The 144,179-nt window shown below is 40.9% G+C and overlaps 1 protein-coding gene across 4 annotated transcripts; it reads right to left on the minus strand.

Annotated features, from left to right (window-relative positions):
* Positions 1-3,327: 3,327 nt before the first annotated feature.
* LOC104059668 (LIF receptor subunit alpha) lies at positions 3,328-94,765 on the minus strand. 4 transcript variants are annotated; one of them, XM_054053698.1, is made up of 22 exons: positions 57,958-58,042; positions 57,636-57,684; positions 49,552-49,664; positions 36,488-36,637; positions 35,704-35,824; positions 33,552-33,703; positions 31,473-31,636; positions 30,498-30,672; positions 29,966-30,235; positions 27,652-27,781; positions 25,934-26,097; positions 24,328-24,473; positions 21,362-21,527; positions 21,140-21,210; positions 20,475-20,688; positions 17,516-17,695; positions 15,816-15,917; positions 14,038-14,205; positions 13,203-13,364; positions 12,077-12,170; positions 11,448-11,526; positions 3,328-10,787 (listed from the first exon to the last, which is right to left on the minus strand). In XM_054053698.1, the coding sequence occupies exons 4-22, from the start codon at positions 36,567-36,569 to the stop codon at positions 10,149-10,151; spliced, it is 3,279 nt and encodes a 1,092-aa protein (XP_053909673.1). In that variant the 5' UTR covers positions 36,570-36,637; positions 49,552-49,664; positions 57,636-57,684; positions 57,958-58,042; the 3' UTR covers positions 3,328-10,148. The 4 variants fall into 4 exon arrangements, with proteins under 4 accessions (XP_053909673.1, XP_053909675.1, XP_053909674.1 ...); XM_054053700.1 differs by lacking the exons at positions 57,636-57,684; positions 57,958-58,042 and adding an exon at positions 94,543-94,765; XM_054053699.1 differs by lacking the exon at positions 57,636-57,684 and having other exon boundaries at positions 57,958-58,081.
* Positions 94,766-144,179: the final 49,414 nt, after the last annotated feature.

A 144,179-nucleotide genomic window follows, 5' to 3' on the forward strand; every position in this document is an offset into this window, starting at 1 on the left:
CCAGCCCCTCACCAGCTTCGTTGCTCTCCTCTGGACACACTCCAGAGCCTCAACATCCTTCTTGTGGTGAGGGGTCCAGAACTGAGCACAGTGCTCGAGGTGTGGTCTCACCAGCGCGGAGTACAGAGGGAGAATAACTTCCCTGGACCTGCTGGCCACGCTGTTTCTGATCCAAGCCAAGATGCCATTGGCCTTCTTGGCCCCCTGGGCACACTGCTGGCTCATGGTCAATCACTGTCGACCAGCACCCCCAGGTCCTTCTCCTCCGTGCAGCTTTCCAGCCACTCTTCCCCCAGTCTGTAGCACTGCACAGGGTTGTTGTACCCCAAGTGCAGGACACGGCATTTGGCCTTGTTGAACCTCATCCCATTGGACTCAGACCATCGGTCCAGCCTGTTCAGATCCCTTTGGAGCCTCCCTACCCTCCAGCAGATCCACACTTCCACCCAGCTTAGTGTCATCCGCGAATTTACTTGATCCCCTCATCCAGGTCATTGATAAAGACATTGAACAGGGCTGGATCCAGCACTGAGCCCTGGGGAACCCCACTTGTAACTGGCCTCCAGCTGGAGTTAACTCCATTCCCCACCACTCTCTGGGCCCGGCCATCCAACCAGTTTTCCACCCAGGAGAGTGTGCGCCTGTCCAGGCCAGAGGCTGACAGTTTCCTAAGCAGAATGCTGTGAGAAACTGTGTCAAAGGCTTTACTGCAGTCCAAGCAGACTGCATGCACAGCCTTTCCCTCATCCAGTAGTCGAGTCACTTTGTCATAGAAGGCGATCAGGTTAGTTTGGCAAGATCTGCCTTTCGTGAACCCGTGTTGACTGGGCCTGATCACCCGGTTCTCTTGCGTGTGCTTCAGGATAGCACTCAAGATCACCTGTTCCATGACTTTCCCCGGCACTGAGGTCAGACTGACAGGCCTGTAGCTTCCTGGGTCCCCTCTCCGACCCTTCTTGAAGATGGGTATAACATCAGCCAGCCTCCAGTCCAGTGGAACTTCCCCACTCAGCCAGAACTGCTGGAAGATGATGGAAAGGGGGTTGACAAGCACGTCCATCAGCTCCCTCAGTACTTTTGGGTGGATCCCATCCGGCCCCATAGACTTCTGAGTGTCTAATTGGCCGAGTAAGTCTCTAACCACTCCCTCTTTGATCATGGGAGCTTTGCTCTGCTCCTCTAACTCCTGGGGATGTACCCACAGGGAACAACTTTCCTTACTACTAAAGACTGAGGCAAAGAAGGCATTAAGTACCTCAGCCTTTTCCTCATTCTTTGTCACAGTTGTTCCCTTTGCATCCAATGAGGATGGAATATTCTCTCCGGCCCTCCTTTTACTATTAATGTATTTATAGAAAGATTTTTTTTGTTATCTTTCAGCAACTACTGGTCTGTAACAGACTTCCATCACAATATCTGCCTTCTTGTGGGTACCTCTGATTTTTACCCACAGGCTCTCGATCAAGTCGTCACCATAATCCAGCTCGAGGGTATTGAAGCACTCTTTAACACAGAGGGCTACCCCACCACCTCTCCCACCTTTCCTGTCCCTCCTGAAGAGTTTATACCTCCCCATGGCTGCACTCCAGTTATATGAGTCGTCACACCACGTTTCTGTGATGGCAACTACGTCCTCGTCTCCTCGCCCTACAGCAGCTTCCAGCTCCTCCTTCTTATTGCCCTTGCCGCGTGCGTTGGTGTAAAAGCACCTCAGCTGGGCTGATAATCCCTCCGCTCTCATAAAGGGAATATTGCTCATTCCCAGATGACTGGTACTTGGATTTTCTAACCCATCAGTGCCAGTTACATCCTTTCCTTCACCAGATGTACTTGGACCCCACTTGCTCTGTATTGATACACTGGATACGATGGGGCCATTCACCACAGCTGAGGAAGCGATGGTGGTTTCCTCAAAAGGGTCAGAGCCACCTTTCCTCTCCCAGGACCAGAGCTTTCAGCTGGTCTCGTGCACATTCTCGGCAGTGGCAGAGCACAGCCTGGCATAACTGGTGTACATCCACTCTGGAGGTGACACAGGTCCATCCCAGGGAAGAAACCCACTATCTCCATGTTCCTGTGGTGCTGCCACCGCAGAAGAACCTCCATACCAATGCATGAGGAGCCCCAGCTGTCCCTGACCTGTATTAAATACCAAACCCAACAAGATTAGTCTGATTTTAGCAGGGTTTGGATGAGGTATATCTGAACCACTTGCAATATCTTCAGGAGATATTGCAAACCCATCATCCTTTACCTTCTTTTAGATCTGAGGCCCAGACAATAGTGCGAGACCTGTCTTGATCCCACCCCTGGTATTGTTGTGCCAGCCAAAGCAGTTGTGGAGCTTGAGAGCCCAAGTGTGGGATCTCACCTTTGGAAAAATTGAAGCCTTTCTGCATTTCCACAGCAATGTGTGTTTCAATCTTTTCAGAGCAGTACTCTTCAGTGCTGTTTAAAGGACTTAATACCCGTGATCCCGCCGCTCCACAGCAATCCCTGGAGCCCACACATCCTGCCTAGTTGCTTTCATACCAATAAGCTTCACCAATCCGTTAATACAAGACGAGGAATTGGCTCTCACCTTCAAGACTGCCTCCAGAGAGGTGGAGGGAGCACAGTGCCGCCACACAACGATGGCTTCCTGTGACGTGCTGTGATGTGGCACCTCGTCTGTCCGCATACTGCTAAGTCCATGGGCTGCTCCCTAGTTCAGACACCATGGTTAGATGAACCACAAAACTCCTCGGCTGTCATTTGGACAAAAAGTAAGTGCTGTGACATAAATGGCCTCAAACAAGACCCATGTTATAGCCACCATAGAAGCTGATCCTCTGTAATCCACCAAAACATGACGAGACACCCAAACAGACCCCGTGGTGTACATCCTGGGCCCCTTCTTCCTGCTGCTACATTCTTCATCCTGGAATAGGAATGTTCAACACACAGACCTGTCCACCACGGAGAGCCTCTGGCTGCTCACCTTTGAAGCCCTCAGCCCAAGCCTGCCTGGAAGTGACATCTCAAAAATCCAGCTGTGCCAAAGCCATAAGCCAAGGTGGACACGGGTAAGTAAGGTGGCCTTCGTCCTATCATCGCATCGCATGGCAGGACAGGAAGGATTCAGTGAATTTATGCGCTACGGCATGCTGTGCTTGAAGCCGCTCAGAGAATACCCACTCTGACAATCAAGAAGCCAAGGCTATACTTGCCAGATCCTGTGGTTATTTACTCTGGCACAAACCTAAAATAACTCTGTTTATACTGGAGCATGAGCAGAATTTAACTCTTACTTAAAAACAACATGCAAGCAAGGAATATCAAAACATGTAAGAGTGTAAGAAAATATATTTATTAAATTTCATGGCAGTACTGTGATAAAATTGTTAAATACATGCGTATTTTTAGACAACCAAGCCATACAATAGGAGTTACAACAGTCAAGCAAACGAGGTTTAAAATGTATGCAAAGTTGGTATTGTAGTGTTGGGTTAGTCTTAAATGTTATCTGCCACACTGGAACATTATTTCCCCATTATGATCCCATACGTTCTTTTTTCAAGCATGCATTTGTTTAGTCGCTTAGCTACTAAATTTTCACGTTGATAACACTCCGTTGAATCAGTACTTTACTTCGTATACTACAACACTATTAAACTGCCTCATGACGATCTTGCTTAAATTACGAAAGAAATATTTTTTCAATAGTGGATTTGGAAGCCAGAAAACTTCAGTTGATCACTCAGCAACAGAAATATGTTAAATGACTGATTAGATTTAGTGTGTTAGGAAGACTCCTTTGTCAGCCTGATTTATTGATTTATTCTCAGAATTAATTTCTACAGATGACTATTTCAACTTGGCAAACAATATTTTCACCAGTATTAAACAGAAGTCCATTAAAATCTTCATGAAAACAGAACATAAAAACATTTCTAAACATTATTTAAGCTGTAAAAAAATATGGTATAAAAAAGCTAAAAAAAACCATTAAACCTGTTCACAGTATACATTTTAAAAGTTACAGCATTATAGTACAATGTTGGGCTTTTTTTCCAGGTGACCTGCATGACTCCACCAGCTTCACTGTTTTGCTTGCCACAAAACAATCAAAGTTCAAATTACTTGGGTAGGATTTGAGACATGAGTTGATTCAGCTATCTTCTCTTTTTTTTGCTATCCCCTGCTTCGCAAACTTTTTGGACATGATATGAAGCCTAAAATATTCATCCTCAGCCACTCCTGAATTACATTAAGGAAACATTGACAAAGTGACGTTCAAGGATTCTTTTGTTATTGTATTACTACCAAGAAGTGCGAGGCCTTATCAATTTCTGTTTTGCTTTGCCCTGCTTGAGAAATGTCTTTTTTGCATTTTTCTCAACCCAAATAATGAAAATGAGAGCATTTAATTTTTTCCTTTGCCCCTGGGTAAATTTTACTTACTACATATTGCACATGAGAGCAAATGAGTTGCAAAGGTATTAACCTTCTCATGGAAGCCGTGCAGATGCTTCCACTGGAGCTTGCTTTCATGTAGCAACAGTTGAAATGCAGATTTGGGACCATCCAAAAAACTACCTAGAGATTCTGTTAGGTATCACATTAAAAAATAAGGACGCCATTGGCTCCACTGCATCACAAGATCTCCTGGAAAGCTGGCACAAGGAGAGGGTGAGACCGGAGAGGAATTAACCACATCCTCTCACGCAGCAGCTTGTCATTAGACCAAGTCACCAGGGATGCCGAGCCCCTGCCCTCCAAAACGCAGAATTTCTCTGGAGACTTTTCGGTTGTAGAAGCAGAAGGAATTAATAGACATTTTTGCAGGGAAAAAGTATTGTCATGCACCCTGGGACAACTTGTAAAATTACAGAAACCCCTGCCAACATCATCTGAGCTTTGTTTGCATAACATGCAAAAGAGGAAACAAAACACTGACTATCTTAGAAACACTGGGGAAAATCCAGAGTTATGTAAATGGGGGAGAAGAAGAAAGAAAATTCTTAGGGAAGAAACTGTTTTGAAGCTTCTAAGGACCTATTTAAAAATTTAAGCATAATGAAATTAGTTTTTAAACACTCCAGCATTTTTTTAGCTGGTATGTGGGGTCTGGGACTGTGTTCCCAGGCTTCCTAAAGAAAAGGCAAAGAAAAAGCCAACAACAAATCTTGTGAACTCCCTACAGCATCTCTGAGCATCGGCCACACAGGACACTGCTTACTGCACAGCAGTACAAACTCCTGAGTAGTGTGTCCAGGCAAGTGCAAATGGCAGCTCCTTCATCTGAACAAAACTGCACCTTAGAGGCCACACATTTAAGTACAAGAATCCAAGAAAATCGCTTTGGGAATTGCAAGTCAACTTCCTCTGCAATATGCACATAGGTACATAATAATATAAGCACATATGTGCATAAGGAGTTACAACTTTTCTTATTGTTAAAATCCTCATGCCATTTGCATTGAAGTCTTCGTCAAAAGTCTGTGGCAGAACAGAAGATGCTATTTACATGGTAAGCTCCTGATAGATTTATATTACACAGAGTCTTGTTAGCACTCTGGTTCTTTAAATGTTACATTTTTCTTACGTATTTCAAACTCTTTCACTATATTTCTATCCACTTGTAGGTATACAAATATTCTATTTACAAAGCAATATGTGGGTAAAAATAGAGCACGTGGTTTCTCATTGCCTTTTCAGAGTGATGTCTAGACACCTTCTCCCTCCAATGCATCCCATGGCCTTCATTTTTGCTACTATTCATATTCAACTGAGTGTCCTGGAGGACATCACAGGAAACAACACGTCCCTAAGCTTCACCCAGCTAAACTTACCAGGAAAAAAAAAAAACCAAGGCAGCTTGAACATGCCTCTTCAGAGCAGCCTGAAACTCAAGGTCAGCAGGAGCTTGCTGCTGCTGTGTTCCCAGCAGGGGAAAGCTCTGGTCCCCACATAATCCAAAGATGCCACATTCACCAATTGTTCTATGACAGATAACGTGGCTACTGGTTCCCTTTGGAAATGCTTTACTCACGAAAGCAGCAACTACAGGTAATAAAGACAGCTACCACAGCAAATGTCAGTCATTGGGTCCTAAGTTTGCCTATGCAGCCCTGCATAGCAGCGGAGGTAATTCACTAGCCTGCCTGTAACATTAGCTTACTATTTTGTTGACATATTAACTAGAAGTTTTGTGAGGTATATCACATGCCGATCTACCACCCCAAAGTTTAACACAAAACCAGGATCCCAGATCCTCCTACGTGTCAGATCAACAAAAAATAATGAACGTGTCAAATAGGAGAGTGCAGGATGTTACATCAAATGTGACTGATGTTCCACACATAACAATGAATGGTACGAAAACCCATCACAACCCCCAAATTGTCACATATGGCAGGCATGGCTCAAAAATTAAAAAGCAGCAGCACCGATGACTTGCTTCAGAAAGAAATTGCTTGGCATTAACACCCTACACCTCCAAACAGTGATCCAACTTGAGGATTGAAGCACTAAGTTAGGAGTAACAACATTTTGGACACAATCCCTTCTGGTCGCATCCCTTCTGTAAGCTGGTTTTTTTTTTTTGTTCTGTTTGTTTTTTTAAAAAAGCTGAATTTTCTATTCTTCTAGAAAAAAAGCAAACAGGCAAATGAAGAAAAGCAAAATAGACTTTAAATGTAGGAATAAAACCTTTCAGAAAATGATGGTTAGGAAATGCAGTCTTTTAAGTTTCCTACAATATGTTTCAGAAACCATTTGACTGAAGAGGCTCACCAGGAAGCCCAAAGGCACTAATATGAGTACAATCCCCTCTGAAGCCTAAAGTTTTAGTCTTACATTAGTTATCAATGCATTTAGAAGCTGAACAGCACTGTGCTTTGAAAGCAAGTTCGGTAAGAAGACATTCCTAAAGATGCTTCACTGGTTTAAGAGACACTTGGGCTCAAAAAGCAAGTCTGTTCCCTGACACTCCTTGACACTCATTCTCACCGCTCCATGCACTGAGGTGCATTTTCACGTGGTTACTAAATTAGCACACACCCTCTTGATACCCATTTGGTATTTGGAGTTAAGACAGACATTTGAACAGAGTCCTCACTGCCAGCACTGAATAGGCTCAAAGGAAACCACAGAGGTGAAGCAGCTGAATTGCAAGTGCTGGAATGAACTGCTTACTGGTTCATAACCATTAAGCAACAGTAAATGATGCTACATATGCTGCACAAGCCTGTGTTTCTCCTCCATTCACCCCATTCTTCTGCTATGGATACAAGATGATGCATACGGTGAGCCACTGCTGTTAACAGACTTTTCTGCTCTGCATCCTGGAAGTCAGAACACCAGTCAAACAAAATGTATAGTCAAAGTTGTTTGCTTTTTTTTTTTTAAAAAAAGTGATGGATAATGATACAAGAGTGCTTTGATAACAACAAGGCAGACCCTGTATTTGTGGACCTTTCCTCTACCTAATCACAAGGCAATTTTAAATTTCTTCATCAAATAGGAAGAGCAGCACAAAGGAAAACCTCAGTATGTGATCGTTGTGTTTATGGGAGCACTGCAAAGGGTGTTAGGCTGTTTCCTGTGAGCTCTGCGCCCTCTGCAGCTGCCCTGTCTTCCAGTCTGCCAAATTAAATTTGCTATTACTTTCAAACTTGAGTTTGGTTTTCTTTCTTGCAATACACAGTCATACGAAAGCACGTTTATCCTTCATGATCAGCTATTCCGCTACCGAGGGGTTTTTTTGTTTGAATCACCATACAATATTGATTGCTCCTCTGCATTGAGAAACTGTTTATCCATACACTCTGTCCCTGACATCTTCTGCTTTCAATTAAAAGCATATGGCAGTAGAATCTAAAATTCATCGTAGGAGATAAACACATTAAGCCAAATCTGCAGTAGTGGAAAATATTTGCTCTAAAAGAAATATTGTGGGAAAGGGTTGTTACTATTAGGACTTAGCCATCTTCCAGCTATCAAGCACAAAGAGCAGAACTGCTTCATTTTATGCATTAGTTTAGTGTTCTAAGTATTTTATGCATTAGTTTAGTGTTCTAAGGAAGAGGCAGCAATAGATCAGGCACAAAACTTTCACCTGAGGTGATGTCTGGTGACAGATGCACACCAGCTCTTTGCACTGCCTGTCTGTCTTTTCATGTTCAGCTCTGTTAATTCAAAGATTCCACCTCAAAAGCAGAATCTTATCTGCACTTTCTCTTCTTTCAGACACACCTTGCACTCTGGCAGGTCAGCAGACAGATCTATTTTTACTGTCTTCATATATCATTCTTCCAGGAGGCACACAGCCAATTGTTACTGATGGTGATTTGGATGCTATTCAGCGTTTTGCCTTTTTGACAGTTTTGAAAGCTATCTGTATTTTTTCTATGGAAAAGGCAGAGACATACCAACATCTGCACCATCTGCTGCTGTGATTAGACGTAACCTAATGCTTGGGTTTATTTTGATAGCCAGATCATATGTTTTGGAGACCAAATGTCTGCCAAGCTACCCATCCTCCTGGTCTTCTCACACCTTTACAGCTATCAGCTTAGCCAATTCAGCCTCCTTATCTGTTTTGAGATCTTACTTAGAAAGCCATTCCCCCATCTTATTTACTAAAAAATCCCCACAAAGTATCTAAAGAAATTGGAAAAAAAAAAAAAAAAAAAGATTTGGTTAGGACTTGATGGAGGCCCTTTTTAATCAACATCTTTAACGTGATCTCTCACCGCTGTGTTTTACAGTAAGGAACACTTAAGTTAGAAAGCACTTTCTCATGTAAGCGAGTGAAATTCATGTATGTAACAGTCTGAACTTCACACAGTGAAATGTTACAACTACAGCTGCCTAAAGATGCATATGTGAAACGAGCATTTACAAAGACAATTGTTCTGAACACTCCTTTAAGCACACAAATGTACATCATTTAAGCTTTCTTTGCATCACATATCTGGTGAAGGAGAGGCAGAATTAGTGGCATGAAATGGGTTTCTCCTTGCCACTAGAGAAATCCCACTGTGTACTCCTAGGTGGGATTTGTAGAGAAGCTCTTGTTGGGTAGACACTGGAGAACAGCCAGGCAGCAGGTGGCAAAGAGCATCCAAAGAGCATTTAGTTCTCAAGGACCTAGTACTACTACCTCTAATTTCATGTGCTAAACTGCTTGGATATTTAATGTTAGCAGACAGACATTTCCCCATGGCTTACATTACTGTATAGTGCAAAGACTGCTAAACGGTAGGGGCAAACGGAGTACTGTACCACTTTGAAGCAGGAGATCTGGAGCTGAAGCTATGAAATACAAAATACATTAGTGCAATACATTAGGAAAGATTAACTCCTTAACTAAAGGATAGAAAAAATATAGAGCATTCTAAGATTTTTTTAAAAAAAAGTTTTAAACTTTATGCAGTTCTCGTTGAGGTTTAAATCAGTGTTACACTTTTTCCCCCAAGTTTGTACCCCTGAGTCAAACATTGAATATACATTGTACAGTAGGTACAGAAGCTAGTGTCTAGTTAAAAAGCAACAGATTTGAATGGCTGTTGCTTTAGAAGTGTTAAACAGTGACAATCCCCTTTTGTATGTGAAAAAAAAAAAAATAGCACACTCACTTGTTCTTAGTTTATAACTAGGTAAAACATCTCAATGGTTTCCAGCCATGTTGTTTCCATGTTTCCATTAGGCTGAGGTTTGTGATAAACGAAACCTTCAGTAAGGAAACTTGTTGGGGCTGTGTCATTTGAGCATGTATGTTTTAGAACAACTACAACAAAGCAAAGTAATCGTTCCAAGTTATAAGTTGCATGAGACTGTATTAATCTTGGAGCACTATGTGAAGGAGGCAGAGTTCTTTGATTATGATTATCAGGAGCTCTAAAGTCAATACCCCTAATATCCAATATATTTTACTAGAGTAATAACCAAATTGCTATAACTTTGGCTTCTTGGCCTCTACTAAAATGCAGCATTAACGCTTCTGCTAACTTAAACATAACATTCAGCTCACCAGAACCTCTGCTGACTGTCTCCAAGAATAATTCATGTCTTTTGCACTTTTCTTCCTCCTTTCTTTACAACATCAGGAGTAAGAGCTTATTTAGAAGGCAGATTCAGAAGGCAGCAACACGGACTCAGTATTAATCATTTGGCTTGTTCTGAAAAAAGTGTGTGAAGGACCACCCTATGTTACTGGATTTGGGGGAGTCTTCATCATCTTTTGGGGGAAGCAGAAACTGTCGGGAATTAATGGAGCATGGGCTCCCAAAAGATGCATTTTCATTGTTGCTTTCAACTGATCCAGGAGAGTCTGGAGTGTCCATGTTCCAGGCATTTGTGTTCGCTTGAGGTCTGTAACCTGCACTTTTATCCAACTCTTCCTCTGCAGGTGAGCGACTCTCAATTTTCACAGCACTGATAGGCAGCTGCATTTGTGGCTTATAGCCTGCTGTAGTCACTAAGTCTATTTCTGGCTCTTCCTCTGGTTTAATTTGAGGCTGATACATTGACTGGATGTCAATGTAAACAACCTGAGATGACCCCACAGGTTCATCCATAGGGGAATTTGAGATCTCCTCTTCAATGATAGGGGGGCAGTAGGACACAACAACATGGTTCTCCATTTCTGAGTCAGAGCCATCTTCAGGCACAGTGGTGTCGGCTGCTGGCGACATCATCTCTGTGTCTTCAATCTTGGGAGCTGCAGACTGTGTTTCCACCACTTCAACACTATTGGGTGTACAGGGATTCATTTCCAGTGTTTTAAGCGCCTTATTCCCCTAAAGCAAGAAAGAGGAGAAGGGGCAGAGACTAAGCCAAAGATGTGGAAATCCTGAAAGCAACAACTTGCTCAAATTAAACCAGTATGTTGGCTTGTGGCTTGTACTCATCCCACTGCCATTAGTACAATGTAAAAAAAGTGGTTTAGCTCTAGTCTTCTGGCTCATCATATACAACCGTTAAAGTTAAAAAGTGGTTTAGCCAACTTGAAGAGACTCAGGATCTTGCAGTAAGTGTTGAGAACTCTTTCCCCAAATCCTGGCTTTGTATAACCCATTCCAGATGGTTATTTAAATGCTGCATCTACCTCCAGCTACTTTGTCTACCAGGAGGTTGGGCACACAGCGTAGTCACTTCTTGACACTTTCTACTTCTCCTACCAGTTCAAGTAAGATGGGTACACTACTCCCACAGCATTATCATATAATGCCCCTTCCCATTAGTGCAGGAGGAGAAAAATGCAGCAGTTCTTTCCTAGTCAAACTCTGCATGAAACTGCAGTAACAAGTACCTGACAAAACTCACTCAGTAATTTGTGCCGTTCCCTCCAGCCACAGAGTTTTTTCTACAACTGGAGCAGAAGACTCAAATTTTGCAGAAGAACTCTACTCTGAACTCTCTTTAGAAGTTTTAGATACCAGGTTTAAAATAAGGGTTACCTCACAGATGTTCTTCTGAAACTGCAGTGCCTTACTGTTCTCAGGATTTGGGATCTCTGGATAAAATGTTTCTTTAATCCTTTAAAGAGGGAAGAACAAACTTTTAAAAGTTAACAAGCCCTGAAACAGATTACAAACACCCACAAGGAGTAAGGACATTTCCCTTTAATTCAGAAGAGTGAAGACATCTGGCACAAAGATTTAGTGTCACACTTTCACTGAGTATTTAATGGAAAAAACAGCAAACCATTTTTATTTTCTTTAACTTTTAAACTGGGGAACTCGATATGCCACGTTTACAAAAAGTTGAAGATGGAATGTCTACCTGAGTGTTTGTGGATGGCTCACAAATGATAGCACGTTGCCAGCTTATTTCCTCTTGGGAAGTATTTGCAAGCAGAGAAGGGCTCCTACAAAAACTTTTTTGCATTCTTTATACTCCTCGTTACTGTCTCCAACTCAATTTCTCCCTCACCTTCTGAAATGTATTTTTGCCACCCACCTTTAAACAAAGCCCACTGACATCTTTGGGTACTTGGAGGAAACAAAGAATAATTAAAGTAATGGCAAACTCTAACACAGGAGCAAACACATGCAGGAAAATAGCAGAACTGAACACAGGCATTTACCATTCCCTCTTTCGGTAGCAGAAGATGCTGGCCACCACTCCAAGCAACACAACCACTGCCATGGGGATGAGAATTGCAATGATTAATCCTACGGCTAGGGGACAAAAAAAGAAAAGTCAGTAAGCATATCCGAAGTTACCAGTAAGTTTTATGCCTTTTTGTATGTTCCAACAGATTAAAGACTGTTTCAAAGTCACGTATCAGAGGTCTGCAAGCAGTGGCAGTGAAGTGTATGTACACCATATACTTCCTTTCTGCCGGAAAGGCAAAAAGCCATCCGTAAACAGAACTGATTCTGTGATAACTACTGGAATCAGCAGGTATTTCTCTCTGACTAGCTGCAAAGATCTTCATGTGTCACTGATGACTGCCACTATAATTCTATTCTCAGAAAGCAGGTTACCTGAGCTGGCCAAATCACTGGTAATGGCTCTTGCAGGCCAACAATGCATTGCACAAACTGCACCACCCTTTATAAGGCCTACCGTGCTTCTAACCCCCACGGTTTAGCTCTGATACATTCCCACCCACTTCCTTCCTCCAACAGTGTTAAAGACCTCAAATTCGATTTTTCGACCATTTTAGTTGCACCCCAGTGTTTAGTCTTTCATATGAAATACTCTTTTCTTTTTTCCTCATTCCACAAAGTCAATCTCTTTTTTTTTTAACTGTCTTTCTGGGTTTGTTTCTGCCAGTGGATGGATAAAACTGAATTCAAAGCAGAGAGGCATCTGTTTATAATTCTGAAATGGGTAAGTATTCCCACAATGTCTTTCTTCTCACCATGCATTAGCAGATGCTCATCATGGGAAAAGTGACAAAAACAACTAGCTGCTTGAGGAGGCTAAGTTCAGACTCCACCATATTTAGTAGTAGCTTAGAAGTTATTTTTCTGGCATACATCACCATGAACTACAAGGCAGCTGTAAAAGGAAAGGACTTTTTCTTCAACCCGAATTGTACCAATTCTTGTATTAAAAATGAACCAACTAAACAAATTTAACATTAACTTGTAGGCACAAACCACCTAAGGGGACCACAAAAAAACTCAGAATAAGCTCAGCTTTATATAGATTGTACAACCCCTGTGCTGAAGGCTATTAATGAACAGGAATATTCAACTTACAGTCCTCCTTTGTCACCACATAGAGGCTGTTTGGAGGGCTCAACCCACCAGCAGTATAGGCTTGCAGGTCCAGTTGGTAACTTGTTTTGCCTTGAAGATCAAGTATTTTCAAAGACTTCTTTGTTAAGTCAGTGATATTCTTAACTTTAAGTTCTGGATTCCCTGTTTGTTTGGAAGCAGTAAGAAAAGCATAACTTCGTGAGAAAGCATTCACAAAGACAGCCTCAGCTTCAGCAAGACTTTCTTGAAGTCAGTCTATAAAGTCTGAAGAACAGTCTGTGTAAAGGAAAACCAAAATAAAGAATCCTGGCAATGCTGCTTCCTCATGCAGCACCAAACAGCACAGGAGTATGTTGTTGCTGCAGACGGACATTAGTTTCTTACACTCCTGGTTGTCTTATACTACCGCGAGCTCAGCTTCAGTTCTGTACATAGATGTCCTTACAAGACGAGTACTGGAAGAATATATCCAATAAAATACAGTCACATAACCTCCCCCATGTCTCATCTACCCAGAGTATCTGTACACAGGGCAATGGGTCACACCGACACTCAGTCACTGCACAGCTTTATGACCTCAGTGAGCCAGAGTTTTCTGCAATTTTTGCCTTACATTAAATAACAGCTATGCTAACCACATAAGGAGCTGGTTATTTCAAATGCCTCTGTCACATATCAGGGGACAATTATGCCAGTGAATAATGCAAATGAATTACAATAACAGCACCTTTTTTTTTTTTAAAGTGAAATCAAACTATTTAAAACATAAAGTAAAAAAAAAAAAAAAAGAAAAAGTGCTTGAGCAAGGAAGCTGCAGTCTATAGATTTCATTTACCTGATTCAGAAAGCCTTGGCTTTAAAGCATCTTTTTCACCTTTTGCAAAGGAAAGCCGATATCCCTCTAAAAATCCCTGACAATCTTCAATAGGAATGTCTTCCCATTTTACCAAGATAGAATCTGAGGAAGTTTCTTCTACAGTAAAATTTGGTGCACGTTTTGGAGCTGTGGGGAGAATTATGAAGGAGAAAGCTGATAAGAAACAATCCTATCAATAAGTGCTGAATCTAAGAAAGTGATTCATCAGTTTTATTTCAGAGCTACATTTTCAACCTTTTCCTGAACACTTTTCTTGCGTTCTCAAGAACATACGAAAAGACTTAGCAGATGATACTACAAAGGTGGGTTCTCATTGTTATTAATTACTGCAGCATTATTTTCTAACAGAAACTGGAAGAAAATTCTCTCTGTAGGCAGCTTTCTTACAGACGCATATATATAAATACTCTTCTTCATGCAACAAACCTCAAGAGACTGCATAAACATTCAGAATATACAAATTACTTAGCTTTTAAAGGCTTTAACTCTGTGACTTCATAGCTTGTCTTCAAGTTAAACAAACTCCACATTCCTGTCCCAGACATCTATCTCAGCTTAAAAGAACTACTATTAGCAGCCAACACAGCTTCTCACTCCAATACCCATACCCCACTGAAAGTGTTAGAGCAGATACTGTGTAAGGTAATGGACATCAGGACTTAGTCAGACATTTGGCATTGATCTGTAACTATATAGCAGCTAGCACTGAACTCGTGTCTAAGGATGCATCTATTTTTGCCTCAATAGTTATGTGTCCAAAGGCAAATCTGAAGTTTTAGAATGAATCTATAGTCTTGAGCAAAGTCAATACATTTCTCAGTCCCCAAAATTTTCTTCTGACTATTCAATGCATTTTTAGCACCTCAAAGACTTTGTCCTTTTACCTTGAAAACTTCAAATCTGTTGTGAACACAAAAGGAAAAACCTTCTGGGAAACTGTTCAGGGCTCTTACAAAGATACAAATAGCTGAAAGTTGAGTTTCTGGTAAAATTGTCTCAACCTCATCTTTAAGTTTAGCACTGAAATAAACAATGGCGTTTCCACGGGGTCAGATTATGTCATCAGTTCAGTCTTCCAAGCAAACCATTTTAGCAGAAAACACATTAAACTGCAGAGTGAAATGGGTGCTGTAGTTAAAATACAAGACGGTTGTGATGTCAAGGGGTAAAGCCATGTTCAGATTCCTGGGAACAGAAAGCATTCGGACACAAATGCACCTCCAGGCAAGCAAAACTCAACCTTGGATCAAACCAGTTATCCACATGGGGTTGCTGTGGGAGGGAATACAAGGGCAATTCTCAAAGTGGCTTGTATTCTAGGATCTAGTTCTGGTCTAAGAAGCGCTTTTAAACAGAATTATTGAAAATACCTTTTATATTTGCTGAGCTGGACCAAATATACTCAAAAGTTTAGTTTGACTTCATAAATCAAACTAGTTGCCTCCTCTCCTGCAGAAGTGAGACTACCCCTACAGTCCAAATTAAACCTCTGCCACTGTCTAAAGAGCAAACTTCTGTGACACCCTGTGCCTCTACACAAGCTGAGGAACACAGGGTTACTGCATGCTGGGAAACTGAGGTGGCTGGAGAAATGTATTATAATTATATATAAAGAGCTAGCAGAGGTAGGTGATACTGCATGGGGATTCTGGTCTCAACCTTCTGCCAACACAACCTAAAAACAGACACAGTCTAAATTCACTTTGTAAAGATCCTGAGCGATAAAGTGCACTTACGCAGCTCTTTCATATACCCAGTTATGTTTTTCAATAACTGATATCCACTGGATTTGCAGCCATATAGTGAAAAGTTGTATCTCACGCCAGGTCTAAAGAATGCTGCAAGAGAAATTTGTTGTAAGAATATTTCAGTTATGAAGAGTGATGCTTTTAGCTTCCATATAATACAGACTGTATATAAATAAATACTAAAACATGACAGTCTTAAACTGCAGTGTTAAGTATAAATACTATTTCTACTTGTAATTCCTATAAAAGCTATGGCATCAGATGTGGTTTAGAAGGAGTAAGCAAATCTAGCTCCTGGAGAAATTTTGGTTCTAAATAAGCTACTCAAATTGCATAAATTGCTCTTTCCATGGGGAAACACAAACTTAAGTTACCAGAAATAATCCTTTTCCTTTCCTACCACAGCAGTCATGTAGATCCCGCCTCCTCCTCATAAACACAAATGCATTTTGAAATACCCAGACTTATTACAGCAACAGTACAAAAGAAATCCAGAGAACTCTCAAAAGTGAAAGTGAAGCACTTTGACAATGAATTCCAGGCCCCAACGGACGCTACAAATCACAGATAATCATCAAATTTCCAGTTTACATATTTTAGTAGAGGGACAGGTGCTTGACACTACAACTTGTAAACAATTTACTACTTCCTGGGATTTTCTTGAGTTAGGATTATACATTACTTTCAAGACTTTTTCTAAACAAGATGCCACTGCGAAACTCTACAGAACTCTAGTGGGTTTTGCAAGACTTCAGGTACTGCCTGGAACATTCTCTTGGCTGGACTCAGCACAGAGGCGGATTTGCCAGCTTGAGCCCATCCCTAGCAGCATGGTAACTCCCACGAATGAGCTGCAATAAGCATCCTGGGAAAGCTCAGGAGCAGAGCAGTGCATCCTTGGACAGACATCCTTGTATTATCTGCTTAGAAAAAACAAACTGAACCTAGCACTAACAAAACCAACCTGGACACAGTGTTGAAATTACCTGCCAAAAAGTACTGCCCCTGCTCCCAGGTCCCACTTCCCCACAACTTTCCTATGTACAGACCTCCAAGTTGTTTTTTCTAATGGAGACTTTATATACGAAACTCTGCTAAGAAGCAAAAATACGCCCTTTTAGACAGCAGAGAAAAATCCTACATCTTACTGGGGTCCTTTCTTTCCTCTTCTGTTCCTACTAGTCCCAACACAGCTGAATTTCGTTTCCCTGAGCTGTCCACCAACATTCAGAGACCTAGAATGTGCCCCGTTCCAGGAATTTCAATTTCTGACAACGAGCCAACACATGGAGGTCATGCTTAAAAAAATCTGCCTCACAGAAAAACAATAGATCAGCCTTCCCCTCATCCCAAGAGTTCTGTTTATGTTTAGGATACAGAACTCCCAAATCCTAGAATAACCGTTATGCATTAGGCTGAGTTAGGAAGCTGTTGGGTGTAGCTAGAAGATGTAATTTTGAAACAGTTAATAAACATAGGATGGTAACAGTTAAACCAAGACTGATATCTGGATTTGGCCAGGGTATGTATGAAATTAAGATAAATACTGTACCGAGAAGGGGTTAATTTATATACACAAACACACATCAATGCAACAATCTTCAACCATAGCACCGGTGCTGCTTTCATTACAGTTGCTGCTGAGACTCTCAATCAGAAAGAAACATAAAAAATTATTTCTGGCTTACCAGACTTTATCACCGCATCCGTTGTATTTGAAGGAAATTTCTGCCAGTCCACACTACACAGTTCAGACGCAGATGAATGACACCATTTTACTATGTAGCCACAGGTCATGTTGGGGTAAGAATTCCAAGAAATATAAATTCCATTCCCCATTGCCATAGCCCGATCTGTTTTGACATTGTCTGCAACAAAGACGACACAAAAAGCCATCAGAGAGAAGATACTTATCTGCACTCCAAGGTGAAAGAAAGCTTTCCAGCCACAGAACAAAGGTTTTATAAACTGCAGTCATTTCTAAGAACGAGCTTCTGGTACTGTGAAATTCGAAGCAGTGCACTCAGATATGCTTTCTAAAGTTCTTGAAACCAGACGTAGCCTGCAGCAAATCCCTCAGCCAGCCTTAAGTGTCATGACGAGAAATGCTGCAGCTCAGGACTGGCTTAAAAAAAGCACTTTTTCAAGGTAAGGATTTACAGTAGATGTCAGGTTCAAATCTGACATGACACCTATTTGGCTAGAGCCTACAGCTATAAATTCCTGCTCTCACTTCATCAAACAGTTTGCTTTGTGTTTCTTTCAAGGTGCCTTGCTGTCAGTCACCTGACCACCAACCTCTATGGAGTTTACCAAGGTTAAATTAAAAAAAAAAAAAAGCTTTGCCGTTAGTATGTTTTTCTTGCTTCTATTATCAAAGGTTTAGCTGCCCTTGAAGTGATCAGCTCTAGGAACAACTTCTGATTCCTGCAGCTTCCCTCCACGGCTGTCCATCAGATGGGACCCCGCTGAGCTAAGGGATGTCTTCCAAAGGCCACCACAACAGCTGAGGCCCCACGACAGAACTGCAAAACAATCTCAGGGTTTCAGTTTTTCCTTTTTCAGTGTTCTCATTTATGCTCCCTATTGAGTCTATTATTTCATGTTATTAAAGCCATAAACTATTGAAGGCTGAAGGGCAAGGGCAGTTTTTAAGAAGCAGTGCTGTGAAAACTCTACTCTCACAGACGTGCTGTGAATGTTGAAGGACCGTTTCCAAATAATCTTAACATACAGCTAAGTGTATAATCCTTTCCTAGCTTGCTTATGTCAAGAAAGGCACACGATTAAAAAGTGAAAAGTCAACTCCAGAAGTCTTTCAATAATTTCCCCTAAACCACTACTGTGCATACAGTGAAACCACACTTCTATGATGATGGAAGCGGGCATATTTCTAATTAGACTGCTTTAACTTTCCTATTTATAGGAAAGACTTTTTACTGACAGTGAGCACATACTCTCTAAAAAAGTGCTTAAATACACCACACTCAATTTTATTTCCTGAACCACATGACTATAAATTTACCCAGGGCAGTACTGTTAATTTTGGTGTATTTATAGCTGCAAGGTAGACTAGCAGCAATAACTACTAGCACTGCAGTACTACTGCGGTAGGGGAGCCTGTAGCAGCCAGATTACACGTGCTGACTCTCTACAGAGCACTATTCAGAAACAGTTGACAAATTAAGGCAGAGTATCCATTGCTTGTGTTTTCAGTTTTCACAAAACCTCAGCAGATCTCAAGCTTCAGAGCTGCCGCTCTTTTATGGACATTAAAAGCACTTACAGACTGTACAGCGGAAACAGCCAGAAAAGATGTTTGGGCAGAAATGTCATCCAGTTCAGTGAATGAGTCATCTTTCATGACTCCAGTCAGTGACTCAGATAATTCCTATACCAACTTGGGAGCAAATCTTTAACGAGTATGAGTTGGGTAACACCAAAGGGAGCCTCAGACATCTGAGAGAAAGCTGCAAATGAATGCAAAGCTCCAGCTGTCCTCAGCTGTCCCACACCACAAAGACATTACAGAGACCTCCCTGACTCTAGGAGTCTTGTTCTTTCACTGCTGATGGAGAGCTATAAAAGCATTTTCATTCATTCAACTGTCCCATACAATTACTTTTCCCTCCAGGGAACAGACTAAGAATATATTTTAGATATTGGTGTTTCAGAGAAGCACAAGAAACATTTAGAATAAGGGTTTCCTCTGTATGGAAACAAACTCAGTTTTCCCCTCACTGTTAATCTCCGTCAAAGCACTTTTTGTTCAGCAAGAGACAGCATTGTCTTATCAGAATGTGAGCTGCAAGACAGATGACTGTGATACCTATTCTCTGAGTGAAGAAGCAGCAGCACCATACATGCTCCTGGCAAACAAACAGAGAGGGACCTTGCTGTGTAAATCTGTCCTCCCTGCAGATGATCAGGCAGATCTGGAGCTAAAGGCTTGGACTTTAGGAGAATGCACTCCTTCTGGCATGCAGGAAAGCATGGACTCTCAAAAAAAACCATGCAATCATTATATTCCCCCCAAGCTCAGTGTTAGGAGCAGAAAATCATTATCTCGCTCAGCTATTTCCATTTATAAAAGCCCACAGCAAGAGTGGCAATGCTTTAACTGGGAAGCTTAAACCCTACCTCCTTTTCAAACCCCATTTCCTAGCACAAGGATGCCAACACTTTAACCAACCAGCCCAAATAATATCCTGGATATCACAGGCACTGAACTGACAATTCTCCCCTGAAAAAGCCATACAATATCCCTAAAACTTTATTCTGATTCTCTCAAGCATGTAACGCTTTTCAGCATCTCAACAAGAGCACACAGAAATTAACAGATATCCCTAAACATCAGAGACTGAAACTGATGTTCAATGCATTATCCTTGTTGTCCCTGTGAGGTCTCCAGAAAAGAGCAACATAGGTGCAGAGACTGCACACTATCACCCTCCTTCTATGCAGAGAGCACAATTAATAGGTGAGACGCTACCCTAAAAGCAAAGCAGCAATTTTTTTTTCTTCCTCCACCCAACAGATTTGAAACCAAACACAAACAAAGCACATATCATCTTATTTTTCAATGAACAACTGGCCAGGTACCCCCTGAACTTTGAAGATATTTAGTTCTCTGCTGGGAGCACTCACCATTTGGAAGTTCTACGCTTGTTATTCTTGAAGGAGGAGATGAGCCTGCATGGTTTTTGGCTACAACACTAATGACACAGTCATTTTTTCCAAGTTTTATCTCAGTACTGTTTGAGGGTTCGGTGACCTCTTTAAACTCCAGTGGTGTCTCTAGCTGGTAGCAGGATACTTCATGAGATACAATTTTTCCATTAGCTTCAGAAAGGGATAAAGGCTATGAACAGACAAAGAGTGCATTAAAATGAAAACGCAATAAGCAAAAGAAATCATAGTCACAACACAAATCTAGTGCCCTGATCTAGTCTGATGACTGCATAGGAGTATGAGGCAGAAAAGCATGTTACTCAACTGTGACTTTGAGAATCCAGACATTAAGTTCATAAGCTTTCAACTTTCAGCAGAGATATATTAGAAATGTAATCTTTCATATGAAATGCTTCTCGGTGCAATGCTTAAATTATAAAATTTCAATAATTTTCTTATTTAGTGAAAAAAACTCATCTCAATGGATGATTCTATTAAAAGTTAAGAAAAGCAGTACAGTTTATCGACTACAAACTTCATTTGTGCATAAACGTGTAAACTTCATTTGTGCATAAATGTGTAAGGAAACAGTTTTTCATAGATACATTACATATTGTTTAAAACGTAAGTATCCTATCTACCTTCCAGAAGATTTTTATGCTTTTTCCAGAAGGACTTCTCTCTCTCCAGATATCTGGTCCTTGCGATGGAGCTAAGGCAAAAAAAAGAGGTGGTTTTTTTTTTCCCCAGTTGCATACTAGACAATTTACCATCTATCAAAAAGTTAGCTTTTTAGATGGCTCATTTTAAAATACATGGCTTCAGAAGTTCAACATTTTATCATCAAAGAGTGATAAACTTACGGGCTTCCAGTGTTGTGTGCTCCTCTGTCCTGCTCCAGTCACTCCACCTCCAGAAGTGGTCAGCAGCCGAACAGCGCACACTGAACCGGTATTTGGTATATGGCTGCAATCCATTCAGCTGAGCTGTGTAAGTTGAGAAGTTTCCACCAGGCATGGTGACACTGTGCTGTTAAAAATTTACAGATATTGACAAGATACATATGTATTTTTTTACTCCTAGATTATGCTGAAAGTCAATACCTAAAAAGGTGTTTTTTCGCCTCAAGAACAACAACAATGTGAAAAGAAGCTGCGTCAAGCCCTACAGAGAATTAATAATAATAAAGAAATATCTCCTATGCAGGCAGCCTAAACAGAGGAAGCTTTTTCATAAATCTGCCAAAATGAAGTCACAAGTAGCATGGAAATTGAAGTATCACAGTAGGTAACACCTTTCAGACGTGAAGCATGAAAAGGAGAGAGAGCACTGATGAGCCTTCAACAGGACAAGCTCTGCACACGTTAGCAGGATTTTGCCTCCCATCTATCCTGTCCAGTCCTCCCCTCTTTCATATGCAGCAAAACTTGCTCACGTGAATCAGGCCAGGATTTTCTCTCTGGTATTCAGAACCTGCACTTCCACTGTGCGTGTACACATCAAATTAGGTGGACAAAGGTCTTTTTGCCTAAGACACACACAGAGACGCAGGCTAAAGAGAGTCTGTCTGAGCAAGATGCTTATCATGCAGTCTTCTTCCTACGCTGTCTTTTTTCCTTTAACAGATAGTATTCAAGTCTTACCCAGGTGACCTCTGTTCACAGCTTTTCTGACAGGAATAGTCTGTTGTTATTCTTAAAATGGTGTGAGTTCAGGGAGTGTTTCAGTGTCATGATTCCTTAAAGAAACCCTCAGCCTGGGAATATTTTTGACTGAATCTAATTATAACACATGTGCTTCACACTGGCCAAAAACTGGACTCCAAGTGACTTTAAGCTGCAACTAATTGTGCATTTCTAAGACCAAATGACAACTTGAAAAATACAAAAAAAGGCAACAATGTCTCATACAGATGGAAAAGCTTCTGAAAACATCTTCAAAATGCCGTGTAAAACCCCATAACAATTTCACAGCTACTTTTGTTTATTACAGGGAACTCTTGGAGGTTTTTTATTAAGCAACCACAGACAGCGTAACAAGGCTGTAAAAGTTTCTGCTGAGCTGGTTGCTGTGTTTAAAAATATCTGTAGCTTAGGGCTCTGATACAGGTGCAGTGAAACAAACTGCTGTGGCAGCATAAGACCTTGCCATCTCTCGCCACTCCAGATGACTGACCTGGTAGCACAGTTTACAAGCAAATTTGTGACCCAGAATTTGAGCAGATTAACCCTGTCTGAACAAAACTGTGTAAACCTAGTATTTTAGCAGTGAAGCTAACTGAGCTGGGGGAAGGTGACATTCAGGTGTTTGCTTCTCCTGCTGACTGCTCCAGAAGCAGTAACTGTTGGGAGCAGAGAAATGCAGACAACTGGGTGTGATACTATATCAGACCACACATGAAAATCCAGCAGAGCTCATCTGTCAGAGTTATTATGTACATCTAAAAGCCAGTTCCTTCTACTGTTGATTCCAAAGATTTACCTGATTTTCTTTGTAGTGCCTACTGTCTGGATGCTATTTATCATATTATAGGCAAAATAAAAAAAACCCAAAAATCTTAAGGCCCCCACACTCATTAAGCGTTCTGCAAGTATTTTGAAAATACTCTTATAGATAATGCATCAACTACCACCTTATTATTTTAGAGGCAATGTAGATAATGATTATCTTCAGTCTGAGCTGCAACAATTCTGCGGCTAGAATGACTTATCCAAGGTTGTGACCAACAGGTGTACCCAAACAGCAACTAAGTGCAGTGGGTACTAAAATACTCCAGCCAAAAAAAAAATCAAACAAGTGCTGTAAAAAACAGCCTCTGAGGTTCATGTTCTCAAATTACAAATTCAGGCTGTCTGCACTAAGACCTGATAATTCTGCACATGCCTACCCAGGCTGACTAGAGATACTCCATCTGAACGCACAAATGCAGAATCTGGGGGTAAGCCTCAGGCCAACTGAACACGCAGTTCTGTCATTACGCTTCCTCAGTGACACAGATCACACCCCACACTAAGTTAGGCAGTACGGAAGAAGAGGATATATTCTCACCACCTACACTCACTATTTGATGCTGGTGTCTACATTAGTACTTTAAGCTTCTCTGACAGTCTGCAGAGTAAATATGTGGCTTCAGGCAGTGACGCACAGTACCTAAGCCGAGCAGTGGCTGGAAGCCTGAATACTGAGAAATCTGAACTCCAGCCAGAAATATCGTCTTCTCTCCAGCTGCAGAGGTCTTCACTGGGGATTATCTACTGATACGCTCAGTGGGAGAATCATTTCCTATCCTGCCTCTACATTGCTGGTATAGAAGCAGGTTTAGCAGCTCCCTATCACAGCCACACGTAGATCAATTGCTGACAGCAAACAAATGAACTGTTCTCTGAGCGAAGAAAACCTGAAATTAAATTATAGACTGCAAGAGGTAACCCAAAACAAGTAATGTGGAAGTCTGCAAGGCAGCAACGCATCCTGGAACAAGTGTGTGTTAATACAGTTCACACCAGGAAGGATAGAGCACAAGGGTTGTTACCTAAAGGGTCAGTATAAAGCACCCTCTGAGTACCAAATAACATAGTGAGTAACTTGACTTTCTCTAAACTGTTTAAAATCAACCAAAAAAAAAAAAAAAAGAGAAAGCAGGCAACAAGAGAGACGAACAGAACTTTTTCTGAATTTAGATGAACTTCTACTCATTACTACATTCATCATTCAATAAGAAGATAAGAATGAAGCACTTAAGAGAGAAAAGAATTTGAAATATGATTAGTTCAGTGAAAAAGATCAACATTTGAGCCAAAAAAAGAAATCCATTAAAAGCAACACTTACCAGTTTTCGCTCAGAGTGACCACCGCTAATTTCAATTTGACACAGAAGTCTGATCTCAGCAAAGCTGCCATTTATAAACCAATGCAGACGGACACTTGTAGAGCTGGTTCCAGAAACAGTTAACTTTTCTGGAGATTTTGGATGAACTTAAAAATAAAGAAAAAACCTTCAGTTCTAACAAAGAAACATTCACCTTAGTTCAGAAAAATATGATTTTGAAAGATCGATAAGAATTGGAAGGCTAAATAAATGACCTGATCAACAACTAAAACAGATGGTGCTGGGGAGGCAACTGCAAACAACCTCATTCCCGATGCTCTTCTGAGCTACCAAACATGGAAACAGATTTACTTCAGGCTGAGCCTACTGGCATAAGTGATAAGAAGTTTGAGATACTGAAAAATATTTTCCCTTCTACTGACATTATCAAAAAAAGGTAAACATGAGCTATTTCAGAGGACTACAGTGATGGATGGAAGTCACTTAACTTTATTAACCTTCTGGGAACTTTCTAAGTTAGAACTTAAAATCTGCAGACTAGGACAAGGGTAGGAGTCCTGAAGGACCTCTCCCTCCCCAAAACTCCCTTCACAGAATTTTTCAATAATATTCAGCGTTACTATTCAGAGCTATCAGACATAAAAAAAAAATCTCTACCATTGGAATCGGCCCAGTTACTCTTAAGGAAACAGGTACTCTATATTGGAAATTAAGTAGACAGCGAGGGAAAGAAAGGAAACAAATAGGAAATAGCAGTCATATTGACTGGGAGCAAAACTGCTGACTTTATAATTAACAGAAACAAGTTATGCTTTTGTAAGACCTGCAAACATACTCTGAAAATTTTCATCTTGGGCTAACTGAACTGGGACATTGACAAAAAACATACACCATCTTCATGTTTAAATTCAGTTTTCCAGTGAGAATGGAAGAATGCCGTAACCATTAAGAACCCCATAATCCTCAGCGGCGATTATGGAGGCAAAAGAAAAAAGGATGGAGAAGATATTACTAGAAAGACGGTCATCTTCTCCCTTTTCTTGTTTAAACTGAGGGTCTAATGAAAGAAGTTTTTTTTTCTATAAACCATGGCAGCTGATGATCATGACTATTACCGATAGCAGGTAATTCTTCTGCTATTACCTATCATCTTTCAGTGCCACAGTTTTAACGCTCCATATCCTACTGTTTTAAAACTGCATAATATTTTGCCCTACAAGCAGACATTGAAATACAGGTTCATATACAGTTCATGAAGTTACACCTGAATTTTAATTATTAATATGTAATATAATATGAAGTAATACATAAACAGCAGCTGACTAATTATTAGATCACAAGTAGTATTTATCCACACTGTAATGTATCCAATATGGTAGCACTGCTGTCAAGAGCTGGCATCTCACTGTACACCTAATCGCCGCCTCAGGATATGTCCTAAGCTTTCTTCTTTTCAAGTTCAAGTTGTCAAACACACTGAAACATTGGTGAAAATAAAGCAAAATAATGGCAAGTACACCACGTCAAAGTTTTTCAAACCCAAAACAAATACATGGTTAGCATACAGTAAACGTACATTCTTGCCTTTGTAAATCTTAGGTCTTACCTCTGTGAGTTAAATCAACCAAAAGTGATGCCTCTGTTTGCCCAATAGGATTGGAGACACCTAATACAAAATCGTAGATGTTTTGATCACCCAGCACTGGAAAGCCACAGACACGTTCTCTGTTCATTTCATCGACTTTGCATGAAACATTTTTACCAGATGTCCTACAAAATAAAAAGGGTGGGAGGGGCACAACTTAATTTTTGAATAAGATAATTTCTAACAACAGTCAGAAGTCTAGACTTGAAAACACACTAAATGATCGTCTCACTGACACATGGCTTTATATAGTGATTTGATTGCAGAGGCATATCTAACACACAACGCAGGTTAAAGTGGCATCAGTCATGACTTGCCCTGTTCTCATGTGAAACTCTCCTCTTCCACTAGCATAATGTTTCCATCCTTCCAGACAAAAGCCTGGAAAACAGGTAAGTCCTGTAAAACCACCTCACAAGTCACAACTAAGATTCTGATTTAAAGTATCTTTGTTCAGATCAGCATACATTTGCATTTAAAGAATGTTCTTAATTGCTTTCTGAACTAGGAAGATGCACACATTACATCCTTCTATCAGTCCTGCCAAATCTAAACTAAGCTTTGTTATCCCAGGATACTAGCCCCCACCACCTTTCAATCAAAAGCAGGAAAGGCAGCCAAGACCACAGTTACATCTTCAAGGGAAAAATCTATACTGTGCATCTGGAGGTATGTACATAGGTATGTACATATGTAGAAGTTTCTTTAGTTATATTCATCCAGTAGCAGAAGTTGAAATGTCTTCCTTTGACTATTTTTACTGTGTTCTAGCTGAGCTCTTTGCACACCTTACTCTCTGTTTCAATAGCTCCCTGTGGGCTGAGAACAAGGATGAGAATATTTAGCCTGAAGTGCATGACATTAATCTCACAGTTTTGGGCTGAACGAAACAAGTCTAAACTATACCCCTGTTCATGAGCTGAGTATGGGCAGCCACTGACTGGAGCTCCTTTCCTTTGAATACCTGCTCTGTTTTTTCCACCTTTTTGCACTGAACCCAATGACTTTTTTAGCACTAGCATCTTGGATGACAACCGTGATCATAAGTCAATCCACATGCTTCTGACTTGCTTCAAAGCCATCCTGAGACTTGATTTCCCCTCAGTCTGTATGACTTGGGCCTCTTGGGCTCAGTTCCCTGAGAGCTCCTCAGGCATTATGGAGAAGCCTCCTCACCACCAGAATTTTGTTGACTCCTCACTGATTCTAATCACAATGACCAAGGAATGCCATTTGCAAGTGATATTCCAAGTTCCCCAGTCAGTTTCTGTCATCCTGCACACCAGAAGCTCAGTAAATGTCTAACGGGTGATCTAACACAGGTTGCATATAAAAAAACCCCACTAAATTAGCAAATGACTCCTGATATTTGCTGTATTTTCATATTTGCCTTAATCTACACGTTGGCAACAGCCTGATACACTAAGTCCTTTAGTTCTCATGACTTCATGAGTTTCTGTGAAAAAGCATCCTTAATTCCCATTGGGATTTTGCAGAGCTAGACAGGGGTTCTCCAAGTTTAGTTTAGTTTCAGCTCCCACAAATTCTTGTAAAGTGTTTTAGGCTCTGAAAAATGGAGAAGATCTCATTTAAATAGGCATGGTGAAGTCTGTCACAAACAGAAATGGGCATACTCCAGTTCCACCCTTTTTACTCCTTTTAGTGCTTATTTGCTTTACCTTTCAAATAAACTGTAATTTGTTTTTCGATTTCCGTATAGTCCACTGGGTCTGCCTGGTTTCCAGGTGCATTTTATTGTCAGGAAGTTGGATGTTTCACAGCTGAGGTTTTGGGGAATATCAGGGGCAACTGTAGCATGAAAAGAAATGAAAACAGACAGTGAAAGTTTTGCCATCCTCGTGTCACAGTTGGGATGATAGCTTCCTGAATGCATCACCATTTGTTTTTGCTGGGTCTAAACTGCATGTCCCACAAATACGTGGTAATAGTTATGCTCCAACGACACAAATAATACACTTTACAAAATCCCAATAGAACAGATGGATAATTATTATCAGCCCCATCTGACTAACACTTGACTCTACACTTCTAAGTGGGTGGGTAATCTGGTAAATCACACGCAAATATGTTCAAAAGCTCCAGGCTCTGACCTGGAAGTGTTTCACTGAAGTTCTGCCAAGTCTTTTCCAAAACTCTGAGCATCAGTTTAGCCACTAAGCAGTGCAGGAATGCTGTCAGCTGTGCGTCACATTTTCTTACATGCCAGCCCACCACTGATTTGAATTCTCTAAGCAAGTCATGTCAAGATGTTGCCTTTAGCATGAATTCCACACTGAATAGGAAAGTTAAAGCAAGCCCTGAATGGCTTGTCCTCTTCACCGTTGCTTTGAAAGTGCCCATCTTTTGCTTTTAAAGCTAGTTCTTTGCTTCCATACTGTTTGAGTAGCAGTGTTGAATGCCTTCTAGAAGAAAAGCAGTGCTCCCAACATAGAGGGCAACCACGCTAATATGAGATTAAGCAGAGCACTTATTTCAAATCTCATACACTCTTCTCTAAAAGTTAGCACAATAACATACATGTAGCTGCCCTAGAAAAGGGGCAGTAACGCAAGAGGCAACAGTGGCAGGCTTGGTTCAGTTCATGAGCAGTGGGCCAAAAGGAACATTTATTTCGCCACACCTACGCTTAAACAAGGTGATATGTGAGCACAACTACTTTTTCTGTCTTTTCTTCCCTAAATGTCTCTCATCAGCAAGAGCACCGTGACAAGTCCTCCCCCCTCCCACTAAGTGGGTATCACAAGACAAAACACTGGTAAGAAACACAATTCACCACATCCCAGTTCTTCAAAAACCACTGTATAGGAAAAATCTGTAGGATTATCACAGCCTTCAATCACAAACCACTGAATTATTTACCGAAAAGATTCTCCCACAAACCCAAGTATTGCACGAATAATGTAAAAATGGCATCTGACTGAGAAGTCATAAAAGGCTGGATTCTGTTTTGCATTTGCTACCACACACCTAATACACATAGTCAATGATGGGAGGCGCAGGCTGGAGTTTGGTGCGCACTTTCAGTAAGAATCATAGAATCAACACAGATTCACAGAATTGCTTGGTTGGAAAAGACCTTTGATATCATCGGGTCCAACTGTACCTGTCCACTACAAAATCGTATCCCCAAGCAAAAAAACCCAAAAGTCCAGTCTCTCCTCTTCTTTCCCTCAACCTCAAAGACCCTAAGCTCAAAGGCAGGCATTTCTAATGGGGAACAGACTTTTAATGGGCACCTACTGGAAGACAGCAACTCTCAAACTTGGAGAAAACATATAAAGCTCTGAAGTGACCAATCATGGGATAGAAGAATCAGCTACTTGTTTTAAAAGATGTTTGTATCTGGAAGAGATTTCTGCAGCCAGCTTGGTTACACAGAGAAGATACAAAGTGATTCAGTATTTTTAAAGAAAATACTAAAAGAATGTTTAGAAGATTTTCCAAGAAAGAGGAACTGTCAGCTGGGTTCCTTTGCTGTAATTAGCTCCCAGGGAGTGACTGCCATAGCACATCCGTTGTTGTTGCAATTCTAACTGTCTTACTGTCTTCATTTCACTGGTTGTTAAATGAAGGTTTTCACTTACAATTACTGGTCTTACTCTTGCCTTATCATGGACCAAACTAGAACAGATGTAAACCTAAAGTGATAGAGACTGAGGACAAATCTCCATATGTCAGTAAACTACTAAACATCCTAGACTGTGAAGAAGTGCCTTAGAAAAAGACATAAAGGACAGAAGCACCGGGTCAGGTTCTGAGAGAAGAGGGTTTACACGGGTACCTCCTCATCCTCCCAGGCTTGGCGTCTTCTCCATGGGCTGAAGGTTCCACAGCAAAATCAAACAAGTACAACCCTAGTTCATCCTCAGAAACCAAAAGGCAGGAGAAAAAAAGCCACAATACCTAGCAGAATCCTATGAGTCTTAAAATTACTTTGATTTTCCTAAGGTTAGTAAACATAACGGTACATACATCCTACGAACAAGACAGTTCCCTCCATCTCATCTTCAGACAGTATACACACTACATTTGTCCCACTGGTATCTGAAGCACTGGCATTTAGCACTCTGATGGCACTGCTTCGACTGCTCAGATGTATCATTGGGTATATGTCTGGTCCATAAGTCATCCGTTGTATCTGCTGTCCTTCTTCATGGACACAACAAATTGTCACATCTGAACCTACTGCCACCACAGTGTCCTGAGGAAACACCCCATTTCCATTGGGCTCGGTATCTTTTCCTAGCAGAGAAGAAAGAACAGAAAACAAAATCAAATAAAAGACCCTCCCAGGAATAATTTGCTATAAACAGAGCACTGATCAGACACATTTGTGGAGAGGCACGCCAATGCATGCAAATCAATGTTTGCTACCTTTCATTAACTAATGATTGCATCTCATCAAAACATTGCTAAAAAACATAGCCCATCACTGTCTAACACTCCCTCTGATTTTGGCTTACTTCTTAAAAAGCAAAATGTAGTGGCAAGGGAACAAACATACCAGGGATCTCTCCTACTGGGCTCCAGTCACTCCAGTCCTTGGGGCCAACAAATTGTGTTACATTAATATAACAGCGAATCTTCACATAATGCGATGTACACTCCAAAGGCGTATCTGATGTCCAGTTCCAAGAAAGGATGACGTCTTCGTGAGTCATTTTTGAATAGTACATTACCTACAAAGTTTTCCCCCCAGAAAAACAACGAAGACAGTTTATGAACACCTGTTAGCAATGACATATAAACTCATGGGTGTCAACATGATGGCAAACTAAGCCAAATAAATCACAAAATCCTGATAGATGGTTGGATTGTCCCACTTAATTTTTAGTTGTGCTGTGAATTTACTTGGACAAAAGCCTAAGATGCTAAACAGCCCACCAGCCAGGTACACTGCCAGCCAGAAATACCAGAGGGCAAACATTTGAGGGAGAGTAGGAAGCTCGCCAAGCATTTCAAAACATATGTACTGCATCCTAGTACCCTGGGCCTCTCCCAGGCAGGGATATGTTCCAAGTTTTCCAAAATGAAACTCTTCTAATATTAATCCCAGGCTGCACATTTTATCTTTTCTCTATTCCTAAAATTTATAGAATGGAGCTATAAAGTAGTTGCAAAAAAAAAAAAAGGCAAACTGAACATTCAAAGACCACCAAGACTCAAGTCACTGTTGGAGAATTAAAGCAGAGATAATGGTGTAAAATAGACGACAAATTCATTAGCAGGTTGTAATAAAAAAACTTGCCTCCACTAAAAAAAAAGCTACGACTGTGAATAAGTACTGGCAGTACAGCAGCCAGTGTCCTAATAAATTTCAAATTTAACAATAAGTTACCTACCAGAGGCATGACTACACACAGGTTCTGCAAAGTTCTACAATCTTCATTATTCTCAGCTTTCTTCAAGTGACCTCCCAGAATATTACCAAGGGAAAATAAAGTACATATATTTTTCATAAAGGAAGTAAAGGACTTACTTGTACAACTTTTTCCATTGCTTCTCCACGGAGTATCTGAATCTGCCAAAATGCATCCAGTCCGTATGGGAAGACTGATCCATTATCACTCCATTTCACATTTAAAGTGGAAGTTGAAAAGTCAGGTGTTAAACTAAGAATACGTGGAGTGAAAGGAACAAATGCTTGAAAAAGAAAGAGGGGATAAAAGCCATATTCTAGTCATTAGTCAGCAACACCAGCCCTACAGGTGTTTAACAGCTACATCTGCCTGCTCTCAACTGGCTACTAGCCATACAAACATTAACACAACCTCCGTAATTAGAACACGATGGGTTCTGTCATTACTTGAGCATGAAAGTTCCCAGGAAAGCACAGGTGCTGATGAGTCACCAGGTAGCATTTTCTTCTAACATCTCAACATGCAGATGTGTGAGCAACTGATCATATATATGACTCTTCATAACGCACAGTAAGGAAGACATCTTTCACAACCTTTATTCAATAGCACAGAGACAAAGGAAACATAGTGATAAGTCTCTGAAGCGTACACAGCAACACATCCAGGGAGGACAGTGGAAAACTCCCCAAAGGAAGTAGTGGGTTTTGGAGACCAGCAGGGAACAGGTGACTTGCAACAAAATCTAGAGTAGGGATAAAGGGACAGCAGAAGCACAGGATGGAAGAAATTCCCATGAGGCTCTGAAGAGGATCACGAGGAACATGATTTCAAACTAGAAGAAATATAAAAGTGTGACATGATGATGGGGATATAACAGGGAGATTAAACAGAAGCATTTGTTCTATAAACTGGTGGTGGTGAAGCAAGAGGCGGAGAAGCAGACAAGTGTTATGGTAGTACAAGGGTTACGGCAGTTTATCTCGCCAAGTGTAGGATAAGTCCTGTTTTTTAAAATGTGTGATTTATCCAACTCCGGACCTGGCCAGGGCTCTCAGTGCCTGCAAAGTGTTCACTACAGTCAATGTGTTATCTGGGATAACCTGTGATGAATCTGAGACTCACCCTGCCTGGAATCGGCAAGTTGCTGGAGAACCCAGTGTATGGCCCATATATTTTTGAGTTGTGTGTTGTTAAATGTTCTGGAGCTGCTGTCAAGAGAAAAACTGAGCCATGGATAAGAAGTGCTACTGACTTCAGATTTTGACTGCATTAGGAAAATGCAGGGAAAACAAAACCAAAGACTAAATTATGAGCAAGTAGGGCAGATGGTATCAATGCCATCTTCAGCTTAAAAATTCGTTCTGTGGGAGGGAGGAAGTGAGGGGAAAGTCTAATTCATCTATGACTCAATACAGAATCACAGAATGGTTCAGCTTGAAAAAGACTTCAAGATCACGTCCAACCATAAACCTAACACTGCCAAGTCCATCACAAAACCATGTCCCTAAGCGTCACATTAACATGTCTTTCAAAAACCTCCAGGGATGGTGTCACATTAACATGTCTTTCAAAAACCTCCAGGGATGGTGACTTCACCACTCCCCTGGGGAGGCTTTTTCAATGTTTGATAACCCTGTCAGCGAAGAATTTTTTTCCTAATATCCAGTCTAAACCTCTCCTGGCACAACTTGAGGCCATCTCCTCTCATCCTGTCACTTGTTATGCTGGTTTCTTCTCCCAAAAGACCAACATCCAACTCACTACAGCCTCCATTCAGGTAGTCATAGAGAACGATAAAGTCCCCCCTTATCCTCCTTTTCTCCAGACTAGCCCAATCCCAGTTTGCTCAACTGCGCCTCCCAAGACTTGTGCTTTAGACTCCTCACCAGCTTTGTTGCCTTTCTGTCTTCCCTCACCCTACCTCCCAAGTATAAATGAATTTGCTCAGTTTCATATACATTTGAACAAAATGGGTAAAATGGGAAAATATGATTCTGTCAGAGTGAAAGAGTGTTATTCTTTCAACTTAAGAGGAAGAGAAACCAACCTATTATATATGGTACACGCATACGGACTCAGTGTATCAACATTTTATACATAGGAACACTACTAAAAAAACCTGCAAGCACGTACATTTCTGGACCACTGTTAATCACAGTAAAAAGGCCTTATGTATACACACAAAGCTTGATACTTACAGATGTCTTTCTCATGAATTTCAAAATCTTTGGTAGCAAAAGTAGTCCCAGAAATGCTGTTTGTGGTTATTGTCACTGTGGTAGACCTCTCTGGGACAGGAATCTCGACCCTTTTCTCCTTAGTTTTAAAACACACTGGAGGGGGGAGGTCACTGAAAACACAGAGAGGATTAAGCAGGTATTTCAGCTGATAGGAAGCTAAGACAAGTTAAGTACTATTGCTAGGACACAAATAAAACACGAATTCTTCATAATGTAAAAGCAAGCTCCGTGTCAAGTCTGTGAAGGAGTAAGACTTGCATGGATTTGGGTTATTATCAGACTAAGAGGCACTCTCTCATCTTTTAGGTCACTTTTATCACAGTGACAGACTGTGCACTAGTTTTGTAATGCAGCTACCTAGCTGTTAAGAGAATACCACAAAATGAAAAACTGACTTTTTATCCAGAAGACACATTTCTGAAACCTTATGTGTCACCATCAATCAATATTTCAGAATAAGCAAAATAAACCCTCTAAAACCCCAAAACTCCTCCCTCTTACTCTTATTTCTTCTCACATTGGTGGCATATGGGTGCAAAGAGCAGGTTCACCCATCTGTGTCCCCATCTCAGAACAAATCTTTTAGTTCCCTTGCGCTGTCCAACTCATAAGGAAACTGTAGAGGACAGGGAATAGAACTGCTAAGATCCCATATGGAAATACAGTCTGCACATAATGTTTGTGCAGTGCTCAGCACAATGTGATCTGGCCTTTGTCTGGAGGTCATAGACACACACAGGAAATAATAATCCTTTGCTTATTATCATTGATATGCAAACATGGAGGCAGAAAATTTGGAAAAATCCAGACCTTCCTCTTGAGGCACGGATGGAAGGAAGGAAAGCAAGGAGAACAATGTCAGACTTCCTGCTGAGGGATTTTTATTCACTTACGAACAGGAACAGGACCCTGGAGCTCCCATCAGCTGGAGTCAAGAGCTTGGGTTGAACTTTTAAGAGTCACGCGAGACTCCAGGCAAGCGAAGGCCAGCTGACACTAGAGCACTCAGAAAGGCTATTCCTCTTCTGTACCGAGATATTATTAGAGGATGTTTGGGCAATTGAAACCCAAAACCTCCTTTCCTCAGGGAGGTCTGCATTAAGCTCAAGCCCTCAGCCTCTTTCCTTCAGGGACCCAAGCCTGTTCTGTTTTGCTAAGGAGAAACAGCAGCAGTTACACGACTGTTCTTGTTTAGAGAGCAGTACCTCATGAACTCTGCACTTCTGAACTCTGTCACATATATGTATTGTTTTCTGCATAAATGATAGCTGGCAATGCAGGAGGAATAACCAGACACAGAAAATCAAACATGTAGGTGGAAGAAGTGCAGCCAAGCCCTGGGACCCCAAGGACAAGTCTGGGCTAACTGCAGAATTTACAGGAAAAAAGACAGTAAAAATATCTGGTTTGAGGGCAGGATCAAAATGCAAAATGGATTTGAACTCATCCCTAGCACATGATAAGTATTTGGCAGACCCACAGCATGGGGAATTGCACATGTAGTTCTCATTAGTGAAAAACACACTGAATATTTTTTAATGTGTCTCAAAATTTTCAAGCTGCATTCACTTTCGAAAAGCTATTGTAACTGTAGAATAATTTTTACATTTCCTTTAATATTACACTCTCCAGTCAACTTATAATTTATAAAGGCTATAAGACAGCCACCAAGAGATTTTTCATGTTTTTCCACATGTGAATCTCAACACTTATGTCATATATTCTACTGCTTTGGCCCATATCAGGATTCACTTCTTCCAACTATCATTTCCTTTTGGACTGAACCCGGTATGAAGATGTCCCTTATGAAAACTCTGAGCAAGGGCTAGGCAGATACACAGAAAAGTCTGAGTAAATGAGAGCATCTTCCAGTCCTTTGAAGAGAGAAAGCAGGAGATTTTGGCAGGAGAATTGTTAGCATGAAACAAGACTTTGCCAGAAACCCCGCCACTGCCTGAGTTAAGAGTGCCTGGAGGGAGCACCACCCTAGGAAAACTGATTGGAGATGCTGGGAAACAGCAGCATCACAAATTCCATGAGCAGTGATGGAGGAATAACCATACTTTCATAACAACTTGGTGGTTTTCAATCAGGTATACAGCGGACTTACTTGGTAGTGTAGCAAAAATCAGTTTGTCCATGTCTTCCTTTAGAAGAGACATCCCAAGTACAGATCATTTTATGTAAGTTACGTGTTACACATTTCAAATTCTGAGGGTGGCCAAGAGAACCTGAAATCATATAAGAAAAATAATCAAAAAAACCGCAGGCAAAAAATTACTAACTGTAAAACAGCTGCTGTCGTTCTCATCTATAGCCATTCTTTGTACATTTTTATTGTACACGTCTGGACAGTATTTTAAAACCGTTTAATTATTTGTGTGACTGATTACAGACAGATACAGACTGCCAGATTTCTAGAAGTACCTATAATAAAATCTGGATTTATACTTGTGTGCAATGACATAGGCAGCTGTCTCTTTCCACAACAATTCCTAGCCTAGCCTAATAAACAGGCGTTGTGCCAATGGCAAAACCACAAGCTATGATGATAAACTTTATGAGTTTTTCACTCTCCTCCATTGTCCTATGCAGAGGACAATTAATGACAGTAGGGCAATTAACGACAAAGTGACAAATTGTCACAGACTGCTGACATATACAGCAAGAAGGTCTCAAAGCAGACATTTACAACAACCATACGTACATACTATCACAGTTACACCACAGAAAATTTAACACCTAACTTCGCATTGTTTTACAAGATGCCACTAGGACCACAAAGGTGATGGGTTTTGAACATACACATAATAGGAAAGCTATGTAATTAAATGGTATCAGTTCAGAAGCCTCAAAGAAAAAGAGATTAGTGAATTACATTGCAATAAACTCACCTATCTCTTGGCTATATATCAAGCTTCTTGAACATAAAATAGCTAGTGCTAAAAAGCAGCGGAGGCTTGAATTCTTCCACATTCTTCTACTGTTTGTTTTCAGTACAGCAGCTTCAAGCAGTAATAAACATCATCACAAGCTGGTCAGTTCTAAAATTAAAAACAAAATAAAAAATATTTGAAATCCCAGAGCTGGTACTCTACAAATGCCATTTATTACATTTACCTTTCTTCTTCAGTGCTGCTCCCAGGCACAGCAACTCCTTTCTCTTGTTTGGCAGGCAAACCTTTTCACTGTCCCAGCCACCCCCCGAAGCATGTTTTCACTGAGACATTTCAAAGATAACCTCAAGAATCACAGATATGTAAAACTCAATAATCCAAAGGTCTCCTTCAGGAGTATCTGAGGCCAGAACAGACATGGTAGGGTATTCTCCTAGTAGGGGTCTCCTCAACTTAGATGAGAAGTCACATACACAACCTTTTATACTATGAATGGAAATGTCCTCTGCTGTGGCTACGGATTTAAGGGGACAGAAGTCCCCATCTGTTTTCTTCTCCTATCTGTGCAATTTTCATACTGCTGCTATTCAAAGCTATGGGATGTGTGTGACGCTGCAGAACCAGATTTGATTGCCCAGGATCACTGTTTTAATCCAGTGCTAACAATAACGTCTGGAGGAAAAAAAAAAAAAAGACATATTTCTCCAACAAAATAATAAAAAATGTCCTCTCAGGGGACAGCTAGGAACGCTTGAAATGCTTTTCTGTCCCTCACCAATGTGCACTGTGCGAGGAGCATTATGTCAAATAATTCAGAGCTATTCACAAGGGGCCACTTATTTCTCTTGGTCTGCAGAAAAACAGACTGACAGAGAGGCCTACAGAGCAGAGAACTGAGAGATGCTCTGGTAAAGGTCTGCATAACATTTGGAGGGGAGAAACAACCTTAAAACTTAACAATCACTTTATTCTCACCATATTCTCAAGCCACCTGGACCTTCCTAAAACCACAATGATTTAAGCTATGCTACCCATGCCTTCTCCAACCAGCTGTTCTTTTAGTGTATTCCTAAACTGTAATATCCATGTCACATAATTTGTTAAAGACCAAATCAAGAGTGAAGTTTGATAAATCCATATTCAGGTAAAGATGAATCAATCAACCCATCAGTACATAAAATATGATAATCTTTGTGCCACAGGTCTCCGACTATATTTTGGCATCTCTTGGGATCTTCATATTGTACTTATCCGTGTTTCTAATGAAAATAACAGGAAGTTACCTCCAAGTTTAAACTTTGCTCAAAACCCTCTAACTTCATCGAAAATGAGAAAACCACTCAAAGAGCCCTGGGAGTTACATAAATAAAATGACTGATTTCTATTTGCGATGTACATACAAATATCTTTTTGTTTGTGAGTACTTCTTCAAAGGTAATTCCTGGTTTGTAGAAAAGCCTTCAATCAAACTTCAAGTTTTATATCAAAATTAGGTGACAGTCACCTGTGAGGGGTGAAGGAAAGAATAAAAGTAAGGGAAAGCACCGATACTACTCGAAGGAGGGAAAATTGCTTTGTGAAAGTAATTAAATCCCAAGCCTCTCACTTTCTAAACACATTATCTGTTCAGATTTGTGCAAAACCTCTTTGGTAATGTCAGGTTCACAAGATAGATTCAGCAACTACATGCAGTTCAACAAAGTCGTCTGATTTTCTGCATACTCTCTCAGTACATAGCTTACTGAGTAGTTGTCCCACTGCAGAAGTTTTAAGAGTAACATCATAGCAGCAAATTACAAGAAATTTGAGTCATACCAAGTCCTACTCACTCAAGCACAGTTTTAATTTCTGTTTCGGAGTTCTGCACCGAAAACAACCTTTCATGCAGAGCATGATAAATGTCTTGTAAACCACCGTCCTTCACAAGAAGCATAGACTGCCTTGCTTTTGTCTTCTCATACACATTCTATAGCCTGCTGAGAAGTTGGCAATTTGAAGCCTCGTGTCACATAATTAAATGCTATTAGTCAAAAGAAAAGATCCCCATTTTTAGGCTTGTTTTAATGATAAGTTAGAAAATAATTGAAGTAATTTTAAAATAGAAAGTTTACTTTCTTTGGAAGAAAGCTGCCTTCCATCAGTTCAAGATTAATTCAAACAAGAGATGGAGTTTCTTCCTTGCCCTGGCAAGATATGGAAAGCATACTGCCCTCTAGGCAGATGTACTTTTAGGATGACACATACTTCACCAAGGGCAAGTCCTGCCTGACCAACCTAGTGGCTTTCTATGACGGGGTGACCACATCAGCAGACACGGGAAAAGCAGTATATGTAATCTATGTGAAGCCTTTGACATGGTCTCCATGAAGCCTTTGACATGGTCTCCCACAACATCCTTCTCTCTAATTTGGAGAGATATGGATTTGATGAGTGGACTGTCGTGGATAAGGAATTGGTTGGATAGTCACATCCAGAGAGGAGTGGTCAACAGCTCAAGATCTGTAACAAGTGGTGTCCCTCAGGGGTCTATACTAGAGCCAGAGCTGTTCAATATTTTCATCAATGATACAGACAGCGACATTGAGTGCACCCTCAGCAAGTTTGCAGATCACACCAAGCAAAGTGGTGCAGATGTCACACCAGAAGGAAGGGCTTTCACCCAGAGGGACCTGGGCAAGCTGGAGAAGTGGGGCTGTGTGAATCCCATGAGGTTCACCAAAGCCAAGTGCAAGGCTCTACACCTGGACTGTGTCGATCTGCAGTTTCAATACAGGCTGGGGGGTGACATGACTGAGAGCAGCTCTGCAGAGAAGGACTTGGGGGTGCTGATTGATGAGAAGATCAACATGAGCCAGCAATGTGCACTTGCAGCCCAGAAGATCAACTGCATCCTGGGCTGCATCAGAGGAAGAGTGGCCAGCGGGTTGAGGGGGGTGATCCTCTACTCCACTCCCTGAGACCCTGGAGTATTGTGTCCAGTTCTGGAATCCCCAACATAAAAAGGATATGGAACTGTTGGAATGTACCCAGAGGAGGTTAGGGGGCTGGAGCACCTCTGCTATGAGGACAGACTGAGAGAGTTGGTGTTGTTCAGAAGAGGGGCTGCAGGGAGACCTCACAGCAGCCTCACAGTATCTGAAGGGGGTCTACAAGAAAGATGGGAAGGGATTTTTTACAAGGGCATGTAGCAACAGGATGAAGGGGAATGTCTTTAAATTGGAGGAGGAAAGATGTAAATTAGACATTAGAAAGAAATTCTTCACCGTAAGGGTGATACAGCTCTAGAAGAAGTTGCCTGGGGAAACTGTGGCTGCCCCATCCCTGGAGGTGTTCAAGGCCAGGTTGGATGGGCCTTGGGCAGCCTGGTCTAATGGGAGGTGTCCCTGCCCATAGCAGGGGCATTGGAACTAGATGGTCTTTAAGGTCCCTTCCAACCCAAACCATTCTATGATTCTACAATTAATTAGGACAAGAGAGCTCAGTCCTACCAGAGAAAGGCAAAAACCTTGACAAGGGCTGGCTGGAGTACAGTGGGAACAGATGCTACTAAGTGTATACATATTTTCATTTTAAATCTTTATTTTTAAAAAAAATGAGACTAAAGGATATCAGTCCATTCTCTCCACCAGGAAGAGCAACAGCAACTAAACCATTTTCAAAAGATGTCCATCTTAAAAACCATCAGCCATAGCACATTCTATTTCCTAATCTATTTGTGTCACTTCACTGGCACTATTATTAGTGCTACACAACTACTTCTTGCTCCATTTTAAGAGCATTACTTTGTTCTGTCTCCAGCAGACAAAGAACAGTTTATCCTCTGCCTTGCAGCATCCTCTTACATAGAAGATGACTGACACTAGGTCTCTTCTAGCTCCTCCTTTAAAAATTCCCAACTTTTCTCATCATTTCCCAGTCTCAGTTTCTAGATTTCTGATCATTCCTGGAACATATTTCAGCTTTGAAATGTTTCTGTTCCCTGAGGCCTGAGCATTATCAAGTAAAATGAAAGAACTTTTCTAAGGCAAACCTATGCGTAGTGTGTGTTTACACAGCCCATGCCATATTTGCTTTTCTCTCAACATTTAGACCTTCTTGACTCAATTTCAGCGCGTGATCCAGCCCTGGATACTACTGTATAAAGCTGCCACGTAGCTGTTTATCTAGTACTTCAGAATCCAATCTCATCCTCAAATGAACTGCAAACCTCCTGACTTAGCGTGAATATATTTGCACAGCAAATTCATCTTAACGGCTTTGCCCGAAAAGATGTCTCACTTTGGAAATTTTAAAATAAGGAAAAAGCTTCCCATAGATCCATTCTAAGGAACAAAATTGTGTGTGTATCCAGAAAATACAAATTTATGCCATGCAAACAGCAAAGGCATGGCAGGTTTTAGTACATAATAACCCATATTCAAGAGCAGCTACTAAAAGCAGGATTCCACAATAACTGTTGGAAGCTACAGTATATGGAGGTGTCCTGACTTCTACTCAGGGCTTTATGTATGCACAGGAACTAACCTGTTTTGATGCATACAGTGCACCTACTGGTGATCTGATAAACATGAGAGGGAAAGTACTCAGTCAATAACGTACACCTGGGAAAATATCTGTGGACAGCTTTCCTTCAACACCTTGTCAGCTGTAAAGAAGGTTAAAGGTTCTGTGACAAGTTGAGAAAATGAGGGCAGCACCAGCTGTTTAACAGTGTGACAGTGACATGCTAAGACTTTACCAGCCTTTTTAGACTTTACCTGCCAAAGGGAAAACAAGATAATAGCTATCTCTCCTACTGATGGTGTTTTGTATTATGTCTTTCTCGTCTTAACTGGTTCTGTATATGGATTTTTAAAGCATAGCTGACCAAATGCTTAATTGCCTTTAAAAGGAAAAAATAAGTATTTTTTCAGTCAGTTGTGATAGATCAGTTCTCTAAGTACAGAAGTTCACCAAAGCTCTGCTCTACTTTTGAGTTTTCTGGTATCTGAATGTATTTAATTGTCAAGTGCTTGGAAACCACTTTGAAAATAAACAAACAAACCAGATAAAAAAAAATCAAATATCTTTCTGGCCTGCTTTCTGCCTGCAGTCTGATCTGCCAGTCACACAAGCTCCAGATTTGGTTTTAAATAAAAAAAATAATAAAAATAAAATCTGTGAATTGAGAATCAGTGGCCACACTTTTCACGGTCATTTTTGCACTCCACAAGCTGATACCAAACAGAAACGCTTAAAAAGTCAGCTTATACAAAGGTTTAGGGAAACTGCAATTGAAGAACACTAGATCAAAGCATGAAAGCAGTACAAACAGATGTACTAAACATGATAGAAAAAATCTGTTGATAAATTTCCGCAAATAAATCTGTATTTTCTCCACAGTTAAAAGCATCATCATAATAATTTACCACTAAATGGAACATTAAAAAACTCTCAAGGAAAATGTTTATACAGTACACAACCAAAAAATTGTAGAAACTGATGGCAGGCTGCATTTTTGGCAATACTGACAGCCGTCATCCCAAATACAGTCAGACAGAAATGCAAGTGCTAAGTAGGTGCCTAGGTTAAAACCTTAGTGATATAAGAAAAATTATTCCGCTTAGCAGGTGAAGAACACTCATTTTACTTGTCTCTACCCAAAGATACTAATTTAACCTTCAAAGTGAAAGAAAATACATCTATGTCCAGATAAAAATGCATACATCAAATTACACATCCTAGTATCACCAACAGAAAGTTTCCAAAAAAATTCCCTTATCTGAACGAGCATGCCAGAAGTACACATTTCTGGGAAACCAAGCAAATTGCCAATACAGCTGACAGTAAAGACAATGAACACAGAAACAGAAGATGAACTGGCTTTCTTTAGAACAGCTTTGCTGATCCCACAGTCTCCAGTCTTTGACTTTAAAGCTAGCTGAGTAATAACAAAAATGGAAGTAGAATTAATAAGATTTATACGAGGGGGTTTGGCTGGTTTTCAACAGAGTACATTCTTCCACCTCCTTAAAAAAATTCCCAAAGTTGAGACAAAAATCTCTCTTTAGTAATCTAAATGCAGGCTTTCCCTCTCTGTTTTATAACATGGCAACATTCCATGTTATAAAAGATTCGCAGGACGTGAATCACTAAAACTCGTTTATAAATGAAGGTTGAAACCCATTTGGGAATCTGGCTTTCCCCGGTTCTGAGGAATTAATTTAAAAATCTACTATTTCTCTTTCCGAAAGCGGATAAAATAATTCAAGCTACCTAGCTGCACCAAGTGCACTCTTCTAATCTGCAGCGGAGGAAAAGGAAACAAAGACAGGGTGTTAAAATACTATACAGTAAATGTGCAGGAGTGCACAAGGCCAAATTTTCAGTCCTTTGAGACAAACTTTGTTTTGCTGGGTTTTTTCCTGCCAAGCACGAGAAGAAAATTTCCCTCCTCACTGCTTCCTCTAGTGCCAAACAGCAGCATCACCTCTTAGATTCTGGGAAGCCACCACAGTAACCATGCAGCCATCTCAGTATGCTTCTGCTCTGCAAGGTGAAGTGAGATGTCAGGATGCCATACACAAGCTCAACACAAGGACAGACACTTCCAACAATTCATTTTCAAAGCTCCTCGTTAAAAGTACCATCCACAAAGGCAAGCATTTTGGCAAGAAATTTTACCAACAAAGCAGTGGTGCACCCCATCTAGAGCAAATATTTCACTTGGCTCAGAGTCTAAGGTGAATGCACAGCTGCACCTGCTTTCCAGTATTTCCAGTTCTTCCTTTCTTCTCATTCCAGGGCTGCTAAACTCGATGGAAGCACAAATAATCAAGCTGCAGATTTGAGAGAGGTGGTGGGTACTTCCAGGTAAGCAACGAGCATGAAAAGCTCACTGAGAAGTTCACTTCATGACACGGTTTAGTAGACATGGTGGTACTGAGCTGATGGTTGGACTTGATGATCCTAGATGTCTTTTCGACCTCTAATGATTCTATGAAACTCCCCACACCCGGGAAGGACACGAGAGAAAACTCTCTGCAAGGCACTTCCTGGGTCTGGGGAGTTGATGCATGACTACTACATACAGGATAGGGATCATAAAGGTTTGAAGTAATTTGCAATTACAATTCAAAGGCGAGTTTATGAAAGCATTTAGTGACTGCTGGACAGCACAATACACAGAAATACGTGCATAGAAAACGAGACCCTAAAGACTTGCCTTTAGAAGGACAGGAAAATAAACTGCAGAAGCAGAGGTCAAATAGTTTAGTCATAGCAATGGATACCATCTTGAGAAGGATCTGGGAAGTACAATGGAAGACTCCTTCAGGTTACTCATGTCAAACAAAAAAAATCCCACCAAACAAGAAAAAAACAGGTGGTTCCTAGAGAGAATTGAAAAGAATATCCTTGCTGGAACAGCTTAGCTGGAGAGAAAAAAGCAGCACAGCAATACTAAAGAGGTGAGGTAGTCAGGCAGAGAAGGGGACTGAAAGGGCAGAGCACAGCAAAGAGACACCGTAGGAACTGATGATTTATTTTTACCACAACTAAAACTGAATGTATTGGATGACTTTTCTTGGTTTCTCAAGCTAAATATATATTTTGCACACTTTGCCTTTTGTTCTCACTGAATTATGCCCGTTTTCAATTAATCTGTATGCTAATTCGGAAACTATTAGTCCTACTGGAGTCATTTGCCATGCATTGCCCCTTCTACAACGTGCAAGAGCGTTGTAGCTTAATTAAATATTCCCAGTGTGTAATTTCAGAATAACACAGGCACTTCCAAAAGAAAATTGAATGTTTGATTACTGAGTTTGGAAGTCCTTGCCCACTTCGATTAGCCACCAAGCACATGGTTAAATACAAGCACATCCATCACTACTATGAACACCATACTGCTTTCCAGATGGTAACAATAGAAAACAAACTCTTCTGAGAAACACAGTGAATCCTAATCCTACCAAAAATAGACTAAATATGTTTTGGGATATCTGCAAGCCTGTTCACAATTTATCGTTATTACATATTAGGCAAATCTTATTACAGATTACACCCCGAGCCTTAGTAGACATCAGAGAAGGCACGTGAGAGAGGCCTGGATTGCAGTTGAGTAAAAGTTGACTTCAGTCTGCAGCTATTTCCTCAGCGGGGTCTCTCCAGCCTGAGTTTCATCAAGCTTATAAGGACACAGTACGCTGAGACCTCACCTCCTCGTTCTCAGTGAACTGAACCTGGGCAGCATGTTCAAAGGTTATTGCAGGGGTAAGAGGACAGACAAAGCATTATCAAATTAGCCTGACTTCCTTAGGAAGTCAGCTTGAATTAACAAGCACAGATTCTTTGCCCATAGAGGTGCAGATGGAAAACACCTAATCGTCTGAACAAAGAACAAAGCAAAGGGGCAAAGGTTAAGGGACACTGCTGGCCAAAAGTGAAATTTTTATCTCCTAGGCTATTGTGTGATGCAGGAGAACAAAACGGCTCTGAGTCATTTACACACTCGTATTTTAACCCATTCAAAAATTTTTCTTGATAGTTACTACAACTGGCAAATTAACACTGCAGTAAGGTGAATGATTCAACTTAGGTATATGTGTAAATCTGATACAGCCACACACATTTCCTGAAATGTTTGGATTTGGTGACCTCATGGTCAACACACTTCCTTGAATTCTTGCACTTCACAACATAGCATGGAACAAATACACCGAGCATGTCCATTACTTTGTGTATATAAAAAAACATGTCTTACATTGATGCCATGGCTATTCACTATGTCTTTTTAATATTTAATACATGTACAAATCATAGAAACAAACATACCCACAGTTTTGGTTTTTTTGCAGTGCATAAGCGTAGAAACAAATGCAATTACACAGGGAAGGTTTTCAAGTGCTTGCTGCATTCTACTCATACATAACTGAAATAAAATGCAAATCAAGTACTCCAAAGCACATTTCATTTCTTGTGGGGTACTGCTAGTGTCTGTGTAATTCTCAAGACAGTATTATCTTCAGAGGAAAACGTCATTTGCCCACACTGTCAATTGTGCTTTGCTCAATGTGAGGTTCAAGGGCCAGAACACTGTCACTCAGACTTTACAGAGAGGGCTTCAGAAAAAAATTGCTGTTCTTTAGAAGAATCATGTTATCTACGCAATTCTGCCCCTGCCAGTTCTCTTCAGCTTGTATGTCCTTATAAACTAAAAAACATTACAGAAGTTGACCTTATTAACGAAGGTTTATTTTCCTTAATCTGGCAATGTCCAAAACTTATTTTGAACTATATGACCTTTAATCTTCTTTCCATCACAGGAAAAGCCTATTTAGTTTTATAAGAGAACACTGATAATTACTGAAGCAATTCCAAGTGTGTTTTTTTTTAAACAACCGGCAATGACCTGGGGGTTGGAATCCTTTATTGTTTACAAAGAAACCCGTGGTATTCAAATTATTTTTAAGGTACAACGAACCAAATCCAAAGAAAGTCTGTCTTCATGTGTACAAACAGCATATAAATAGATCAAATGCTGAAATGCGGCTTTCACATTAAATAATACATTGAAAATAACGAGCAACAGTTGTGCAGTATCCTTTTAGAGTGAATGTAAGGAATAAAAAGCCCTTACGAGAAATACATTGATTTTTTAGTAATCGAGGGAATGAGCCATTCCTGAAACTACAGATCTATATTTTCTGATAAATTTCCACTGTATTAATCTTTCTTGAGACTTTAAAAGCTCGCATGCCCTGCTATATTTCTACTCTTAGTAAGTACCAGATGTGTTACATGAAGACATGCTGCAGCATGTTATCATGTGCAGACTACCCTTCCACTGGGGTAAGAAAATGCTTTCCTCTCTGCTTCACTCCCAAATGGCCACTCAAGTGCTTCTGTTTCTCTTTCAACCTCTCCAAAGGAAGAAGGTCTACAATACCTGACATTATCAGAACAAACCTGTCCATGTGTACTTACACAGCAGTTAACATTTATTTATTTCACATCCATTTAAGTTGCAATTAATTCTCCTCCAGTTTTTCATTTATGCATATATATGCATATTCCTCTTATAAGGCAGCAAAGTGTAGGAATTAAGTACTCAGAAATAGAAATACTGACTTCTACAGTTGATATGCACCAGAGCTCTTTCCTAATTAACTTTCATAGACCTAAAAAAGACCATTGCCAGGCTATAAGAATAAATATTAACTCTTGCACTTGTGCATGCACGCACATGGACACAGCTACCGAAAACTGAGACTCTCCCACAAGCACATCTGCTCATGGTACTGCTAGCCTCTCACTCTCTGGCTGTTCACAGCCTCCTTTGGAGCCATGGACCCAGAAGACACGTAGACACACTTAATCCAGGCTGTCTGAAGCAAATACTACTCCTCTTCATCCATTCTGCTCCTCTCACAAAGGTCTGCAGGTCTCTGCAAGGGACTTTTGGTCCACTTGTGGATCAGTTCTTACAGCAGCACAGCTAGCAACCCAGTGCTTCAACATAAAGTGACTCACTCATGTTGTCCTTTCTGCCACTCTCTGATGCCTCCAAAACACAGTCTCAGCTCAGTTTTAGTGTACTCCTCCACGTTATTTCGAGCTCTACAAACATGCAGCTTTTCCTTAACTGTATTGCCTTAACTGAAATAAAACACTTATTGCAATGCCAAATGCACACAATGTGATTCTTTTGCAACTAAAATTTCAAATAATTTAGGCTCAAATAGTTTAGGCAGAACATTGCTTAAAAAAAAATAAAAAAGTTCAAATTTTGTTTTCAGTTTCTGATAGATTACTTCTAATTACTTCTGATAGATTACTTCTAATTACTTCTAATTACTTCTAACTGAGAACACTCATTTCTCAAGAGTGAAAAAGATGCTAAAAGGTCCTTAAGTTTATACAGAATACTCCAAATGAGACATTTACACCTTGCACGTTTGTTGGATTAATATGTCTTAGAAAGTTTCTTGGATCTTGCTAGATGTAAACAAACGAGCAGCTCTTTAGGTGTTTCATGCATCTTAGAATAGAAAATACTGCTATAAAGTACTCTTCAGGGGGATACAACACTTAAGCAAACTCTGCACCATTAAAATAATTGTCAGCAAAATGAACAAAGCAAAGAAGAACTGATAATTTCAAAATAATATGCTAGATGGCTAGGACCCACACAAATAACTTTTAGTGCTGTAAAATAAGGTAATGCTTTTCTCTCTTTCCTTTTCGAACTTTGCAAAAGCAGTGAACTGTATCCCTGTAAATAACCCACCAGCAAGTGCTGAGACAGCAGTGTCTGCAAGGCTAATGATGCCGTACCTAATTTAAAACTCAAAGCAGCTCATAGAAAATTGAGACTGCTACTAATAGGACATACAGTGAGTCAGTGCCACAAGTCTCTCCTGACCTGATTCACACTCGGAATAAGAATACAAACCAGAAATTTTCAAAGCCACAACTGCACTTCATCTCACATCTTCACATTATTTTCACATGACCATCACTACATCATCTGTAACTTGCATCTGTTTCTTCTCCCTGTCCTCCCCTGAAACCAAAATTGTTCTCCTAAAGACCCTTTTTTTTTCCTTTCACTTCTCAAGGGTGACTACAAAAAATGGCTGTAGAGAGGGAAAAACAACCTTGGATTTTACGCACATAAGTCATTCCAACTTTGCTATCTCTTTAACAGGGTTCTTCCTTCCTGCTATTATTAGTAAATCTCATGGTTTACTTCTCTCAGTATTGAGCTGGCAGATGATGTACAAAAGAAGAAAGACTCCTTACTTATTAGCTTCTGTCACAAATACATCCTGGATACCTACACACTGGCATGGAAAAATCTCTTCCTGTGGAAGGCTGTTCATCACATTTTTCATGCATTGTTGCCAATATGTTTAACTTTTTTGTTTCACAACTCAGCAATGAAGCGGCTATTGTTTACAAAGTGCTGAGCAAGTCTGACTGTGGGAACAAGAGACGTGCAACAATTCTCAATGGTGGCTTCAGATTAAGGTGCCCAGGCACAGGGGAAAGAGGGGAAAGAAGAAGGGGGCAACGGGAAACTTAACTGCAGAGAAGAGAGTTAACTAGACAACGAACCTTTTGGTGTAGTTATACGAATTACACGTTCTGTTTCAGTTTATTTTTAGTTTCTATTCCAGTACTTTGTTCCTTAGGAAAATTTCTGCTCTTTATGCATTTCACCAGGTCCATCCAGATAAACTGTGCATGACTCACAAGGCCAAGCATGTTCTTGTAAGCTTACCTGTCTAAACACAGAGACTAGCAAAACCTCTAGCATAAATTTCATGGTACGAAACACCAGTGTTTCACTTTTTCTTTCTTTTGTGAAATCTTCTACAAAAGCTTTTGCCCTTCTCACCACAAAGCAGGTCATTAGAACCCTCACGGCACTTAAAAATAACACCATCTCAAACATATTTGGAGAGTACTCTGCTTTTCCCGTTTCTGCAGTTTTCCATATTAAAGAGCCATAAACTGGATCTGTACAAGGAACATATTCACAAAGCATATTTAAATGACAATGCATATGCCTCAGGGACATAAACATTTGACTTAAGAACAATATATACAAAAAGTCTTTGTGAGCTACAGATTAAAAAGATCAGGGGTACATGTACATATTAGGAATGCAAGTGAAAATTATTTTTTTCTAAATAAGTTTTTTTTTTTATTGTCACTAAAGACGGTAAAAATCAATGTATATTAGAAGAGATCAGCTGGAGGTAATTATTACCAATACTCATTAAATTCTTATTAAAGTGACCAGTTCATCAAATAGCTGAGTTTAGATTGCAGCATCTTATTAATCTTAATTCTCAAGTCTCCTGAAACGAGCAACTAAATGTGACCAGAGATCACCTGTGCCCTCTGATGAGAACGTATTTCAAAGCCATGGAGTGCTGCTCGTGACTAATGGCTGATTTGTGCAAGATAATAAGGCTCAGTAACCACATATATACACATATTGCTCATGAATTTGCAAATACATAAGTATATGACTAATTCTGTCCTGTCAATAAAGGTATGCATAAACTTACATTTGCACTGTTGGCAGGAACACAGCTGCAGGAGCCTGTGTCAGGCTCGGTCCTTAGTTTTCAGTATGGGAGAGCCAAATGCTGAGCTGGGCAGTCACATTAGGTACCTGAAACTAAAAGATTCATATATAATCAATATAGATGAATACTACACTAGAGGATCATTCAGAAAAGATGTGTATTTATAAGTATACCTTCTGTGTCTAAGAGTGTAGGGAGGAAAATTAACACTATTTTGCCGAAAGCCCGTTAGTGACCTAATTACTTGGGCATCTATTGTAATGCTGAATGATTGCTCCCATTTCTGCTCCCATTCCCATTTCAATAATCACTGCTCAACTCCAACTCAGAGTTACTTACTGATTAGCAAGCATGCACACAGCAGGGCAAAAGGATAATAGACAATAATCTACCATTTTCAAGGATATATTCTTTGCATATTAACACAAGCTGTATCACTCAATAGTTGAAATATGCAGAAGCAAATGGAAAACATTCAATTTTCAAAGTGTCAGTTATCATAGCTCACGCAAATAAATGCATAAACACTGCTGAAAACAAAAATCCTCACACTTAGTCTTTAGAGATGTAGCCACCCTGCAAAAGCACTTGATCCAACAGCACAAGAGAAGAACTAGCCATTCATTAGCAAGGGAGATGGTTTAACCCAGTACAAAGTCTATTTATACACAGGACCAAATGATTACTTAGAGTAGTACAGGTCTGTGAGATCATCTGTTGTTGCAAAGCCTAAAACAATTCAACTATTCAGTTCAACGAGGTTACTTGATCACTGTTCTCAAATACCTACACAGAGAAAGTATTTAAACATAACCCACAACATACGAAATAGAAGAGTCAATGCTACGTAGTAGACCTCCACTCAAAAGCGCATATTGTGAGCAGTAAAGCTGATTAAGCATTGCCAAAGCTCTTCAAGGATGGGGTGAACTGACTGAAATGAAGACTGTATGCATTCCTAAAAAAATTCTAAATATGGGCTCAATACGCTTCTTCACAGATCAAAGTCTTCAGTTCACCCTACACCAAAATCAGACAAAATTAGCGTAAATCTTACACAGACCTCACATTAATAAGAATTTTAATGGAGAAGGAAGATATACAATACACAGGGGACAAACAAGATGCTGAAGTATGATTTAAAATAAATTGTAAATCCAGCTTTATATCTAGATTGATCCTGTCATTTGAAACCAGAGGCAAGATTTGGTCAAAAAAAAAAAAAATCTTTCAAAAATTTCCTGGCATTTTGAAAAACAGGTCAATTGCATTTAATTTGGAGGGGAAGGCTGTTCAGTGTTGGGAATTGTGACAATGCTGTTCTAGCAGATGAATTATGAGTTACGTGCCTGGGGACCTGTACACTAAAGACTTCTCATAGCTGTGACCTTTGGAAAAGTATGGAGTAGGGGTGGGGGAAAAAGGTGAAACGGAAGAGGAAAACGTAGACTCTAGGGAATAGATATTATTATCCTTAGAACCAGCAGAAACCCTAGTAGAAGTACAAGAGTTTGACATTTATGTCTACCTCACACACACACACCACGTCAGTGCTTGCTGAACATAAGTCAAGACAACACCGAAATCTGCCACATAAATAAATCATATTATAGTTTTGTTTTGTTTTTCCTCTCTCTCCTCCTCTGCCTAGGATTAAACATTGGAGCTTATATCTTTGGGTTTAGCTCCAGAGTAGCTGTAAAACCTCAGAGGTCAAACATCTCTTCTGCCGCAAGTGCTGAACTTGATCCAAAACATGAAAAATAGTGAAAATCAGTTGTAGTTGGAATACTTTTAACTTAGATTCACCTTTGGGCTTCAGACTGCAGAACCCCCACCTCTAATACTGACCACCATAATTTTCTTCTGAAGTTCATTTGATTTAAGCATCACTTTTGCCCTGCAGTAATATTAAGATCAATTATTTGAGAAAGATATTTTGAAGCTCACTGATTTTATAGTTAAGAGAGGCCATTAGATCACCCAGTTCAAGAAGGGCAAATCTGTGGTCAGCCATACAAACAGGGTTACATTACATGATGAGCAGCATTCCTGTCTCGTCACAAGAGCTTCTGGGTGACCAACAGTAAGTCCTGTTTGGAAGGGAGAAGGGCTGTCAGGCTAAGGCAGAAACCACCAGACACCCCCAAAAGGCAAGTGCCTGCCCAGGCCAGACTCACAATGAGCAGAACTATGCCTCATCTCCCACTTGACTAAATCTCCCTCTCACCTTCTCCAAGATACGTGGGATGTGCTGCACAACTCTCAAACACACAAGTAATCTGAAACGCAGCTTGTAAAGTTACAGAAAGAATGAATATCAGAAGTGCTCTAACTACCCTGGTGCCCTGCATGCAGTGGGGAGGTATCTTCACCCCACAGCCTAAATGCTGCAGCTGGGCTCGCCTTTGCACTGTTTAGGACCAACATGTCCAACTCTGGACTAGACCACTTTGCAGCAAGTGGTCCAGGTCACCAGCTGGCTCCAAACCAGTTTTTAATGTGGTTCTATGTTCAAAGTGACTGAAATGAAGAGAAAGTAGCTTTTAAAACTTTAGGCTGATAAGTGCAGCATGCCAAAGGGCACCGTGGGGGACATTTGAGGGCATAAAGCCATGTGCGATTGAGCTGTCTTGCTCTGCTCACCATGCTAGCCAAGCTTGCCACAGGATGTATCCACACCACGCAGAATAAATGTTTAACCACGACATCCAGTCAACCTTTTCTCTTGGAGGGAAGTAGTTGATTTATTCAGGGAGCGAAGCTAGTTTAAGTGGATGACTGGGGCACAGAAGTAAAACACAGGGCATTTCTGGGCCAGATTGATAGTATAAACCACCACCTTCAACCACTCCTGTTGATTGTACTTTTAGTATACCTTTCAGCAATTCATGCAATATTAACTAAATTCTGCAAGTATAAGAAGCATTCCAGACAGTGTTTATCACCTAAAGAAACCATACAAATATATTGTTTTATTCAAATTCCATGGTTATGCACTACAAACTACCACGCTACCTTGATACGAAGCAGTCATGGTTCAGTCAGTATTACAAAGCTAATACCGGCATAGCTATAGGCACACAGCAAGCACAAATACACACATCTATTTTAGCAACGTATGTATATTCCAAGTAAGAGTGATTATGACTGATGATAAAAACGCGGTAAGCTAAAGTGGCAGAGAACACTGGTATAACGCTGCTCATCAAAAGAAGCATCACCCCCCAGAAAAATCAAACCCCCACAGTAATTCTCTCACCAATGTTACTGTACCAGTGAAACTATTTAGCCGGCAACGGAAATAATGCGGCATAAAAGCAATCCAGAGAAAATGCTACTTTATCTACTGAAGACTTCTGAAGGGCTCTGCTTTTTGGTTTTGTAGGAAGCTACCCCTAAATTGCTGGGCTTACAGGTGAGAAAGGAGACTCTGCTCCCTGACAACACATGACTCAGGAGAGGTGGAAGCCATCCTGCTCCCAAGTGCTTCCCTAACACCGAGCCGGCAACACAGGCTGCCCACCCTCTGCTGTGGGCTGTGCTGTGGGTCTCATTCTTGGCACGGTAGGAAGTCAGGCAGAAAGAGCAGGGAACTGGTACAACGCCGTCCTTGTTTCCGTGACACGTGCTTTTATAACTTGTGCTCCCTGAGGTAAAAGGCATAATTTGGACACAACAGCTGACAACTCAGCAGTTCTCTGCCTGTGGGATAAGGGAAAGCTGCTTCTGTTGTAGCAACAGTCTTTGACCTCACTCTGAAGCCAGCTCCAGACCGCGCATAGAAAAGAGGGGAGACATATGTCCTTCAAAACATTATACCCTGACCAACGTTCATACCAATGGGTTAGAAGTTATTTTTAGTTTCAGCACTTTCTGCTTGCAGTGAAACCTGCTACAAGGAATGACTCCGAGAGATGGCAGCAGGGAAAGGCAGATGGCAGCAAAGTGGCAAAAGCCGCTGCTAAGAGTTTCTGCCGCTTGCAGGAAGTGCAAGGACCTTATAGATGCACAGTAGGAGGGCTCCCACAGTCTGCAGATTTAGGGATTGCAAATTTTCCAGGGGCAGGAGGCCAGCAATGATCTGCATAAAACGGATTGATGTAGACGAAAAACAGTCAATGGATATTCCCAGTCTCAGATCAGAACCTCCAGATATCATTCATTCTCATTACCATCTGCTAGTTTATACATCAGTAGGCCAGACAAAGAACACAGGAACCTTTGCTTTTGCTGGTAACACACCTGCTCCTTCACCCTCCCAAGAAAACAGCTTTGGTCATCTAGGAATTTATACCGCCCTCATCATTGCCATGCTAACGATTCTGGAAGAGTTCCGTGAGATTCTGGAAGATGATCCCTAAAGACATTTAAGCACCTATAAACCCCAAACTTCTAATGCTTAAACACAGAATAAAAATGTTCCAAACCCCATCTAGCCACAGTCAAATATCACGGATGGAGGGAAGAAGAAAGAGGTGACGATGAAAGATGAAAGAGGTGATGATGAAAGATGAAAGAGGTGATAAATTTAAATCAGCATGCACAGATGCATGGTGCATCTTTGACAGGGTCACAACACTTAGACACTCAAGTTTCACAAAGCAATTATTCCCTGCCTGTGTTTTCCGGTAAAGTGCAGAACCTCAGAATCGGACTCCCTAGAAAAAGCAGAAGCCATCACTTTTGTTTAAAAACATTATCGGAAAAACAAAGCAGCAGTGGTGTTCCTTTCTCTTAGGCAACCCAGCTACCGCTGCACTCACTGGGGTATGGGAAACACCTCTGACCACCCCAGAGACTACCTGAAGCTACAGATGAGTCAGGATGGAGACTTCTCCTACCCATCTGTAGATAGCACTTTTCTCTGCAGCTTAAGTAACCACTGAGTCACAGGAGGCCTCCATGTCCCTGGGAGAGAGCACACTGGAAGTGAGGGACCACGGGCTCCAGGTCCTGGTCCCAAGGATTATTTATATCTTTAAGTTAATCTTTAAACTGTTGATGGAATGAAACACATCAACCAGCTTTGAGGCATAGAGCACAATCACCTATGAAGTCTTATATAGTAGTAATTTATTTTTCTTATTTCCAGATAGAAATTTGATGCCTAACAGTCAAAAAGGAGTCATAACTAAATCTCTGGGGGAAACACATACGAAAACGTCAATAATTTCAACTAATTCTAGTTAGCTATGGCAACAGAAGTAAAACTGACTTTCACACCTGTTCTCCCTGATTTCCTGCAGGAATCAATGTCTAACTCAAACTAACAGTGTCCTAGTGTCCTCTTTCAAACAACCGCCAGTATCTTCATTGAGTTCTCAATTCTTCCATCGATATAAGTACCTTTAAATCTCCACTATCAGACCTTTTTTGTCCACTACTAATTAACATCCCTTCACTTGAATCAACTCTGTATTTCAACAGCAGTTTGAATCTAAGATTCCAGTGTTTCTGTGTCCTAGACCAATATGTATTATTGAAAATGGAACAAAACTAACTTCAAGTTTCCTGATTTCTTCTTTTCTCTTTTCCCTTCCATCCTCCAAAAGCTGCCCATCAACAGCTCAATTAAGCTCATTACAAGATAACATAAGCTACTGTCTAAAACTGTATCAGACAATCAAATGCACCAAAAGAACGGGAACTCCTGAATTTAGCATCCTCTGCATTCCTATGAGCACTAGCACGTAAGTGGAAAAGAACTTCATTCACCTGGTCTCATCAACTATTGGGTCATTTGCAGAAAAACATAATCCATCAGTCTTGTGATGCACTGCACTCTGCAAGATAGCATCAGTATTCATAAACATCTAGATTGCTTAAGACTGCCAGACACTTTCTTCTTGAGGTACCATTTCATCTTCCAGGTGGAATTCTTACTAACATATTGAGTTTAAATACACCTTCCCATAAGGCACAAAACTTGCTGTCAGTCACCCACGGGATTAAATAATCTAATATTCACACTCCAAGAGCACTGTTTCGATTAGATTTACAAACTCCGTTCTAGCATTGACTATGGATATCAATAAATCAGACTTCTTTTGAATGTTTAATAAAGCCTTGAGCTGTGCAATGCTGAAGCAGATGTGATCTTATAGCCTTATAGACTTTATAGACGTGACCTTGATGAGATTGTAACTCATCAAGCACTTGAAAATTAAAGCCCCACAAACTCCCTGCTGAAGTAGCAGAGGCAGCTTTTCCACTTGTGAAAATGTTTCTCTTGTTCTTGGAGCGCACCTCCACGCAAATGGTTCCCATGTGCTCCTGACTTGCCTCCAGCAAGTCTGCCAGAATGGCCTCAGCTAAAGGTTAAGTCTCTCCCTTTCCTCAGCACACCTGTAAAGGGATTTTGCACAATCTAACTCATAGATAGTGCTTGCCACTGGTTGCTCTAAGTGACTAAAGCAATATGTTTGGAGAGTGCACAATGGAAACTGTTAACACAGTTAATAATGCTGATAGAGGTTTGAATAGGTGAAACAGTGATAAGATGAAAGGATGTGAGGACTAAGTAAACAGAATGCAAAATCAAACAAAATCAGGTGATCTACTGACTGCCTAATTGCTATACTCCAATCCAGCTCCAAGTCAGTGATTTGTAATCTTTCCATCTGTGGAATTCTGCAATATTTTCCAATTCAGATGCATAGACCTGCAGCCTACTGATACTACATTGCGTTTTCTCAGTAGCCTGAGCAGAGCTCTCAGACATAACCTGCAGACCTACCCAGCTAACGGCAGGCAACCCATGCCAAGCAATACCAACCAACTGCTGATACGGCACTACGTGTGCTGTGGATCCACTCCCCGCGTTTGCTTCTGTCTCTTCGACATCCTAATCCTTCTCCTCATCAAACATAATTTTTGTTTTGAACATGACTCATACCGGGGCCAAATCCAGGAGACTTCTACGTGCATGCTAACCTTTATCACCAAAACCGAACAGAAATCAAAGCTTATCTTTACCAAGAAAACCATACAGCATACAATGGTTGAGAAGCGAAGGACAAGTACAGACTATTTGCAGATTGAGGATTTGATACATTCTTCCCTACCGGAAAAAGCTTTACAGACATGTACATGTCCACTGGTGGATCTATATTGATCAACATATCGTCTCAGCTGGCACTGTCACGAGCTGATTTGAAAGGAAACATGGGACAATATAGACTTTAATCTTTCCCACAGCTACTAAACCTGCTAAGTCTGATTAACAGTCAGGATTCACGCTGTGGCATAGAACTAAGGATGTAAGAATTTAAAGAATTCTTTTACAGCAAGGAAAAATGGCAGAATGGACTTCCAGGTGGGATGTCAAAGGCCAGTCAAATTGCTTTAGTTAAGCAACAAGCCGGGTTTCAAATACAGCAGAAAGGTACCCAACGCTCGCGCTTCCCTGGAGGGAATTTGACATGACACGGACAGCTTAATTTAGCATTTAACTGTTTTTGCAACGGAGGTTGTAAGTGTGAAAGTCTGTGGAAAAGAATCAAAGTTGAAAATTCCTCCACAACAGCTCCCAGCCTAACTTTCCCTGGCACTAGAGGATTATGCCTATCCAGAGCTCTACTCCCATGTATAGGAAAGCTCCCAGCCACCCGCGACCAATTACAATTCCAAAACCAAACAAACCATGTATATATCACCAATTCCTCCCAAAGCAACTCACAACGCGCCAGCAAGATACGCCCGCTTCTAATTTACTTCCACGCGCCGAATTTTAACAAGGGAATGAGACGTCCTTTTCCAGTACTACTTCAGAGGCTTAGAGAGAGATCTTTTTTAATCACCATCTCTATACACATTAGAAACTCAACCCCTCAAAATAGCCACGGCAAGCTGCCACCGTGCCCGTGTGTCCCCGTACAGCCAGTGCGTGACGAGGCGCGCAGCGTGCCTGGATGCTCCCCAACTGCAGAAGGGGCTCGGGTTCGCCCTCCTGGGCTCCCCACACCCCTTTTATTTTTTTTTTTTTAATAAAGGGGGCTATTTATTTAAAATTAAATAAATAAAGGGGGGGTGTGGGGGGAAGAGGAATAAATGTTATTTACCCGCTGTTCAGTCCTGGAGCCAACCAACCTGCCGGCCAGCAGAACGGAGCTGTTGACACAACACAGGCTGTTATTTAAGCCGCAGCGGAGCCGCCGGTGTGTCCCCCCCCCCCGCGTTCCCCGTGCCGGAGGCTGCGCGCAGCCCCGACCCCGCACCGGCGGCGAATCAGGCGGGTGCGGGGCTCGGGAGCCGTGACCACCCCCGCCCCGTCCTCCCCCCCGCTTCGCCCCTCCTCGGCGGGGCGGGCAGAGCGAGGGATGCGGGGGGGATCTGCCATCCACACACCCCCCCCCCCCCCCTCCCCGGGCACCCGGCACTCACCGTGCCCGGCGGCGGCTGCCGCGGGACCGGGCGGCTCCGGCAGTGCGCAGCGCCGACAGGAAGGAGGGATGGAGGCAGGGAAGGAGGGAGGGAGGGAAGGATGGAGGAGAGGGGGCTGGCGGGCTGCCCGCGGGAGGAGCCTCCGCCGCGCACCGCCCGCCGCCCGCGTCCCGGCGCTGTGGGGGGGGGGGGGGGGGGGATGAGGCCGGGTGGGACGCTCGGGGCGGTGGTGGTGTCTGCCTTGGGTTGTGTCGTCGGGACCGAGTGGTCGGAGGGCCTCCGGCGGTGTCGTTGGGTCCCCGCGGGGAGCGAGCTGCGGGGGTGGGCGAAGCCCGAGCTGCGCCTTTCGTGTTCTCCCCGTGACACGGGCAAATGCCCTTCTTGGAACGCCATCCCGAGTACCTCCGGCGCTGCCGCCTCCCTCCCTCCCCCCCACCCCGCGCTCTGGAGGCCCTCCGAACCCGGGAGACTGGGGATTCGCTTTATCTTTGGACTTGTCCCTGGATTTGAGGTCTTGGGTTTGACCTCCAACATTTCTTTGAAGCCGCAGCAGCTACATGCCAGCCTCCCTCTTAAATTATAACTTGAAATCTTCACGATCCCACAGTCTCCAGAGTCGAGCAATTAAAATATATACCACGAGGCCCATAAAATCAGAAGAACTGGCAAGCCTGTGGGTCCTTTCTTCTGTACCAGTAAAATAAAGCAGAACAAGGAGGGGAAAAAAAGCAACTGTTCGGTTTTCCTTGTGTCTTTCTGCCTACATTTTCCTGCAAAGGTATTCCAAGTTGCTGTAGCTTGGAATCCAGCTGATAAAGAACTGCAAATACTTGTGTGGAGGTCTTGGGCCAGGCTCGTGGCCATCGTGGCTAAGTACAGTAGATGATTTTGGGTCGCCAAAGTCTCTTGCTGTCCTGCGCATTCCCCATTTGGGCTAAGTGAACGCAGACTATTCTGTGGAAAAGAAACCTTCCACCGATTGTCCCCCTTTCCAGTGTTTTTCTTTGTGCGAAGAGAGTTGAAGATTCAGTAGGCCAACAAGACATCACTGATCCTTGTTAGTGCATCTGAACATGAGTTCGGATCTCTTCTGGCTCAAGAGCACACTTGACTTCAGGCCTTGTATCCTGAGGCAATTGTTTATCGGTTGTCCTGTGTCACTGTCTCGAGGAAGGATTGAGTCTCCTCATAAACATACCATTCTTGAGAAAACGGTTTTGTTTTTTTTATATAGCGTTTTGAGGAAAGCACCAGGCTGTGAACCCCAGGCAGAAGATGATGTCTGCTCCTGGTGCACTTTGAAACATCCATAACTCCAAGGACGGAGAGACTTTCAGAGAATTCTTTTAGAGGTCTTCTGTGTAGTAGATTGAAGCAGTTATCTTTCCAACATAGCAGTCAACTCTTCACAATCCCAAATCTCTCCCTAACATGAAGGTTTGCTGAATGGCTAATTCTGTGGTCTAGACTTCTTTCCAGGCATCAAAAGGCTTGGTATGTCAGTTTTGCATTTAGTTCCCTGTTTCCGTTCTGGGCCAGAAGGCCTCCTGTCATCTTTCCATGCAACAGCAATCAAATCACAGTGGAGCTGGGAATATCCATAGCATCAGAAGTCTTGAGGAGAACATGGCCATTTCACTGCACATGATCCATCCAAGGGACGAAGGCATGTGCGTCTCTCTGCTTCTAGATCCCATTAGTTGGAGGCTGGTACCTTCCCTGGAGTCAGCATCCAAGGCTCAGAAGGGTGCAGCTTCCACCCTTGCCGTGGGTGACTGATGCACAAATGCAGGTTTCCATACATGAAGGAACATAAGGACTTTCTTTCAAAGACGTTGAAAATGTTAAATGAAATTTTGCCACCTTTTTTTTTTTTTCTGCAGCTCATGTTATTTCACCTTTAGTAAAGGCTCACAGGCATCTCACTTGTTAGGAAGCCCTATGCCATGTACGTGATATCATGTGTACATTGAGTAATTGTGGAAGATCTGGCTCATTTTATATATGACGAAATCAAGCAATAGCACTTTTGAATATATTTTTAATTAGCGAGACAGTTTCCCTGTAGTTCACAGACGTTCCACGCAGGAACTGGGTAAAGAAGTGTGGGATTCTTTTTCTCCTAAGCAGAAAAATGGGATTGTGGAATTGGAAGAAGCTGCCAGGAGAATTCAGAGGTAAGGGTAGTTCTTGAATTTATTTTAAGGTTTTGATATTGTATTTATGACTCAATTTTTAATGACTCACTTGGAAGTTAAAAACCTTTCTAGATCTGATGCTGTTCAAGATGTCTGGATAGTACAAGTTTCAAAGTGGTAATGATACAGACGGTGGGTATGTTATCTCTTTTTCTACACAACGTAATATGCTAATTTTAGTATAAATATTCCCTGGAAAAATGACTGGTCTAATTACCCTACTACTTATGATCTTCAGAAAACATGCTACCTATGCATCCTGTCTCGTCCTGAGACCTTCCCTGTAAAATATCATAGGTGCTATATTTTATAATGAACCTTATCTGCATGTATTACACATATACAGATCATTTATTTTGTTTCCTGCCTTATCTCTGATTTCCAGAAGACTGAAGGGCAGATGTTGGAATGCGCACTGTGTCTTTATATACTCAGTGTAGGGTTATGTCATTGATTTTAACAGCAGGAGGGCTGTGCATTTCAACACTAATATTTTGTACAGTGAGAAAGCAAGGTTTACGTCTCTCTGGATAGTGGGCTAGTTTTAGTTTACATTAGTTTATCTCAATGCTTAGCATTACTTAGAGAACAACGTATCTGCTGTCCAGGTCAGAAAAAACACTTCTTGGGACATATAAATTCCAAATGAAAGTGAGAAGCCCAGCTAGGACATTTTCATTAATGAGAGTTTCCTGGAGCCATTTAGTCTTGTATTTAAGGGTGTGTTGGTTATTTATGGCAGAGAAAAGGAACGGATGTGTTGATGTTCTGGAACTTTTCCTTTGTGCATTGTTTCCCATTTCACAGTTGTATTTGGCACCTACTTTCCTCCAGCCAATAAAGAATATTAAAGAACTTCCTTTGCTGAGAAGTTGTGTGCACATTTTACAAACCATACAGTTGAACCAGAAGTGTGAGAGAGAGTACTTCTACCAGCATTTACAAACACCAGAGATTGTAAATATATAATATTGCCAGCAAAGGTCTGCCAATGATTCTTTTTATGGCCTATCTATTCCTGTTTTCTTTAAAAAATAATTGTATAGTACAACCAACAAAACAAATCTGGATCTGACAGAATGTATTCAGGAAAGCCAATAACAAAACTCACACTGGCTATGATAAGAGCAGAAGTAGGCTCTGTTCATGCCAAGAATAACCTTGAGTGCTGTGGATAGTGCATCTGTTTTGGTGCACTCACAAAGCAACAGCTCTTTCCTATGAGGTCTCAGTGGAAGCATCCCTGCGTTCTCAAACTGGCGCAGAGCTGTTCTTGGAAACGAGTGCACTGACCCCAGAGAAGTAATGTCTTTGCAAATAATATTTTTCAAATACAGAGAATTTTCATCACCAGGGACCTGTGCCTGTAAACCCAGTGACATGTTGGCAGTACGTCGCTAAAGGGCTTAAAATGTTTCCTAGTCTCCCCTGTCTGCAGGAAAACCATATGGTCAATTGTGGGTTTTGTGTTTGCAGAGAGAAGCAATGAAGGACTTTGATCTACTGATGTGTGCAACTTAGATAGTAACATAAATTTAAAAAGAAATGGAAGTTAAAACACTACTTGCCCGAAACGGGGGAAGTTGAAGGCACTTCCATTCCTTTCATTGGAACAAATTCTACTTCAGATGCTTGAAAAATGCATGGTGTGGAAATACTGGATTCACTACTTAGTATTAAGACCCTTATGGTTGTCACCGAAGGCAAAGCTTCTCCCATACAGAACAGAGATACTAGCGGGTGGATCTCATTGCCACACACCGCCAAATGTCAAGGTCTTTGTGTCCAAGTGGTCTGACCAGGGTCATTTGTGCGTAACAGAGAACAAGGGGCACCAACTGTTCAGTCCTCACTGTAGATTGGGTCTGTCTCACTGGCAACAACAAAACTTGTTTGAACCGATCTTTTATATCTTCCTGAGGTAAGCAGTTGTTATGCAGTGATTCTGCCTCAGACTCTTGCTTGCCTGGAAAAGTTTCTGCCCATTGCCTTATTCCCTCATTTCCCATCTTTATGGCTACTGCCTGCCTTCTTTTTTGTGAGAGTCCCTGTATTATCAAAGTATGGTTTGGGGGGTGACAAGCTGCCTATTCTTTGGCTTTATCAGAGCAAGAGGACTGAACTTTTGGGTTTTCATTGCAGTCTTGACAACACAATCCTCACCATTCCTTGATATGACTGTTGTTTTTCATGTCCTTTGTGTCCATTAATGCTCATTGTTGCCACCCTTGCTTTAGTGCATCTTCTTATGTTTCCACACACTGGCATTTCCATTCATGATTCATTCATGTGACTCTTAATACTTCAGTTACAAATGTCTACAGTGGCCACAGTAATGCCTGAGAAGGAACCTTCTGCTGAAGTTCCTCTGCTAAAACAGCCAGCATCCTGTAAACTGATTAACAGTCGTAGGCCTGCTTCCCAATCGAAGTATCTCTGCCATCCTGCAGTTGAGGATACTGGGAGTGTAAAATTCAGCACGTGCTTAATCATCACGTTGGATGAGTCCCATTGCTGAGTCCCATAGAGTAGCCTGAGAGGTCAATCTTCAGGTCAGTAAAATAAGATACAGCACAGTTCTTGGAAAGAAATTAAGCTAAATATAAACTTCGGAAGAAACACTAACAAATGGTAACAATCTTAATAACTGTGGAAGGGTTGGTGGAACCAGTCCTAGAACTAAGTCTGATTTATGGGTATGAAATTGAAGAGGCTTACTTTGCACAGTAGTGGAAAGGCTATTACATCATGAAAAAGAGGATTTATGAGAGTCAGAAGCTAATTTAGATTAGTAATAGCCAGAGAAGCATGGAAATCTGCAAATAAAAGATACTAAGAACATCTCAGACATTCATATGTGCTTAATATTGCAAAGCCCTGCGTTGGCTCCCCAACATCAGTGTATCACATTCGAACATACTGCCTTGCTCTGTGCAACTTTCAGCAATGCTCCTTGTGTAGCATTTCTTGCCACAGTGATGTTGACTCTGTTTCCAATGCAGTGCTGTTCCCATCAGTCAGACCTTTCTGCTCACCAATTTACCAGCTAGATATTGCCATGCCTTCTTTACTTCTATGATATCCCACAAAGAAATGTTCCCTGTACTACAAAGCTAAGTAAGCTGATGCTTCAGATTTTCTGTGCTTCAGTCCATGGCCTGAACATGTCTGATGAATGTTGGGTGAATTTGAAGCACCCTAAGCTGTTATGAACTTTGTATGCCCTCCAGAGCTGATCTCTACATCAACAGGAGCCATTCGACCAGAATCCATGTAACTTAGCTGAGCTGCCAGCTTCAGTGAATCCTGAATAAGTGGCTATAATTTTCAAAATTCTCCCTGCATGAAGTTTCCAGGCAGCAACACCCTCTCCCCCCACTGAACCATAACCAGGAAAACATATGCCTTCTACCATACTATCCTTGGACTGAGCTGCAAGCCCACTTACTGCTTGGAAATGAATTTCTATGCATCAGCATAAAAGTAGTGAAGCAAAGACAGAGAGGAGTGAGACATATAAAACAAATGGTTTTCAGGAGCATATGAAATTCTATATTTACGCAGTTCATGGCATTCTTCCTGCCAGTCTTTCCAAGTAATTTTTAAGATTTGAGTTTCAATACAGCTTATCGCAGTGCATTGAAGCTTGGAATATTATAGTATTAAATAATGTGCAAATGAAATACCTTGTGGTTCCTTGTTGGAGGACACAAGGACAAAATCCATTTATTAGAGCAACTTTATCCTTTCAGGGCCTGACTTTAGAAATATTATTGTTTGGTGTGTCTCTGTCACCCTGGTTAACCACAGTTCTTATGCAGACTAATAAAAGGTCTGTATTTGTACATAAACAGAAATTCTAACTCTAGTAGAAAAGGTAGCCTCAGGATTTTTGAAAGTCAGGTTGAAAGATGCTTTCATAAAAACAGGCAATTGTTTGCATTAGGTTAAAAATGGCAGCAAATTCTGTATCCGTTCCAGGAGTTTCCATCAAGGTGGACCTATTTTTATCCTCGGTTGTGTTTTTATTTTTATACAAAAACATCTCTAGCAATGACGTACAATCCTAACCTAGTACCCACTTAATTACATATCTGCATATATCCTCACTTCCTCCCTTCTGGTGTAACAAGCACCTTTGCTTTCACCAGTTTGCAGATTGACATCAATCTCAATCTGCCTCTGCACATCCCTAGTAAAGCCGAAGGAGTCGCCTGCCTAGAGAATGATTTCTTTTGTTTTGTACATCAGGTTGTAAGATTAGGCTTCTTCAGGCAGAAAAGTATTTTCTGTAAAACTCTTCTTAGAACATGTGGGGACAGCACTGGAGATGCCAGAAATGTACATACATGCTGAAAATAATTGTGCGGCTGAGCATGCTTTGTCTCGTTTCCTATCTTTGCCAAGCTGGATGTATAGGCAACTTCCTTCCTCACTTGGGTCACCTGAGATGTATAGGGCAAGCATCCCTTTGCCATAGATCCCCGTTTGTCAGCACTGAGCTAAAACTGATTTAAATGCACGCTTCGCTCTGGTCTGCGCTTCCTGCTCAGAAGCATAACTCACTAGGGATACTGCAAAGGATGTTCTTGAAGATGCTGTGAGTGTGTGAGGCAGAGGCTGGATCAACCCCTGTACTGTCCTAGATTAGGATTTGGCAGGTACTTTTTCTGCAGTAGTACGAACTTGAGCTTCTGTTGTGTAGCTTCTGCTGTTATCCTCTTCTGCATGGTATTAGCATAAACCTTTGTGAGTGTCCACATGTCCGCACAGTAAGACAGATGGAGGAAACAATTCCTTATTTTTTTTAACTGAATACTTCTCTTGCCGTGAAATGCACTGAACACAAACATCGATCCACTGGGAGGCTGGTAGAAGGCAGGAATAAATGGGAATATACAGGCAAGGGCAAAGAATGAAGGGCTTTAGGGCTGGAATAAACGGCCAAGGGCAAAAGTTGAAGGAGCACTCCTGCCATGTGTCAAACCACAGTCCTGAACTCTAGGCTGTCCTTAGTCTGGGGGAGGTGGTGAGTTCAGCGTTAAGCTATGCGCCCAGCTGCTGGACTGGAATATTTAAAGCATAGCTGGAGACCCAAGCTCACTTGCAATAGCCAGGGTGGGCTGACAGTAAGAAACTGGGGGGAACAGGGACCTTGCCTTTTGTCTGTTGTCTGAAGCAACCTAGTGACACTTGAGAAAACAGAGCTGAGTTCCTGATTGCAAACATCATCTGGACTCTGCTCCTGCTGAGCCCACATCTCAGCATGTCATCCTGCACAAAACTCTATAACCAAGTCTTTTGGGTGACCACTGGAATATGGACTCTACCTTGCCTGGCAGGATTACCTGGCTTTCAGAAGAACATACATCCAGGAAGCCTTTATTAGGCTGTTTATTCCAGTTTTAGAGGTAATTCAGTGAAGGCCCGGTAAAATTGTTTGGTTTCAGCATCATGGCTGTTGCAAGATCCAAGTGGTGAATGCCTCCTTAGCCTGTACCTCCTCTGTGTTTTCTGCATGGTGCTGCTGTGAAATGCAGCCTAGAGCTGAACATGGGTAAGTTATAGAGCACTCAGCATTTTGATGTTCCATATGGTTTGGTTAGGCTTCTAGTTCCCCTTCATTTAGAGTAAAATTGAGAACTCAAAAAATTAAAGCCTGTACATGCTCTTTGCTAAATCTAAAATATGGAATTACAAATCCGTCTAGTGGATGGAGGAAAAGGCTCATAGGAGCCTGCTGAGCACAGGGCACTTTTTCTAACCAAAAGGAAATTCCTGTTGTTTCATTTATTTTCTCGGTCTCGCTTTCCTACACAGTTTTGTAAGCTGAGGTTTTGTTGTCTTCCCTGTTTCGATATAAACCAACAGGCAGCAATTCCACCATGGCTTTTTCCAGATGTCTTACATGTGGTCTTCCCTTTCATGCCTGTAATTAGCAAGACTGATGCCAATGGAGACTCTCTGAAAGTCTTGACCTTTAAGATGTAGAATGTACACACTGTGTGAAGTCACATTTAGATATAGTCTCTCATAATCTTTGGAGATTATGGCACTAACGTTAATCTTTTGTGTTACATCTTGTGCCACTTGCTCACGATCCTTAGGCTGCCCCAGTGGACATTTGTGGCCTGAAATCCTCTCTTGGGTGTAAGCACCAGAGAATTTTCTCCCTCTGAAGTCACGTAGGAGAAGCAACAGATGTCGGTGAAAATGCCACCTCCAACTACACATGTGGTTAAAGGCTTGTTTGGGAAGTGGAAGAGCTTGGGTGCAATGAGCAAGGATGCCAGAGGATGTTTCCCATGTCCAGTGTGCTCTGACCACCTAATTAGGCTAGAGGGCACTGTCCACTCTGGTTTCGAAGCATGGACATCCCTTGAAAAACGAAAGTGACCCTATAAAGGCAGAAAAAGCTGGAACAGAAGTGAAGGTGATGGTTCAAACCGTAGTGCATGGTTAGGGAGGGGGAAGTGAAACTTCTAGTCCATGCTCCAGGGCATGCATTTTTTTGTGTGTTCAGGTGCAGTAGCCATGTTTTTTTCACACAGCACTGTTAGTCTCGCTGAGGAAGTTGAGAAGAAACGTGTATTTACCCAGGAAAGTTACACTGTGATTCACCCTGTCCCTTATTACAGGCGGTGACCTTGACCCATCTTGTGCAATCCTACCACTTTCCCGGACTTTAGAGGAATAAAACTCTTTGTGATGATCTATTCCAGAACGGCCCAAGTCCTCCCACAGAGAAACCCGCACAAGAGAGCCCTGACAGAAAGACTTGCCGAAGTTTCCAGTCCTTCTACAGTTTAATGTAAGCTGTGCCAGTAACAGGCTTTTCCTTAGGGTCGAAGTGGTAAAAGCTTCCGCCAAACTTCCCACTTCTTAAGGAGGCAGAAGCTACAGTAGGCATTGGTATGTGCCAACCTAAGCTCAGCAGCAGTGAGAAACGGTGACTCTCGGGAGGTAAAGGCTGATTATACTGTTTTGAGCTAGGAGTACAGAGCAGCACTGCCCTGCAGTGATACCAAAGTAGGCATCTCGCTACTTCCGTGCCCACGACTCTACAGCGAGTCTCCAGAATGAGGAGACAAGCTTATATGCTCCACAGATGAAAGTGGTTCAGTACATCATTGGGTTTTTTGCAAGATGTGGTTGTCAGAGAGACTGCTGTCTGGCTGTTATTATTGCACATAGATGTGAAGTCTGTGCTGGTGGTGCAGCTGGCTCTGGCTCTAGAAGAGAGAGAAAATACCAAAGGCTTCATGGAGAATTCGTACTAGTTCACCTGTAGGATGGGTTCCCCACAACTGGTGAAAGATCTGCTTCCAACAGGAACAACTCAGCACAGTCTCAGACCAGCCTGGAAACAAGCGTTTTGGTTCAAGAAGAGAAAAACTGGGGACAGTATTACCTGAAACGTTGAAAAATATCTTGCTGCAGCTCTGCAGATGCTCTTACGTCTCTATACTTCTTTTGATTATTGTGGTTTTTGGGGGGTGTCTCCCTGTTCTCCCTCCACTCTCCTATTGCTCTTTCGTTTTATTACCATGAAGATGGTTAAAGGGCTACTTCTGCCCTTTCTTACAGAGAGGTACCCTCTATGGCCTCAAGTGTCACAGAAATTTCCAGAGTGATAGCTCTCATTTAATACTGCAGCAGTCATTGACCAAATGTGATGCTACTCTTACCTTTTGAGATAAACCACAAGCTGCAGAACAAACCCACTAAATACTCTCCCAGAAATGCCTTACATTTTCTCCCCTAATTGCAGCACTGCACAGAGACATGACTTTCACAGGAAATCTCTGTACTGGAAACAAATGGGAAGCATGAGACTATAAAGGTTAGACAGGAAAGATTATCTTTGTGTTTAGCTAGTCATTTTCATCTTCCAGGAGTTTGGAAAGATAAAGCTATGTAACTGTTAAATTTTATTGAGGGACATAAACCAGCTCTATATTTATTGTCATGAAAGTTTAATACCAAACCTGGCTAGGCAGAGTGAGTATGAATCTCTTGGGTTTGACGTATGCAGGAGCAAATCAAGTCTATGAAAACCTTTGCTGTCAGTTTTAGTGAGAAAAGAATTGAACGTTCTACCTTATGACCTGTGCCCCCGAGCTTTTCCTGAAAAAGATGCAAGGAGCAGAGAAGGTGACTTTAGTCACATTATTATTAGGAAGATTGATATTTTACCACTATGACTCATTCTTCCCCCATAATTTTCTTCCTAAAAGGCAATTAATGATGTTTAAAAGATGTGTGTTAATGTCTGCTCTTGCAAACAAATGTAATTAACACATAATTAGTGATTTTGCAATTTTACTTTTGAAATTAATGCAACACTGAATAATCTAAAAGTTTCAAGATCAGTGCCTTTTGCTTTTTCTCGAGGAAGGATTTTATGCATGAAGTCCTCTTTTTAGGAAAAAGAGAAACAACATTGGGAAACTCCTGAATTACCTTAATACATTAGTATCCATTGTTGACTAGTCTGTGTACAATGACTATGTAAATTGCACATATTCCTTTAATTACAAAAGTTAGCTTTCCTTTAGTTCAAGGCTGTTACAGATTTTGTATTCTTTTGCTTTATTGTTACAAAAGTACTAGTTTGTCTTTACAAAACTCAGAAAGGGAACAATTAACTCTATCAAAAGATTGTATTCCACAAAATATTACCTTTTCATTCTGTGTTTTCATGACTTTTAGAATCCTGTATTTGAACCTGACCAGTTCAGAAGAATGAATTTATAGTATGTAAAGTAATCCAAAATACTTGGATAATGAAGAATCTGTGATGTTACATGAGCAGAAAAGGACCTCTGTTGCATTGGTTTTGTAAGACTTCAGCAAATATTTTTGTATTTTTGTATATTTTTGTATGATCTGGGGTGTTGGTGGTTGTGAAAAGCAAGAGAAGACGTGCATATGCAGACCTAGAAAAAAGAAAGCATGTAGAGCTGCTTTAGGCATGAGCAATTTCTGCGTCTTCAGTGTTCGTTGGAGTATAATCCCACTGGTATGATTTTGATGACAAGAGCTTGGAATCTCTAGGAAGCGTATCTTTTGGCACTGATCTTATAGGTTTGTAAATGACGTACAAAAGGCTGTGTTCTTTGTTTCCATGTGAAGTCACAGAACTGTCCTGGAGTGTTCCTGCATCCGTAAGATGTTTATCCGGTTTCTCATCAGTTCAGAATAGCAGAACTGAAATGAAAAACTAGTGATTTAAACTAAGATATGTTTTCCCTGCCTGAAAGATTTGTTAGGAGGACTTCTCTGGTATGCATTTGTGAAGGTCTGTGTGGCCAACAGAGAAAGAAATGAGCAGGAAGGGAAAGTAGCATGGAAATACCAGGTGTCACTGCAGAAGCACTTACCACAAACACCTGAGAAAGTTAAATGAGAGCTCCTGTGAGTGCTGGCTGAAAGAAACAGGGAATTATGAGCAGTGGAAGGGATCCCAGCTCTTAAAGTCCCTTGTACCAAAGGACACAGGCTTACTAGTTTCTTTGTAAGTAAATTAGAATGTATTACAAAAAGTCTGAGTTTGTCATTGCGTGCTTCTCTGAATGGGAATAATCTGCAACAGCCTGTATTTTGCTAGATGCTCAAATGTCAGGAGGGCAAAAGAGACAATGTGACTTGGAAGGCTCATACAAAGCTACCCAAAATGATAGGACATACACATTTTAGAAGTATCCTAGATAGAATGTATAACTACTGAATTCTGAACAGTTGCTCAATGTCCAAAGTAGTGTTTCAATTTTATCCTGAGTGGTTACTGCTACAGCATAAAGAGCAGGTAACCAACCTGAAATCTTTGATGCACAAACAGTCCCCAGTCTTCATCTACAAGTAAGCCTTGTATAAGTATGCAGATTTGAAGATGTTTGGGGTTTATTGTTTTGCTTTTTTTTTTTCATTCTGCACTCAAACAATTTAGAAGTGTCAGTGTATATGGCTGAGAAATAGTTTTCACAGGTCGTTTCTTATTGGAAGCTAATGGAAAACATGGGGCTTTAGTGGTTAAGGCAGAAATGTGGAGGGTTATATTGAGAGCAATGGATAGGTGTTTGCAAACCCAGTGGTTCCCATAAAATATTACTGTGCTTTTTGTCACTAAGCATAGCCCAACAGACACATTCACTGTAAAGACAAGGACACTAATTTTAAAGGTGATGGGCACCCACCATACATCTTGGCTTCTGTAAACACAGACCAACAGTTCTCAGTTGAGATTCTCCCTCTGAAATAGTGTGGAAATGCTTGCACAAGAAAACCAAGTGAGAAGAAACAGAGAACAAAAAAGGGGCAAATATAGCTAAATACCCCTGTCACCAACTTCTTAATACAACCACTTCCATATTAGAATCAGGGAAACGTAGGTTTAAATTTATTTTTTTTGTTTCTAAAATAGTAATGTTCATATTCTTTTACAGAAACTATGCGGATCTTGAGGAACCACTGGAAATGCCATATCTGAATGAAGGTTGAAAATAATATGTAAGAATGAGCTGAAGTTCTTTGGTCAGTTAAAACTTTTGCAGTAACAATCATACTCTTAATGTCCTCTGTTTGTGAATTTTTAAGGACTTCTCCTGAGACACATAATTTGATTGAGCTTTCATCATTCAGTGATGCCCATGTGCTTTTCATTGGAGTCAAGAAAAGAATAACACTGGTGGTTTTCATAGATGAACGCTTAGAATAAGATAGGAAGTTTTGAAACATTTTAGATTTAATGACACAGACAGATGCCGGCTTGAATGTCTGAAAAGCCACATGTGGAGTTACGCAAAAAGATAAACTGTGGCCTCATAAAGATACTCACAGTATACAAGAAAATTGTCAAAAAGATTTTTACTATCAAGGGTTTATTAAATTATGTTTATGCTATTTCTTTACTTTAAAAGACAGACAGAAGTGTAGAGTCTATTTTGTAAAAGCCTGTCAGTTCACATAGAAATCACTATGACATGACCCTGAACTTCTAAAGGGTGAAAAACGTTTTCCAAAATCTTAAGTTATTCAAAGTTCATCTGTTTGAGAGATGATGCCTACAACAACAGATTTAACACCGAGGGAACCTCCTGAGGAAGCCTGAGTATATTAAAAAGCTTCCGAATGATTCCAGTAAAATCCTTGTACAGAAAGTTCCAGCTCACTTCTTGTTTACTTGGTTAGCTGCTGTAGAAGAGTCACATAGGATTTCCCTAACAAATCACATGTTCTCATATTGCAGAATTCTTGAGCCAAATGCATAGAAAACCTTGGGTAACCTTTTCTTCCTCAATATACACAGGGAGAAATAGTCTGTTTTCAACATTTTTGGACCCGCATTACGTAGAAAATAGCCAAATAATGACCTATTTCAGCATATTTCCTCCTGTACTCTAAACAGCATCTGTATAATTTTCTGTCAGTCTTATTTTCAACTGACAGTACTTTATAAGCAAGAGGGCCATACATATATTGTGTCCAGTTCTGTAATCCCCAGCATTAAAAGGATATGGAACTGTTGCAACAGGTCCAGAGGAGAGCCACAAAGTTGATCAGAGGGCTGAAGCACCTCCCATATGAGGACAGGCTGAGAGAGTTGGGATCGTTCAGCCTGGAGAAGAGAAGGCTCTGGAGAAAACTTACTGCTTCTAGTACCTTAAGGCGGCCTAGAAGAAAGCTGGGAAGGGACTTTTTACAGAGGCTTGGAGTGAAAGAATGAAGGGTAATGGCTTTAATTTGGAGGGGAGAAGATGTAGATTAGACATAAGGAAGTATTTCTTCACCATGAGAGTGGTGCGGCACTGGCCCATGTTGCCCAGGGAGGTTGTGGCTGCCCCATCCCTGGAGGTGTTCAAGGCCAGGTTGGATGGAGCCTTGGGCAGCCTGAGCCAGTGGGTTGTCCCTGCCCATTGCAGGGTGGTTGGAACTGGATGATCTTTAAGGTACCTCCTGACCCAAACTATTCTATGATTCTGTGATTCTATGCAATAACATTACATGAGTGTAGATTCACAATTTTGAATATTAGTTTGCAGGGAAATACTCTGTTCCAAATGCTGTGAGCTATCTTCCCATGCCTACTGAGATAAACAGACCTGAGGCGGGAAGAGGCTTTGAACGTATTTCTGGAAAGCCTAGCTTCCACTATCTGCTTCTTTCTTAGCCGCTTTAAAGTCACACATTGCCTTGCCCTTGAGCATTTGGCTTTCATAGCTGTTTATCTGAGCTCTGAGTGCAAGGAACTGCCTTAGGTCAGTGTTATTGCAAAAGATGCCTAACGACAGCCAATACAAAACATGAATGACACAGATTTGTCCAGATTCCTACTAAAACAAGGGAAGGTGATGAGTACGACATTTTAAGAATGACACGTGTTAATTTGGGTATTTGTCAAGAGAAGGGGCCATCTGAATTCTGACCCCTGCTCCAAGGACTGCATGTGCACTGAATCCAGTTACTGTTTCACATAAATAACCCTTTAAGTGGGACCAGAACCCAGGTTTCCATTAGTCTAGGAAAGGATTCCATTAAGGATTCAGGCTTCTGCTGTCTTTGACTTGCTTGATGAGGCTTGGCTTTCACAGAAGGAGTGAAAGAGACATTGATTGCCCATTCACACACACTGCTTAAGGAATTGCTTGCCTTGTGTATCCAGTTTCCCTGAGCCAGATATATAGAATGCTTCAGGTAACTATGTGTTTTTCAGTCTATAAAAGAGGGAGATGCACTTCTGCTTTTAAGTACTTATGGCATTGAAAATATAATATATACTCTGAATAATCCAATGGCTCAAGCAAATAGATGAGAATGCAATTAGAATTTCCACTGATGTTTTAGAGCATCACATTTTTTATGACTTAGTTTTTCATTTTCATTGCTGTCATCATCATAAACTTCTGCTCATATAATTTTAAGCAAAACCTGCTTAAGTTTAATTGTATTTTTTTAGAAGATTATTATGATAGTTTCTTTGCTTTCCTCATTTCATGCAGAGTAACTCAGAAAATATTTTATGTTTATGATGGCTTTTTCTCCAGTCTGCTTCCACAGAAGGCAATGCAAGTCTTTGCATTGATGTCACATTGATACTGATAGAATATATCTTTAAGAATAGGAACAGTTCCTTCAGGATTTCATGTTAGCTCTAAAGGCTTTGTTCAAATCCTTGTCATGGAAAAGCTGCCCTTTGAATTCAGAGAGCTTTGGATAAGCTGCCTGGACTCTGAGGCCAGAAATCTTTCTCCAGTAACATGAATTCATTAATTTTGATAAGTATCAGCAAAGTAGGCATGATTTGTTCTCAGTAGGTGAGAAAAGTTTCACAACAAGAAGTTTCAATGATTTATTGAAGATAACAGTGTAGATAACTAGTCTGTGGCCATGCTAGAGCTCAGAATTATCTGGCAAAAACTAGGCACCTAATTTTTATGAAATGAGTAAAAATTTTGTCTCTTTCATCATGCTGTATTTTGAAATTCATCCAGAAGAGAAACTCTGAACTATAAAAACAACTGTGCCGAAAAATATTCCTTCTCTTCCGCTAATACTTTGCAGGCCAGGCTTGTATTTCAGACACCCATTTCCAGGGTGACATGTGTGCAAACTTTTCAGTAGTCCTGCATTTGTTATGATGACAGCACTGAAGAGTTAATGTCTCCAGTAACTTTTTCATTTTTGCAAATCACAAACTTTGCAAAAATACATCATTTTGTTTAAAGGATGTGTTTAGTTCCCCTAAACCAGTAGAAATTAAAGGTTTTGGAAACCATGCCAAGCTCACTGTATAGACTGCACACAAACTTTGTGGTTACTTTCGCCTCTGTGGTGACTCACCCTTAGTTGTTTTTGTATTCTTAAAATATAGATTTAGCTTAAAAATCAGTTCATCTTCTCTGGTCACATTTGCTGTCTTCAGATCTGGAAGATATTTGCAAAATAATTTGTCTTCTCTCTGTCACACCAACTCTTCCCAGAAGGCACTAGTGTATACTATCTTTTATTTCTGTTTTCAATTGTAGGTAGACCTTAAAAGAAAACTGTTAGTTAAAGTTATTTCTGTTATACCATCACTCAGAGGAGGGAAATACCCTTCTTTCCACTTCCAACCCCTAAGGTGGTGCTTTCTTCATGATTCCATGAGGTCACACAGAATAAAGAGTTTGGGAACCACTGATGGTTAGCTGCATTGTTGTGGACAAGGACAGGTTATGCACCCCTGCTTCAGATACATTGGAGAGCATCCTAAAGCGTTAGCATCCAAAACTTAGATATGCTCTTCAAGGAAAAAAATATTTGTCCTGATTTCAGGAATTCTGTGGTGTTGTATTAGGAAAACTACAATGTAACTGCTTCTCTTAATAGTTTGAATTGCTACAGCGGCATAATTTGGCTTTAGGGATAATGTTTGAAACGCAAGAGCCGGAAATATTATTGTTCACTATGGTGTATTTCAGGGCAGCAGTAGGTGCATCTTCAAATACTTAGGCAAAAAGGTAAGAGTCTCCAGAAAATAAGTGGGAAAGATTTTTCTTTCATAATGGCAATTAAATCTGTCTTGAAATCCACAGCCTGCTTGATTATTCTGGGCAGATTAGCTCCTCACGAAGTTCCTGCAGCATATTATGAAATGAACTGAAAGCTACATTCCATGTTTTATTACTTTCAATATTGTGTGTGGCCAGCCTTGCGGTACAGTGTGCAGTATAAGCACCTACATCCCAGCTCGCTTTCACCTCAGAGGCATTGGCATCGGTGGCAGCCAGACATTCCCCACATCTTTTTTGACTTTGGGAACATGTTCGAACTTCTGTTCAAGCTGAAGTAGTAATTCTTGAAATACGTTCATCTTTTGTTTATTTTGAGATCTAGATGAATAAACTCAGGTACTATGTAAATGGTTATATGGCTTATGATCTGGTTCGCTCACCGTTTGGCAGACAATAATCGCAATGTACTTCTCTATTACACGACTGCTTCTTATTGCATGTGACTATGCCTGCAAAGCACAAGTCTCTGCTGGTGGTCCATTTCATTCCCATGTACTTGCTTCCTTCTTTCCTTCATGATTTTAGAGATTATAATGACTTAAGGCTCCTCAGTTCGCTCTGAACACCTTCTGTTAGGGCATTTATTTTTGTGCAGCTGGTCACCCCTATCAAGAACAGTGTTTTGACTTACTGTTTCCACTTCTCTTCATTTGGCCTCAAGCAGCAGTAAAAGGACTTTCCCCAGATGTTTCTTGGTCTGTCTTGTGTCATTCTAACCACACACTTTGCCCACTGAATCTTTGGGAATTAAATCACTATTCATGTTCTTTATTGACCTCCCATCATTCCTAATTAAATTAAATCTTACCCACACATCCCTAAGCAGTAATTTATTTCTGACGTTATTCAGTTTCTTTCTTTGTCTTTTTAGTAAGTGACCAAGTGTCACTTCTATGTAAAACAAAATACTTCAAAATAGTCTAGTATATCCTAAACTCTGATCTTCTGATTTAAAAATAAAGGAACACACATTTCTACTCCATTTACCTCCTCAGATTGTCAGTAATATTAGTGTTCTCTCTTATATTCTGATTGCCAGTGTGTTGTGGTTTGAGCTAAATTAGACTCAGCTTTCTGACTCTCACTGAGCCTCGATTAAGTAATATTCAGCAAGTTTTTCAGACAGTTTCTCTCTAGAAATGATAATTCAGTGCACTGGTATGTGAAAAGGCCAGTGCTTATACTTATTCCTATAGTAACCAAAGCCATCCTTGGGCTGCTGAAAAAAAAAGCCTCACCTGCAGGGAGGGGCACACAGAACAGGTGACCCCGAACTGACTAACAGAGTATTCCATCCCATATATGTATACTCATTATAAAAATAAGAGATCATGAGGGTCTCACTCTGTTCTGTGATATCCAGTGGGTACCTTGTCTGTCTGGTTGCTCCTGATCCTGGATCCATGTGTTCCTGAATCCAGTTCCTGATTCCGGCGCCCTGCTAGCCACGTACCCATTCCCTCGTGCTTACTCTACAGTATTTATGGTGACATAGAGTCATAGAGGGGTGAGGTGGGGGGAGGTATGTCAGATATTTGTATATATTTTATTATTTTCTATTATTTTCTATTGTTGTTGTTGTTATTCCATTACAGTTGTAGTCTTAATTTCCAACCTGCAAGTCTTTTTTCCTTTTTCCTCTCATCTTCCTTTCCCTGGGGGTGAAGGGGTGGGATTTGGGAGTCCAACTGCTCGATTTTAGCTGCCAAAAGTGGCCGGGCCAGGGCCAAACTGTGACACAGTGCTCTGGGGCACCTCAGTTAGCAAAGTTTTGTTACAGCTATCAGCTGCTAGAGGAGCTTGCCTGAAATCCTCTTGTCAGATAAAAGCTGGTAGCTGATTTTCTCTTTATTTATCGTGAGTGTCATTTTTATTTCTACTTCACTGAGGTCTCAAATTATTCTTCATATCATATCTTTCTTCATTAGGCACCAAAATTCTTAGTAGCATCCAGAGGGCTGGTGATGATCGACTAATTTCAGTCCCTCCAGCAAATTTTGTAATTGTACCATCACTCCAAGGGCATCTTAAGAGGACATGAAGAAGTCAATCTTTCCACCTATTCCCACTCTTATTTTCCAGAAATCACATTGCTATTCAGCTGTTATCTGTTCTGTGTAATGGATGGTTCTATAAAGTATCACAAATGGCAATTTATAAACTCATGAGCTGGAGATTTTGTGACACTTATGACTCCCTCTGTCAACACTCTTTAAAAAATGCCGGAGAAACCCTATTTTCAGTCCAACAAAGTTGGGTTTAGGTAGTCTTTGAGCTATCTTATTCCACTATTCCAAACAGTTCTTCTCATCATCTCTCTGATTTCAATAATTGAGTTATAAAATTGCCAACATTTTGTTCTTCGTTTTTGCTGAGCGTTCAAACTGCTTCTAAAATCTCCTATAAATTTATCTTCTACAAGCAGCTCAGCTATCTGTAATATGTCTATATTCAGAAAGCTATTAAAGAGCTCCCTCCCTCTGTCTCCAACTGCATTCTTGCATTCTGCCCTTTATCACACTCACATTCGATCTCCTTGTCTCTGTGTGTTGTAGCTCTCATAAAATAGTCCCACATTGTATGCATTTTCCCCTTGCTCCATTTGGTCCACAAAATCCTGCGAACCTTGCACAGTTCTGCAATACTTTAGATTTTTTTGCCTTATCACACTCAGCATGAGACCAGCTTAGAAATTACATTCTTACTGTCACATATCTGTGTCCAGTTCCATACCAATAAGTTTCTCAGTGATCCCTTGTTCCTTATACTTGGAATTTTCCTAAATTGTCTTCTTTGGTTCAGTCTGTCATGAAATATCCTGAAGCTTGTTTTGTATTGCTAACTATTGCAGCCTGCCTTTCAGGTATCTCCAGGATGATGTGTCTACTGACTTTTCTTGTCACTTTTTGGGCAATCACTTTATGATCAACTCTTATGCTTCCAATCTTTGCCTTGCATCTTGAGACAAAATATGCAGCTGAATTACGGGTAACCACCTCTGTAGATAAATGGATATGCCGAAGAACATTTTTATTAAGAAACTTTTTGTGCTATTCAACTGTATCCTTAACTGTGACAATTAACCTCATGCCATTGCTACTTTCTACAATATTACAATTAGATCACTTTCATTGTCTTCCACATCTTCCTTTTCTACTTTGGCATTGCAGCCATTCACCACTGTTTTGGTGCCATTCTTTGCAAGATTCTGGAAGACTATCTCACAATCAGCACAGAATTAATGCTTTATGTGGTTAGTTATTTCTCTGCCAGGAGTGTGTTTATTTATTCCTGATGTACTGCATGTTCCACCAGTTGAAGATACATCCAGTTTGCTTATTTTTGCTTTCAAAGCTTATGAAATTTGAGAATATAATTTCAGTGGGTTGATAATATATCACTGGAGATACAGAGAGACATGATCTCCTACTCCTTGACCTTCTTCCAGCACCTTGCTGCTACAATAAACAATGATACTCCTCCCTAAAAGCAGAAGTAGTTTTGGATATCCTTCCCTTCATTTGGCATAGCCCTTAAGGACAACAAGGGACTGATGCCTCTCTCTCTGTGGCCATGGCACCAATCACCACAAAGTTTGTGTCCTTTAAACTGTTGGTTGTCTTGTCTGAGTAAATCAACATGTGTTTCTTAAACTTTATTAGCAAGGCTGTCAGGTGCATGTCATTCTGTGTGCTGTACTATGGTTTGGACTTCTCCTGGCCCAGGTAACAATGTTCCCTCTACGTCTGGTAAGGATTCCCATGCAGCAAAGAGCGTTTCCTGCTGCAAACACTAAATCCAATATTTGAAGGTTCCTAAAGAACAACGGCCTGAACTCATGCAGAATTTAAGTACCTACGTCCTTCTATGCCTTTGAAAATTCCAGTTGAAATGCAACACTGAATGAAGCTGTCAGAGACTTTGAAGTGTCTCACAGAAGATACGGTTCTATGGTCTTTTCTGTCAGCACTTATTATGTGATCGTATGGGAGATATTGTCTTTTAAAGCAGATGTTATTCCAAGATTATTTTTTCTTAATGAAATCAATTGAAATTGTTTAGGCAAGAGACAGCCTGCTCTCATCAGTGTCGCGTCTAGAAGTCTGTGGGAATTCCTGTAAAGCAAAACCCCCTATCTCATTTTCAGTAAAACCAGCATGAATGCCATTTCTCTGGGTAGATACTTATATACCTTTGTTTGACTATGCATGTCGGCAGGGTAGTACTGCCATTACAGGTCTAATTTAACTACTAAAAGGAAACTGTGACTTAGAATTTCTCCTTAGAATCTCAAATTCCATTGTTTGTAATGCTAGGGCGCAGCCTCAGCGTTATAATTTCATGCTGTTGAGATGCCAGGATCACAGCTACAATGAAGAAGAAAGTAAAGCCCTGTGAAGAAAAAGCAGGCCACCTGTAAAAGATTGATTCAGCAAATTATATACGCAAGTTTTAGTTCAAGTGGATATTTAGTTTCTTTATTGAACAAAGATAGATATAAGAAAGGAATTAAAACATAGTTCTATTGTGTAATGCACTGTTGAGTCATTATCTTAAAACTGATAATGGTTCTGTGGGAGACAGAAGTATTTACAATGTCTTCCTTGAGAGCACTCAGCAATCTGAACCAAGTTATACCCCGAAATTACAAACCGTTTCAACTGTAAAGGCTTTTCATGCATTTCCTTGGCTCTAGCCCCCAAATGGCCAACTCTGCGGAGTGTTGCAAGATTTCTACAGGTAAAAGTAAGGAGACATGAGATGAACAGGCTGGTGTTAGCCACAGGGGAAGTAGAAAGAAAAGCAGAAAAGTAGAAAGAAAAAGCCTTCACCTCACATGCTGCTCCTGAAGTACCCTGGGAATATGCTCTGCTAACATTCTGCACTACAAAAGCTCTCAGATTTTAAGGAAAGGAATCGCTGAAACTGAGGAAAATTCTGAAATGAGTAAGTACTTGGGATGCTTCCTATGCCATTTTAATAGATGCATTGCTAATGGATTCTTATTGTAAAATATTATACATTAATACAACCACAGGATATACTTGATTGCAAATCTGGCCCCTCTGGTTTAAGAATAATTTCATAGGGCAACTGATGAGAAAATGAGTCCTTTAAAAAGAAAGATTCTAGCATGGAAATCAGTTCAGGCCTCAGTTTTAGATATTTCCACAGCTGTTAATTTCCTAGAACATCACCGACAGTGAATACCACACCACACATCATTGAGAATCTGTAACTCCTTCATCTAGACGGAAAATAAAAAAAGCAGCCTTTAGCTGAACAGCCAACATCTTTTGCCTATGATAGACCTAAGAGCTGGAGGCCTGGACACCAATGCACAGAGCCAGAAGTATTTGAGCTGCTTAGAGCTGACCAAAAGGATGCAACAAGAGGATGTGTATTTACTGGGTTGATCAAAGCATCCCTTTCCCCCACACTGGTACTATTTAGTGAGATGTGCTCCATACCACATGATGGGGTAGTCAGTGTACGTGTTCCTCCTGTTTCCGCTCATCAGCCTCTCAGCTGGATCCACTGGTGGCTTGATCAGCTGTTCTCATCAAAAAATAGTTTACATTAATAACTTAATAGCCTGTTAGTTAAAGCATCTGGGCTATGACCTGGGATCTACCCTTTCAAATTTGAGAACAGATCTTTCTTATGTCAAATTTCTTCCATTTCTCCTGTAGCAGTTATCCCTCTCCATATGAATTATTGAAATTGTCTTTGGGCAAGAAAAATAGAACTGTTTTGGTTTTTTTCGTTTTGATGCTTAGGACACTATTCTGGAGCACTGGGATTCCTGTCCCTGCTCCAAGCAGTATTTCGTCGTTTTACGAGAAGTGGAAAAACTTTTACATCTTATACTATCTACCAGTATAAATTATCCAGTTTACAGGGCAGTGATTAGAGTGTTTAAATGAGAGATAGTAGAACAGGATTTAAACTCTTTCTTCTTGAAATAAATAGTAGTAAAGATCTAAAGCAAATTTTTCCATTTATAGGGACCTCTTCTTGCTGTCTGACTTCTGAGTGAAGCCCAATGCAGAGGCCTAATACCTAATGGTAGAAATTTCAGATATGATAAAGGCAGGAAGTTGAACACAGAGATTTTTTTAAGCAGCTAAGCAGCCACGTAGCAACTGACTCTGCTGCAGAAGTTCTTAAGGGCAGCATCGTACTGAAGTATGTGCTTGATAGAGAGTCACTTAACTGCCCTCATAAATTTAGATGCTGTGACGTTAGAGGCTGTGCTGAGACCTTTTCCTTCTCCCCTAGTGAGATTCTGTGTTGACACAGTGGAATGATCTGTCCTATTTAGGCCAAAAATTTTTCTGACAAGGATTGTTTGTTCCGTGGATCCTGACCAAAGTCTCAAGGTGTTGCTGAATGCAAAATAATCACTGGGAATGAACAACACCCATTTTTCAGTGCGGCGGTTCTGACAGCCAGTCATGAAGTACTGGGCAATATTTTAAATGCAGCTTGTGTAACTGCTGAAAGTGTTTTCTTGTGTACGATATAGCTAAGATACATGTAGTGTTAAGGTTGTAAGTAGTCTTATTATGTACTTTTTGGTCCAAAATTTGAAGGTAAGATTTTTTGAGTGGACCTGCCTTGTTACATGCCCAAAAAGGTTACCTGATTTTTCCAGACTGAATCAAAATGAGGCATCATTTTCCCCTATAACTCTTGCCCCATTTAGTGTAGAAATTCTATGACAACTAGTGATGAAAAAGTACAGCATAACTGTAATTATAGCTTTTGGAATTATATTATAGCTTTTGGAATTGTATAAAAGGGATCATTAGTAAATCTGTGAGCCTTCGTTACTTCCAAGACCTATTGTGCTAAATTGAGTGTACTGAAGTGCTTTTGGACGTCATCACTTCAGAACGGGATTATCAGATTAAAACAAACTCAGAAAATGGGGCTATTCACTGGCTAGGTCATATAAATAATCATAAAGTCTTCATTTGCCTTTTCACAAGCACTAAATAAGGAAAACAAAATGTATGAAGCATATCTGCAAATTCTCACCAATTCAGATGTGCTATTGTTCAATACAATTGGTACTTAACAAGCTAAACAGGTAGATGTGGTTATGGTTCTCACCTTGCTTTACAGCTGCTCTGTAGAGTTATGGCTTACTCTGTGCATGCTCCTAATACTTGTATTCTCCTCAACATTTACATGCTTTTAGTAACCTCGTTAAGAGGATACTCGTGATTAATAATGCTTTAGAAATATCCTGGATTGTGTAAATCTACCTTATTAAGCACCTTAGTACCCAACTACCAGAAACATGTGTAAACAATTGCAGCTTTGAGTCTTTACTGTGTTGCTTGTAAGTAAACCCTAAAAGGGATACCACTTTTTAAAGCTATAAAAGATAACGCAAACCCAAAAATGTGATTTGAGAAGCTTTAGTTGCTTTAGTATAGTGCAATTATGGGAACTGAGCATAAAAGAGATACAGGTAATATTTGTATGCTGTTTGGTTCAAAGAAAATATTTACTGAAAGGGATAGGGCAGGGAGCTGAATTTGCTGAGACTGGAATTATAGCCAGTAAACAGGATAAGCATTCCCTCTGAGAGTCCATGCTTTCTAAAGAATACCTTTGAAATAGCTAAGGGGAAAAAAGAAAGAGGAAAAAAGGGGAGGTCTGCCAGACATGACAAGATTGTTTTGTACAAGGAGAAAACAAGATTAGCTATAATGAGATTATCATCTCATTCTGTGAGGCAACACCCACATAAATCAACAGACAAAGGGGAGGGAGCTGGGCTCTGCAGGAATAGTTAACAGCAGCATCGTATCTGTAGTAAGAATAAGCCCTCCCTCCTTCCCCAATACAGAATACTGTTCTAGTTGTAGGACTATAATGAAAATTATAATTAAATATGATGTCTGATAGCAAGAGTATTTCCGTCCAGCATATGAAGCACATTGGAGCTAGAAGCTCTGAATTTATAAGGGAAATTTCTTTAAAAAGTAGCCATAATTATCTTTTTACAAACTTGTGTTTTGTCAGTGTGTTCAAGCAAGACGGCAGGACAATATTCCCATGTTATCCCTTTTCTACAAATCGCTCTTTGCTTTCTGCTTATTTCTCAGGAAGTGTACTATTAAAGAAATACATGGAGAAAGCCATCAAAATCAAGTTGAATGTGATTCTCTCCATACTTGGGAGACTATACCCCATAACGGTAGAATCTCCTTTTCATTAGTGAGAATCTACCTGTACCAGGGTCAAGCGTGTGATAATCTCTGAAGGAATGAATTAACCCACTGTGATTCCCTTTACCAGAGTGTTATCAAAGCTCATGCTTTCCTCTTCCTGTGTTGTCACCAGTGGACTCAGAGTTCATCGTATTTCCTGTGCTATTTAAAGAATTTCTTGGGCTGGTAGATTTTTTTAAAGACTGCCTCTGTATTCTTTAGTATACCAATAGGAAGCATTTACCCTACACAAATCATAGTAACTTTGCAGTTCTCAGTTCATACAAAGAGACCAAATTTGGCACATTATATGTATTTATAAACAGGATTAGGTTTGAAAACAGAGGATTCTGGACCACATAACGTTTTCATTTTCTGCCCACTCTTGAAACACTTTCCATAATAGGTAACCTTTCCACAACTGCTTGGAAAGGTCTTTGAATACAACTTGGGATATGGCATGTTTATCACACCGAAAAGATCTTGTTACAAGAGATGTAGATATGATCGAGGAGTACAAAAACCCCTGTGACTTCTGAGAGCAACTGGCTGTGAAAACAGAGTTGTGTTGTGCCAGGACTGTTTGGGTCCAACACTTACAGAGTCATTTCACCCACATACACCTAAAATCTTCCACCACATTTATTCTGCTTCTGTTTAGTAAGAAGACTGTTACACCCTCATACCACGGCTCCATAAATTATTTAGCCCTTGGTAATTTTCACATGAGCTCTTTTCTTCTGTTGAGTCTAAATAAATAGAACGCCGACTTCTTTGAAAGTTTTGTGAAAACTGATTTTTTCCTAACGAAAAGGCAGAATTATGGCTTATTATTTATCTGTTGAATTTGGAAAGGGAAGGGCAACGGAAAGGATCTAAGTCACTTGCAAAAGCCAACGGAACTCCTTAGTGCTATGTGTTCTGGATCACAGGCTGCGTCTTTTGAGAAAGAGGGACAACCTATGCGAACAGGATTTCTCTCAAGTGTGATGTATCAGAGTGATACAGGCCAGGTGTTTACCAAGCACACCTGGTTACGAACATCCCACGTATGAAAGAAAATATACTTAACTTTTATTCATCCATGCTATTAAATTTGTTTTCTCCTTTTCTTTATTAACCTATGGCTCTATTACATTTAACATAAAAGGTAAATGAGATCAGCTGAACCTGAAGGCGGTTGCTTGCTGGGTCCCAGGGCTGGAAAGAAACCACAGGAAGCTGCTCATGGGTGTGCAAACAAGTATCAGTGAATGAAACGAGGTTCCTCAGGTAGTTCTCCTGGCCTGGGGGCATGTGGCTCAGCTTGGTCCACAGACCTCACCTCCTGCAAGTGTTGTGCTACCCTGTGTGCTAACTCCTCAACAATCTGCAAGGACAGTGACGTCCAAGGATAAGCTGTAAGTGATCTCTTTGCCAATAACATCCTCTGACATGTGCAAAGGCAACTTCCTTCCCTTAAGCTCTGACGACCAGAAATCCATAGATGCTTTCCAGGCCCACATGTACAGAATCTCAGAATGATTGGGTTTGAAGGGGACCCCTGGAGGTCACCTGGTCCAACAGCCCTGCTCAGGCAGGTCACCAGTTGCCCAGGACCATGTCCAGATGACTAAATCTCCAAGGCTGGAGACTCCACTACTGCTCTGGGGAACTGCTTCTGTGGTCAGTCACCTTCACGTTAAAACAGCTGTTTGCTGATGTTCAGATGGAACCTACGGTGTTTCCATTTGTGCCCATTGCCTCTGGTCCTGTCACTGGACAACTCTGGAAAGAGCCTGGCTTCATCTTCTTCATAGCCTTCTTTCAGATACTCAGACACGCTGATGAGACAGAGCCCCGAGTCTTCTCCAGGCCGAACAACCTCAGCTCTCTCAACCTTTCCTCATAGGAGACATGCTCTAATCCCTTAATCACCTTAGTGTTCCTTCTCTGAACTCTCTCTAATGGGTCCATGCAGGTTCTACCAGCTATTGCGTAAGGCTTCTTTTTATTTTTCAACAACAGCAAAGAGCACTTGATGCACAGTGAAATCCTGTTTCCTGACACAAACATGTTAAAAGAGGTTTCTAGACCTCCCTCTTAATCCATCATCGTGGTGGAAGGGAGGGTTAAAGTCCCTTCCAATCCCTAATGGAGCAGTTTACTCTTCGGCACTACAGAACCCCTTTGAAAAATTAACCAACCAAAAAACTCCCCCAACATGCCCCTAACACCACCACGAAAAGCCCTCACAAAATTACCTCTTGAGAATGTTCTTGCTTTGAAAAGACTGTTTTGAAGGAAGTTCACCTACTTAATTTATTGTAAATGTTCCTTACAGAATCTGTAAGAATAACAGAGAAAACATGGTGCATGTTCCAAAGTGGGATACCCTACCCTCTGACTGAAACTGGTTATAGGATTTGTCAAAAAGAATAAACGTGGTTCTTAGACCAATGCATTAAGTCCTGCCAACATACCATGTTTGACTACTCGGTCCATTAAATGTGACAGAATCTCCATCTGTTCTTTGCAATGTTAGCTAAGGCAGCTTTATTTTTATTTTGTTTTTTTTTTTTTTGCACTGCCCCATCAAATCTGTAGGCATGAAAGTAGGATGATGCAAGTTTGATTTACCCACTCACAGTGCTACACATCCAAATTTTCCCTTGCACCTGCACTAGGATTGGTCTGGTGAGCTGGATGTCATGGGTTTTTTTTTAGTGGACAGAGTACTTGCGTGTCACACTTTTCTTTTTTAAGGGACAAAACCTTTTCCCTTCCAAAAGTTGATTCTCTCTCCTTCCTTTCTGTTTAGGATTAATCCATTCCTGCTTCCTAGCAACCACTTGCTATTGCAATTCCAGCCAAGACAGCCAGTAAATATCCACCATGTAAGTACCGAATGCAAGTGGAGCAAATGAACTGTGTTTAAGTGCTTTTCCCCCTAGCTAGCACCGCCTGAAAATCTACACCACATACCCTTCTGTCAGCACTCTCAGGAAACAGTTCTCAAGGCTATCAGCAAACACAGCAACATGTTGCTGACTGATAAATCTGTGCTTGAGTGTCTAGGGAAAAATATGCTCTTCCCTTGTCACACAGAATGCAGATCTGAATCTGGACTTGCTGTGGGCCCTAAGGATGTCATGCAGTGACTGCTAAGAAACTGAGAGGAGTAGCATCTGCATTCAACCAGAGCGCCTACATTTAGTTCTTAGTTATTCTAGGATCCTTCTATAGTCAGTGAAGAGAAGCAGTTATGCAGAGCAATTTAAATCTGAATTTGAATCGGTCTCTGAAAGTGCCCTTCACTAACTCCACAGTGAGACAAGACAGCTAGACTTCTGACCTGAGTACCTGAAGCTAGGTGAATTTTGGTATACCTCCGGAAATCCATGTCTTTCACCTATGACCATATCTCTATGTATGAATAAGAAAAAGATGTATCACCAGGCTGGTATTATCTGATATTCTGTCTGCATAATTTGAGCTGCCTTAAGCATCTCAGGGATGCACCTTATGTCATACAAAACTGCGGTAAGTGTAGATTGCACTGAAATTTGAACATTTATATTATACAGTCTATTTAACTTCTCCTGGACAATGCCCTCTAACATTCTAGCCAGGCGTGCATGCAGGAAACGGGTATCTACCCTGCTCATTTTACTGATTAAGTACATTCATTCAGTTTGTAACAACTGCATGCAAACCAGTCTTTCACACTTTCTCTGCTAACACAAATTTTAGCAGAAATACTGACCTAAGAGATTCCTGTTCCTTGCTCCACAGCATGCTGCAGAGCTCTCTTTATTTTGCTAACACTACTGTCTGTGTGATTATGTTATAGTCTAGATCAATAACCAAACTAAATTTGAAAAGGAAGGCTCCAAAAACTGAAGATCTCCTAGAGCAAAGACTGCTTTTGAGAAAACACTACCCACTGTAATAAATATTGGAGCATCTCAGCTTCAGATCAGGTTTACTCATTGGCTTTTGGCAAGTGAACATTCAGGTCACACAAAAAGCACTGTAAGTAACATATAAGACAGTGAACTGTTTGTTTACTGTGAACTGTAAACTGTATGCTTACTGTATGTAAATGGGAGAGCTCAGACAGGAAAGGTGGGATTCATCGCACTTCATGTTTCACCTCTGCAACATGAATCTCAGTAGCCCAAGAGGTTGCCCTGTGCTCCTTTACAGACAATGGAAAGAAACAGCCCTATAAAATATGATTAACTTCAGATGATAAGATGAATTGTGCTCTGTTAAGTGGCTGTTTCTCACCAGGACCGTAAGGAAGTGGAGAGTGATGCTGTTGCTTGTGTGTTTGTGCATATACACATTTCGTGCACGTGTTTATACGTATATATGTACAAACACACACACAATTTAATTCCAAGATAACATATATGCCTGTATATGTTAGTTCTCATGCATAAGCCCATTCCCTTCTGATCTTTCCACCAAATAAGATTTCTCATTATAAAGTGACAGTGAAATGTGCCTCAAATTATGCGGGCTTTTCAATGCTGAGAAGAAAGGCAACAAATCAGGCTTCCTACTTTGGCCTAAGTCCTCCATCATCCTGCCAGCTTGCAAACAGCAGAATATTCAACTGCTATCAGCAGTTCTCTCCTCACACTTAATAGTTTGGACTGACTGAGCACAAGACCAAAGCAGCATCAAGTGTCTGAACTAGTGTAAAAAGCAGCCAGTCCTTGGATGTCTGTGCTCCATAGGGAGTTTCAGCCCACCTCCTTGTAAGTCCCATTAAATGGTGTGACAATGTACAAACTCCAAACTTCCAATGTTCTCCCTTTAACTAGGAGGAAATATTAAGTTAAATAAGTTAGCTAATAACTTTGTAATGAGTCAGAGGTTGTTTGCAGTGGACACTGTGTCTTCTGTGTATTCTCCTTGCATAGACAGTTATACCTCCTCCAATATAAGCACTACAGTGGACTAAGTATCCTTTCCTAAACCTTGTAAACAAATCCACTTGGTGCAGTCACGTATATCTAAAGAGGTGAACGCGCTAGGAATTAGCCACTCGTGATACCTAGAGGCATCTCTTCAGTCTGCATTATTCAGCCTGTTTTCTCATTATTCAGTGCTGTTTCTCCTCTTTCAGCTTGCAGACACTAAACATGTTGGACCTGCAAGCGTCAATGGCAGGAGAAAAATTCCAATAGAGTTTCAAAAGCAGCAACTAAGCATATTTATAGGTTGTCCAACATTTGGAGATTTCTTGGTCCATCTAGCTGCGTTCTACGTGGATTCATAAATACAGAGGATTAAAGAAAATCCTGGCCTCCTTCATGCTGCTTTTCTGTCTCTTTGGACTAAAATCAAACTCTGCAGCACACAACATATTGCTTGTCAGAGCGCTTTCCTGCCAGAACAATTTGCAAATTCAAATTATGCATCACAACACTCTTGCAAAGTGGAAAGGAAATTAAAAAGCTGGCAACAAACCGTCACTTGTTGGAGCAGTCTCATGTAGGTCAAAGCTTACCTTCGGACCTACGGAATTTAAGTAGCAGGTTGTGGAACACTGAAGCAGAGGACAGGATCTCTATAATCCCACCAGTGTGAATGGAAAAGGAAGCTCCCTAATGCATACACAATCTTGGTCATTCCTCAGGTTTTTTTGTCTCATCCCGTAGTAAAGCCAAATGCTTTTTGAGAAACCAGTCTCAAAAATCCTCGGCTCTTAAATGAATTTAGAGCTGCAGAATGGTGATAAATCACAGAATCACAGAATCATTGAGGTTGGAAAAGACCTTTAAGATTACCAAGTCCAACTGTAAGCCTAACACTGCCAAGTCCACCACTAAACTATATCCCTGAGTACCACATGTACATGTCAAGGTATGGTGACTCCACAGCTTCCCTGGGCAGCCTGTTCCAATGCTTGATAACCCTTTCACTGAAGTAATATTTCCTAATATCCAACCTAAAACTTCCCAGGCACAACTTGAGGCTGTTTCCTCTTGTCTTATTACTTGTTACCTGGGAGAAGACTCCAACAGTCGCCTTACTACAACCTCCACCCAGGTGGCTGCAGATAGTGATAAGGTTTTCCCTCTTCTCCAGGCTAAACAGCCCCAGTTCCCTCAGCCACTCCTTGTGAGACTTGTGCTCCAGACCCATCACCAGCTTCATAGCCCGTCTTTAGACACACTTCAGCACCTCGATGTCTTTCTTGTAGTGAGGAGCCCAAAACTGAACACAGAATTCAAGGTGTGGCCTCACCAGTGCCGGGTTCAGGGGGACAATCACTTCCTTACTCCTGCTGGCTTCACTATTTCTGATACAAGCCAGGATGCTATTGGCCTTCTCGGCCACCTGGGCACACTGCCGGCTCATGTTCAGCTGGCTGTTGATCAACAACCCCAGGTCCTTTTCCACTAGGCAGCTTTCCAGCCATTCTTCCCCGGGCCTGTAGTGCTGTGAGGGGTTGTTGAGACCTGAGTGCATGACCCAGCACTTAGCCTTGTTGAACCCCATACAGGTGATCTCAGCCCATCGATCCATCCAGCCCAGATTCCTCTGCAGAGCTTTCCTTACCTCCAGCAGATCAATATTCCTGCCCAATTCGGTGTTGCCTGCAAATTTACTGTTGGTGCACTCTGTCCTCTCATCCAGATAATTGATATGTGTTAAACAGAATCAACCTCAACATTGAGCTGTGTGGAAAATCACTTGTGACTGACCACCAACCGGATTTAGCTCCGTTCACCCCAGCTCTCTGGGCTCAGCCATCCAGCCATAAGCAGGCAATTTGTCCACAAGAGTACTGTAGGAAACACCCTAAACAGCATCCCCGGGCTTTTCCTCCTCCACTAGGCAGGTCATCTTGTCATAGAAGCAGATCAGGTCAGTCAGGTAGGATCTGCCTTTCCTAAACTCATGCTGACTGAGCGTGATTACTTGGTTATCCCGTATGTGCTGTGTGATGCCACTCAGGATCATCTGCTCAATGACCTTCCCTAGCACCAAGGTCAGGCTGACAGGCCTGTAATTCCCTGGGTACTCTGTTTGGTCCTTCTTGTAGGTGGGCATCCCATTTGCTAATCTCCAGTCAAACAGGACCCAGTTAGCCAGAGCTGCTGATAAATGATGGAGACTGTCTCAATGAGTCCTTCCACCAGTTCCTTCAGTATTCATGGGTGGATCTCACCCAGCCTTACAGACTTGTTTGTATCTAGGTGGAGAAGCAGACCACTAACCATTTCCTCTTGGATTATGAGGGCTCCATTCTGCTCTCCGTCCTTGTCTTCCAGCTCAGGGGCCTGGGTACCCAGAGAACAACTGGACTTACTATGAAAGACTGAGGCAAAGAAGGCATTAAGCACTTCAGTCTTTTCCTCAGAAAATAAGATCTCCACAGCACCTACATCCCCAGCTCTCACCTGAAATTCACAGATAGCAAACTGACTCTAGATACTTAAATACCTTTGAAAACATAGCCTTAAATAAAGCACATAAAATACAGATCTCAGAAGCTGTAATCCTCCTTCCCCTGAACAAAAACCCCTGCCTCCAGAACCAGTTTCTAGCCTCTTGTATTGTCTCCTATTTTCTCTCTGCAATGTCTGCAGACATTGCGGCACAGTTTGGGCAATCTTTAACGGTCATCATCTCTGCCAGTTCAGTGCTTGTAATTTCTTCCTGTTTTTCAAGTGGCTTATCTGGTACAATGTTATTATTTGTTGGCTCAGTGAAAGTATGATTAAAGCGAAGAATATAAACAGACTTTGGAAAAAGTTGTAATTTAAATCCTTGCTGATTAGTTTGTAGGCTACTGATGGGTTCAGAATGAGAGGTGGGCCTCAATCAACTCTAACGTCTGGACCCAGAGCCACAGGATAAATTCACAACAATTCCTCTCTTTACAACAGAGTAAGCCACTTACTTCTTTAACTCTGAACTTCACAGAAATTGGTACATTCAGACTACAGGGAAAAATGTGAAGTAAAACTACGTCTCTGTGTTAAGCAAGGTTCTGGAGCCCTGCTGCTTTGGTGTTGTATGATGCTCAGTGGAAGACTTGACCTTCTGAGAAGATGCTAGATGATGATGCTTCCCGACGTTACAGAGCATATCAGAGGGGCATTCAGGAATTACCCACTGGTGAAGATAAAGTGTAAAATGTCTGTTCACCTACTACTACCTCTCCTTAAAATTTTCTCTCCTTTAGTAAGAGTTTGAAGCAGAAGGGAACACTTAGAGCCCACTGAATACGGCCCTCTGGGTACTACAGAGTTTATTCATCGGGACTTATTCTCAGCTGCCATTCCTGGGAAGAGTAAGAGTGAAGAACCTATAGGCTTTTTGTAATTGATTTGTGATGGGTCAGATTCAAAGAGCATAAAATAAAGAGCCTTCTATTAGGCTGAAGTGACACAATCACTAATGCAAGGAAGAGCAAACAGAGAGCTTCCCTTAGCTCAAACACTGTGGTATTCTGAGCCTGTGAACACTGACTTGTTTGATTTTATGCACATATAGACAAGCTCTCGCCTTCCCCATGTTTGCCCTTTTAGTAGCCACATCCTGGATAGCCCACAGTGCACAAACCCAGGATGGCCACCCAGGATGGGAGTGGCAAATGCAGGAGGGAGAACAGCAGCTGTGGCAGCATGGAGACCCACACACTACAAATGCCATAAAGTGCCGAACAAAAGATGCAGATGATGTGGAGAGAGCTGGGATGCTTCAGGTCAAGGGAATTCTCTCCCTACCAGCTTGGCTGGGAACCACATTCCTACATTCCTGGCCCTGCCACGGAACCAGACAGTGTTGTAGAGGCAAAGGCTGAATGCTTTGTTGTGGGTAATGTGTCAGGACAACTAGTACAGAAAGCTGAAGTTTTACAGTGCCTCTGCTGGCCGTATCCTGGGACCTGAATTTAAAAAGCACTTAACAGATAATTATTATTTTGTAGTCCCTTTTGATACAACCCGACCAATTTAAAAAAGTTTCTCTTACACTGAACTGATTTTGCTTGGATTAAACTATGGCCTTTTTTGTTGAAACATTTCTGACTTGATTTAGAAATGCCAAGACACCGAAGCATGAAGAATAATTTTCTGCCGAGCCTGCTAAAGAGATTTTACCTTGCAAACCAAACTCTGAGAATCACAGTTGCTTCACACAAAATGTGACAAGAGACTCACTTCCATCAGCACTTTACACTCCATCAAAGTCTGTTTCTTTCATGTGCTGAAACAGCAGAACAGATAAGGAGTAGGAACAGACATAGTGTTCTGGCATTCACTATATTTTAACCAACCATGTCTTCAGTGAATTACTCACCCACCTGTTTTACAAGGGGTGAGAGATATGGGAATTTGACGTTTGGAAATGGTGTTTTCGTGTACTGTTTTCGATGTGGTGGCTGAGACATGCGGGCAAAGGAAAACTTTGGAGTCTGGATGCATTATTTCACTATCTTTTCTGAAAAGGGCTTTTTCCTCTTCCTTTACAAGCCACGTATATGTTAGGGAATACAGAGCTTGCCACTAGACCCCTAGCATCCTGCCATACAGATCTGTCCCTGGCTGGATGTGTGTAGAGTGAAGAGGAGATACATCAGAGTGTCGAGGTGAAACTTTCTGGTTACCATGCAGAGATCTTGCAACCCAGAATATTTTATGATTTAAACTTCGACTGCACTTTTTCTTTTCATGTAGCGTCCATAGTGTTTACAGTCCAGGGGATAATTAGGTTATGTTTATACTAGTATACTACATAGTGCCAGGAAATTTGTGTGCACATTGACAATCAACTGTCTTCACCGTTTAACTGTTAAAGTAGTTGAATTCCCAGGCATATGTCCAGGAATCAGTCCCAACTGCTTGTCTGGATACAGCCAACCCATTTTGGAGGGCAAAAGAGCTTAATAGCACAGACACAGCTATTCTGTTCCAGTTAAATTCAGTGCGAAAGAATGCTTTTCCCCCATAGTACAGGAATTTCCTGGTATACATCTAGCCTGAGAAGACTGGCCTTGCCATGCTGAAGACGACTTATAGAAATGGAATATTAAGAGGTTTGGTTTCAGCTGCATTCCTCTCCCCCCACCCCCAGAATTCCTCCTATCCCTCTCTCCCTCACTGCTAAATCTGTCAGCACGCTTGTGCAGTGGTCACAGATATTCTAAAATCTATGTGTTATTTGGGCCCCGATGAGAAAAAAGTGGTAGGTTTAGGTCTGAGAAGGAAAAAAAAAAAAAGAGAGAGAGAGAACTGTTGGTCATGGCAATTCTAAAAAAGCATGAGTGTCAAACAGCAAGAATCAGAACGGATGTTTCTGGGCGTGTGAGCAGTACAACTGCAGTTTGTCTTTAGAAACACATCCATCAGAGGCTCATTTACAATGAGCTGAGCCAGTCAATTGGAAATTTGTAATAATTCATTTTTGTTTTTCTCATGCAATGAGACAACGCAGGACAATTCCAAATTTTTTTGTTTTTCAACCAGATTCTCTTCAGTTTTTTGGTCTGAGGTGACTTATCACAACCTTTGAAGAAAGTGCTTTCTGAAAAGCGATCTGAACTAAAGACCATTCAGAATCCTTTTCTTCATGGAAACAGTTCTATTTCTGTTAAATTTGATAACAGCTTGTTTTTACAAAATAAGACATCAATGCCAAATTGGAGCTGGCAGTATCATCTAAAGAAGTGTCACTCTGGATATAAACAGGAAATATTTAGAGTGCTGATCCAGTGATTAACGAATGTTTCCACATGTATATAGAAGCCAATTTTCCCTTTCCTTGGAGGTCACTCCATTACATAAGCTACAGAAGGGCTATAACTTTGGTCCCTCATATTGAAGTATACAAAAAATAACATTTCTGTGCAAATACTGGTATAGTTGTCTCCAATTGACATCCATTACAGGCATTCTCACTTACTCCATTGGGAGAGGAAAGCAAGCCAATAGCTGATAGGTTTTTAGCTCACACTTCTTTTTTGCGGCCAAAGCAGTTTTCTTCTGTAAGAATACTTTGCCTTCCCTAAATTAATTCATAGACACTACTCCTAAGGGTGAGAAACCCCTCACCCTTCTTCCTCTTAGACACCCTAACATTTTTTCTGGCTGGGTGACCAAAAGTGAATTTGACTGAGTAGCTCTGAACTCTTTTGCAGGGATCTAGCTAGACACTAACAGTAGCCTTCTTAGGCTGCCCATAATCTAAATACACATTAAAAGTAGCCTAACTCTAATTGCCCAATCTAATTGTCTGACCAAAGGGTACCAATTTAGGATAACAATAGCACAGGGCAGAACTTGTTAGCTAGTACATGCTGTCCCAAGAGCAGCAAACCAGTCGAAAGAGAAAAATAAAAGACTGTGTATTTATGTTGTATTCCCTATTATTTTTTGCAAGGACACAGAAACCTCAGGCACCCAAGGGAGCCCAAGACCTTCAGGACAGCAAATTAACTTTGCACTTTAAGTTGCAAGCCAAGTATATCAGCATTTGGTGGAACTTCTGAGAAACAGAAACTGTATTGACCAGACCAGGCAAACTGAAAAGAAAACTCAGATGGGAAAACACTCTACACTAGTGCTTTTCTATTGAACTCATAGACAAGTCTAGACTTACCCTTGAGAGCCAGCCAGGTGTTTCTGAGCTTCTGCAAGGTGTCAAGAGATCTCTGCTTTTGCTGGAAGCAGCAGGAGTTAGGAGGACTTCTTAGGAGCCAGTATTTCAGTTCAGCATTTGGTTTCCTTTTCTATATTCTCTCTGGAGAGGTTTTTCTTTGGCTTGATCAAGCGCAAGCCTGCCTTATTCCTGCTTTTTGCACATGCTACATCTGAGCTCTCCAGTAGCCCTTTGTTGTGTGAGGAGGAGAAATCTTTGTATAAACATTGACCTACAACATAAAGACTATCTGAGGTAATAACTTGGCAGAAAGACTCTCTTATGTAAGAGGAGTTGCCCCAACCTAAAATGTCTGTACCACACAGCTTTCAGGAATGAGGGTTGTTTAAAGTTAATAACTCACTGTGTAATAGTTAACTTTCAGAAATGTTATTGTTCGTATCTGAAACAGTTTGCCTTAAGAAAAAAAGAAAAAAGACTTGCGGCATACTTAACCCTCTTCAGTAATGTAGACAGGAAAAAGCTCTATGTAAAATATAGCTTTATTCTGCAGAAATACAGGTAATGTGTATATATTGTGTATTCACTGTGTAGATGTACATAGAAACTGAGTGCTTTCATTAAGGACATGACCTCAAGTTTTCTGAAGTCCATGAAACTGCTATTGACCTAAATGACTTCAGATAATTACTAGGCCCGAATACCTAAATTCAGATGTCTCCAGTAATGCCTATGAAATAAGGACTTAATTAAGGCTTCAGGCTTAAATAAGACTTAAGTGGGACACAAGCACCCTGAAAGCCAGGCTCCTCTCTTGAGGCACTGTGTCTCAAACCACTGCTTCTCTTCTAGTCCTAACCGAAAGACTACTTCACCTATTTGAAAAGCAATCCAAGGGCCATGTTGTTCTTCACTGTGACACTAACTTTCATTCACAACCCAGTAAACAAACTGAACTCAGTGTTTATTCTTTTCTATTCTCTCCTGTCCTGCTTCTGTGCGTGGGAATGTGTGTATTTTCATTTATTTGCTTTGTGATCACTTTCTGCTTATTGAGGCCACAGCTTTCAGAGTCCAACCGAGTATTCCCGGTATAGTTAGACACTATTCAGGGAACAGGCAAGCTTTTGCTCTCTCTTTTTAGCTATGCTGTCAAGCTTCTGTTTCATAATTTCTTTTTCCAAGTGTATACAGTAGTTTGTTCAACTACTTGTCCGTAGACAGTTGTCAGTTTAATCACCCTCTTCTCATTTGAGCAACTTGTGCCATCCTGCCAGCATAATTCTTGGCATCACACATGTAGGAAAGGCAACAGCTGAAGAGGCTTGACTATAAGAATGGGGTCGTATTACATATATACAGGCACACAGAGAATTCTGTATTTGGGGGAAAAAAAAAAATCTGTGCAAAATTTATAAACAAGCCCCAACTCCTCAATATATTTGGGTATTTATGTACCAGTTACCTCCTTAATAATGCAAAATATGGGCAAAGGATGTATATGTATTCAAATTAGATGCATTTATTTGGGTCTTTCTGTATTCTAATTGTAGCTTAATGAAACTTGAAGCATAGGCTGCAGAGGAATAACATAAACTGTAATTAATTTATTTTTGAAGAACACTAAAACACTACAAACTTTCTGCAGTCCTGTACTTTGTTTGAGATCAAATAAACTTTAGCATGTCTTTATTCTTTCATTCTTTCCTTAAGACAATGCTAAATTAGATTTTCTTTTGTTCAGGCCTCTGGTTCAAGCTTCCTTTCTTGTAAGAGGCTTTGGAAATCTTTTAACATTAATAGATTTATCTTTTAACTTGCACAGAGGCATAATGGCCTCTAAAGTTGAATCCTTCGGGAGAAATGAATGAAAGTTTCATTTGCTCATGAAGAGCAAATGAGTATCATCACTCTTGTGACTACACACTTCACGTAGTCATATAGGATCAAGTAGTCGAGTTCCACAAAAGGTCCAGATTAACACGGTGATACAGCAGGTCTGAGGATAAGCCAGGAAGTAAACCCACAGGTCAGGACCAGGATCAGATTTGATGAGAGCAAACCGGAGTGAGATACAGTTCAGTCATCATGGAGTAGGTCCACAGGTCTGAGAACAAGCGAGGAAGTCAATCTGAAGATCGGAATCAACGGGATCCAGTGCTAGGCTAGTCTCTGGTTGACTCATACTCCTGCAACATACCTCCAGCAGGGACTAAATACCTGATATGAGCTTAAAAGAAGCACTTGTCTCCAAGGGTAGGGTGTGGGTGGAGGCCCCAGGTGAGGCTGGTCAAGGTGAAAAAAGCCCATGGCAAGAGAACTGACAAGATCCCATCTCAGTAGCCACAGTCTTGAAAATCAACTGCGTAATTTAGCCTGTTACTCCTGCATCTGCACATAGGAGGAGCTGGTTCCTCCTCAATCAGTGATCTATTAGTATGATATTTTATCTATAGCACATAATATTTAAAATATATGTATCATAAGTAATTATACAATAAAAATATAATGTAAATTTAATGAAGATGTGATCAAGTTTCTACTGAACTATTTTTGTAATGCAGCTTTCCCTGCTGCTTCTCTCTCTTCCTTCTCCTCGGCCTTCATTCAATGGCATACTGACATTATTAGAAGACAATTCATTTGCAGATGTAAGAGAAAACACTTTTTCTCCATGCCTTTGTATCGCTGTTCTTAGATCACATCATTTTTTTCAGTGGATTAAGCTTATTTTGTATATTACTGTTCACGGTCAATCAGTCATGCATCACATAAGATGCTTTTCAACCCATAAATATTTAGATGAAGGCTGTGGACAAAAACTGAGAAATAGGGATGCTACAAGTGGTCACAGCTATTGCCTGCTCTTTTTGCCACATGCTCTGAAGAAGAGGGTTATGCAGGTATTCAGCCATGACCCTGACAATGAAACAGGGTCTCTGTTGCAGAAGTACCGCAAGTTACACTGCAACATGAGCAAACAGAGGAGAAAACGAGGCCTCAGGAGGAAAAAAAGTCCTATGAAAGACTATTTTATCTTTCTCTAAAGTTCAAAGAATTTTAGGGGTTTGTGTGTACAGCTTTTTAACCCTTGATGCTGTGTTCTTTCTAGCATGTCTTGTTCTTTCTAGCATGGTATGAGTCTCCAAATAATTAGACAAACTGAGACTTCACATTAGCAGTTACATCCAGAACTCTCATTTCAGGCTCACATTCAGATTTAAATGGAGCATCAAGAATATAGAGTTCTATTTCAGAATAATTAGAAAGATCCCATACTTATTGACATACAGTTACACTCCAAGATTCTTCCAGTTTTACCAAGCATCACCTCTCTTTAGGTCACGTGTTTCTATGATGTGCACACTGAGTGTCTGGCATTGCTCTAGAAGACTGCGTCTTGCCAGTGTGCATGTAGGCTGAAGGTTAAAAGTATGGGAGAATTTGCAGATTAATAGCGATAAGATTTTTTTTCACAAGATAAATGGTGGAGTTTAGGAGCTGTACGTATTTTTGTATGCACTTGGAGGTGGTAAACCACTCTGCAGGGGCACATTGAAAAGAATACTGACCTAAATCCCTAAAAAGCAGCATTGATTTCTATTTACATCGTACACAGCTACCAGAAGATAAGCCAAATAGTGTTAAACGCATCCTGGTTGGCTGTAGTAAAGCATTTCCCCTCCTGGATTAGACTGTCATTTTCACTGGATGGTTTCATCTCTGAAGCTTGTGGTATTTTGTATGACACAGAGATCATTAGTTCAGCAGCCTTCTATTGTTAATACATCCCTGAAGTGAAATGATATGCCTGATTCCTTGGTAGGAAATGATCCAGAAGACTTGTTTGTTCTGGCAGTGCTTTGTATGCGAGTTGAAACTTAGCTACCCATCTCCTCACCTTCCTGTCTCAGCATATTCTGTATCTGGAACGAGCAATATCCTGTCAGCAGCTAGTCTGACGCTCTTTTCTAATCTGGAGAAATTAGACTTGAACCCACCATCAGGATTATTTCTCACAGCTATGCCTTTTATTGCTGTACTTAGTCTCGTCATTACATTTCTAAGTATCCTCTTTCTTATTAAGAACCATTAGTCTTGCTTCATCTGTGCTTAATAGTCTGAAATTAGGAGGATGGTTTTACCTATGTATATGCCTCAGTGTCTCATAGATATAAAATTAGCAAGGAATTAAGTTAGTGGTGCATAGACATAGATTGTCAGGTAACACATGTACTCCACACAGGGATTAAAAAAAAAAAGAAATAAAACTAGAAAGAGATCAAATACTTGTGCCTCTATGCATTTTTACGAAACAAGGTGGGGGAAGGGAAGTTTTTTCCTGTATATGCTGTTGAGAAAACCACTGCTGTTCCATACCCAGAGAGGGGAAGACTACAAAGGCAGCAAAAATGGACTTCAATTTTAGCTGCAATAATGAAGCTTAAATTTTAAGGGAAGTTTTCTTCTAAGAAAAATAGTGAAGCTCTAGCATGGCTTGGTTACAGAATCCAAAGGTGGAATCACAGAATCACAGAATCACCAGGTTGGAAAGGACCCACTGGATCATCAAGTCCAACCATTCCTAACACTCCCTAAACCATGTCCCTCAGCACTTCATCCACCCGTTCCTTAAACACCTCCAGGGAAGGCGACTCGACCCCCTCCCTGGGCAGCCTCTGCCAGGGCCCAATCACCCTTTCCGTGAAAAATTTTTTCCTGATGTCCAGCCTGACCCTCCCCTGGCGGAGCTTGAGGCCATTCCCTCTTGTCCTGTCCCCTGTCACTGGGGAGAAGAGCCCAGCTCCCTCCTCTCCACAACCTCCTTTCAGGCAGTTGTAGAGAGCAATAAGGTCTCCCCTCAGCCTCCTCTTCTCCAGGCTAAACAACCCCAGCTCTCTCAGCCGCTCCTCGTCAGACTTGTTCTCCAGCCCCTCAGCAGCTTCGTTGCTCTTCTCTGGACACACTCCAGAGCCTCAACATCCTTCTTGTGGTGAGGGGCCCAGAACTGAACACAGTATATTTGAAGGCTTTTAAGAACTAGTGATGCAGATACCTGTTAGAAATGACCAATGTTCTGTCTTCAGGAAGGAGATGGTCTTACCTTTGGAATAGGAAAGGGACCAAACAGCCTCTGAGGGTCTCTTTGTAGTACTGTTTTCTGATTCTTTGTATTTCAGCAGAAATTATTTATGGCCTGGAAATTCTGGCATATTAATGGAGATTAAAAAGGAATTGATCTATTAGGTTAATAAAAGATTAGAAACTCTGTCTTATAGTATATACTGCAAGGAGGAGAGTTCTGTTTTACCTGACTGGTGATTTAATCAATTAAGGGTCCAGGCAAGTGCTTATAGGGGCAAGGTATACTTAGGAAAAGTTAAAAGTAAAATGTGCTATGTTAGCATTAGTTATCAGAGATCTGATGGCATATCTTCACACTAGCACTTAGAGTGGCATTTATTTTACTATTTTTGCTTAGAAAAATATGTCCTCCACTGTCTAGGTTCCCTCTATCGTTGATGGGGTGAAACGGATGACTCCTGGAGGTGATAGAGCCCATCATTCTTAGATGTGCCAGCCTGTACTGCCTCTTTCTGTGTTGACTAGAGAGGGAAAGTACGCAGACACCAGAAACTAAACCTGAAATGACGTATGAAAATTTTCACCCTTTAAATCTATGTATAGATCTATACATAAATATATATAAATGTATAGATTGTATAAATGTATATTACAACTGCAAGGAAGAGTGCTTGTCCTTCTTCCTTAACAGTATGAATAAAAATAAATTCCTCCTGGTCTTGGAGATCTCCATGTATCAGTCAATCTTCTGTAAAATATCAGATTAAATAATTACCATGGTCCCATCCAGACCTGAATTCTATTAATCAAAAAAAATCTGAGGCTAATCTGATCTCACAGTTTCTACTAATGGGAACTAATGCACAGAGATATTTAAGATCAGATTTTCAGATATGAGTGCCTACATTGCCATTAAAATTTTTGCATAACCCTGGAATTTGTGTGTGGCAATAGGCTGTAGCATACATGAAAGATTGACTATGTAGTCAAGTTTCATGGGGTTGGTTTAGAGAACAAATTCTTCAAAAGAATTCGTATTGCCTTCTTGTACTGATAATAGAGCTGAACAAGGATGCGAGATATTTTAAGCTACAAGAAGAACTTAAAATGGCTAAAAATGTCCAAAAGGCTAAGTGTAAAGAATATAGAGCATTCATAATAAAAAAACACAATTAATTTTGAAATAAGCTCATGAGGAGACATATCAGCTTTTTTTCAGTAAACAAATGATCCAAAAGGCACATAGGGAACAGCTACTGTAATGGTCTCCGTTATAAACACAGGAGAATAGCCCTAAACTTCGCATGCAATTCATTATTTTAGTATCTTCTCTTTTACCTGCTTGTGGGTATCAATAAGCATGCTTGGAAACAAATGGTTTTAAAATACACTTTTCTCAGTTGTTTTGCAGACCACAATCATAGCACTGGAAGGAGGATAGGAAGTACTAAATTTATAAGAATCCCATGCAGAAATCTGCTGAGAAATCCTCTGTGATAGTAAACTCCAAAAGTCCATGAGTCAGCAGTGTGTCCAAGTGGCCAAGAAAGCCAATGGTATCTTGACTTGTACCAGAAACACTGTGACCAGCAGGATCAGGGAAGAGATTGTGCCTCTGTTCTCAGCGCTGGTGAGGCTGTACCTCAAATACTGTGTTAGTTTTGGGCTCCTCACTACAAGAAAGACATTGAGGGGCTGAAGTGTGTCCAGAGAAGAGCAACGAAGGTGATGAAGGGCTGGAGAACAAATCTCACGAGAAGAACTGGGATTGTTTAGCATGGAGAAGAGGAGGCTGAGGGGAGACTTTATCACCGTTGGTCTCTTCTTCCAAGTGACAGGCAATAGGATGAGAGGAAATGTCTGCAAGCTGCGCCAGGGCAGGTTCAGATTAGACATCAGGAAAAATTTCTTCACCACAAGGGTTCTCAAGCACTGAAATAGGCTGCTCATGAGGCCCTTGAGTCACCATCCCTAGTGGAATTTAAAAGACAGGTAGATTAAGTGCTTGGGGTAGTGGTTTAGTAGTGGACAGGTATGGTTGGGCTTGATGATGTCAAAGGTCTTTTCCAACCAAGTGATTCTATGATTCCATGAAAACCTTCGCTCCCTCTTTCTCTATTAATGAGTTATAAAAGATCTAAAGTATAGTCAATGCCTGTAAGCCACTGACTGTAAGCAGTCAGCAAATCCTCTCTCATCATTGCTGACAGTCCTGATTCACAAGTGCACCAGCTAGCGATTGGTCAGATTAAATTAGATGAGTCTGAAGAGATGATTACTCCCAAGAAAAATCTAGCAGGTATTTGGCTGAAGTTAGCATTACCAGGTTGGCTGGCCGGAATGTGTTTGTTAAAAATATATTTTAAAAGACTTCATACATAGCTCACCATTTTGTAGAATCTGACTGAAAAAGACTTCATGCATTATGTTTTGTCCTCTCAGAGCCAGATGTGCTATAGTAATGGTTAAAACCCACCTGGGGTTAAATGCTACCTGAAACAATATGCAATAACACAGAAGTTGATGCCTTTGTAAAAACCCTGCTGCAGCACTTCTCGTACGTTCTAAGCAATGCCTCCAAAGTAAGAAACCCTACTGGCTCCAGGGTGTTATTGTCCACAGTTTCCTTCATCCTAAAGATGCAGGTTTCTATCTGGGCAGTGAGTACAATGCGGTGAACACTGTGGGCTTATGGCCAGAGTTGGAGGTACCTTCTCAGCATTTTCGGGACAGCAAGGCTGAACTGGCATTTCTAGTGCCAGGCTACAACGCTGCCTTTCATTCATGCTATGAGCAATAGTTTGTCCGGAAAACATTTTCCTTGTCGCACTATTTGAGGCCAGCGTAGGACAAAATCGGTGGAATGCACTGTCCGCATGGGTGGACGGTCCTCCTTCACAACCTGTCCACCCAGGCACGCAGAGAATAACTAGAAACAGCAAGGCACACATGCCAGGGCCTGCCAGGAGATCAAGGGAGGTTTGCATGGTACAATGGAGAAACAGAACAGATTTCATGTGAATCATGCGTTTATCTCCCATCATGGTGAGGCACATACCTTACTAGAATATAGACTGCTTCCCTTCCAGCAACCAAGGCTTCTTAAGACTAGCTGATGAAAGCAAGCTTCTGTTGCTTTGGAATAAATTGTAAATAAATATGACAAGGTGGTGTATTTATTTATCTCAGAATTTTATTTGGCTTCGTTTTCCACGGGAGACCTGTTTTAGTTAAACATTCACAGATGAAAAAGTGCCTTGCTGGTACCATTCTTTTTTTTTTCCTTTTTTTAAATTTTTTTTTACTGTGGTCCCTTGAGAGTGCTGTACTGCAGACAGAAACCAGCTAGCAAAGGGCACAGACAGCAGTCAGGGATGATTACACCATACAAAAATGTCAGTGGCACAACATGACTTAATTGTGATTCCACAAATTATAGATGAATACAGAGACAGAAAAATCAAAAACAGAAAACACACTGTGCTCTCTATATTCAAATCCCCCAAATTTTACCAAATTCCTCGGAACAGTTCCAGATGCTTACAAAAACTAACTGCTGCATTTTCCACTTCATCCCTTGAGAAACGGGTTTAGAATAGAAAAGCTGACTGGAGAACTTGAGATTAAACTTCTACTCATCTTAGAAGTTCAGATAGGTCATATTTACTGAGACTCAGAGAGCAAAATTCTACACTAAATGTGCTGGTGGAAACAGACTGGAAGCTGTGTGTAACGAAGAACAGAAGGTTTCAAACGATGTATAGATCGTTTGAGGTTCAAAGGGCCAGAACAACATGACCTCTAAAACTCTGCTCCTACCAAACAGAGCCATGTGAGCAAAGGCCTGGAGGAGGAAAACCATGGAAGTTCGCTCTCAATATTCTATTTACTGCCTCTTCTTAATGATGGACTATCATCTTATACTTGAGCTGAGACCCACCTGAAGGCCAAGGACAGTACCAGAAATGCAGTGTGTACTGCTCCTGAATGAATTTATCAAAGCCTAGGGAGAGCTGAAGGGACTCTGCCTCTGCTCTGAAGAAAGTTTATGTAAGACGGCACACAAGTTTGCTCTTGAATTCATGAAAAGAGCAATGCAGAGACAACTGACCTCATCTGTTGTACGTGCTGGACAGTTTCCGTCCACTGAAAAAGTCCTGGATTCTTCATCACTTATTTTTGGTCCATCTAAGAAGAAGAACTATACTGTCACGTTTTTCCTATTAAAATAAAACAAATCAGCAAGCAGCCCAACTGAAACACCAGTATATCCATTCTGGCTTCTCACTTTGCTTTAACTCTCTTGATAGAGTTGCTTTATGTCAGGTCTGTGAGCAAAGCATGAACATGCCTGAACACTTTACAGCCTGGGGTGAAGTGCTGAGGTGGAGCCTGTGGTGCAGTCGCATGGTCAGGGTCAGGCAAGATGAGCAAATACTGTCTAAGGCTTTCTCCTGTTTCAGGTTAAGATTCTGTCTGGCTTCGTCCTAAACTATGGCAGAAGTTTTGTCTGTTCAGATAAATGGCAATTTTTGCCTTTAAAGCCTGCTATTGCCCATCTAGAACAGTATACTACTGCTTGGGAGAGACAAGAGTCAATCCTTTCTCAACATTTTGCAAGACCCTGAACTGGCATGTTGTGAAGCATCTACTTACAAGGATTCATAAAATCACTAGGTAGGGAAAGACCTTTGAGATCATTGAGCCCAACTGTACCTGTCCACTACTAAACTATATCCCTGAGCGCTTAATCTACCTGTCTTTTAAATACCACTAGGGATGGTGACTCAAGGGCCTGATGAGCAGCCTGTTTCAGTGCTTGATAACCCTTGTGGTGAAGAAATTTTTCCTGATGTCTAATCTGAACCTGCCCTGGTGCAGCTTGAAGACATTTCCTCTCGTCCTATTGCCTGTCACTTGGAAGAAGAGACCAATGCCGACCTCTCTACAGCCTCCTTTCACGTAGTCGTAGACGGTGATAAGGTCTCTCCTCAGCGTCCTTTTCTCTAAGGTAAACAACCCCAGTTCCCTCAGCTGCTCCTCATGAGATTTGTTCTCCATCCCCTTCCCCAGCTCCATTGCTCTTCTCTGGACACACTCCAGGGCCTCAATGTCTTTCTTGTAGTGAGGGGCCCAAAACTGAACACAGTATTTGAGGTGCGCCCTCACCAGTGCCGAGTACAGGAGCGCAATCACTTCTCTGGTCCTGCTGGCCACACTTTCCAATACAAGTCAAGATGCTATTGGCCTTCTCGGCCACCGCTGGCTTGTGTTCAGTTGGCTGTCGACCAGCACCCCCAGGTCCTTTTCTGCAGGGCAGCTTTCCAGCTACTCTTCCCCAAGCCTGTAGCGCTGTGCAGGGTTGTTGTGTCCCAGGTGCAAGACTCTGCACTTGGCCGTGATAAACCTCATCCGGTTTGCCTCAGCCTGTTCAGATCCCTCTGCAGATCCTCCCTGGCCTCCAGCAGACCAACACTTCCTCCCAACTTAGTGTCGTCCACAAACTTACCAAGGGTACATTCAGTCCCTTCATCCCGGCCATTGATAAAGATATCGAACAGAACTGGACCCAGCACTGAGCCCTGGGCACACCGCTTGTGTCCGGCCTCCAACTGGATTTAACTCCACCTAATTCCTTGGTCCCAGACATCCAGACATATTTAAGCCCAGCAGAGGATGTGCCTCTCCAGCCCAGTGGCAGAGAGTTTCTCAAGCAGAATACTGTGAGAAACAGCGTCAAAGGCTTTACTAAACTCCAGGTACACTGTGTCCACTGCCTTTCCCTCATCCATGAGGAACGGGTGATTCCTCATGATACTGTTAAAAGATAGAAAAGCATTGCAAACTTTTGTGTAAGGACAGTGAAGAGTGGGGTATCTGAGTAGCAGAAACATCATATATGGAGTCTACACATGAGTTACTATGACAGGCGAAGAAATCTTGCTTTGAGGGCAGTCGGGCATTACTGCTGCAAGTACTTTCTTCCCATACACCCTCTCATGGGAGCACTGACATGCACAGAGATGTTGCCTCCTTCAGCTTTTCCACGTCTTACTTAAACCAGTCTATGTACAGAGTCACGCCCTTGCCAGAAAACGCGTGAAGCTCAAGCGCTTGAGGTTCTCAGATAAAGGACAAATTTCAGAGAATTCCGGTGCCTGGAAAATACTTGCAGGTTTCTTCCAACTTTGTTTTGTGATTGAAACAATTCTGAAATTGGAATTCCTCAGAAAAGGTAGAAAAAAGCGCCCACTCGAAAGAATGTCTTGTAAAATACTTTGTAATTCCTTATATTCTGCATAAAAAGCATACGCACAATGTGTCCCGCAGCATCTGGTGAGGGACATAAAATAAAAAAGTATTAAGATTACACTATGGGACATGACAGGGACATAGTTTCATAAGCAAGCTGTTAAAATTTTAAGGTCAGTGCATGTCTCTTCATCCTGTCATGTTGTTCCTACATTCCGGCGTTTCGTCAACAAAGCCTTTTTTTCTCTTGAATACTCTTATTGAAATAAAATGCATGAAATCTATGTGTAGCCTTGTCAGCAGCTTAAGAAAACCTTTGACAAGGTCACAGAATCGTATCTCATTAAGAACTCCAGGAAGTATCAGGACCGAAAAATCTTGGCCAGCTCGGCAAACCTGGTAAACAAAGGTGATGCCACCAGCCAAGGAACATGTAGTGGCCCATCGGGTTGCTACAGTAACTGCTGGGTATTTTTTTTAGTGCTTGGCTCTCATACTTTTTCAAAACCACGACTGCAACTGCAGGATACCGTGAATCTCTCCAGTGATATATAAATTTGTCTCAGCAAATCCTGCGGTTTTTCCTCCGAGGTTTAGAGCTGATTGTAACTGTGCCCTTTATCAGCTGCAGGGTGATATATAAATGGCCTAATTCTCACTTGTACTAAAGTGCTTGTGCTGATATAGCCCCTAATATAAGTGTTATGATAAAACTGTTTGCCATGGTACGACATTGTCCTCTTCTAATATAGAGCAAGCCTTAATTGTTCAGCTGCAATCATGCTACAGCCAGTATAGACTCGGAGGTTTTACAGGCAAAGACATACTGGTGAATAGTGTGGGGAAAAAAAAATATCACACACCTCTTTAACGACTGTGCTGGCAGACACTCCAGTGGTGTCCCTAGATAGACAAAACAAGTTTCTGCAGGATAACTGTAGCTGTCTGTGTATGCTTTGCCCGCATGAGAAGCAAGGCAGCGTGAACTAAGTGAAAGCTTAGTTCCCTTTCACTGAGGTTGACCCAAAGTCTAAAGCCATAGTCGTACCAGCCTAAAAGTCAGTAGGACTATTGAATTCCAGGAACTGGTAAAGGCGGTAGCAGCAAAACAACTCATTCGCCAGTGTACGGGTCTTTTTCCCAAGGAAGGAAGTGCACAACTGTAACTACTAAAAATAAAGCCTGAAAAGCCTAGATTATACCTCGTTGATTATAATAGGAAAATTAACATAGTCCAGAAGTCGGGGCAGCCTGAGACTACTTCACTCTGTATAAAGGTAACTGAAGCAAGAGATGCAGTAAGAGATTTACTTTGTGCTTTAACGCAATCTTTCAGAACAGTTGTTAAGCAGATCACTTAGATATATGGAGCCATGGGAATTTATTAGGTGGCAGTAATAGCGCAGGTGTAGGAAAGAGTAGAATTATAGGTTTAGGCAATGCCAGGGAAGCTATGCTCGAATAAGGAAGGGGATTCCGAAGAATGACAAATTTGGGCATTCAGTGTGTGACTCAGAAGCTGGGGAGGCTGCAAAAGCCTCCCTGCTGCCTCACATACAAAACTTCATCATGTACATCTTTCCTCCCATTGTTTTATGGGGCTAAAATTAGTGCAGAGAGTGACTGCGGGAGCTGTGTATGGAAACAAAGAAACTTGGCTGAACATGGCTTTACTTTTCAACTTGTGAGTTGTGCTTTCAGTCAAATATCATTCAGAAACCATTAACTTTACTTCAGACCTTAATCATCCTAGTAGACACCATTTCTGCAGTATCTCCTGGTGCAGAGGAAAATACCAAAATCAGGCAAGTAACATGTCCAACGTGGAATAGCCATAAACTTTATGGAGGTGGTTCATTTAGTATTTCATTTATGCTTTCTTATAACAAGAAGATGAGCAGCTGAAGATTGTTAGCTCTCAGCATGAGGCTGTGTCTTTTCTCCAGTTCTCCCCTTGCCCTCCTGTTGTCTGCCTTCCACAGCACTCAAACATGTCACTTTCCTCCTTCCCTACCCACTCTTTGCTGCAATATTCACGTGGCTCCTTTCTCCTCAGCAGCACTCACTGCTATATATTATATTATATATATATTTTATATATATAATATTATATATAATATTATATCTATATTATATCTATATTATATATATTTTATATATATTTTACTGTAATATTTCTAGCAGGCTGTTACAGCTGTGAATGCACCAACAGGCCTTAATTAGAGAGATTAAGGCTTTACCCACCTCCTAACAAACATGTTCCTTCCTTCCACTCTCTCTTTTCAGTTATTATAAAAATGTCTTCATCGTCAGATGCCTTCTTTTTCCATGTATCCTACTATCCTCAAATTCAATGTTTCCTTCTTCGCCCCATCCCCAGATCAGCCAGACGTTGAAAAGCCATGCAACAAGCGCGTGCAGCTTAGATTGCCATCCTTGGGCTGAAGCTAAGATTCTTTTAGGGAGCTCAGAAGCACTGCTTGGTAGACAGTTCCTGTTGCCTAACCCCACAGGAACAGCTGTGCTACCACTTGCTTCGCTTTTTCTCCGTCTCAGCAGATCTCATAAAACTCGCAGACAGGAGCAGCTTAGATCTTCCTATTTACTTCTTGTCGTGCACATCAGGTTGATAATAGAGTGTGTCTGCTTCCTTTCGGCTGCACCTGGCTTTAAACACAATAGCCATATCACAGAATTGCAAGGTTGGAAAGGACCCATTGGATCATCGAGTCCAACCATTCCTAACACTCCCTAAACCATGTCCCTCAGCACTTCATCCACCCGTTCCTTAAACACCTCCAGGGAAGGCAACTCGACCCCCTCCCTGGGCAGCTGTTCCAGTGCCCAATGACTCTTACTGTGAAGAATTTTTTTCTGATATCCAACCTGAACCTCCCCTGGTGCAGCTTGAGGCCATTTCCCCTTGTCCTGTCCCCTGTCACTGGGGAGAAGAGCCCAGCTCCCTCCTCTCCACAACCTCCTTTCAGGCAGTTGTAGAAAGCAATAAGGTCTCCCCTCAGCCTCCTCTTCTCCAGGCTAAACAACCCCAGCTCTCTCAGCCGCTCCTCCTCAGACTTGTCCTCCAGCCCCCTCACCAGCTTCGTTGCTCTTCTCTGGACACACTCCAGAGCCTCAACATCCTTCTTGTGGTGAGGGGTCCAGAACTGAACACAGTACTCAAGGTGTGGTCTCACCAGTGCCGAGTACAGAGGGAGAATAACCTCCCTGGCCCTGCTGGTGACCCCATTTCTGATCCAAGCCAAGATGCCGTTGGCCTTCTTGGCCCCCTGGGCACACTGCTGGCTCATGTTCAGTCATTGTCCACCAACACCCCCAGGTCCTTCTCCTCCGTGCAGCTCTCCAGCCATTCTTCCCCCAGTCTGTAGCACTGCATGGGGTTGTTGTGCCCCAAGTGTAGGACCCGGCATTTGGCCTTGTTGAACCTCATGCCATTGGTCTCAGCCCAGCATATATGACAGTGCTTGTCAATGAGGATATCTGTGCAGGTAGAAACAAGTGAGAAACAGGTATGAGGGGCCATCAATCACAGCACTTGAGTTCAGAGGACAAGAGCCTTGCCTTCCTGTAGAAGTGCCTATACTATATACACTGTGTGATTGACCCTGCCATTGAGTAGAACAGAGCAAAACATAATTTTCTGATAAAAAAGATAAAATAAAAACTGAGAAGTATCTTTCAAACAAAAATTTTCGTTTTTCAGTTTGTGAGGTTTAAAGCTTCCAAACTGATTATTACCCAAGAAGCTGGAGCGTTAGAGGTGGAGATATTGTTACAGAAATGACCTCTGGTGATAGCAAAGGAGGGGAAAATACTTACGTTATTGGTTTCATTATCCTCCTCCTCCTCAGTAAGTTGGAATAATTGGAATTTATTTTATGCTCTCTGATTAGCACTGGCATAAACACTAATGCTGTGAGTCTAAGTGATATATTGAAACCATTCTTGGGTGTCCCATGTGTGGCAGTCCAAGAACAGCTTACAATTTACTAGTTCTTGGGAACTCCTCTACAGTTCACATGAAAGCATTTGGACAACGCTTTCAGTCATGTGGCTTATTATAGCTTTAGGTAGTCCTGTGAGGAGCAGGGAATTGGAGTCGATGGTCCTTATGGGTCCCTTCCAACTTGAGATCTTCTATGTTGCTGTGATTCTATGAATTATAGGAGTCTAGGAGTTAAACCCTGCATTACAGAAATAACGCAAGCCAAAAGGCTTTGTGCGGCCTCTTATCAGTGCTGGTAGGTGTGGACTGGGAAAAGAAAAGGAGGAAATTAATGGTTGCACAATCAATCAAAAGGTGACAGACAAGCTTTCAAGGCAAATACAAGTCCTTGTTACAGCTCTGTGCCCACGAATCAGTGGAGGCAGAGAATAGTTTGCGCAGTATTTCTCCCCCTGCACCTCACAGCTCACACAGGCAAGTTTCACTGGGATAAAGCTGTTTGATGAAGGACACAGGGATTGATCCTGCTTCGGCACAGAATTCTGTGAAACTATCTGCTGTAGACAGAGGAAAAACCTGCAAGACAGAAGGCCAGGAGAGGAACACGAAGTCAACATGTGGGTTAATTAATTGGGGCTGGCAGCGTGGGTGTTTTATGAAGACCCAGTATACTAAAGCCTGCACTTAACTGCTCGACAAACACAGCAGTGCAGTGCTTTTGCGTGCTAATTTGCCAGTAAGTGTGACAACCAGGATGCCATGTGTCAGAAGGGAGGCTGAGTGTATATTCTTTTCTTTATATCTATCTGATGGCTTTCCTGCAAATTACGAGAAATGCAGTGCTTTCCTTTAAAAGCAAAAATGGAAATGGGCTTCTTGTCAGCAGAGACACACTAGAACTCCCATTAATCTCACTTTCTTGCCACTAAAAAGCAGAGTTCAAACATCCTGCAGCCTCTACTGATAGCTAATAACTTGGCTCTCCGAGACCTAAGAATAAAAAAAATAGAATTCTTACGGGAAAAATCAATGTGGCCCTTCCTCTTAATCATATCTTCTGTGCAGTGTGTATATTGAATTTAAAGATTTTCACCCTAGTTTGACAGCACTCCATAAAGTAAAAAGCCCACTGTAGGCATCTGCAGTATCTACTGCTGGGTAAGTCGAAGAGAATCTATTTTTTGTATACTGCATGTTCCTAGAGAAGAGCGTCTCCACTTCTATTTCATGTGTTGTTGAACATCAGTCATTCACACTGAGCGTTTGCAAAGCTGACCCAGAAACAGATGAAAATCTTCCAGTTCCATTTTTAATACTGTTCCTGATTTCTTTTGTATGTATTTTTCCCTAACAAAAAATCACGTCAGTTAAACCAAAAAAATGTACATCTGCTCTAAGTATGTAGAAAGACAACCTACAGTAGTAATTATTAATAACTCATATGGTACATTTAGCTTCAAAAATGTAACGCAGCACTCTAAAAATACACATAATTGTTTAAAAAATAGTCCAATCAAAAGATGATAATAGTGATCCATAGGAACGATAATGAATGTAAATTCTGACGACTACTTCCAAAAAAACAAGCGATCAGAAGTTCATAGGAAACAAGCATCAAAGTCATGGGAAAGTAGCCCAACCAAAGCAAAATCTTTACAATGTGGAAAATCTTGACTTTTTGCTAATTATTCTTTAAGCCTTATGGCCAGTAATGATTTTGTAACATTTAGAGTTCATAACAGCATTAACACCTCTAGCCCTGATCCCACGCAGCCCTTCTATGCTACACAATCCATCCTTTCCATGTGGTAGTGTCCCACAGTCTCCCGTGCTGCCTGGTCCGTTAGGTAGGCACGCTGTTTTCCATCACACAGCCACTGGCCACAGGGTCTTTCTGGAGGGGCAATATTTGCATCTGCTTTATGCTTGACCTGGATTTAAAAAGTGTTAATGGGACAGTACTAAATCCTTTCAATCTTCTGGCTGTCATCCATGTAGCTTGAGAGGATAACTTATTTAGAGGCACATCCTGGAAATCCCACCCTGGCTCAAGCTGTCAGAGCAGGTCCCAGGCCTGCAGTGGGAACCACGGAGCTGGACTGGACCCTCTGGTTCAAGTCTTCAGTGGGTACATTGGAGCCCTTTAGAAGGTCAGACAATAATTCCACACCTGAACATATTCCACATATTCTAGGAAAACAGTTGTTTTCCTTTGTTTCAGACTGTTGTGCTTATTGGATCTTCTTGTCAGTGTACATTGAACAGCCCTACCTGACTGCTCTATTGCTTGGATTACGTAAGAAGGATTATGAAAATTTTTAACCTGTACCATTACCTCACCCTCTATCTAAATATGGGTTTTAAAGTGTCCTCCTTTTGGCCAGACTTGCCTAGAAGTCAAAGTCATGCTGGTGCGAGTCTGATTTTGAAAACCCGACTTACTATCAGACAACTCTGTCATGCAGACAACTATAAGCTTTAATATAAATGTCAATAGAAAGCTAATTCCAGTACATAGTTTACTTTTTACGTGTACTTTTTATTTATCTATACAAAGTTCATATGTTCCTTTATATGTTTAAGAAATAGGTGTTTCCTCATTGCTTTCTTTTCACATGAAGTTACACATATACATGTATAAGTAATGATCTTAATAATAGCAATTCTTCTCCCATCAAATTCAATGATTTTGACTTTAAAAATGAGAAAAAACCATTGAACAAGCTTTAAAATATTTGGAAATAAATGGTTCTTTATTATATAAAAGCATTAGTGTGTCCCCAAGGTCTACAAATAAAATAAGTTGTAGAAAATGAAGGTATTATTGCTGGGAAAAGAACCACTTAATGCCAGTTTTCTGTGGGGAAAAAACCAATCAGAGTAACCCAATAGGGGTGCTTAGAAATGTACAGCAAATACTTAAAAGCCTGAAGGATGCAAAGCAATAAGTGAAAAATACATGCTGAGACAGCAATTTGTAACAGGATACATCTATTCACCATTAGCTTACAGAGGTAGTCATACAGTCCTGAGAAGAACTGAATAGGAAGCCTATTTTACCATTTTATTCTTCAGTTTTGCACCAACTTGTCCAAAGGGATTCTACCAGCATAAATGTGGAGTAAGGCAGTGTTGAGCCAAGCCTGGATACATGGACCTGAAACAGAAAATGTTCAACATTGGGAGGATGTGAATTACTTCTGGAAATCCCACAAACAGACCTGTAAGGATGCTCTAAGCAAACCAGTCAGGTCAAGGTAGATTTGGCTCATCATACTCTTATAGCAATCAGCTAGTAATGGATCACCTTCCAAAGACAGCACTACTACAAAATTAGTTACTCAGCTGTACAGTCACATAGGTGGACTGTAAAAATCGAAGATGAGCCTTGAAAATGACAAATAGTTGTATAATATCCACGAATGCAGACATCGGGAATGCATTGGAGGTTGATCTGTACTCCCTACTCTTTTCCCTTGCAAAGTATGACAGTCCTCTCTTCTCCCACGGAAGCCCTTGATGCCCTGCCAAATGTCTCAGCTGCAATTCTCAAGTCAGAGGAGATGATGGCATTTGGAATCTTCAAGATCAATAGTGTAATAGGTTCTGTTCCCTGGATGTTGAGGACTAGTCCGTATCTATTACAAAGTACATTCAAGCCGAACTCAGTCTCATGTCATACTTGTGCTCTAAAGTGCTCTGTTCTGTCCCTCCTGGGCATCTTATGAGGTACTGTGGGGACTGATTACAATAAAAATAAAGCTCTATCAAGCTTCACACATCCTAATTTTAGGATTAACATGAAGTAACCCTTAGCACAACAGTTTGCATTTTGTTGAAATTTTTTCTCTTTGCACGCAATATAGATTTGAATTAATCAATCCGCATGAGAATGCCATCTTAAAGAAAACAAAGCTAAGAGACAGAAATATTGAAGCTAAAAAGCAATATAAACATTTGCCAATTATATACGCAGACTTACTGACCTCAGGGATATGCTTGAAAACTTTGCTGTCCAACAGCCAAGTATCATTTGCTCTTACAACATGGTTTCTAAAGAGATTCAAGCAGCTCATTTGATTCTAATTTTGAAGTATGTAGGAACTAGATGAAACAGTCGAAAAAACTGGCACTAAGAAATTAATCCAAGACCACACTGTCAAGGCCACGAATCTACCAGTAGTTCCTAATCACTCTGACCAGCCTCACCTGGGACCTCCACACTTGACCTATGGCCCAGGAACATCTCAGACATGAGCCTTTGACTCCTTGTCTAAACTATGCTGTCTGCTGTTTCCTGAAGTTCTCCTGTACATAATGAGACATAAATCAAGTAATAATTTCCCATAACAGCATATAATCTTATGTAAATGATTAAATGAACAGAGAATAAGCCACTGTTAGAAAAGCAAAACTAACAGTTCTGTTTTGAACACTTGTGATATGGCTTCCCTGAATATTATTTTTTTCACATAAAAAGGTCCGATAAAAGCTTTGGGAACATGCAGAACATTAATATATAATGAGGAAATACTCTCTGGTGATTACGAAGTTGAGAGGAAAATCAAGATAGTAGGTAGAAAGGAGGGAAAAGAAAAGAAAAGAAAAGCACTTAAGAAAAACAAGGTGCAAAACATGATTAGAAAAACTGAAGGTGATAACTAAATTAACTTGCCATAGATGAACAAGGTGAGGATCCAATCTGGCAGGTAGAGTAGGTACTGAAGATCAATGCAGTATGTTAACACTTTTGGCTCTACCCATCAGAGCATGGAGAGTAATTCTACTAAAATTCAGCTGGTGAGGAAAAACATATGATTAGAATCTGTGGACATAGTGACTCCAAAACATGTAATTTGTGCCACAATTATTGAAGTCATAAAAGGCAAACACCTTATGGAGAAAAACTCTTAGAGAAGAATGAGTTCAAACACTTATAGAAGTACATTTTCAATTGAGGTTAAGTAGGAATTCAGCTACAGAACTTTAATTAAGTTTAATTAGTGTCGTGATGTGAAGTCCCTGCGCATCAAGTTGGTAATGTTCTCTATGATGTGGGTTTATGCTTCTGAAGGTGCCCTGAGAAGGAGAGTGAAAACAGTGAATTCACCATATTACAGATTCTGAGCATCTAAAATCATTTTTCTTGGAGCATATCTTACTACTGTCAGACAACTTCAACCTGCATGTTAGCAAATATCATTTGTGGCAGAGAAAAATAATCTGTATATTGCTAACCATCTGAACAAGTAAATGAATTCAGAATACTTTTAATTCTTACTCAAGGGATTCTTTTGCTTTTCCTCATCATCCTCATGAATTTTATTCATGTTCTTTCTATGAATATGCCCCATGTGGAATAAAATCTCAGCTGAACACTTCAAATTAGGCCCCAGTTTGTCTAGCGATGTTCGATATGTTGAGTTCTCAGCTGTGGGAGCCAAGGAGGCTGCTGATGGACCAGCACCAGAAGATGCCAGTGGAAAAAAGGGAACTTCAAGATGGTATTCCATTTCATTCTCCACAACAAATTGATGAAGTGTTGGAAAGTACTCTGACAGGGGTGGGGACTCAGAGGAAGAGGCATCTGAAGTGATTTACAGGGTGAATATATTTAGCACCATCAAGATTTCTTGTTTCTCTCAGGTTACACATCTGTCTTCATCCTGGCTGTCTTCTTCTATCTTTTGCAGGAATTAAGTGGCTACTGAGAAGATGAATGAGAAAGTGTGAATATTTATTATACATATGCCCAATATGGCAGTACTTTAAACAAATGTTTTTTCTCCTTTTAAATGCTTTTACATTATTTGTGTTTCCTTTCTGTTCCGAATATTTCTTTTTATAGAGCTAAGAAATCAACTTTCATGAGATCAATTACGAAGCAAAATACATGGACTCAATGACAGAAGATTGATTTTTACAGGAATTTTTTATGCTGAAAGATAATTTTTCCATTTCCAGAAAATACATATTCAGATTTCTGGAACCAAGAAACTAAAAGAAACGATGTACACATCGTTTTAAAACTTTTAAACACATGCAGCTAATGCTAGCCAATGGGAATAGTCTGGAAAATAGGTAGTTAAATTCACTATGTCAGTTTAGGTTGTCTGAAAATGGTGCTTGGCACAGCTTGGTTGAATCAGGATTATGACAAGAGAGAACTTGCAAGATTACTGCCCTTTTGAGGAGAAATTTGTGCAGACCCCTTTGTGGCTGCTATATCTGTGATCAAAGAAAAGAGTCAGTTAGTCTTGTCCATCAGCCCCTCAGGACTGCATTATCGAGTTGTGTGGCACAGCACAGGCTCTGTTCCAGAGTATCGTGCTATATTAGTTTAAGGATAACTAAAATGAAGTAGTATAGATTGCAACTTACACAGAAAAGGTACTCTGAAATTCTACTCATATTTTTTTTTTTTCTTGGAACAAGGCAAACATCTTGTTCAGGACAATTAAAAAGTTCTGTTCAAGTCAGTGTTTTATAAGTGCGTCAGAGGAAGGGTCTAATGGATATGTCAGGATGCGTCTGCGAAGGCTTCAGTAGTTTGAGTTTTACTAAGCTTTAACATAAACAACAAGAATAAACTTGTTTTAGAGTAAAGAAGGTCATACTGATACAGAATAGATTTTAAGGATGTTTACAAACCTCCTAATTATCTTGCTGTTGGATTCAGGCTTACTCTTACTCCAGATTTCTGACATGCAACCACTTTCACTTAACTCCCTAGGTTCATAAAGAAAGCGTGGTCTCTGCTACCTTTGAGTTCTGGCTAGGGGCATGCATCCTGTTTCTCTCATCAGCTTCCCAGCCTCCCTGCATCCATTCATTCTGTTAAGTGAGAGACAGACAGGAGCTTTTCCCATGCATGGAGCCAAATAGCAGTGTCCACATTGCACAGAGCTAGCTCTGGGTCTCCTTTGTGTTCCACTTGGTGATTATGTGGCTCTAAAACATTTTTTTTTTGCATGATTTTTCTTTTGATTTAAGATGTTTTAAGAATAGAAAAAGTGCTGTGTTCATGAGTAGGGCTTCAGCATACGAACGCCTGTTGAGAACTGCCTGACACACGCTATTGCCTGATCTGTACCCGGGCAGCGTTTCAGATGCTGCTGGCTGGCACAGTCCAAAACTGTACCAAAGTGTGCTAGCAACTAAGCTCAGTGTCTGAGCTCCTCTCCTGAGACTATCTCACTTAGAAACAGAAATACAGCCTCTGTGCCTCTCTTCTGACTGCTCTAGCCCACACCGTGGAAAGCGCCCTTTCTCACCGATCTATTCTGATCCTGCTAAACATATTCAGGTGGTCTTCAAGGCTGAGTGGGCATCAACAGCAGGCATCCTCTGTTAACTGACCTGCTCCTCCCAGGAAAATGCACAGGCAAGGCACAGTGAACCGCAGTCCTCGCAGGCTCATATTTAAGTGTAATATTTAAGAATATTACACTGAATCCATCAGTGGCTGTTAGGCAGTGTCCAGATGCACCCACAGGCTCAGGAAGTCATTAAGCTTCCAACAACCAACGACCAGGACAGTACAACAGGCAGCAGGTCACATTTTTCTAGCTCTTGCTAGGCGTCTGTTACATGATTCTGTCAGAGACAGGATACTGGGCAAGAGGTCTTGTCTGCTTAACAGGCTTGTCAGCACGACAGTTCTTATTAAATAGTCAGAGTAATGCCTTGATCTTCAAAGGAGGAGGAGAAAGGGAAAAATGTATTCTTCATCTTGTCTACCATGCAGGCTTTGGAGAGCAGAATGCTGAAGAAGTCCTCTGTCATGGGAAACCTTGGCTCCCAGTTCTACCCTGCACATACCAAATGTAGGTGTAGTGTTATTATCAGGCACATTCTGGGGATTTTCGTGTGATCATAAACACTGGCTTCTTAGGAAGAAAAAGGATTTTAAAGATATTAACGCTGTAATTTTAAATTATCTGTTATAATCTTATTATTTCTAGCTGTTTTGCATACAAAGGATGACTCAGTTTTAGAAAATGATAATCTTTTTACAGACAATCCCTGCCCAAAGGCAGAATACATCAAAGAAATTACCTGCAATAATTTTTCACTTGCATGCACCCATGCAGTAATTCTATGATATTTACTTGGCACTAGGGCACAGCAGAAAAACATGCACAGTATCATCTTTCAGCACTTAATAATGCATGCGTTTATTTTTATGCAGACATAATCCACCTTTTTTCACATTAAATACTTAAAAGAATGGTAACTTAAAAAAAACCCAAAGCCGTGAGATCCACCCAAAATGACATATTACTATCAATTTATAATAATTTTGCCAATACAGGCTTAAAAAACACTACACCAGAGCAAGCTGAGGTTTATTTATTCTTCATTAGGCACTTGCACTTGCCTAACATCATACTGCGGCAGTCACAAGTAAAACCTATGGCAGATATGGTCCATGATGCTTATATTTAATATGGGAACTTAGCACAGTATACAACTGACTTTCAAAGTCAGAGGTGGGTCTTACTGTTAACTGCCTGAAAGAAGAAAGGAAGGACTCAATGTTTAAGAAGATCAGCCGCTCACCACAGGACATTTGCAGACCTTACAGATGACTTTCTCGCTGATATTGTCAGATGGAGGCATGCTATTATGTATGATGAGGAGTGTTTCCTTTAAAAGCAGGGGTCAACACACGGCACAGTGGGGCAGGGTCTGGCTCCATTTCTCAAGTGTGCCCCTGGCAAAGCTCTTTTATTTCAAAGTCAATGCTTTGAGGTACAGACAAATTCTCCTTTCCTGTTCTGGCTGCCACGTTGTAGAATGACATATTCCAGTCAGGACCACATATGCAGATGATGTCGATTAAAGTAAGCACAAATGACACCAACCAGCAGCACCTGGTATGTGAAACAGGAGAGAAGCCACAGTCCTAAGTTCAGTTCTGTGAGAATCCGTTGCATAAAGACCATGTGTATTTCTGTAGTTGGGGGACAGAAAGCCTACAGTTTCCTTGCTGGGACTGGATAGCGTTCATTCTGCAGATTACATCAAGAATGGGAGAAACTAGGGCTAAATTTTTAAAACATTTAGTGACTCACATTCCCGGGCTTCTGTATTTTTCAGAAGGTGGCCATGAACTGGAGGCATCTACCATCCTCTAATTCTTGTGCATTCTCAGAGTCTAGCGGCAAATATCACCCTTTGGTTTACTTTCTCTCCTTCTCTCTCCTCGCTGAGTCACACTGTCATAGGAGTTGCTTTATGTTTTAGACATACCAGCTGCAAAAAATGTAAAAGGCATTGCACTTGACCTTTTCCTTTAACTTTTCTTCTAAAATGCTTAGCAGGGCTAATGATTAGGGAGGAATAAAAAGCAAAGGTTAGAATCACAATTATTGTAGGCAAGTATTTGCCAGATATCACGCCTGTCTATTTCCAACACCTCCTGCTGCCCTGCTCTTGTCCCCAGATTATCTTAACCAGAGGTTTACAAATGTGCCAGATATTTACTTCCCTAAGAAGGTATGCAGGAGAGAGCCAACTGATAACACAGTACATGCCAGTTGTCAGCCCAGAACTGGAACAACATTTCCAAATGCTTCATTATACAGCTTCAAGTTGTTTGGCTGTTATAAGAAATGCAAAGGTCATACCACGTTCAAAGCTTAGTTGTCAAGTGGAGCAAAATATAAACTTCCAGTTAAAAGCTATCAACTTTTATGAGAATGAGAAATCAATTGATTCACCACCACCTCTTCTCTTGGAAATAAAGATCTTAAATGACACTGCCATGAACAAGACAGAAGGTAATATTAAGTTGTTGTTTCAATTATACTATTGCATTTTCTTTTGTCAAATGTTTAAACTATTCAAGGAGTGTTGCTACACTGCACCGGTTTGTTCCTGGTTTTGGCAAAACACCACCATCATTCCTGAGAGTATAATAAGAAGAAAACAGATTGTATTAAATTTAATGATTGGTTTCAAAAACTTCAAGGTTTGGAATAAATCTTAACCGTGACAATGGCACAATCTGATAATATGTGACCTTGTATGGCTTGCATGAAAGCCTGTCCAGATTTAGCTAAATCACAAACTGATAGAAATACCATTTACAGAAAGTTTAGGAAGACCTAAGCTAGGTCTTGACACAATGTAGTGCCACACAAACATAGCTATTTGGGTCCCAGTCCAGTGTTTCTGAGTGGTACTGCATTGTATGAGCACCCTTTGATTACTGCTGCCTAAATTTATGCACAAGCTAAGTAAAACAAGCAAATGCCATCCCATTGTATGCCTTCAAGCATTTCCCCTAATCAGAGCTGGCAGAGTGCCTTATTCTTAAGCAAGAAGTCACACCATTGATTTAAAAACTTTCATAAACACGCTTCATAGGGTCAAAAGGGAAGTGGGGAGACAGTGCCACTTCAAAGAACAACTGGAGCAGAAAAAGACCGCAGTGAGCAGTTGAGAGAACTATTTCTACTAAAAGACTAACAAGTAGTGATAAGCAAGCTGTCAGTTCTGTAATCTTGGTATGTTGTTTTACTACAGAATTAGGCAGCTCCTTGTCTCCTTGATCATTCTGCTCCCTGTGAACCTTTACACATTTGGACTAGCTGCTCTTGGTTGGGTTTGGACGAGTCTGGACTATAGTAATGGAATGTTTGTTTATTACATACAGTTCTGAGAATCAGAAAAAAACCCCTTACAAACTGCAGTCAGTGACATGGTATGATGAACTGTTGTCAACGTTTTACAGCTTTTTCTGACCCTAGCTTCTCTGCTTTGAGCACGGTGACAACACAATTCAGCAAAACAAACTCAAGAGACTGCAAACACAAGGAGGGAAACATAAAAGTAAATGTGAACTAATTTGTGCATGAGTACTAAAATTGCAAAAAGCTGCCCATACTCCCTTCAAATATGGGATGTTGAAAAAGGTTGGGCAGGAATCTGTTTTTCTACAAAGCATTCAGTGCCGTTCTCTAAAGCAAGTGGCCTTAAAGATTAGGAAAGGCCCTTAATAAACAGCTTCTAAAATACACAGCCTTCTGTGTATTTTCAGTACACAGAGATACCGCAAAAATAACTGAAACTACTGCCAGAAGAAAGCATGAGGTCATCTAGGTCATCTCTCCGCCCATCTAGAGTATCTGTGTTACCCTCAGTGATACTTGTATAATTCATTCTTCGTGTCAGTGATCGGGACTCAACAATATCCCAAGAAATTAACCCAGTGACAGACTAACTAAATTTTACCTAATGCTTCTTGCATATGTCTCCTAGTTGTAACTTACACTCACTATTCCCTGTCCTCTCTGAAACATTTCATTCCTTCCCTCTTATCTGCAAATACAGAGAGGTAACGTACCTCCTCAGTCTTTTCTCCTCCAGACTAAACAACCAGCTTTCTTTCCATCTTCCCTAACAGGTCATGTTTCAGACTTTTTGACCTTTAACTTTATTGCAGTACTAATCACTTAAGGACAATATTCCCTGAAATGATGCAATTCAGATATACCAAGGTTAGGCAGGTTGCCCAGTGGATGCAACTAGTCATTATGTTAAAACCATGCTCATGTGCTGCTGATTCCTCATCCACAGTTTGTTTGTTTTAATAATCTACTGCATCTCTTAAACTTCTCCATCCTCTTCTCAATACATCTGAGCAGCACATAATACAGTAAGGCCACACATCTCCTAATGGGACTTCCTGTGGTCCTTGGTTTAGAAGCCTAATAGCACTCAGAATCACAGCTGAAGCACATTGCAGGCTTGACAGTATGTTCTGACCTCCGATGGACCCGGATTCGTATACTGTTAGTGTAAAAAGTGCTCAGCAGCAGTCAGGTTTATTATATTTTATTTCTCCCCTGGCATCTTCTCAGCTCTCCAAGGGAAGAGTTGAAGTACTTTGTCAAGTTCAACAGCTTTTCCTGCAATCCTTGTCCTTTTCCACATTGACACACTGACATTTAGCATTATGGGTATAGTTCAGAGTTGACTGCTGCAATCAATGTTAGGTAGTTTCAGTCATGCAGGCAATGAGTTCGAAGAGGATGAAGAGGGGAAAGAGAAACACAAAGCTATGAGGATGAAGCATAGGTAGTACTACGTGATAATGAAATTAGTAGATTTGTGGAAGTTACTGGATTTAGTCCTTTGGCTGATCCGATAAAACCGTTCAGACTGCAGAAAGGGTTCCAGAGAGACATTACAGTAGCCTTTCAGTACATAAAAGGGGCCTACAGGAAAATGGAAAGGGACTATTTACAAGGGCACATAGTGACAGAAAAGGGAAAATGGCTTTAAACTGAAAGAGGGTAGATTTAGACTAGAATCAAGGAAGAAATTTTACACTATGAGGGTGTTGAGGCACTGGAATTGCTTGCCCAGAGAATATGTGGATGCACAATCCTTGGAACTGTTGGATGGGGCTTTGAACAATGTGGTCTAGTGGAAAGTGTCCCTGCCCATGGCAAGGAAGCGTTGGAACTGGATGATCTTTAAGGTCCCTTCCAGCCAAACTCAACTCAATCCATTCTACGACTCTTTGAAATAGTAGAATCTATATGCACAGAGTAGAACTAGGACCAAGACAGGCCAGGGCTATCTTCTGTTTCAAACACCACCTTCTGATTTACATATTTTAGGCTATTTGTGCATTCAGAAAATGGGAAAGCTTCTCCTTACTTCAGTGATAGAAGATTTTAAGATCATTGGAAGAATAGGTGGATAGAAGATATTTTTACCGCTGTTGCACAGGTGGCAATTTACTTGTATACTTCTGTGGTTCACTGCATAACTGCAATACAAAGCCAAAGAAAACTGGTCTGAGATTGTCAGCTTCTTTTTCTTACTACTCAGCTGCACTATAATATTTTCTAGTGGGAAGCCAGACCAAAGGAAAGGAAACATGCTATTATACATTAAAACAGTGTTTGCTTTCAGTTGCTGGAACGAGTCTTTCCCAGGAGGCTTTCCCACAAGCTCTCTTCTCTCTTACAACACTCATTTACTCACGACTTTCACTTGCTTTGTCTTGGAATTTCTAAGTTAATTATTACTGACAGGTTTTCAAAAAAGAAAATTTGTTTCCAAGTGTGATGCTGCCTGAACCCTCATACTCAGCTCTCTGCTAGTCCAGATTCCAAAAAATCTTGGGGAAAAAATCTGGTTATCCTAAAGGCAAATGAAGGAGTTCCCATATGGTGGCTACTCTATATTAAAGATATTTAACGAGACGTTGTAATGTTTCTGTACAGCAGAAAATGCCTGCTGCTTTATCAGCAGATCTGAATTTTTCATTGAAGAACAACAATCTACATGTCTGAGCCTTCCAGAGAAAGGGTGTTGAAAAGCTCTAGATATCTTGCAGGCAAAGCTTGTCCTGTGACAACTCTAACAATCTGGCTTGAGAACAGTCCTGCATGTTTGGGAAAACACCTGAAGCTTTGTGTTTTTGGAGGGAGGAATGTGCTCAAGGAATTGAAGCGATTGCTGAGAACTATTTCATTCCCTGAAACTTGTGAAGCTCTCTGAAGCAGCTCGAGTGCAAAACAGCCTTTTTCTGGGAGTTACTGGTCTTCTAAGCATGCTCTGGCTCTCTTCGTTATAGTCAGAAGTACTAAATTTATGTTTATTTGTTTAATTAATTTTACTATTAATTAATATTATTTAATATTAATTGAAATGATATAGAAATCATATAAAATTAATATTAATTAATGATAATCTCAATATTAATTAAAATTATGTTTAACTGGGGACAAGGCAGTGTCACTGAAGGACATTCCATGTGGGAAACAAAGCAGAAGTCAGAAATAGGCCATGAACCAAAAAGAGCTGAGAATTGGTACTGAAAGTGGTTGGAATCCAAAGCACATTTTTACTTCTAAAATAAAAATGGTACTATCTCAGGACTAAATTTTATTTTCAACATGTAGCTTCTTACTCTCTTACTCCTCAGAGTCTACAGGAAAAAGAATTTGTGAGTGTCTGAGAATCAACCCCTTTGTCTTTACCTGCTGAGTGGAAAAGCAAGGACTATGGCTTACAGAAAGCACCAGGAAAAGGAAGAGAAACCTGTATTAGTAGCTCATGGAAGGCTCTGATATTCCTCGTTAAGAATCGTGAAATACTATCTTTCTGCAGGAGTTTCTCAGAAACCTTCAACTGCTGCTAGGTATTTTCCAGCACAGAGAAATAGCCTGTAGGGATAAAAGCGACTTAGGTGCCTATGCACAATGAGAGGACACCATCCTAACTCTGCCCCTTCCCTGAATTTGTATGCGGGACAGCATCACTGCTATTAACTGGTCTGTGATTTCCCTACTGTCCTGCACTAGGATGGAAAGCAAAATCCAATAGAAGACAAAACAGGCTCTATTTCATGTATCTCCCCGTAGTGAGGCATCATGAGCTCCAAATTTTTCTAAAACCAAAAAAAGACACCTCCCATGAAACAACAAAGAGCTTCGATACCTCATTGTGATCAGTTTCCTGGGATGAGTCAGTTCCAGAGCCGTAAGGAAATAAAGGAGGGATACCTGCACTTATCAGTTGTAGTTGAGTATGCTGCAACAATACTTGGACAGCCTCTGATTATCTACAGCCAAAAAGTGCTCCAAGAGATAATTATCATTATTTGATGTTTCTGCCAAACTCTTTCACTTTTCAAAGGCAATAAGTAGAGGCTTGCGTTAGTTGTGCTCTAACATGGGATCAGCGCTGTCATCCTGGAATAGAACGCTCAGAAGTACTTAAGATTTGTCTGATTATACTTTAGATGTTTGAAAGATGAAAGTGGTAGTTATTCCTCAACTTTGCCTTCTGAAACTATCACTTGGCAAATTAAGAGTCTCCCTTCTCTCATCAAATGTTTAGAGAGAGATTAAGGCACTGTTAATTCACTGTGTTAACAGTAGCATTACTGTTAGTCATGGCAGTGAAAGAGAGATTCTTTAAAGTCTGCTAAGACTCCTAAAAGTGCTTAACAATCTCTCAGAAGCAGAATATTCTGTGCAATTTCTTCCCTAGATTTGTGCTGATTAGCCATAACTTGGCCTGGAATCCAGAGATCCAGAATTGGTATTCAGTCCACCAACTAAAAAGTCATGAGCTGAACTCTTGGGAGTTTTGCAAGGTAAGCTGCTTGGCAAGACATTGGTGTTCAATCAGCTCCAAACACTCAGACCTTGATTATGTGGTTTCCTTCCTGGCAGAATATCACAAGTGAGGACTGCATCCCTTGAAACATCCTGTGGGAAGACAGAAAGCTTTTCTTAGCCACCAGCCCAAAAGAAAAAGACTCAGTTCAACTCCAGAACAAAATCAACTATAGACTTCCAGGTTTGTTTTAGCAAAGTTTCTGGATATGTCTTCTCACATACCCAGGCTGGTACAAGCACTCTTTGCAGTCCTGTGCAGGAAAAATAAGATTTCAGAAGTGATTCTCATGGATGTTTCCTCAATGTGCTCCACAGAACTTTAGAACTGCTGAAAGCCCACAGAAATCCCACACGAGTGTCAAGTAGCAGCCCATAAATTGTTCCACTGAAGCCAATGGAAATAAATGGGTTCTATGGCACTTTAGTATCCCCACTGATGGTACTAATGATGGAAGGCTTCTGTATCTCAGACAGGCATCAATGGATATGGGTTATATAAACTTGGAGATAATAGAAATGCAAGTATCTTCAAAGCTCCTCAAAGCTCTAAACAAGGCCCAGACATTTCAATAAATCGTTTGCTCCTTTGTTAAAACCCTCAGCTCCAACTTCTCTAACCAGCTGGGGAAATAAATTACATTCTTGCACTGAATCACTTCCTTCAAAGCCAGTCATGATTAGCCCCAAAATATCTGAGGGATTTCAGCAGGTCCCACAGCCGTAACCCTCCCTTCATTTCTCTCTCTGGTCTTCTTGGGAAAATCTAGCTAAGCTCCCCTACATTTACCAGTTTGGGGTTTTGGGGTTTGTTGGTTTTTCTTTGCATGCTAGTGCATAATACTTACCCTCAAATGCTCAATCAGTCCTGAAATAGATCAACAGTGTAATTTTACACTGAAAGCTTGAATTAAAATATTATCCTTTTGTGAAGGCCCAGTCTAAAGTATGAAACACTAGCTGACTGCCACCAAAAGGCTGTATCGCATCTATTCGTTCACAGCTTTGAGGCTAATGACACCACCTCAGTCCTGAAGTAGGGCAGCCACAGCCTTGAACAAAAGACCACGAATAGGGTCGTTTTCTTCAAGTAAAGAAAATTGACACAATTAAAGAGAATTTTTGTCTTTACGGACAAAAATTTTTTTTGGTTCTGTTTTCTAAGGCCAAATGATGAGGCATCCTACTGCCTGCAAAGGTAAAACTCCACTCACTATCACTTGCACCCTAGCTTTGGTATCCGAACTAAGCTGTTGTGTCTTCTAGACCATGTTCCCTCGTTCCCCTTTGCATATCATGTCTAATTTAATACTCTTGAATTCAAAATATATCATATCATCTTCAGAGAATATCAGCAGGATTGGCTATTTTGAGTAGGATTCCTTCACTGCACCCAGGTTGATGTTCTGAAGCTCTGAAATGTGTCGTGTTTACTGTCATTCAGCTAAGGTGCTTTGAAAGTGATGGATATTTTATTTCTGACTGGCTAAATACTCAGAGCCAATGCCAGGGATCCCACCAGCCTCAGATAGAAAAGGCACTTAGAGAAGACCCTGTTCTATCCCAGCTGTTTGATGTATATCTACGGTACAAGCAGATTGCTCCCAAGTCCTGCAGAAGCTACACACCTTACATACAGCCCTTGGCCAAAGGGTCCTGTTCACTCCTTTACCAAAACCCACTGGAGTTTTTACCATCTTTCTCTGGGTCATCACTTTGTAACTACCTGTAGAAAGATCTGTACCCATTATGAGGGAGCATTTTTAGCGCTGTTTAGATCCAGGCAGGATTCTGACCATCCCATCCCATCCCATCCCATCCCATCCCATCCCATCCCATCCCATCCCATCCCATCCCATCCCATGTATTTCTTCCACCAGTTCCGTTCTATTCTCTTATGTGACAGGAAACTGTTTCTCATCACATCAAGGGCTCTTTCCTCCTTATTTGTCATCCCTTCTTCAGAATCTAAAGGCTGACTAGTTTGAAACACCACTCACCATACCTCTTGCTCAATTTTCAGATAAGTGTTCCGAGCTTTCATATGCAACCATGCAAGTTTATTCCTTTACCCTACTTGCAAATCCTTTTTTCAAGGTCATCTGCTGTTGATGTGCTGTGATTACTGTTCATCAGTATGGGAGGACTTTTCAAGGAATAAGAAATCACCCATAACTATTGTGTTACCTTACTTTACTGCTGAAAAGGATATTTCTTTGTCAGCAATGCATAATTAACACAGCTATAGAAAACAACACTGAATTCTGTTCTGCCTCATCTATCATCGATAAAGCTGTCATGTAAAGCTTCCATTTTTGACTTTTGTCCCTGGAGATCATAACTGACCTAGAAGGAACTTAACTTGGCTTTAAGAAATATTGGTATGTTTGAAGTCATAAAGAAGGGCAGATGCAATTAAAAATAATCCCACAGGGCTCTTTTTAGAAAGATTTTTCTAATGACAGCTGGATTTTAACCAAGCCATTGTCTCTGTTTTTGAATGTTGACAGCAGCAACACTTAGCAAGTACCTATATCTGCTCAGATGATGATCTGAGGAACAAATGCTATTAAATTCAGATTCAGCATAAAAAAAAAAAAAAGTCTGTTAGGTAGTTATTATCCCTTTCTGAGACTAATGTCTGTGTTTCATGTCAGCAGCAAAAGAAAAAACATTATGAAAAAAAACTGTTTTAGAAAGGAGGAAAGCAGGAAAAAGGAGATGTGCTTAGAATGTAAACGCAGGAGTCTATTCCGTAGGGAAGATTTTGTTGTAAAGGCACATTAGAAAGGAAGAGGAGATTTTATTTCAAAACTCCTTTTCAACATTTATTTATAGACATTTGGCTACTCCCATGCAGACACCTTTCCTCTTGCCTTCAGATGCAAGGAACAAGGATTGGGGTTTGTGTCAGGCAACTTCTAAGTATATTTTCTTCTTTTGGAGCCGCAAGAATCCTTAATCTCATCAAACTTCAATGACTCCTTCTTTGGAGCCATTTTCTCTCCTCTTCCCTACCACTGAGTGCCCTCCTGCTTTCTGTCCTTGTAATACAGTTTTTCAGGCCGCCTCTCTATGCTTTCTTATCCAAAGCATAGCTCTCACTTGCTGCCAACTGCAATTTCAATTAAGCCACATTCTGGGTTTTCTTTGAACCGGTTTCTTGTATTTCCTTTCCTTTCATTCAACCCAGACTTTTTGTAAAAAAGACTCTATTCCAAAAGAGCAGAAGATAAGATTAGAACTAAGAAGTATCAGGATTTATGCTGCTGCCCCTGAGTTTCTTCAACTTTTTGTCCTTTGCTTGAGCCTTTTGTGTTACTCTTCAAGACAGCGCCGGTTTGTTGAAATCAGTCCAAATGAAGATATAACTGCACAATCAGAGTAACTATGAAAAGCTGCATTGTCAGGATCTTTGCATAAACTGTATTTTCAGTAAATCATTTAGATGTTCTGAGTGTCACAGAAGGTCTTTTAAAAAAACAAAGAAACTGAAGGATCTCATTGATTTCAATTGGGTTTCTTCTAATCATCTCTTTGGACAAAGGGAATGATTTTGCTATTCCATAGAAAGGTTACAGCCATCTAAAGGTGGCTATCATATTTCTTTTTTTCAATTATACTGATGAGTAAGGAAGGTCACCTCCTTCACCTAACAATTTGAGGAAAATAGAACTGTGACACAGAACAAATCTATTCAGCTTCAGCTAACAGTAAACTGAATAGTGTCCATTATATCAAGACTAAATTGGCAAGACTACAGCAAAGTAGTTGCATTACCAAGTTTTATCCTTGAGATACAGTTAAGCTGCTGGAATGTGCATTTGTGCTATGGTGCCAAAACAAATTACACTCCGGTATAAAAGTCACAATTGTTTTTTTCTGGTACTGCAAAAGATTTAAACATTTCAGACCTTAATGATCACAATCCTTTTCAGACAAACGTTTCTTTCTACTAGAGAGAGGGAACTTCAACCCTGGTCAGAGAAAAGGCCCAGAAGAAGGGAAAATCTGAGGACTTCACTTCAGATCAGTGAATAACTTCCTTCACAATCTATACTAAGTTTTTTTATTTCTTCTTCAGTGAATTTGACTGGAAAAACCCAAACGGCTAAAATTTGGCATTTCTAAATCTGGCTGCCTCAGTGTAGCAAAGTTTCTTAGGTAAAAATAGAAAATTAATTTGTAAATTCCTGAGAATCAGAAGCTAGAGGCTGTTTACCAGGGCAAAATAAACATTCCTCATGCTGAGAATAACACAACTGAGCCTTCATGTTCACAGTAGAGACAGCCAGTGAAGGAATGCTCAAAAAAAAGTAGAGCTTGCAGGGACATTCATCTTCTGGAAGTTCAGTGTCAGGTCTTGCCACAAAAACTGTACTCAAGGCATATCAATGTTATTTTCTAAGAACCTTCTGGCACTGCAGACCTAAGTACTTCATAGAGACTGCATTACAAAAACCTTCTTATCTGCAAAGATTAAAATCAAGAGGAAAAGCAACTTGCTCAGAGTCTCATAAGAAAGATAACCCATATGTCTTAATTAGAGTTGAAGCAAATCCAAACCGAGTCAATTATTAAAAATAACCATGATTTTTCCCCTCTATCCATGAGAAAACAAAGGCAGCGTGGAGGAAATCAAACTATCTGCAAAAGGATAACTTAAATTAAGCCTTATTTTCTTATTCAAATATCAGAAAGGTATTGTGTAGAATTGTCAGCTCTCAGAAAGTGTGAATAGATACCTTAAAGGAACAGAGAGAACTACTTGGTAAAAGAAGGCGACAATTCCACTACAGGCAGGTTTGTACTGCATACTCAAAGCTATTATTTTCATGTTGACCCAGGCAAGAAAATGAAAACCCAGGAAAACGGAAAATTTTAGTAATGTTGGTTACCAAAAAAGGTTGTATTTCTATAGTCAAAAATAAAATATGAAAGAAGTGCTTTTTGGGTGAAGATACAAAAGCAACTCCTGTTTCTGAGGGAAAAGTAGGAAATAAACATGACAGCCTTATGTGTATTTTTATAACAGTACAAGGAACTTACATAGTTCTACATAATAAGAAGGCCTTACTGCACAGAAATAGTGTCTGCCTAGTACTGTAAAATCAGAAACAAACTTCAAATGCGTTTCTTACAGGAAGCATTTTGAAAAACTAACGCTGGTATTATAATTTAAAAATTCATCTACCTTTTGCCTTCTGCTATAAATGAAAATATTTTCTATATGCATTTTCCAGTTTCTCCACAAAAAAAAAAACAACAAAGTTTTGTTGCTGATATGTTTCCACTTTTCTCATCCGAGTCCCATATACCAGTCCTGAGCCTCCTAGCTCATTTGCTGGCCTTCAGGAGTGCCCGTTTATACTGTCTTACAACTACTAGTCTGAAAACAGGGAACTCACTCATTTTAGTATGATCTGAGGCCTAAGACACTTTTCTTTTTTCTTTAAAAATCTTAAACCTACTCCTTTAGCAGGTTTTAAGAGGCTCGTAGCATCATAAATCACTTCTGCTCTAAGGCAAGTGGGGAGAGTGGTTGGTAGGAAGATTTTATGACAAATTAAATGAAAGCAGTTCAATGAGTGTGTCAGCTACAGTTTACGGTCTTGAGATCTGCTGTTTTAAAGACAGTTCGTGGTTACAACAAGGGGCACTTCAAAAGGCACACTGCATTTCTCAGATAGTGGTATGGACTCATGCTGAAAAAACCTCCATTCTTGGTTTCACCCCAGAAGACACAGCAGTGGTGCAATCTTACAATTGTTTATGGCCAGAAATCCCGCATTTTAATGCACAACATGCTCAGAAGGAAAAGCAAACTCAGTAACTATAATGCTGCTGTCGGAACAGGGCTGTGAGAAGACTTTGTCCCACTGCAATCTCAGAGCTGGTGGATGAGAAGCTCAACATGCACCAGCAATGTGCTTTTGCAGCCCAGAAAGCCAACTGTATCCTGGGCTGCATCAAAAGCGGTGTGATGAGCAGGTCAAGGGAGGTGATTCTGCCCCTCTATTCTGCTCTCACAAGACTTCTCCTGGAATACCATGTTCTGGAGTGCTCAGCACAGGAAGGATATGGATCTGTTAGAGTGAGTCCAGAGGAAGGCCAAAAAGATGATCGAAGGGCTGGTGCAGCCCCATAAAGGACAGGCTGAGAGAGTTGGGATCATTCAACCTAGGGAAGAGAAGGCTCTAGGGAGACCTTATAGCCACCTTCCAGCACTTAAAGGGGGCCTACAGGACAGCTGGGGAGGGGCTCTTTATCAGGGAGTGCAGGGACAGGATGAGTGGGAATGGTTTTAAGCTGAAAGAGAGCAGATTTAGATTAGATATTAGTAAGAAACTTTTACTGTATGGGTGGTGAGGCACTGGAACAGGTCGCATAGAGAAGTTGCGGAAGCCCCGGCCCTGGAAGTGTTCAAGGCTGGGCTGAATGGGTCTTCGAGCAATGTGGTCTAGTGAAAGGTACCCCCATTCATGGAAGTGGGGTTGGAACTAGATAATCTTTAAATGTTCCTTCCAACCCAAACCATTCTATGATTCTACGATTTGACACACAAGTCCCAACTATTACATGCACTTCTCCTCCATAAGTTCCAGGTATTACAGCAAATAAAATCAGTCTTTACAAAAATCATAATTTTCAAAGCCATTTTCCAAGAGTAAAGATTGGATCAATGAAACACATGACAAAACAGGGTCTATGCCACAATGCAACTTCGAGCAATTTCTTCCTGTTCCTGAAGCTGCAACCTTTCTCTTCACACTGATGTTCTGGTTTTGGCTGGAATGGAGTTAATTTTCTTCCTTTTTGTTGGTGGTATATTGCCATTTTAGGTTCAGTATGAGAATAATGATGGTAACACACTGATGTTTTTAGTTGTTGCTAAGTAGTGCTTATAATGAGTTAAGGACTTTTCATCTTCCCATGCTCTGCCAGTGAAGAGGTGCACCAAAACCTGTGAGGGAGCACAGCCTAAGCCAAGCTGGCCAAAAGAATACTTAATACCATATAACATCATGCTCCAAAGTTATTTATGATCTTGAGATCTGCGGTTTTAAAGACAGCTCGTGGTTACAACCTGACCAAATGGAAGGTGTCCCTGCCCATGGCGGGGTGGGGGGTTTGGCACTAGATGATCTTTCAGAGCCCTTCCAACCCAAAACATTCTATGACTCTATAATTCTACAAAATGGGTAGTTGGCCAGGGCAGGACAATTCCCACCCAGGTACAGGCTAGGCCTTGGTCATTGGGTGATGAGCAACTGCACTGTGCATTACTTATTTTGACTAATCTATCATCATCATCATCATCATCCTACCTCCCTTTTGCTGTCCTATTAAATTGTCTTCATCTCAGCCTGCTAGTTGTAAGTTTTTTCATTATCCTCCCATCTCTCCGCAGGGGTGGAGATGACTGAGCTGCTGCATGCTGCTTAGTTGCTGGTTGGGGTAAAATCCCAACTAAATGTAAGTGACAGCAGATACACCTTTCATGTCTGCATATGAGCCTTCTACCTCTGACTTTCACGTCTGCCTGTGACTGAACCTTGAAAGAAAAATTGATAGGCTTCTGCCTCTCAAAACTCTTGCTGAAGAATTTCCTTCTTCTCTACATATGAAACTGTGATTTCGTGTGTTCAAATGCATTTTCTTGTAAAGCTGAAATTCTAAGTTTGGATGGATGCTATGCTAGGTAGCCAAAGAGCTTCTGTGAAGGTGCAAAGTATGAGAGTTACTGAGGAAATCTTATTGCAGAGGGCAAGGGATCCATCCCTGTTCTTGATTCTTGTGTGACTGCGATGCATTGCATTTGTCCTACCTAAAAGGAGAGAAAGGCTGCACTGCCCCTGTTGGACTGAGATAAAGACTTGGACACAATTGTCAGAAGTCTCCAGAAGCCTGGTCATATACACAGGAATTCTGCTGAGACTGGATAACTCAGACAATCCCTCTGAGCACAAAATGTCATGCAAGATCCACAACTTTCGGCAGCACTGTTCTTCTCTCTTAATGTTTCCATTTTAGAAACAGACATTCATATCCTGTAGCACCTTTAGGTTCATTGTTATCTCTCCTACTCAAACATGTACACAGAGGTAAAGATGAGACGATACCTGTGCAGGGGAGTTTTACTGCAGACCAAAAATCATTTCTGGCAGGCCTTAACATAGAACTTCTCAGAAGATTTGCAGGTGACCTGTTCGCTTCCTCAAACTCTACTTTAGCAAATAAACTGATGCAATACTTCCCGCTTTAGCTTGGGACTATTAAATGCTTTCAGTGTTGATTTATGGAGACAGAACTCTGGTTATTAAAGTTCAAATATTTGATAAACACAACTGAGATGCTCTCTGAATAGGTTTGTATTTTCGGCTTTTGAAGAAAGTAGATCAGATCTAGTATTACTTTCCTTCAGTATTACCAAGTTGTGTCAAAGCACAGTAAGACCATAAAACTCTGCTTGCCTTGTCACTGTACTTGCGCACTAAAAAGAAGGAAAAGCAGTGTTTCTTTCAATTTAGCATCTCTAATCTTTTACAGTATAATCAGGCCACTGTTGATAAAGTTTTGACTGTGGGCATTTTTTGTCTGTGTTTGAGTTTATAATTACAGGCAGAACCTGGCTTCCACGTACTTTAATGTTCCAAGTGCCTTCAGCAAGATCCAAACAGAGCTGTCTTGTTACAGTGTCCTTAAAAACCCATCTTGTCCATACTGCTGGTAGCACCAGGTACACTTGGTAAGCACCAAAAAGGCAGAGATATGGAGAATTGGGAAAGGTAATCAAGTGCTGTACAAGCTAAAAATCCGTATTTAGTAGAGGCACCGAAGCTACATGGCAAATGATACAAGGAAAGTTCTTAATTCATCACATGCTAAAACAGAAACTCCATATAACTGATAAACAGGACTGGAAATTCTCCTGGATGAAATGCAACAGTCCAGTCTCCACTGTTAATTTTTATATAACTGAAATGTAAAACCACTCTGTAACTGCTAGGACCAATGGAAAAGGCCTGTGCAGAAGAGACCAGCCACCCCGGAATTACTGAAACTTCACACCCAAGGATACACATATGAATTTGTCCACTAATATAACCTCATAGGAGATATTATTTAAGGTCCGTGAAGGATGCTCATCCTGGAAAATTATACTGAAACACTTTTTAAGTGTTCAACTTAGTAAGAAGTTGTTTTAATGAACAACTGAAGTGCTTAGGGACATGGTTTAGGGAGTGTTAGGAATGGTTGGACTCGATGATCCAATGGGTCCTTTCCAACCTTGTGATTCTGTGATTCTGTGATTCTGTAATGGTTAGGAGATCATATCTTGTGTTAGAAGATGTAAGATGGATGCCTTCTGCGGACGCAGAGAAAAATGGTTAGGATTTCCAAACCTTACACCAAACTGCTTCCATCACGAGCTAAGGGTTTTTTAAACAATAGAGAAGATTAACAACTGATTTAGAAGCTAAAACTAGAAGCTATTATTGGACTTGGTTTTGTTTCATTATGACAACCATTTGTCTATCAAGATGAGTTTTATACCTATAGACATACATAGAGCCATACATCATAAATACCATTTTACCAAACTTAAAGAAACTACTACTAGTCAAAAAAATAGAAGACTGAAGAATAAGAATGCAAATTACAAAGCCTCCAGGAGGTATTTATTATGTAGCAAAACCACCCCCAAACTCCCATAATCAAGGAAGTTGAACTTCTGCTAAACGTCTGATTTGGCATAAAAAATAAACGAAGGATGAAAATAAACATTAAAAGGGGAATATTTAATATAAATTAGAAGTTAGAAAACACATACAACAGAGAGGAAAAGCAGGAGATTATATAGAAAACTGTAGCTGTCAGGGTGAAGAATTGGGAAAATTTTCATTTTAGTATTTGAAATAAAAGAAACCCTCTCATTGTAATAGTTGTACTTCTGGACAGGTTTAAACCTTCTAGAAGACTCATTAGGGACAAATTCTGCTTGCTGATACTTGTTTCTAATAAAGATTAGAAGAACAAGGAAATTTCAGAAACTGCAAGTAAGACAATGTTAACCAAAAAACCCACTAATAAATTACATACTCATCAGGGATAAGAACTACCTACTTCCTAGACTTCTAAAAGCTGCTGTCAATAAAAATCATAACTGGTTGAGGACTTTTCAAGGAAAACTGTCAGTCACCAGTTTTCCAGGACTGGATGCTATCCCATGTTTTCAGAAATAATTTTCATTTGAAAAAAGGTATAAAGTCACCTCTATGGTTGATACAAAATCAAGGGTGATGCAAGAAAAAATGAAGGAAGCAGAGTACAGCCACAAATCACTTGAATGCGCTGGATTCCTTCAAACTAGAAATTTAAATAGGTGTAGATGAACCAAGGAAGGGAGAGTTTCCTAGAAACAAGAAGTTTGAAATGGAATGGGACTAAGTAGACAAGGAACTCTATAGAAACGTCAGAGTGATATAGTGACAGAACAGTAAAGCTGACGTGACAAGGAAGAAGAATTCAAACAAAGAGAAGTAGTAGTATTGCCTCTAGATGTAAACTGCTGACAGACCAACATCAAATTAATACTCATCTACAGTCTACATTTTCAAAAGATTGTGAGAACTGACAGGCTACAGGAAGGCACCTACAAAAGACTTTAACTGGTGGTGGAAACATCTCATGCTGATGGGATTTACTACACAACCACAGGGCCATTCAAAGCAGCCCAAAAGATGGATCCACTTACTTCTTGCTCCCAAAGGATTTGATTGCAATGTGTAAGCCATTTGGAGATGGCCTGAGAGCCCATGGTTGTAGTGACAACCTAAAGATTATTCACACAGTGAAAGGGGTTCAGGCAACACAGGAAAAGTAACAATTTTGAAGTTTGAATATAATCTTGAAGATCAAAAACTTTTGGGATATAATAAATCTCCTTACAGTTGTTAGTTCAAATACCCTAGATGTTGTTCTCATTGTTTGCTGGTCATCTTAAAACATCTTTTTTTAAATCCTGTCTATCATCCATGATTTCTTCCTTGCCCAACATTCGCACAACTACACTCCATTTTCAGTTCTGTACGGTGAGACATTCACCATTAGGTAATCCATTGGGCAAATACTATAGTAGTTCCCAAGGCATTTTATTATTACACATTACCACAAAGAAAACGTGCAGCTATGGGCAAACACCACAGAGTTATTGTGATCCTCTGATCCTTTCCTGTGAGTCAAAATGAGCCAAACCCAGTGCAACCACAAACTCTTTAAAGCACATCTAAGCATCCACTGGATGATCAAAGGATTAACTAGACAAAAAAATAGAATGAAATAACTTGTCTATTACCTCTCCTTTTCTTCCCACACAGGAAGTTTGGGATGCCTACAAGGTAACATTCACTGAGGCTGAAACAGAAAAGCTTATATCATCAAGTTGTCATTCATTTATTCTCAGGTGGTGCTTATATTCTCTTCAGAAAACTTTTTGGGTGAATAAAATCGGCAAGAAATTGGATGAGGTGGCATTATGGTCAGAAACAGGACACAGTACAGGTTTGCTGAACAGTAGTTTCCTTTAATGTGGAATGATCAAATGAAGAAGTTCTTATTTCTTCTTCTGAAATAAGGTTTCACAAGCATAAGTAAGCAGAAGAAATGCATTTTTTATATGAAAGCTATCACTTGTAGCGGTGTAAAAATGAATTTACATTAAGTTGAGGGCACTTACTGATTTCTTCTCTATGTCTGCTAGGAATAAGAACAAAACTATAATACATGTTAAGTTATGAGCTGGTGATCAGGAAGTCACTCAGTGACTGGGACAGAAGACAGCAGTTGATAGTGAAGCAGTGGATCAGTAACAATACCCAAAGATTGCCCAAGCTGATCAGAAAATCACATAGAGTAGCAAGGAAAATAGAAGAAAGTTGTGGAGGGGAAGTGAAAGCAGAGCATATTCCACATGACTGGGTCATCAGCAAGTAAGAGCTGGTGTTTCAATGACGTCAGTGAGTTTAACAACTAAGTTTTGAGTCATAAATCATGGCAGCCAATCCCAGTAATTGTGAGTTGCCTGGCATAATCTGGATGCTACCGTGTACCACAGAATATGAAGAACAATACCTAGGGGAGATAGACAATGAGATAAGGCCCCTTATCCAGTCAGTAAAAACAAACTCACTGTGTGACCCCTTCAGTAGAATTAACCCAGATATACTAATAAATTAAAACAATAAAATAATAAATAAATTCCAATTTAATTCTCCATATTACTCGTAGATTTTACCAATCTCAAACTGTTTGCTGGTAAATTTGATGGCACTCAACCTTCTCAGAAATCCACTACAATTCCAACACTCTCCTTTTCCAAAGTACCACTACCTAGTCTCTCAATTCAATAATGTAGGAATTATTATTGACGACAGTACCCCATTTCTTTACCTGCAAATTAGGTCTAAATTTTAATAGTCCTTGCCTTGTGACATTTCTATAACTGTCTCTTACTTATCTACATTTTGTCTTTTCTTTCATTTTGACCAGTTACCTTTCTTTCTGCACTGCACCACGGACTTTCCTTCTTCGTGATAGCAAATATCTTTTTTTCAAGGCCTTTCATGGACTAACCCAAGCATAGACAACCTTGTTGACCCATAAACAAGAGGGCTAGGAACCACAAGACACTCACCATATCCTTCAGAGAGCTGAGTGGAGAAAGACTATAGTTCTGCAAAGATGACAGTGGCTCCCTAGGAGACCCACAGTTCTGTCTGTGGTTTGGGGTTAAGCTGGGTTCTAGCACTACCTCACATTGCCAGTTTCAGAAACCCTTGCTGGCTTACTTTCTCCCGCAGAAAGCAGCTGAGAATACTCAGCAGCCCTGGCGACATGACACAGACGTAGAACGGAAGCCACGCTTGAACAGCTCAAGAAATGCATGTAGTGTGTTTGCTTCACAGAGCACCTTCACCCTCATTATCATAAGGATGTTGACATTTCAGCCATAGCTAGACTGTCCTATAATCCTGCTGCTGCTACTTATCAGATGCCAGATATAGTTTCTTTGTGCTTCCCTTTCTGCATGTAATCATCAGCTGTCTTTTACTTTAAATTTCCCCAGCTGTTTGGAGGTTGTGTTTATTTTGTCCAGTATTTGTGCAGAACCTGGCACAGAGGAGACTGAGGTTGCAGGAGAGAGCTTCCTCAGTAATTCAAACACTTACCTATTGCTGGCTTTTTCATCGGGATGCATTACCGCTCAAATTCCAGAACATTTCCTCATGCACTTTCTGCCTACGTCTCTTATGATGTGTGGATGCTGGCTCAGTAAAACCGGATCAATACAAATGCTTAAGTAGGAGGTATTTCCTGTTCTAAGGCAGCATCACCTTAGTTCACGCTTCTATAGTCACCCAATTTCTTTCAGTTGCAGTTGCTCTCCTGTAGAATACTACTGTGAATTTCCTTCTGGTCTAAACCCACCAGAAAGAAGTTTTGTAGTGGTTGAAAACACAAAAGTCTGGCATGGCTCTGACAATTTTGAGTAGGGAACCTAACAGAACATTACCATAGTGGATCTAAACCAACTCCTTCCTTAAGCTCAAGATGGGACTGGCAGGTTACCCTGCAACAAGTTAAAAACATGAGCTGTGAATGCTGATATGAGCTGTGCGCTGTGATTATTGGGATTTGTGCAAAATGATCTTCTTAAGCAATTGCACTTCTAGCTCAAGGCAGGGCCTGGCAGCAGCAGCCAAGACTAACGTATCCGAACTTGAAGGCACAGGCCACATCACACTGAGATGCCTGAAGCTGCAGTATACCATAGCAATAGATTTTAGTGGAGGGTTTAAATTCACCACATAAAGGTTTTCATTCTCGCTTGCTTCAATTTTACTCTGTTGTCTTCAGCTTTTGTGCTTACCCTTTGCCTCAGCAGACAGGAGGTGTTTTTCTTGCCAGCACTCAGCTCTCAGCCGTGTGTTTACGGAGCAATGGTAACTTCTGAAAGCCATTTTAGGAGTAGAAATAGAAAATAAATAAGTAAATTAAATAATTGAAAGAAGGAAATGGATTTTTCCTACTATCCATTACTGCCTGTATGCTAATAGCTTTATCTTGCCAGTGGCTGAGAATCTCCTGGAAGGAAGTGAGTTCCCTCATTATTTTAATGAAATCTGAGTGCACTCAGCGCTTTGCAAAGGCACTTGACACCTCACAGGAGCAGATGCTAAATGCTCAGTACATTAACCGTCTGACTGTTACCCTCAACCTTTTTGATAATTGGGGTTATTTAAAATGCCACATGCTGCTGCTCAAATATTGATAACTCCATTCTGACCTCTTCTAAAGAATATAAATAACTCATTAATCATCTCTTGGTTATCTTCTGCAAATAACAATGCACGGGTGCTTATCTTGAGCTTTTTATGTAAACAATATTCTCTGTCTGAGAAACTAACAGTCTGCTACAAACTGATTTGGCAACAACAAATATTTCATTTAATGCTTACTAAGCAGCTTTCAAATACTGTCCAGGTAGTTCTTTTAAGTTTTTCCGAGCAAAACAGCCATTTTTCATTATAAGACTCAGCTTTCTTCTTTATGGCAGATGGAAGAAGCATTGAAGGCACACTAATAATGTAGTTTCAGAATTTTTTCCTTTTCTGTGGAGGAAAAAGCTGACATTGAGGATTTCTTCAAAGTTTGGTAAGTATTTGGAGACAGTGGTTTATTGGTATACAAAACATCTATAAACATACCCCTGTGGTATTCAAGAGGGCAGTAAGAATGAAATAAACTCCAATTTTCCCAAATGGGAAGCAGCCGAACTCTGTTTACCCTCAGCTACATTTCTGCTTGGAAGGCAATGTAAAAAAAAAGTGAGAAAAGTATTTAAATTGTTTTGTCCAGAAAGTACCTTCAAAGCTTTTCTATGTGGACTTTTACTTGGACAAGTATGAAAAATCATGAATCAGAAAAGCCAAAAAAAGGAATGGTGTTTTCCCACATTAATCAATGCATCGATGTGTCAACAAACATATGAGGCTGTGGAAATTTACAGGAATTTGCAGACCTTAAAATATCTGGAAAACCTCAATATACTAACCTACTGCGCCACCTAGCCTTGCCTGGAAGACATCGTCCACAAAAATCTGTTGACATAGGATAGTGTATCAACCAGGAAATGTATTTAAACATTGAGTACACATAGAAAAACTTCCCGGGGTATAATACTCTACTATGAGTGTGGCATTTTTCTAACTTGTGTTTCTTGTCTTGGAAAGCTTTATAGGTAAATCAGAAACTCTACTCTTGAAGAAATAGACTTAATCTGCAAGTCACTATACGTATGTCAGAAGAGAAGAAAAACACCGTACTGTTGGAAACACCATTGCCAAGTGATCCAAGTCCAACCTTGTGTGGGGCCAACAGCTCAGTGCAAAGAGACCCTACCTCAGCAGAAAAGCCACTGGTTGACAGCACTTCCTTTTCTCAGGGAGACAGAGTGGACAGTGAAGACAGGAGAACTTTAGTAAAAGTTGTATCATCATCAGAGGCCTGCTGAGAACAACATTTGGGGCACAACAACCCTGTGCAGCGCTACAGACTCGGGAAAGAGTGTCTAGAAAGCTGCACGGAGGAGAAGGACCTGGAGGTGCCCATTGACAGCGACTGAACACGAGCCAGCAGTGTGCCCAGGGGGCCAAGAAGGCCAATGGCATCTTGGCTTGGATCAGAAACAGCGTGACCAGCAGGTCCAGGGAGGTTATTCTCCCTCTATACTCAGCACTGGTGAGACCACACCTTGAACACTGTGTTCAGTTCTGGGCCCCTCACCACAAGAAGGATGTTGAGGCTCTGGAGTGTGTCCAGAGAAGAGCAATGAAGCTGGTGAAGGGGCTGGAGAACAAGTCTGACGAGGAGCGGCTGAGAGAGCTGGGGTTGTTTAGCCTGGAGAAGAGGAGGCTGAGAGGAGACCTTATTGCTCTCTGCAACTACCTGAAAGGAGGTTGTGGAGAGGAGGGAGCTGGGCTCTTCTCCTAAGCGTCAGGGGACAGGACAAGGGGGAACCGCCTCAAGCTGCACCAGAGAAGGGTCAGGCTGGATATCAGAAAAAATATTTCACGGAAAGGGTCATCAGGCCTTGGCAAAGGCTGCCCAGGGAGGTGATTTAGTCACCATCCCTGGAGGTATTTAAAAGACGGGTAGACGAGATGCTCAGAGACATGGTTTAGTGGTTGATAGGAATGGTTGGACTTGATGATCCAAGAGGTCTTTTCCAACCTGGTAATTCTGTGATTCTATAAACATTAGGGCTGGGAAAAGTGCAGAAATGCCCATAATCCCCTGAAGCATGGACAATACTTGTGAGTATGCTCATAAACAGCTCTAATAAGTTCTTTGGGCTGCTCCCTCCGAAGTCTGTCTTCTCCCTAGTCAATGCTTTTTCTCTAGCACTATCAGCCACAGATCCCCACTCCTGGCACTCCACCAGGTGGATGGATATTCTCAGTCAACTATTCCATATTGTGCTTCTAGTGGCTCCTCTTCCACAAGCTAGGCTTCCTCAGGCTTATCTAGATGCACTGCGCACCACAACACTGGCTTTGCAAGAGATCCTTTTATTCATCATGGCAGATAGGGAGCACTGCACCAAATGTCAGGCATCAAACCACAGAGCCTAACCATCCAAAGAATCAAAGCTGCAATTCTCTGTAAATACTATAGCCATTTTTTTTATACATTATGTAAGGCATTCATGTTACCTCATCTCCTACCGTGAATTTATGAAGGATTTACTATTGATTAATTGCCTTTTTCATTCTCTATGTACACACTGAAGTTTTATCCAGTAACTGCACTATTCAGTGTACATCTTAAATACTGAACAATCTCAGCTTTCTGAAGAAACAGTATGTGACACTAATGTACTTAAAATTTTGAGACTTTCGGCATGCCAATTCGTTCTTTCTTTAAACCTCATACATCCTAAGGTAGACACTGAATTTTGGGAGAAGAGGAAAGAGATAACTCATTAATTGTCAGTGGTGGTGACAGTGTGAGTTTCTCCTGCTGGTACACTCACATAACACCCAGCATTTTTTGGTTTTTGATGAAATGTTGTAGGTTTGTCATTCAGGATTTCTCAACACCTTATAAAGGAAGTACTCTGTTGATGAGGTATTTTGAGTTACACAACATCTAAGAAAGCTCACCTCCTCTTCTAGAGCTGGCTTCTGCTTTTCATGAACCTTCCACTGAGCAAGACTTTCTAGGAACAAGGCTGGTGAATGCAGAAAACTAAGACAAGACATGAAACAAAACAAAGGGGTTTTTTTTTGTTTCTTCATTTACGTCACCAAAGGCCTTAAAAGCCCATTTCCAATTCATTTTATTGACTACCGTGAACTGAAGTATAAGCAGGTATATAAAGGCAGAGTTACCATTTGAGGATGCCACTTCCAGTTGTTTCTTCGTTTGAAAAACTCAGTTGGTCTGGAATCTTCTCTGTCAGTTTTCTGTTGTAGGCTGCTGTGTGGTTTTTTTAATAACTTCAGTCCAAGGGCTTATCAGTTTCTGAGAAAGACATTTAAAAGGATTACGGAGACTCTTTAGAGCTGTTCCACTATCCTCAGTGCTTGGTACAGTGGAAATCCCCACACTGATTTTAAAGAACTAGCAGAAAGGCCTGAAAGCATCTGGCGGCAGCAAGCCCATTCAGCCTGCTAGTCTCCAGATTTCTGTTTGGTCTACAGAATCCTGCAGCAGTGTGTAGATCAAACAATTCTCTTATAGGCTAGGACAGCATAATTATTATTTGTTGAAGTGGAACACCAATGGAAACAACTATTTTTTTTTATAGCAAGCCAACACCCACCCTGTGGGAAAGAGTCCTTTGCTTCAGTCCAATCTGTATATCTGGCAGAGAAGCACGCCTGTACTCCGTCATGTTCTGTCAGTTACTTGTTGTATCCCGGAACTCAGGAATGACCTTCGGCTAGTCCCATGCCAACAGAGTGACTTCTGCAGACAAGTAACTTATGCGCTATCTCTTGCTAGCTGCTATATCCAGTTGGAATGCTGAATTTTGTATCTGGAAATGTTACTATGCATGCACTGACATGGCCATCAGAGTTCATTCTTACATCCTTGATTTTTACTCTGAAAATGCTGGGCATTATTGTCTTCTTGCCCCAATGCCATGTCTGATTCTCCTCTGGTTCCCTCAGTTTCATCTGTGCTGAATAACAATGGGTGTCAACTAGAGATCCTTTATTATTATTGGCCTCAGTGGGAAATACCCATGGTTTCTCCAATAGATACTGGGCAGAAGACTTCATATCTGTTCTTTCTTCAGAGTGGAGGTCCATAGCACAGCAAGAATCCACAGGGAAGCTTATTATCCTCCTTCTGGATGTGCCCAGCTCCTTTATACAGTCCATGAAAATGTGCTGCTGTATCTGGACATGAGAAACAGTGCTGTATATATGACCCAAATTTATTGCATTCTAATGTAACCATCAAGTAGTCTTGCTACCAATATAACTAATGTTCTGATCACACAGACAGAAATCTTGGGCTCCATTTTCACCCTAGAAAACTTTCTCACAGGAAAAAAGCATGTATCCAGAATATTTCAGCACAAAATCTCAATATATGACAGTGGAACAATTACTTTGTTCCAGTACACTGTGCTGTTTACTCTCCTACCCTGAATGTCCCATCACACTCTTTATATTTTATTAGTTCAGTGCTCCAAATACGGAGTTTTAACCAGTGACTGTATGTAAGTTTGCTCTTGCTGTCTCTTCCTCCAGTTTACCACAAGATGGTAGGAGAGTTTCTCCTATGAAAAAGTAGTCCTAGAAGCATAGAATGCCAGGTTGGAAAGGACCTCAAAGACAAATCTGATTCAACCTTTTTAGGTGATATGTAGTTTCAAAGAAATGGCCCAGCATCCTGTCAAGCTGAGTCTCAAAATTGTCCCGTGTAGAGGAATCCACCACTTCCCATTATTCCAATGTTTAACTGTTCTCATGGTGAAAATTTTTCTTCTGGAATCCAACTGGGATCTTCCCAGGAGCAACTTATACCCAGTACCTCTTATCTTTTCCATGTGATTCCTTGTATAAAAAGTATCTCCACTGGCTTGGTAGACACCTTTTATGTGCTGG

The sequence above is a fragment of the Cuculus canorus genome, chromosome Z (genome assembly GCF_017976375.1).
Source record: "Cuculus canorus isolate bCucCan1 chromosome Z, bCucCan1.pri, whole genome shotgun sequence".
NCBI lineage: Eukaryota > Metazoa > Chordata > Aves > Cuculiformes > Cuculidae > Cuculus > Cuculus canorus.

Excerpts from the sequence above, each read along its gene's own strand:
- LOC104059668 (XM_054053700.1), bottom strand. The coding sequence starts at position 36,569 with ATGTGGAAGAATTCAAGCCTCCGCTGCTTTTTAGCACTAGCTATTTTA. Across the intron at positions 33,704-35,703 it reads GATTTTTGCTACACTACCAA|TGACCTCCCCCCTCCAGTGT; the intron begins GTAAGTCCGCTG and ends CTGTGTTTTCAG. Across the intron at positions 30,236-30,497 it reads CCCAGTAGGAGAGATCCCTG|GAAAAGATACCGAGCCCAAT; the intron begins GTATGTTTGTTC and ends CTTCTCTGCTAG.